Source organism: Haliotis rufescens, unplaced genomic scaffold (genome assembly GCF_023055435.1).
Source record: "Haliotis rufescens isolate VD_foot unplaced genomic scaffold, xgHalRufe1.0.p SCAF_11, whole genome shotgun sequence".
In the NCBI taxonomy this organism is placed as follows: domain Eukaryota; kingdom Metazoa; phylum Mollusca; class Gastropoda; order Lepetellida; family Haliotidae; genus Haliotis; species Haliotis rufescens.
In genome coordinates, this window is record NW_025963791.1 from 4,044,630 (window position 1) to 4,165,962 (window position 121,333).

Here is a 121,333-nt window from a genome sequence, read left to right on the forward strand (position 1 = left end):
TTCCTGGGGCGGGACAGGGAGGGGTCGGGACGTAGTCTCTGGTCTGGACTAGTGGGGAAACACAGTCGGACTTTGGAGCAAATCTGGAACCATAAAAAGACAATAAATAGGAGTTACTGTTACATGAGAGTGTTCCCGAAATTTTGTCTTTTGTAGAATAGTATATGCCTTATATTGATAGTATATAATAAAATATAGAGAATATAATCGGAATAAATTTCATTCATGGCCAATGCAACTTACCTGAGTGAGTGAGAGGGTCTCTGGTAGGGCTGGAAACGCTGTGTGGGCTGTAGGGACAGGGGGCCTGGACACTTTGAGCGGTAGCGATTGTTGCTGCTGCCTAGAAATACAAAGTACATATAACATTAGTTATTTTTCAACTTGCAATTTTCTTATGAAGTTTTGTCTACCCGAAATATTTTTTTCTGCCTATTACCAATGTAATTCGAGTCATGTAACAAAATATATCATTAATAATCTATTATACGGTTTTATAATGGAATCAGACAGGGAAATTCATTAATCAATTTGCAGTTCTTAGGTTGTGAACCAAAATATTGTTTATACATGTAGTTCAACATGTCAAAAGAAGCCCCTACTCAAGAAAAGTTATTTATTTTTTACTTACCATCTTGAAATTGGGTTGCCATCTTCAAATACGTAACGGGTATTTAGCGTGAATTTTGTTTCAGTACGAACGTCTTATTCTGTATCTAAATCTATCCTTATGTCTCAATGTAGGCTGCGAACCGGAGTGTTGACCACTGTTTCAAGCAGGCATATAAAGCCCAGATTTCCTTTCAAAGTTAACTGTCGGCTGCTCTACGTGCTTATATTTACTTACTGGGCCACGTTTGGTTGTAGCAAATAACTATAGTTAGTATTTATGCAGCCAGTGTCAGTGTTCTACTCGTCATCGAAATCAACCAATCAGTGTCTCCGGCTTCTGAGTGTCGGCTCTAACTGTCGCGGACGTCAACCAATCAGTGTCTGTGTAAAGTGAGTTTGTGTTCAGCTTATCATCGAAATCAACCAGTCAGTGTCTGCGGTTTCTGAGTATCCGGTCTAATTGTCGCATAAATCAACAAATCAGTTTTTCCTGTCAATGAAGCAAGTTCACGCGTCACACGTCTCGTCGCATACATCAACCAATCAGTGTCTCTTGAAACCGCCCTGGTCTTTCCTTTCAACCCAGTGGGAATTCTGGGATTCGAATCGGCCCTAATTATCCTATGTCTGCCGTAAGAGGCGACTAAGTGGATCGGGTGGTCGGGATCGGAGACTTGGTTGATTGTGTGTCATCTCGTTAATGTATATTTTAAAAAATGCAAGGATTTCATTTTAAATCTTACGGATATCATTGTATATCTGTTTGGCATCACACGAGATATTCCGTGGCTTCCAGCCGGAGATGAAGACCTAACCGTATCTTCATACAGTGTTCCTGTCACCGATTCCAGATTATGTATACTGTTGTCATCGTCATGAAATATATGTGTACGTGTTAGTAACAGGCCCAACAGTAAAATAACCAATTCATTGGTGCGTAGATATATGTCCGAATTTGCTTGACTCAGTGTACAAACGCTGACTGCAAAAAAATATATCGAGATTGTCCACGGCGTATTATATTGGTCATATGCGATTGCATTCAATGTTGTTCTGATTAACTAAGATGGGGCTGATAGAAAGCGATAGGTACTATTATTCAGTTTATTTATATATTAACATTTACATATAACTGTAAGGCCACGGGAACATAGCATACAAAACATGACAATGTGGAAGCGGTTACAAATGTTACAAGGATTCATTTCTTAATAACATGGCATAATATATAAATAGAGACAGAGTTCGTATAGTCGTTTTGCTCACATGTGACATTAAAGGGATAAACTTGTATTTATTTGTATGTACACAGTATTTTTGTTCAATATTTTTCCTCTTAAATTGTCATATTTACAACATACAAGCAAGGAACATTGTTTACATAATCTTAAACATTTGGTATTTTTTGTGACTGTCAACTTTTAACCTGTGTGAGCTGCATCTAAATTGTGCTAAAGATAATTTTCTTACATTTACATCACTTAAAGACATTTCTGCGAAATAGTTGTATTTTAAAATCTCTATAATATTCTCATTTGCTAGAAACATCTACAGTAGATCTCCATGTTTGAAAGTACATGTCAAAATACTATGATGAACACCAAGTAATCTTTTACACACGAAAAATGTACGGATTCAATTTCTTTGCCTCTGCAAAGCCCCATATTTCCGAACCGTGAGAGAAAATAACATCTTTTTAGCTTGGATGGCTGCATTACACATATGTGGGCTCTATGATTATTTACTTGAAAATATTACACCAAGATATTTATAAAAGGTTTCAGTTTGAAGTAAATGCCCCCAAAAGTACCACTTTCCATTCTTTGGCAGCGTATTTCCTTTGCTAAATACAACAATGTTTTGCCTTATCCAAATTGACATTAGTTTCCACGTATCACTGTACAATTCTGGCTCATTTGTTAATGTTTGTAAACCTTTTACTGTACTTGAGAACATGAATTGTGTACCATCATCATAATTTCTTTTGATTTGAGCTGCAATCTCATTAATAAACAAAACAGAAAAGGGTCTTAATACACATCCTTAATACACCAGTGAGCCAGATAAAAGAATCTGAAGACGTGTCGTCTTGTTTGACACACGACTTAACTTACTTATACACACAACATAACAATTTGCCAATTTTATTACTGACACCATGTGAATTAAATAGATACCACAACTTGCCTCTACGGTCTACAAATGTAGCCTACAATTTTCCAAGTTTACGTTGAACATACCTATCTATAAGCGTATGGAGGATAAACATCATATGCTGGTGAGCGTAACACCTGTCACTGAACCTTTCTTGTGAATTGGAACGATAGTCTCGAAACTTTTGTAAAGTAAGAATCCATTATTGTATTAAATACTTTTTTTTCAGATACGACAGGGTGGTATAGGTAAATCTGAATGTACTGGTGATGTATGGTTTGAGTGCTGGACAACATGTTTTTGGACAACGTGCAACGGAAGAATTCCCTGCTTCCAGACATATTAATGGAGAAGCAGACATCTATTTACTTCATGGAGTGTACATATCAAGGATTCCAGATTATTTGTACTGTGGCCATTGTACTTGTTATCAAAAATAGCATGTGTTCTTTTACGGGACCAAGAGTAAAGTATCAATTATATGGATGAGCGGATATAAGATCGAATTTTCTTGACACAGAAGCAACTCCTCTTGCGTGACATTGACACTGTCAGCGACAACAGCACTACAAGCACGTGTGGAGATTGTTGTGCTGGTGATGTATATATATTCTGCTATTTTATGTGTGAAATCCATTTCCGGTGACTATGGTGCACATGGGAGTTCTCGCCTTCGACGGCTTAGATAGTTTCTTCATTATGTATGAATGACAACTTTGGTGGCCAAGCTGTATATACAAGGAAAACGGATTATATTCAGCATTCAATGTTTAATTCAATATATTCAACACATTATCAATACAACACATTGTTTGATGTAAACATGAACAGCACCTTTACAACACGTTTAAACACGGTATAACAATGACGAAAACATTGAACGTCATATTCTCGCATCATGTCATTATGCATATTCAGATGAGCTCATTATCACATGGGCAGCACTTATCTCAACATGACATTTGTAGCACTCGTAGTATACAGTAGAAACAGATAGCACTGGTGATTTACAGAGCGAAGGTTTACAGAGTAACCTTGTGTACAGTCCTCATATGCCTCAGTCTGTTACCTGACTGAGTGAAGGCTTTGCCACAGACGTCGCAACTGTAGGGCTTGTGGCCGGAGTGGATGCGGCAGTGCTTGCTGTATGTGGAGTAGTCGCTGAAGGCTTTAGGACAGACTGGGCACTTGTAGGGTCGTTCACCGGTATGTACACGCTTGTGGGTCACAAGACCAGTCTTCCATGCAAACACTTTCCCACAAGTCAGACACTCGTAGTTGCCCGGTTCTTGGTGAGGCTTCTTCTTGGGTAGAGACTCGAGAGTGTAGGAAGAAGGATCTGAGGTTTGGAGACTTGCATTTTTGTGTTTGTGGTTTGAACTAGTGTGGACCTCATGGTTGACCTCTGGGTTGACCTTGAAGATCTCTGGGACAATCTGTGGTATGATCGGCAAGCTGGTGAATTCTGGTTTGTAATCGGGTATGACTGGTGTGGCGAACACGGTGTTTTCAACAGGTCGTTTCTCTGACATGTCACTGCTGGGTGAATCCGGCCTGCTGTCAAGGACGTCGTCGGCGATGTCGCCATCTGGAGTCACTCTGGAGATGTCGGACGAGCTGAAGTAGCCGGTGTCGCACTCTTCCTTCATGATGCTATGGGCGAGGTTGTCGTAGACCCCGTATGGAGTAATGGGTGTGGAGGCTCGTGGGGTGTAAGTACAACTCGGGTAGGGGTTGATACCAGGGGTCGACATCAGGATCTCTCTTTGGATCAACGCAGTCTGCACCTGGAGCCGCTGTTGATGGAACATGTCCGTTGCCCACACTTTTGTGCTGTAGTCGTCGAAGCTGAAGGTGTTGGCCCAGGTTCCTGGGGCGGGACAGGGAGGGGTCGGGACGTAGTCTCTGGTCTGGACTAGTGGGGAAACACAGTCGGACTTTGGAGCAAATCTGGAACCATAAAAAGACAATAAATAGGAGTTACTGTTACATGAGAGTGTTCCCGAAATTTTGTCTTTTGTAGAATAGTATATGCCTTATATTGATAGTATATAATAAAATATAGAGAATATAATCGGAATAAATTTCATTCATGGCCAATGCAACTTACCTGAGTGAGTGAGAGGGTCTCTGGTAGGGCTGGAAACGCTGTGTGGGTTGTAGGGACAGGGGGCCTGGACACTTTGAGCGGTAGCGATTGTTGCTGCTGCCTAGAAATACAAAGTACATATAACATTAGTTATTTTTCAACTTGCAATTTTCTTATGAAGTTTTGTCTACCCGAAATATTTTTTTCTGCCAATTACCAATGTAATTCGAGTCATGTAACAAAATATATCATTAATAATCTATTATACGGTTTTATAATGGACAGGGAAATTCATTAATCAATTTGCAGTTCTTAGGTTGTGAACCAAAATATTGTTTATACATGTAGTTCAACATGTCAAAAGAAGCCCCTACTCAAGAAAAGTTATTTATTTTTTACTTACCATCTTGAAATTGGGTTGCCATCTTCAAATACGTAACGGGTATTTAGCGTGAATTTTGTTTCAGTACGAACGTCTTATTCTGTATCTAAATCTATCCTTATGTCTCAATGTAGGCTGCGAACTGGAGTGTTGACCACTGTTTCAAGCAGGCATATAAAGCCCAGATTTCCTTTCAAAGTTAACTGTCGGCTGCTCTACGTGCTTATATTTACTTACTGGGCCACGTTTGGTTGTAGCAAATAACTATAGTAAGTATTTATGCAGCCAGTGTCAGTGTTCTACTCGTCATCGAAATCAACCAATCAGTGTCTCCGGCTTCTGAGTGTCGGCTCTAACTGTCGCGGACGTCAACCAATCAGTGTCTGTGTAAAGTGAGTTTGTGTTCAGCTTATCATCGAAATCAACCAGTCAGTGTCTGCGGTTTCTGAGTATCCGGTCTAATTGTCGCATAAATCAACAAATCAGTTTTTCCTGTCAATGAAGCAAGTTCACGCGTCACACGTCTCGTCGCATAAATCAACCAATCAGTGTCTCTTGAAACCGCCCTGGTCTTTCCTTTCAACCCAGTGGGAATTCTGGGATTCGAATCGGCCCTAATTATCCTATGTCTGCCGTAAGAGGCGACTAAGTGGATCGGGTGGTCGGGATCGGAGACTTGGTTGATTGTGTGTCATCTCGTTAATGTATATTTTAAAAAATGCAAGGATTTCATTTTAAATCTTACGGATATCATTGTATATCTGTTTGGCATCACACGAGATATTCCGTGGCTTCCAGCCGGAGATGAAGACCTAACCGTATCTTCATACAGTGTTCCTGTCACCGATTCCAGATTATGTATACTGTCGTCATCGTCATGAAATATATGTGTACGTGTTAGTAACAGGCCCAACAGTAAAATAACCAATTCATTGGTGCGTAGATATATGTCCGAATTTGCTTGACTCAGTGTACAAACGCTGACTGCAAAAAAAAATATCGAGATTGTCCACGGCGTATTATATTGGTCATATGCGATTGCATTCAATGTTGTTCTGATTAACTAAGATGGGGCTGATAGATTGCATTCAATGTTTTTCTGATTAACTAAGATGGGGCTGATAGAAAGCGATAGGTACTATTATTCAGTTTATTTATATATTAACATTTACATATAACTGTAAGGCCACGGGAACATAGCATACAAAACATGACAATGTGGAAGCGGTTACAAATGTTATAAGGATTCATTTCTTAATAACATGGCATAATATATAAATAGAGACAGAGTTCGTATAGTCGTTTTGCTCACATGTGACATTAAAGGGATAAACTTGTATTTATTTGTATGTACACAGTATTTTTGTTCAATATTTTTCCCCTTAAATTGTCATATTTACAACATACAAGCAAGGAACATTGTTTACATAATCTTAAACATTTGGTATTTTTTGTGACTGTCAACTTTTAACCTGTGTGAGCTGCATCTAAATTGTGCTAAAGATAATTTTCTTACATTTACATCACTTAAAGACATTTCTGCGAAATAGTTGTATTTTAAAATCTCTATAATATTCTCATTTGCTAGAAACATCTACAGTAGATCTCCATGTTTGAAAGTACATGTCAAAATACTATGATGAACACCAAGTAATCTTTTACACACGAAAAATGTACGGATTCAATTTCTTTGCCTCTGCAAAGCCCCATATTTCCGAACCGTGAGAGAAAATAACATCTTTTTAGCTTGGATGGCTGCATTACACATATGTGGGCTCTATGATAATTTACTTAAAAATATTACACCAAGATATTTATAAAAGGTTTCAGTTTGAAGTAAATGTCCCCAAAAGTACCACTTTCCATTCTTTGGCAGCGTATTTCCTTTGCTAAATACAACAATGTTTTGCCTTATCCAAATTGACATTAGTTTCCACGTATCACTGTACAATTCTGGCTCATTTGTCAATGTTTGTAAACCTTTTACTGTACTTGAGAACATGAATTGTGTACCATCATCATAATTTCTTTTGATTTGAGCTGCAATCTCATTAATAAACAAAACAGAAAAGGGTCTTAATACACATCCTTAATACACCAGTGAGCCAGATAAAAGAATCTGAAGACGTGTCGTCTTGTTTGACACACGACTTAACTTACTTATACACACAACATAACAATTTGCCAATTTTATTACTGACACCATGTGAATTAAATAGATACCACAACTTGCCTCTACGGTCTACAAATGTAGCCTACAATTTTCCAAGTTTACGTTGAACATACCTATCTATAAGCGTATGGAGGATAAACATCATATGCTGGTGAGCGTAACACCTGTCACTGAACCTTTCTTGTGAATTGGAACGATAGTCTCGAAACTTTTGTAAAGTAAGAATCCATTATTGAATTAAATACTTTTTTTCAGATACGACAGGGTGGTATAGGTAAATCTGAATGTACTGGTGATGTATGGTTTGAGTGCTGGACAACATGTTTTTGGACAACGTGCAACGGAAGAATTCCCTGCTTCCAGACATATTAATGGAGAAGCAGACATCTATTTACTTCATGGAGTGTACATATCAAGGATTCCAGATTATTTGTACTGTGGCCATTGTACTTGTTATCAAAAATAGCATGTGTTCTTTTACGGGACCAAGAGTAAAGTATCAATTATATGGATGAGCGGATATAAGATCGAATTTTCTTGACACAGAAGCAACTCCTCTTGCGTGACATTGACACTGTCAGCGACAACAGCACTACAAGCACGTGTGGAGAATGTTGTGCTGGTGATGTATATATATTCTGCTATTTTATGTGTGAAATCCATTTCCGGTGACTATGGTGCACATGGGAGTTCTCGCCTTCGACGGCTTAGATGTTTCTTCATTATGTATGAATGACAACTTTGGTGGCCAAGCTGTATATACAAGGAAAACGGATTATATTCAGCATTCAATGTTTAATTCAATATATTCAACACATTATCAATACAACACATTGTTTGATGTAAACATGAACAGCATCTTTACAACACGTTTAAACACGGTATAACAATGACGAAAACATTGAACGTCATATTCTCGCATCATGTCATTATGCATATTCAGATGAGCTCATTATCACATGGGCAGCACTTATCTCAACATGACATTTGTAGCACTCGTAGTATACAGTAGAAACAGATAGCACTGGTGATTTACAGAGCGAAGGTTTACAGAGTAACCTTGTGTACAGTCCTCATATGCCTCAGTCTGTTACCTGACTGAGTGAAGGCTTTGCCACAGACGTCGCAACTGTAGGGCTTGTGGCCGGAGTGGATGCGGCAGTGCTTGCTGTATGTGGAGTAGTCGCTGAAGGCTTTAGGACAGACTGGGCACTTGTAGGGTCGTTCACCGGTATGTACACGCTTGTGGGTCACAAGACCAGACTTCCATGCAAACACTTTCCCACAAGTCAGACACTCGTAGTTGCCCGGTTCTTGGTGAGGCTTCTTCTTGGGTAGAGACTCGAGAGTGTAGGAAGAAGGATCTGAGGTTTGGAGACTTGCATTTTTGTGTTTGTGGTTTGAACTAGTGTGGACCTCATGGTTGACCTCTGGGTTGACCTTGAAGATCTCTGGGACAATCTGTGGTATGATCGGCAAGCTGGTGAATTCTGGTTTGTAATCGGGTATGACTGGTGTGGCGAACACGGTGTTTTCAACAGGTTGTTTCTCTGACATGTCACTGCTGGGTGAATCCGGCCTGCTGTCAAGGACGTCGTCGGCGATGTCGCCATCTGGAGTCACTCTGGAGATGTCGGACGAGCTGAAGTAGCCGGTGTCGCACTCTTCCTTCATGATGCTATGGGCGAGGTTGTCGTAGACCCCGTATGGAGTAATGGGTGTGGAGGCTCGTGGGGTGTAAGTACAACTCGGGTAGGGGTTGATACCAGGGGTCGACATCAGGATCTCTCTTTGGATCAACGCAGTCTGCACCTGGAGCCGCTGTTGATGGAACATGTCCGTTGCCCACACTTTTGTGCTGTAGTCGTCGAAGCTGAAGGTGTTGGCCCAGGTTCCTGGGGCGGGACAGGGAGGGGTCGGGACGTAGTCTCTGGTCTGGACTAGTGGGGAAACACAGTCGGACTTTGGAGCAAATCTGGAACCATAAAAAGACAATAAATAGGAGTTACTGTTACATGAGCGTGTTCCCGAAATTTTGTCTTTTGTAGAATAGTATATGCCTTATATTGATAGTATTTAATAAAATATAGAGAATATAATCGGAATAAATTTCATTCATGGCCAATGCAACTTACCTGAGTGAGTGAGAGGGTCTCTGGTAGGGCTGGAAACGCTGTGTGGGCTGTAGGGACAGGGGGCCTGGACACTTTGAGCGGTAGCGATTGTTGCTGCTGCCTAGAAATACAAAGTACATATAACATTAGTTATTTTTCAACTTGCAATTTTCTTATGAAGTTTTGTCTACCCGAAATATTTTTTTCTGCCAATTACCAATGTAATTCGAGTCATGTAACAAAATATATCATTAATAATCTATTATACGGTTTTATAATGGATAGGGAAATTCATTAATCAATTTGCAGTTCTTAGGTTGTGAACCAAAATATTGTTTATACATGTAGTTCAACATGTCAAAAGAAGCCCCTACTCAAGAAAAGTTATTTATTTTTTACTTACCATCTTGAAATTGGGTTGCCATCTTCAAATACGTAACGGGTATTTAGCGTGAATTTTGTTTCAGTACGAACGTCTTATTCTGTATCTAAATCTATCCTTATGTCTCAATGTAGGCTGCGAACTGGAGTGTTGACCACTGTTTCAAGCAGGCATATAAAGCCCAGATTTCCTTTCAAAGTTAACTGTCGGCTGCTCTACGTGCTTATATTTACTTACTGGGCCACGTTTGGTTGTAGCAAATAACTATAGTAAGTATTTATGCAGCCAGTGTCAGTGTTCTACTCGTCATCGAAATCAACCAATCAGTGTCTCCGGCTTCTGAGTGTCGGCTCTAACTGTCGCGGACGTCAACCAATCAGTGTCTGTGTAAAGTGAGTTTGTGTTCAGCTTATCATCGAAATCAACCAGTCAGTGTCTGCGGTTTCTGAGTATCCGGTCTAATTGTCGCATAAATCAACAAATCAGTTTTTCCTGTCAATGAAGCAAGTTCACGCGTCACACGTCTCGTCGCATAAATCAACCAATCAGTGTCTCTTGAAACCGCCCTGGTCTTTCCTTTCAACCCAGTGGGAATTCTGGGATTCGAATCGGCCCTAATTATCCTATGTCTGCCGTAAGAGGCGACTAAGTGGATCGGGTGGTCGGGATCGGAGACTTGGTTGATTGTGTGTCATCTCGTTAATGTATATTTAAAAAAATGCAAGGATTTCATTTTAAATCTTACGGATATCATTGTATATCTGTTTGGCATCACACGAGATATTCCGTGGCTTCCAGCCGGAGATGAAGACCTAACCGTATCTTCATACAGTGTTCCTGTCACCGATTCCAGATTATGTATACTGTCGTCATCGTCATGAAATATATGTGTACGTGTTAGTAACAGGCCCAACAGTAAAATAACCAATTCATTGGTGCTTAGATATATGTCCGAATTTGCTTGACTCAGTGTACAAACGCTGACTGCAAAAAAAAATATCGAGATTGTCCACGGCGTATTATATTGGTCATATGCGATTGCATTCAATGTTGTTCTGATTAACTAAGATGGGGCTGATAGATTGCATTCAATGTTGTTCTGATTAACTAAGATGGGGCTGATAGAAAGCGATAGGTACTATTATTCAGTTTATTTATATATTAACATTTACATATAACTGTAAGGCCACGGGAACATAGCATACAAAACATGACAATGTGGAAGCGGTTACAAATGTTATAAGGATTCATTTCTTAATAACATGGCATAATATATAAATAGAGACAGAGTTCGTATAGTCGTTTTGCTCACATGTGACATTAAAGGGATAAACTTGTATTTATTTGTATGTACACAGTATTTTTGTTCAATATTTTTCCCCTTAAATTGTCATATTTACAACATACAAGCAAGGAACATTGTTTACATAATCTTAAACATTTGGTATTTTTTGTGACTGTCAACTTTTAACCTGTGTGAGCTGCATCTAAATTGTGCTAAAGATAATTTTCTTACATTTACATCACTTAAAGACATTTCTGCGAAATAGTTGTATTTTAAAATCTCTATAATATTCTCATTTGCTAGAAACATCTACAGTAGATCTCCATGTTTGAAAGTACATGTCAAAATACTATGATGAACACCAAGTAATCTTTTACACACGAAAAATGTACGGATTCAATTTCTTTGCCTCTGCAAAGCCCCATATTTCCGAACCGTGAGAGAAAATAACATCTTTTTAGCTTGGATGGCTGCATTACACATATGTGGGCTCTATGATAATTTACTTAAAAATATTACACCAAGATATTTATAAAAGGTTTCAGTTTGAAGTAAATGTCCCCAAAAGTACCACTTTCCATTCTTTGGCAGCGTATTTCCTTTGCTAAATACAACAATGTTTTGCCTTATCCAAATTGACATTAGTTTCCACGTATCACTGTACAATTCTGGCTCATTTGTCAATGTTTGTAAACCTTTTACTGTACTTGAGAACATGAATTGTGTACCATCATCATAATTTCTTTTGATTTGAGCTGCAATCTCATTAATAAACAAAACAGAAAAGGGTCTTAATACACATCCTTAATACACCAGTGAGCCAGATAAAAGAATCTGAAGACGTGTCGTCTTGTTTGACACACGACTTAACTTACTTATACACACAACATAACAATTGGCCAATTTTATTACTGACACCATGTGAATTAAATAGATACCACAACTTGCCTCTACGGTCTACAAATGTAGCCTACAATTTTCCAAGTTTACGTTGAACATACCTATCTATAAGCGTATGGAGGATAAACATCATATGCTGGTGAGCGTAACACCTGTCACTGAACCTTTCTTGTGAATTGGAACGATAGTCTCGAAACTTTTGTAAAGTAAGAATCCATTATTGAATTAAATACTTTTTTTCAGATACGACAGGGTGGTATAGGTAAATCTGAATGTACTGGTGATGTATGGTTTGAGTGCTGGACAACATGTTTTTGGACAACGTGCAACGGAAGAATTCCCTGCTTCCAGACATATTAATGGAGAAGCAGACATCTATTTACTTCATGGAGTGTACATATCAAGGATTCCAGATTATTTGTACTGTGGCCATTGTACTTGTTATCAAAAATAGCATGTGTTCTTTTACGGGACCAAGAGTAAAGTATCAATTATATGGATGAGCGGATATAAGATCGAATTTTCTTGACACAGAAGCAACTCCTCTTGCGTGACATTGACACTGTCAGCGACAACAGCACTACAAGCACGTGTGGAGAATGTTGTGCTGGTGATGTATATATATTCTGCTATTTTATGTGTGAAATCCATTTCCGGTGACTATGGTGCACATGGGAGTTCTCGCCTTCGACGGCTTAGATGTTTCTTCATTATGTATGAATGACAACTTTGGTGGCCAAGCTGTATATACAAGGAAAACGGATTATATTCAGCATTCAATGTTTAATTCAATATATTCAACACATTATCAATACAACACATTGTTTGATGTAAACATGAACAGCATCTTTACAACACGTTTAAACACGGTATAACAATGACGAAAACATTGAACGTCATATTCTCGCATCATGTCATTATGCATATTCAGATGAGCTCATTATCACATGGGCAGCACTTATCTCAACATGACATTTGTAGCACTCGTAGTATACAGTAGAAACAGATAGCACTGGTGATTTACAGAGCGAAGGTTTACAGAGTAACCTTGTGTACAGTCCTCATATGCCTCAGTCTGTTACCTGACTGAGTGAAGGCTTTGCCACAGACGTCGCAACTGTAGGGCTTGTGGCCGGAGTGGATGCGGCAGTGCTTGCTGTATGTGGAGTAGTCGCTGAAGGCTTTAGGACAGACTGGGCACTTGTAGGGTCGTTCACCGGTATGTACACGCTTGTGGGTCACAAGACCAGTCTTCCATGCAAACACTTTCCCACAAGTCAGACACTCGTAGTTGTCCGGTTCTTGGTGAGGCTTCTTCTTGGGTAGAGACTCGAGAGTGTAGGAAGAAGGATCTGAGGTTTGGAGACTTGCATTTTTGTGTTTGTGGTTTGAACTAGTGTGGACCTCATGGTTGACCTCTGGGACAATCTGTGGTATGATCGGCAAGCTGGTGAATTCTGGTTTGTAATCGGGTATGACTGGTGTGGCGAACACGGTGTTTTCAACAGGTCGTTTCTCTGACATGTCACTGCTGGGTGAATCCGGCCTGCTGTCAAGGACGTCGTCGGCGATGTCGCCATCTGGAGTCACTCTGGAGATGTCGGACGAGCTGAAGTAGCCGGTGTCGCACTCTTCCTTCATGATGCTATGGGCGAGGTTGTCGTAGACCCCGTATGGAGTAATGGGTGTGGAGGCTCGTGGGGTGTAAGTACAACTCGGGTAGGGGTTGATACCAGGGGTCGACATCAGGATCTCTCTTTGGATCAACGCAGTCTGCACCTGGAGCCGCTGTTGATGGAACATGTCCGTTGCCCATACTTTTGTGCTGTAGTCGTCGAAGCTGAAGGTGTTGGCCCAGGTTCCTGGGGCGGGACAGGGAGGGGTCGGGACGTAGTCTCTGGTCTGGACTAGTGGGGAAACACAGTCGGACTTTGGAGCAAATCTGGAATCATAAAAAGACAATAAATGGGAGTTACTGTTACATGAGCGTGTTCTCTTTTGTAGAATAGTATATGCCTTATATTGATAGTATGTAATAAAACATAGAGATTATAATCGGAATAAATTTCATTCATGGTCAATACAACTTACCTGAGTGAGTGAGAGGGTCTCTGGTAGGGCTGGAAACGCTGTGATGACTGTAGGGACAGGGGGGCTGGACACTTTGAGCGGTAGCGATTGTTGCTGCTGCCTAGAAATACAAAATACATTTAACATTAGTTATTATTCAATTTGCAATTTTCTTATGAAGTTTTGTCTACCCGAAATATTTCTTTTCCTGCCAGTTACAAATGTAATTCGTCATGTAACAAAATATATTATTAATAATCTATTAAACAGTTCTATAATGGAATCAGACAGGAAAATTCATTAATCAATTTGCAGTTCTTTTGTTGTTTAAGCTTGTAGTTCAACATGTCAAAAGAAAGCCCCTACTCAAGAAAAGTTATTTATTTTTTACTTACCATCTTGAAATCGGGTTGCCATCTTCAAATACGTAACGGGTTTGAGTGCTATTTAGCGTGAATTTCGTATTCAGTACGAACGTCTTATTTTGTATCTAAATCCAAACAGTTCCTTCTGTCTCAATGTCGGCTGCAAACTGGAGTGTTGACCACTGTTTCAAGCAGGTCTATAAAGCCCAACCTTTTAATCCCAATAAACACAGTTTTAATTGACGATGGCTTCATCTACTGTCTGTGAGTATCCCCGTGCGTTTTGATTGGCTGGAAAGGTGAGATCCGCGTTTTGATTGGCTGACACTGATTGTGAGTAATCCGCGGTAACTTTGGAGGGTACATCTGACTGATTTGGCGTCCCGGAGATATACCTCGGATGTATGAGCGAATCTCACAGCTTGGGGAAGACAGTAAACTCTTTAATCAATAACAGTTCACCGATGAAGCCTGTTCGCGTGCATTATCACAACTGCACGTGAGATCACAAAGGTGAAAAAAGGATTCGAACGGTTTCGGTGCGGAGTTTAGAGAGTGTGCAGACTGACACTTTATAGGTATATTCAGTGAAACAAATTTAAGGGAGCTGTAATGCTTGTTCATTTCTCTTACGTTTGTCAGTAGTAAATAAAAATATCCAGGGTAACTTCATGTAGATGTTATCCATTTAGAAATCACATGCACACATCACAGGAGACAGTGCATAATTTGACAGAATCTAGAACCGATGTTTAAGTGTATCATTTTAGCTGGTCTGTTTTTCGTCTCTCTTAACGGTGACTTATGGTGTTTCTGACTGGGCTGTACGTGTATGGAAATTGCAGAATACGCATGGTTGTTCATCAATATCGACAAAGACAGATGGGTTAGGCGAATAAACCCTTTCAGGAAATAAATTAAAGGTACACGATCCGATTTACATTTGTTCTCGTTTAAGACAGTGAGATGAATATCAAAATACGACATTAAACTCGAGAGGAAAAGAATCTATACCTCTCAGTTCATATCATCATATGCTTGAAAATATCTTAAGTTGGTGATATTATAGCCGAACAATAAACTGTACCGGCGCTTAGTCCGCACTCACAGACTATATATACATGGTTTCATTTTCTGAAACATTTGATTTAAACAGTATTTTATTTCCATTAATGTTCAGATTTTACATTACATAGCATTACAAAATGGAAAAAAAGATTAGCAAACAGGCCAAAAAGGCCTATATTAATGCTTCTCCTAATATTGTACATTATACATGTAGATTGTAATGAAGTCTATAGAGCAGACATTAATGAGTGACACAACATGAAATAAAATGGAAAGCAAGATACCAAATGCATTTTATATTCTTAAGTTGACACATAACTTACGTAAAGCGGTTTGTTTCAATGATGTAATTGTGAACTGATTTTATAATGTGTTCATTGTCTGAGGAAGATGAATCTTCATTACCGTGGAGTATAGTATGTATGCTGAGCTGGTTAACAAAAAAGTATTTATCAATTCTAAACTTGGCATAGCGTGGACAAGATAGAAAAAAGTGGAAAGCATCTTCTCTATTTAGGCCACATGGACAGATGGGATTATCAATCAGACATTTGTAAAATTTGAAGTAAGCTTAGTTTCTCTAGAAATTAATTGCTTAAACCGAGATAAGGAATCTACATTTCTAATATTAATATCAAGTGCATTCCAAGCTTGTATAACAGATGGCAAAAAAGATCGATTATACTGGAATAGTCGTCCTGCACTGGTCTGGAAGTCATTAGAAGTACGAAGGTTATATCCAGTTATGCTGGATATATTAGGTGGGACCCATAAAGATAGATATTTAGGAGTTAGCCCATTGACTATTTTGTAAAATATACATAATTTATGGTAATGTCGTCTGTCGGACAGTGAGCATAAACCCGTTTCCCTATAAAGTTTTTTTGTGACTACGTACTACTCCACATATTGTTCGTAGAGCATCCAAGTGTAAATTTTCTAATAGTTTTACTTGTTCATTATTACAATTATCCCAAATATTATTATTCTGAAACATTTGACGTAAATCAATTTAAAACCTCCCCCAATTCGCATTGCGCTCAACTGCTGGATCCTATCTTAGACATGTTATCTTTGAAAATTAATAAATGTTCGGCACAAAATTACATTTCAAACATGGCGAGGGCAGGTTGTTGCAATTTCTTTCTTACCTCAGGAATGTGTGATGATGATATAGACATATTTATTTCCATAAAGTGGAGGGATTGGCAAACAAGCAAATTTTGCTTATCTGAATGCCTCTCTCAAACATGATACATATACAAATAGCAATGTATTGAAAGTGACATGAGTGTGATGATTAAATAGACATGATCAAAGTAGTTCAGGTACATAAAACACGGTATACTTTCTTTTGCCTCTCAGTTTAATTTAACACCACACTTTCTGAGGATGTTGGGAATAAGATAAAAGGGAAATCCTATCTTGGTTGTCGACAAAATATAAATCGTAATTCAATTTTATGTGTGGTGAATCTCCACATGATAACAGAGGCATCACGAAAAAACAACGATGAACCAGTATGTGTAGACTTGATCGTTCAACGTCAGTATTACAGAAACGTTCGCTGAGGTGTGGAGAAAAGGGTTTTAATGTTACGCACTAAAGTGTTATTGCACTTTATAGCGATGTGCATGCACGCGTGTGTGGCTGCTTGTATAAGTCCGGACGTTTTAGTGCTAACCCACTGAGTTTATGCTGACTCCTAGAAGACCAGTTCTTGTTTAACCCCCTTAATGCCGAACACCAGGAAGGGTAACGTTGGTTGAGAATATGCAGAAAAAATCTTGAAGGCATGCAATATATATATAGATATCAACTGCTTTATTGTTTTTCACCACATATCAAGATTACTGGTTTACCCCCACTGTGCCCACTTTTGAATTTGGATCTTATAACAACAAAGGGTTAAGGGATTAGGCCGTATCACCATCAGGGTTGCAGTGCCCACCTTGTCACAGTGCATGTACAGACCCATGAATATACTAGTATATTGAAATAAGCATACACAAGAATGTAAATAATGATTTATTATTGGCAAAATAAAAACATATTGTACAACAATCCAAGCACAATTATGTGTACAAAATCATTCTACATGTACATGTTATTTCCTTAATTTCATGATATGCACAGAATCAGGAAACTGTTGAATGGTCTTGGTACCATTCTGCAGGTGGTGCTTCTCTATCTGCAGTCTGTCATCAAGTTGTCTGTACTTTCGCTTTCTTGGACGAGTTTTCCCACCAGACTCTAGCTGATGGATGGTCGACTCGACGTACGCTAGTTCGGCTTTGAAAAATGATACAATCTTGAAGATATTTGGATGAGGCGCACCCAATACCTTCGCAATCTTGCTGTGCCACCCCTCCACGTGATAAAGTAGAGTGAACACTTGTGAGAACATTTCACTTATCACCGCAGTGCCCACTGTACAGGTGAGAACATTTTAGCTGATACGGTCACCCGCTTAATCCCTAATCCCCCCCCCCCCCCCCCCCCCATTGTCTTCCCCATGTTGTTTTAGGACCAAAAACCAAAAGTGGGCACAGTTGGGGGACACCAGATTACTTACATCAGCTGAACCTCTTCGGGTAAGTTTTACCAGGTCGTCTTCTTCGGATATTACAAGCCTCGATATACATACCGATAAAATGACACAGTAAGAACACAAACACGCCAACAGTATGAGATATGTACTTTGTAGTATGTAAAACAACAAAACAAGCCATGATACTTATAAGACACTTAAAACGTTATACGTTCATTAAAAAGCGAGTCAACTTTACAACACAAGTATTGAAATATTTTCTCTTTCGCATTTAAAGTTGCTGAAGAGGCATAAGAAAATTTAAAAATATTTCATTATTAAAAAGTACATGTAGAGCAATACACCCAGGCTCCAGATAGGAGTGATGCACCAAGACAACACTACAATTCCATTAACAAGGTGGGGAAGCCAATGAGGGCGTAGTGAAAACAGTGAGTTGGAGTTGGCGTGATGACAAAGGGCAGATTGGGATAACAACATAAGAATATAGTATAATATTCATCAGGATTATAGTACCGTTGGGTATGTACTGGAGATGGCCAATTACTTTGATCTCTATATCCTTGAATTCATGGTTTCTTTCAGTTTCCTTTTCTTCCAGTGCTGGATGTCTATATAGGGGATTTGGGGGTTCTTGTCAGATCATGTGGTCGGGATTGTTTCTTCTAATAGGTGTTTCGAGAGGGCGGATTCCATGTCCGATGTAGCAACTGATGTCTTGTGGTCTTCGATTCTAGCGGCTACGGGGCGTAATGTATCTCCAGTATATTTATATTATAAACTGTAGCATGATCCCGAGGGAAACATGGGTTATTTATGAGTCCCGCGTTAGGTCAGATAAGACCTAACGCGGGACGCTTAAAAGCCCATGTACCCGGAGTTATCCTGCTACAACGATTTTATCTCACTGACATGTTTTAATGTGACATTGTAAAAGAATTAACACAAATTCAAAATTTATAGACAACAACTGTTCGATTGAGCTGAGGTTAATTTGTGCTGGGTAAAAGGATTTATTTTGCCTCTGAGATATCCACGTGCAGCATGTATTGCTCGTGGCGGGGTATAACTGGATTCATTCCCCCGAGAAATGTATTACCCTCCAAAGCGGGTTACACAGTATTTTATCACGTGAACCAATTAGATCTCATCATTGTGACGTGGAGGTATAATAAATATATATACTGGGTAGTTGATGCAGCCGTGGTAGGTGGTGTTCACATGTGAAAGATGATGGGGCCTTGGTATGGGATGTTTAGATGGTGAGGTGATGGGGCGTGGTATGTGATGTTCACATTGGGAGGTGATAGGGCCTTGGTATATGATGTTCACATGGGCAAGGTGATGGGGCGTGGTATGTGATGTTCACATTGGGAGGTGATAGGGCCTTGGAATATGATGTTCACATGGGTAAGGTGATGAGGCGTGGTATGTGATGCTCACATGGGGAGGTGATGGGGCCTTGGTATGTGATGCTCACATGGGGAGGTGATGGGGCCTTGGTATGTGATGCTCACATGGGGAGGTGAAAGGGCCTTGGTATATGATGTTCACATGGGCATGGTGATGGGGCGTGGTATGTGATGCTCACATGGGGAGGTGATGGGGCCTTGGTATGTGATGTTCACATGGGCAAGGTGATGGGGCGTGGTATGTGATGCTCACATGGGGAGGTGATGGGGCCTTGGTATGTGATGTTCACATGGGCAAGGTGATGGGGCGTGGTATGTGATGCTCACATGGGGAGGTGATGGGGCGTGGTATGTGATGCTCACATGGGGAGGTGATAGGGCCTTGGTATATGATGTTCACATGGGCAAGGTGATGGGGCGTGGTATGTGATGTTCACATGGGGAGGTGATGGGGCGTTGGTATATGATGTTCACATGGGTAAGGTGATGAGGCGTGGTATGTGATGCTCACATGGGGAGGTGATGGGGCCTTGGTATGTGATGCTCACATGGGGAGGTGATGGGGCCTTGGTATGTGATGCTCACATGGGGAGGTGAAAGGGCCTTGGTATATGATGTTCACATGGGCATGGTGATGGGGCGTGGTATGTGATGCTCACATGGGGAGGTGATGGGGCCTTGGTATGTGATGTTCACATGGGCAAGGTGATGGGGCGTGGTATGTGATGCTCACATGGGGAGGTGATGGGGCCTTGGTATGTGATGTTCACATGGGCAAGGTGATGGGGCGTGGTATGTGATGCTCACATGGGGAGGTGATGGGGCGTGGTATGTGATGCTCACATGGGGAGGTGATAGGGCCTTGGTATATGATGTTCACATGGGCAAGGTGATGGGGCGTGGTATGTGATGCTCACATGGGGAGGTGATGGGGCGTGGTATGTGATGCTCACATGAGGAGGTGATGGGGCGTGGAATGTGATGCTCACATGGGGAGGTGATAGGGCCTTGGTATATGATGTTCACGTGGGCAAGGTGATGGGGCGTGGTATGTGATGTTCACATTGGGAGGTGATAGGGCCTTGGTATGTGATGTTCACATGGGCAAGGTGATGGGGCCGTGGTGTGTGATGCTCACATGGGGAGGTGATGGGGCCTTGGTATGTGATGTTCACATTAGGAAGTGATAGGGCCTTGGTATGTGATATTCACATGGGCAAGGTAATGGGGCATGGTATGTGATGCTCACATGGGGAGGTGATGGGGCCGTGGTCTGTGATGTTCACATGGGGAGGTGATGGGGCGTGGTATGTGATGTTCACATGGGCAAGGTGATGGGGCCGTGGTATGTGATGTCCACATGGGTAGGTGATGGGGCGTGGTATGAGATGTTCACATGGGCAAGGTGATGGGGCCCTGATGGGACCGTGGTATGTGATGTTCACATGGGTAGGTGATAGGGCCGTAGTATGTGATGTTCACATGGGGAGGTGATGGGGCGTTGGTATATGATGTTCACATGGGTAAGGTGATGAGGCGTGGTATGTGATGCTCACATGGGGAGGTGATGGGGCCTTGGTATGTGATGCTCACATGGGGAGGTGATGGGGCCTTGGTATGTGATGCTCACATGGGGAGGTGAAAGGGCCTTGGTATATGATGTTCACATGGGCATGGTGATGGGGCGTGGTATGTGATGCTCACATGGGGAGGTGATGGGGCCTTGGTATGTGATGTTCACATGGGCAAGGTGATGGGGCGTGGTATGTGATGCTCACATGGGAGGGTGATGGGGCCTTGGTATGTGATGTTCACATGGGCAAGGTGATGGGGCGTGGTATGTGATGCTCACATGGGGAGGTGATGGGGCGTGGTATGTGATGCTCACATGGGGAGGTGATAGGGCCTTGGTATATGATGTTCACATGGGCAAGGTGATAGGGCGTGGTATGTGATGCTCACATGGGCAAGGTGATGGGGCCGTGGTATGTGATGTTCACATGGGTAGGTGATGGGGCGTGGTATGTGATGTTCACATGGGTAGGTGATGGGGCATGGTATGTGATGTTTTAACATGGGAGGTGATAGGGCCTTGGTATATGATGTTCACATGGGCATGGTGATGGGGCGTGGAATGTGATGCTCACATGGGGAGGTGATGGGGCCTTGGTATATGATGTTCACATGGGCAAGGTGATGGGGCGTGGTATGTGATGTTCACATTGAGAGGTGATGGGGCCTTGGTATGTGATGTTCACATGGGCAAGGTGATGGGACCTTGGTATATGATGTTCACATGGGGAGGTGATAGGGCCTTGGTATGTGATGTTCACATTAGGAAGTGATAGGGCCTAGGTATGTGATGTTCACATGGGGAGGTGATAGGGCCTTGGTATGTGATGTTCACATGGGGAGGTGATAGGGCCTAGGTATGTGATGTTCACATGGGCAAGGTGATGGTGCCGTGGTATGTGACGTTCACATGGGCAAGGTGATTGGGCCGTGATATGTGATGTTCACATTGGGAGGTGATGGGGCCGTGGTATGGGATGTTCACATGGGCAAGGTGATGGGGCCGTGGTATGTGATGTTCACATGGGCAAGGTGATGGTGCCGTGGTATGGGATGTTCACATGGGCAAGGTGATGGTGCCGTGGTATGTGATGTTCACATGGGCAAGGTGATGGTGCCGTGGTATGTGATGTTCACATGGGCAAGGTGATGGTGCCGTGGTATGGGATGTTCACATGGGCAAGGTGATGGTGCCGTGGTATGGGATGTTTACATGGGCAAGGTGATGGTGCCGTGGTATGTGATGTTCACATGGGTAGGTAATGGGGCGTGGTATGTGATGTTCACATGGGGAGGTGATAGGGCGTGGTATGTGATGTTCACATGGGTAGTTGATGGGGCCTTGGGATGTGATGTTCACATGGGGAGGTGATCGGGCGTGGTATGTGATGTTCACATGGGTAGTTGATGGGGCCTTGGTATATGATGTTAACGTTTAATCGAAAAATATATTGCACCAGACAATTGTTGAAAAAAATGATTTTGTTTCAGCCAGACAGTTGAAAAAAATGATTGTCGCTAAAATTACATTGCTCGAAGGGGGCTTTCTTCAGGCGAATAGTATTTATTGATTTTTTAAATACCTGGTTGCCAGAAAAAAATATATTTCCCAGAGAAATCTTTATGTTCTTCAAACTTCGAAATGCCAAGAATCGCCGAATCGTGCAGATTTTATGACTGCTTCGTAGAATCCGATACCATGTGTGTACTTACATGTAGCCATTGGTCGACATTTTCGTGACAACCCGGATTAAAAAAATTACTCCTTATTTGCGAAAGTGAATCTAAATGAACAGACTGAGTACATGTTGTTGTTTGTCTACCCTGTGACCATTCAGTATCGTGGATCGGAATTTTTCCTCGTCTGCCCTTTCTTTTAATGTGTACGTGTGTCTTTACAATTAAATTCGTATATTTATATAAATACTGTCCTATCTTACACAGCGCATTTCTCTTCTTTCTCGATCTTTGTTGAGAAACGATCCTTCAACAGGTTTCAAGCCTTAAAAACGACGCACCCGAACACACCCCAGTCGTCTCCATGCCGACCATCACCAACAATGGGCTGTGCCCTAGCTTGTTTTCCATTAATGTGATCACATGTCTCAAGCTAACTCATTCTCTTCCGAAACTGTACTGGCTTCTGTAACTGTGATGCGGGGATGGTTGGTTGGTTGGGTTGGGCGTTTGACGTGTGAGACAGGATAAGTATTTATAAATATATTTGTGAGTGTAAAATTTACAAATGTTAAAAACGTATCCTATCTCATAATGTGCATCTATTCCACGCTTGATACGTAAACAAGGCCTAAACCGTCTAAAGCGGGTTCTAAACCATGATCCGATCTAATTATCGTAACGTCGTTCAGGTTCGTAAAAACGTAAAACTCGTGTATGAGTTGTTTCGGAAAAAAAACTTTGTTTGTTTGTTGTTTAACGCCGCACTCAGCAATATTCCAGCTATATGACGGCGGTCTGTAAAATAATCGAGTTTGGACCAGACAATCCAGTGATTGAAATCATGAGCATCGATCCAGGCAATTTGGATCGATGACATGTATCAACCAAGTCAGAGAGCCTGACCACCCGATCCCGTTAGTCGCCTTTTACGTCAAGCATAGTCGCAAAAAAAACAAAAAAACAAAAAACAAACAAACAAACAAAACTTTGAGCTACTCTGACGTAATTATCATTAGGTCGGGTACAACTCATGTGTTCCCTGTGTTCGCATAGGACATAGTTCTTTAATCACGAACGATCGCGTAGTATGGAACTAATACGAACTTGTTCAACTACATCTCTTAAATAAAGCGACAAACCACTTCAATGTCCGATAGATTCCGATGTCTTGAGCATGTGTTTATGAATCACTATCAAATAGTAATGACACCATGTGTTCGCGAAAAGGTGAGCGTATCCTGCCCCACCGATGGCACCCGTCGCAAACACGTGCAAAGACAAGTCAATTAACCCGCCCCACAGAGAGAGAGAGCGAATCATCCCAGCCCGGGTCAGTGGAGTTCTACAAGTACTGACGCACACTTATACAGTCTTTCGACGTAGATGTAGCAGCCTTGGTATATCTTTTTTCGACCTGTTGAAGCTATCAGCCACCACCACAGTGATTGTGTACGCTATAACCGGAAGAAGAACGATCGACACTGCCCACACGAGCCTTCAAGTAAATCCACTCCATCCTAACCAACCAAAAAAATTCGGGTCACTGATAAACGGCCGCGCCTTATGACAACTTCTCATATGTTGAAGACGTATTCTACAGACGAATCTCTTCCTTTCATTGGGTATTCAAGTCTAGGGACCCGAACTGTAAGGACGACAAGATGATATAAATTCGAAGATTTATGCTTGTATATACACAATACAACACGTGATCGGGCGGATGCTGCATTGGTCCTCCATCATCTGGGCTTGCGGACCGCTGTCAGTTGTTGAACCAGTACAAGTGGTCCAAACAGATGTAAACCCTAGGCGTCCGAGACGGAGATGTCTTTCGGATAGTGCAGGGCAAACACTATCGAACTTTTAAAAAACAGCCTTCAATTTTCGCTGATAAGGTGTAGTTGCCGCGAAGAGGCATCGTTGATGTCACTGCCCTTGTCACATGCGGGTTAGAGCCCACCGGGGGCGGTAGACCTGCGGAGGTGTAAGCTTGCAGTATGACTGATCGGAGCCATAATGACACTGTGGTCCTGGAAACCGTCGTCGCAGCTGTTGAGAAAGGTATAAACAATCTTCTACGTAATCGTCATAGTGGTTTAGATTCTTGAAGGTAGATCCTTAAGGATCCTTAAGGCTCTCACTGGGCCTCGAGGAGAGCGGAGGAACAGTGAATAATCTGTCTGGCTGCCCAGGTACTAGTAGTTGGTTCTTCGCAATGAAATGCATCTAAGGCCTAAGCACACTTTCCCATGGCTTTGTCTTTCGAATCGGACCCTATCTTTATCTGCCAATTGTTCATAATATTCCATAGATAAGTGGTGTAGAACGGCGTTAAGATCTCAAACTGGACGCCGGAATCAAGACGTCTGATCGGCTAGTCTGTACGACCTGATCAAGGCCTGAAGTTCCGCTACAGTGGAAATCTTTGAATTTTTGGTCGTGGTTTCTTTCCCGAATTCTTCTAAAGGAGGTTCTTGGATAGATATAAATGACTGATTTGGGCGGTTAGGTGAGCGTATAGTGATCAGAATGTCCTCGTTTTCTTGTAATACTCATGGTTGCGAGATCGATGTGGGTTCCACATTCTGTGAAGGGGATTGAATCGTGGTGATCAGTTCGTGCTGGAGCTTCTTCTTTCTCGAGCCTTGTTCATCAAGCACTGTAGTCAAAGCATTTGGTAGAGCTTGGAACATTCCCTTGGGGAAAAAGCAGAAGACGGAGTTCTGTGATCCCACGACGTAGATAAAGAAAGTCGCTCCTGGCTATCTCTAGATCTGTCTTTCTGATCGTGATCTAAACGTTCCTGAATGTTGATAAAATTTCGATCTCGACCCTGATTACGATTCGATCTGTAATCCAAAGAAGAAGAGTTATAAGGTAACTAGCTGTCTGTCCCGATCCAGGCTATATACTATCCTCTGATCCTGACGTCGATCTAGATCGTGACTTCCACAAGAACGACAGTCCTCCGAGAACGAACGTTGATCCCGCCCGTCTGTGCTGATCCTCCGAATGTCTTCCATCCTCTAGATAGAACGGTCGAGGTGGGATACCGATCTCGGCTGTCGTGAACTCTCCGATCCTCACACGATCGTGGAGGGGAACGTCCATCCCGCTCATTGTTGCATCTCCTCCTTTTCTCGAAGCTAACTTAACGGTAAGGGGAACTGTGATCTCTGGTATGATCCCCACAATCGTAGCTACGTCTGTCTTGGCGGTTATATGATACAGACGCGTGTTGGCTTTCCTGTGATTTTCATGAAACCCTATCCGATTCCTTCTTGTTTGTAGAAATCTTCTGTCCGATCTTCTGAGGTCGAGAGCACAACATCCGAAGTGATGTGAGGTGAAATAGGGTTTAACGTCGCGTCCATGATGACTGCACTTATATATACTCTTCAAAAAAAAGAAACTTGACATATATGAAAAAACACTTTTTTGCCAAATATCTAAAATAATTACATTAAATGAGAACCAAATAAGTCAAACAGAAAGATGATGTGTCTATAATTCGCGAAAACACATGCAAAGCACATAAACGTAGCGTTTGGGGATCAATTTTACAGCTTCATCCAAACGCAACCGCCTGTAAAAAACGTGCAGCACAGGATCCTGCATTTAGGCATGCAGGCCCCCCTGCTGAATGGGTATAAAAATCCACATCAACGGCTGTTCATACAGTCCTTATAACGGCAGTAGAGGCGGTGACAGAATGCCAAGACTGAATGCAGCTCAAGAGAACAACGCCATTGGGAGATTACAAGCTGGAGCAACTCAGCAAAAAGTGGCCAGGCACTTTGGCGTATCCAGACAGACAATCTCCGCACTGTGGACCCGATACAACAACACCAACAGAGTTGACGACAGACCAAGGTCAGGAAGACCAAGGGTGACAACCCAAGCACAAGATCGATACATCCGGCTGCGACACCTCGGAGACCGCACTACCACAGCCACGTCTACAACCACACAGATCCCTAGGGTACGCAGAATATCAGATCAAACGGTACGCAACAGACTGAGGGAGGCTGGACTTTTTGCACGAAGACATGTTCGACGTCATGTATTGACCCCACGTCATCTGGCGGACCGTGTGCTTTGGTGCCAACAGAGGATTAGATGGGCACGTGCAAGGTGGATAAATGTACTGTTTACTGACGTTTCCTACTCACACGTGCTGATGGGCGCGCACGTGTCTACAGACGTCGGGGTGAACGTTACGCCCCCAACTGTGTGCAGCAGGTTGTCCCATTTGGCGGCGGGAGTGTGATGGTATGGGCCGGAATTCATCACGGTGGTAGGACGCCTATCGTGCATGTGGCAGTTGCATTGACAGGTGTGCGTTACAGAGACTTGATCCTACAGCCTTACGTTCTTCCTCACGTCAACGTTCATGGCGGACAGTTCCAGCAGGACAACGCTCGACCGCATATTGCACGTGTTTGTCAGGACTTCTTACAGCACAACAACATTCAGACATTACCTTGGCCAGCCCGGTCACCAGATTTGTCCCCGATTGAGCATCTGTGGGACGAGTTGGATCGACGCGTTCGCAGAAGGAATCCACCGCCCCAAACACTTCCGGCGCTTCTTGATGCACGTCAGCATGAATGGCAGCACATCCAACAGCGTGTTATTGAAAACTTGATTGCGTCTATGGGTTGGTGTCAAGAGGTGATTGATGCACGTGGTGGGCACAACCTATACTGACATTTTCTATACCCCTGGGACATTAACTGTATCGTGTACGTGTCTGTCTAGGTGACACGATTAATGTTTTGAACATTGTGTACATTGATCTTCAAACAGTGTTTCAATTACGGTTTCTGTGTCCTATTTTGAAACAATCGCATTATATTACATTTTGAAAGTCAGTGTCAGGTTTCTTTTTTTGAAGAGTATATATTGTGATGTGGATGCAGAGGTTTGTGGCTGCTTGCAATAGTCCAGACTAATATCAATTTCTTAGTGTTTGCCTATTGACATACAATGCCGCAGTTTAACAAATTCCAAACTCTTCACAGTAAATGGACTCCAAGCCGACAAGTCCTTGTTTTACTTAAGTACCATCTTTTTTGTATGTGAACACTCTACCACCAGACTAGAGAACGAGTGCAACATCAGAGGATGAAGGTTCTTTCTGAAGAATGTGTCACCAATAGACTATGGGTGGGTTATTATTGATGCGAGTATCAACACCGATCAAACGTTCGATTGATATCTAGGTAAGTCAAGTAAGGTGTGGTGAAATGAGGTTTAACGTCATGTTCAAGATTAGATTGTTGCACTTACATTGCGACGTGCACTCATGTGTTTGTGGTTGCTTGTACCGCTAGACCACTGAGGGGCCACTTATCCATTATAAGGGAGGAATCGTCATTCACAGAGGGCCAGGCTGAGAATTTCGGATGGACTGCTTTTAGTGCAGTTTCTTCGCTGATGAAGACCATGCTCCACTTGAGTAGATTCTAAAAGTCTGTCGCTCTCCTGTCAATAACACTTGCTCACGTTGTTTTTTTTAAATCAACCTTTGTACCTACTACACCTGTTTAACGCTGCAATATTGCAGCTATGTGACAGCAGTCTATCAAAAACATCTTGACCAGACAATCCAGTGATTGACAAGAGGATTGACCTACGCAATTGGGATACAACAAGTATTTGTCACAAAGTGACGAAATGTCCCCCTGTATATACACCATAGTACCAAATATGAAGACAATCCAGCGATTAGTTCTTGAGATATTGCGGCAACACCATTTTCCAACTCCAAAAGCAGATTTGCCTGCTGTGACCTTGAAAATGGGGTCAAGGTCACCAAAACCGACTGGTGTCTGCATAGTCTGTATATTCACTATAGTTCCAAATATGAAAACAATCCAGTGTTTAGTTCTTAAGATATCGCGGCAACAAACAGGTGGGAAGTACGGACGTACAGACGGACGGTCGTGAATACTAATCCCCCGCTTCGCGCGGCGGGGTCAAATGACATGCATCAACCAAAGTCAGCAAAGTCTGACCACCTGATCCAAGTATAGTTGCCTATCGCCAATTACACCTATGACGACAACCTGTAAATATTCAGAGTCTGTACGAGGCAATGATCCACCATGTTCTGGTACAAGGATATCAACCAAGTCACCCCAGACCAGCATTGGTTACTGGGGAGAAATTCTAACCTGGAATCCCTATAGGGGTAAGGGAGAGGAAGGCACCCGCTGTTGACAGGATAAGCAATGATTCACACAGCCACTGTATGAGGATAATCAAGTATGGGCCAGGCAAAACAATTGGTTGAAAGACTCAGCCATCCAGGCACCAGAGAATGACAGCATACAAACAGCCAGTTTATGCACGACCCACCTGTTCACTGGGCGACTTGTACAACATGCACTCAACTGAAACAATTACCAGGACACCCCAAACAAGCCTGAAATCCTACTAGCCCTATGGATAACTTCATCACAATAAAACCTGCTATCACAGTCTTAAGTGGAAAAGCAGTATGTTCCAAGCGTCTCATTGGCCAAGAGGTTGAGGCTGTGGAGGCATTGATTTTGCTTTTTATCTCTACATTCACTTGACAAGCGTAGCTGCATTCCCTGTATGCCTACATCTGTTTTTTTCAATGCAATGCAATTGTGCTCTATAACATAAGACTAACAGTTCATAATTTATTTCTCCAGCTCTTTATTCATGACCATGTTTGTCCCAACAGTCTGTCTAGGACCTGAGGTTGGTCTGGTCCTTTCTCCACTTGTTGAGAGGGCCTCGGTTGGGTCTGTACTGAACACTGACACCGTCAGGAATCAGGCGTCCATCAGCGCACATATCCTCATAGCAGTCTCTTGGCCACTTGGTGAATCCCCACTTCTTGGAGAGCACAATCTGAAACACAGGAAATGAACCCATTAGTAAACTGAAAATGTCTTTAGTTGTGATTGAAACACCTGATCAACTAAATGTTGAAACAGTCAATAATTCACAAGTTTGTCAAAATGGTCAACATACAGATGGAATAATAAAATTCAACGCCTTTTCAATGCTTTCAACTCTTTTTCAAGGCACTTTTAGATGGATAATAAGCCTTATTAAGTCAATGTTTTTCAATCCACCATACTATGTTAGCCGTAAGACTTAAAACAAGTTTTGTTTTCACAACCAACAAATATAACAAAATTTAAGTCTGCCATCAATTTATATAAAAAAAGTGTGATATTTATAATTAAGAAGATCAATTGGTCTTTCAAACTACTCATCATGCTAATCATCATTGTTGAAATTCTCACTACTACCAGAAGACAAAACATAGCTGGAGTGTAGAAAGACTGACCTTCTGTCTGCCAGGGTACTTGAACTTGGCTCTCCGGAGGGCCTCAATCACAGCAGACTCGTTCTGCTCTCTGGAACGGACCGACATGATCGGCTGTCCAATGTTTACACGGGCCACAGTCCCTTGAGGTTTACCCCAAGCACCACGCATACCGGTCTGAAGTCTGAAATAAAATCATTTCAATCATATTTTCACAAATAAAAACATCTTCACAAATAACAGTCACAAGCATTTAAGAAAACATTATCAGCTGATCAGTCACATTTGAACTATATAAGGATCACCAATATTCTTATTCAACAATATCAACAATATAAGTAAGATTGCTTGGTAAATATATAACGATAAAGTTGACTCAAAAGAGTATTGTTGCCTAAACATGCTGCAATAAGAAATTGTTTTTAAACTACAAATGAAAGTATGACAAGTATTACATGCCACTCAAAAGAAGTCTAAGAACACCCAATTCTTTCAAATAACCATAACTGTAGATTATGTCATGCCAAGACAGATGAAAGTGTCGTGTCCTTAACTTCTTTTGAGTAGTATATAAGCCCAAATTCAGTTCACCTTAAGTTGATTATATAAAAATGGCAATTTGGTCTTAATCTGTTAAACCCCGGGGACCCATGACACCATCAGGTTGGGATTAACACCAGATTGGGGTAGTGTACTTGAATCAGAGCATATCTTGTACACAATTAACTCAACCACTTTGCAAATTTTGTTTGGGAATAATATCATACATTTTAGAGATAAGTGATATCATGGTCTTCACTGTAAGCTTAATACATTTTGAAATAACATTCACCTCGAAATAAAAGAAATCACAAGGACAAACAGGGTTAGAATTTAATTTTTTTAGGCACAAGCAAATTTTTGCTTGTGGTTTTAAAAGTTACAAGCAAAATCAAAAATCAACAAGCAATTATTTTTTCTCAACTCAAAACTTCAAAATATATATCACAAGATTGCATGATCGTGATTTATGCTGCATATAAATAATGGCTGATTATGCATGTTATGACATTCAGATAACAAAGTAATTAAATTACACTCATAAAACATTTATCAAAGAAAATATCTGCATGTTTGTAAAACATCTTTGCTAGCACATATTATACACCATTTCAAGTTCCAATCCTGTTGTTTAGAAAATATGTTATGTTTATCACATTATTTAGATAATGCATTTACAACTTAATTATGTTCGTTGTAAATAAAGAAAGAAAATGTAAGCTAACACATTCATAACGTCCAGATTAAGGACCAAGGAAGCGCAAAATTGACGATTTTCGCAAACAGAATCTATAAGATTTCATAAAAAACACAATTGGAAAAAAATATTTTAAAAAGAATTGTAAATAGATCTGGTATCTGCCATCACCCATTTCCCGATAACAGCGGCTGTTCGTTCAGTAACATGAAGAGATACCTCCGTTTTCATATAACACGGTCGTCGAAGACTGCCATGTGACACATCGCTAGAAAGCTTTGATAAAATTGGTTTCTAATGACTCTGTCTTTGCCAAAATCTGCTACAAGGTTCGTGACTGGTCAAATCTGAGCACGTGACCTAAGTCGGCCAATCAAATTACATCTATGATCTGATAAATTTCAGAATTTGACGAAAGACTTTGGTTAAATCGTGTTATTCTAAAAGTTTTAAGCAGGAAATTGCGATCTATATTAAAAATATGGAACTTCATAGATGTATCGTGCCAGGTTACGAGCTGTGACAAAGATTTTTCATGCTTATATTTTTGCATTAAACATCGTCTCCGAACCGAGGAAATTGAGACGACGAAAGCCGAGATGTCATTTGACTTACATTACACGCGATCGCACGAAAAGATTGAAATAATAACTTAAATGTAAGTCTGACAACTTTAAGATATATTTTTAAAATTTTATCTATTACTTTGTATAATATATAGCTTGAAAAGTCTTTACATTGCTCTTTGACATGTTCGCTGTGGACCCGTTGTCGAAAAGTGTTTTCGAGATTTTATTTTCAATAACATTGCGGGAATAGTGAATAGTTTTTTAATTCATCGATAAGAAATGATAAATTGAAATGGAATACGTATTTCAGACATTGTGAAATGTGATAGATTAAATAAATGAATCATAGGACAGGTAGGTTAATAAAATTATATATACTATTTTGACGTGACTACGGCTTCGTCAGTCAACCGGCCTACGGGTGTCGTCTGGTATTCGAGGATGGCATGTCATCTTAAAATAAGAAACGACCTTGGGTCAATTGAATAAATTACCGATGACATAGTTTTTACGGCATTTGATTGGTCTCCCGAAAATAGACAAACGTCATTTGCATAATATTAAGCTCCGTGCTATATGTTCATTGGTCAAAAAGAGCTCGGAATAGTCCGCGTTCACGAAAGTTGAAAAGAAGTAAAAGGTTTTCCCGGAAACGCGAATGGGGAGGTAACTCTCAATTGGAGGTAAACAAATCAAGGAAAATCTTCGCGAATTTAAATGTTATCACAGTGAATTTAGAAACTTAGGTATTTCTCAACCAATTGTTAAACGGGGAAAAAGCAAGACGCAAAAAAATATCGTCTTTATTTTGATTTATAGACGCAAAATCATAAATTAAGACGCATTTTGCGTCTTAGCGTCCCTTAATTTCGAACCCTGACAAAGTCATCGATATCCCCCGCAAGTTGTGAATCATCAACTGGTTATATTGATTGTATAACTACCCCCATTTTCAGACAAAGTTTTGCCATAAAAACTCAGAAAAATAATTAAACCGTCATTATGCTCCAGTTCCCACTAGACCTATCTGTGTGTGAAGTTTGGTGAAGAAATATTGTATGGTTTCAAAGATCTGCTCAAGAAACAACATCTTGCACAGACTGATGCACACACGGACAGCAAAGGTGCACAGTATTACAGGAATGTCGGTAAATTGAGATTCGTCATATCCACGATACGTATCACAATATCTTTTTTAATGTGCAGTATATCAGGTGATTTTAAATAGGATTTTTACCATGTGCTAAATGTTACACGCTTGCCGAATACCTTCAAAATGTTTCCATTAATCCAAAATGCAAGTTCATGATTATACAGGTTAATTTTCAGTAAGCTCCCTTATGTGCATGCGCATCGTACACTTCCGTCATGAACACCGTGGGCAATCAGAAGGCAGCTTTCTCGTTCTTTAAGGCACTAATTTCAAATTGGCGACTACGCTTCGAAACATATTTTGACAAATTCTTGATTACAAATTTGAAACCTGAACAAAAGAACATTCTGGAATGGCAAATGGATGTAGATTGTATGGACTCAGTGGTTAAACCCGTAAATATCGTTCGGAGTTAAAGTTTTCAAGGTTGTATGATTAGAAATCACATTCCGACTGTCACTTTCATAATCTGGTAAGCGATGCTCTGATTGGTCGGATGAAAGGTCGTTCTGACGTGACCCATAACATGCCTTATGGGATGTCCTCAGATCTTTGTTTAGCGGTAGCGAGAACTGATTTCTGATATTAATGAGATTGGGTATCCATTGATATTTATCAAACTGTGGTTATCCCCTAAGTAAGCATGGTGAGTGAGAAAGAACTACATAATCTTTTACTTTCAATCTCTAAAATATAAAACTGTTCATGTGTTATACCTTTTATGCCAACTGCCTCCATATACATTCCAAATTCACATTTCCTATTTTTTCTAGCATTTTAATTTAGAATATTCCAACATAAAAAATACATTTACTGGTAATATAATTTCTTTTTGTAAATTGTCAAAATCAGTATGGCCAACTGCAACAAAGGAGTTAGGTACAAAGCCTATTCAAATGAAATTTAACACATCAACAATTTTCAAAATCAAAACTAAAAATATTTTATGTTAAAAATGACAATTGATTTAGCAAAAGGGAAGTAACAACATACAAAAGAAGATAAGACCAATGACCGCACCTTAACTTGCATGGCCATCAAGATTTGCTAAAATGTCAATAAAATTGCAACGGTTGACTGGCTACACACTCATGTGGTGAATCAAACCCAGGCCTTCACTGACAAGTAAATGCTTTAACCTCTAAGCTACCCGACTGCCATAAAGCTATGACTCACCGATCAGCACCGGCACAGGACAACATCTTGTTGATCCTGATGACGTGGAAGGGATGTAAGCGCACACGTAAGTGGAAGGAATCCTTGCCGCAGATCTTCACCAGGTACTTGTTGGCGCAGATACGTCCAGCCTCCAGAGCTTCCGATGACAGCTGTTCATACTCATCGGAGATCAAGTGGATGCAGAGAGGGAACTCATCAACACGAGCCTTCTTTCTGCCCAAATCAAAGATTCGGATCTTTGGATCTGAAAGATAGAAGTTGATCAATTATTTGTAGTATGATAAAAGCAGTGACATTCTAATTTGTCAACTTAATCTTCGGGTTGTCTGTTGATATTCATTATCAACTGATCCAGTGTGTTACTTACACAAAGTCCTTATACCATTGTATACATCCAGTTAAATAATGTATGTAAGTAAATAATCCAGTCTGGACCAGACAATCCAGTGATTGAGATCATGAGCATTGCTCTACACAATTGGGATACAATGACATGCATCAACCAAGTAAGCGAGCATGACCACCCGATCTGTTAGTTGCCTCTTACATCTAACATAATTGTCTTTCAGCAAGCATGAGTTCCTGAAGACCTAGTCTAACCCGTATCTTCACGGGTTCGCTGGCATGCCATCAACCAGGTCACAATGTCGGACAACCCAAACCATTTGGTCTTCATTTAAGATTTGCATAGGTTGAATTTGACTATTTGAATAGTTGTGGACAATGGGAATAAAACAAATTATTATCAGACATTGGACCATTTGGCATGTCTTCTAAATTCTAGGCCAAAATGTTTTCCTTACCTGGGACACCACGGCAAAACCGTGACTTGGGATACGGCTTGTTTTTACAGTAGCGGTAGCTGAAACATGAATTCACTTGTTGAAAGCATTATTTAGCAAACACCTGCCTTTCCAAGACTTGTACGATACCTCTCAAAAATTAGGAAATAAAGCTTTGTCATGGTAATGCCATTGGAAAGGATCAAATCTTGTATAGAGACAAAATCACAGAAGTTTCTAGGAAAAGAAATACAAAGAACAGTCAGTGAGTATGGTTTTATGCCGCTTATAGCAATATTCCAGCAATATCATGGTTGGGGATCCAGAAATGGGCTTCACACATTTTACCCATGTGGGGAATTGAATCCGGGCCTTAGGCATGACCAGCAAACACTTTAACCAGTAGGCTACCCCATCGCCCCCTACAAAGGACAGAACACTAACCTATGTCTACGGCTAAATACTGACACAGCTTTTTCATACATGAGATAGATATTGATGTGTTAATTAAACAAAAATTAACAGTATCTTCCTGTAGAATATCGCCTTCATTAAGTACTACAAATGTTATGTGGCAATAGAGATTGTTTAAGTTTGTCAGTGAAAATCACAATCTCTACTGCCACATTGCACAAAGCATATTGTTTCACATCCGTATTGTGGTCAATCAATAGTATTGCACACCACTAACATGTCTGTTCATTACAAATATGCATGTTCACAAGTGTTTGTCTTTCACATAGACAGGGACGCAATTTAACCTGAAACACTAAGGACACAAAAGCCAAAATTCTAATAGCCCTCATGACACATTTAACATGCTAAACACTCTTGACTGGAGCCAGTTAGCATACTTGATCGTTGATAGGCAAGCCTCTGAAGGTGCTAACTGGTCTACAGGTGTGGGTACATTGGCAGGTGTGGATTGCAAATGTATCTTATGATATAACCACCAATCACTTGCACTGATGAGTACTCCAAGTAGCAACCAATTTGGTCGCATTTGCAACCCATATTGCCATTCTGAGACCTGCACTTCTTGCTTGGTTGTCAGTTGGCGCCCATTAACAAAATTAGCTTGGCGACTAAAATATTTCACATATTGAACATGTTGAAAGAAACGGGAGTAGAACATTGCTCGCCTTTATCGGCAGAGTGTAGTTTTAACACCTTGCAGGACACTGAAGCCCTTCTTACTTCTGATGCTATCATCTGTCATGCTACAATCTACGTATTTCTGGTCATATGTACATTTCTCAGTTAAATTCCACAACGGTGACATGTTCAAATGATAGAAGAATATTTTTTACATGTTTCCAAGAACCATCTCAAAACCAAACTGTCAATCACAGTGAGTGAGTATGGTTTTATGCCGCTTTCAGCAATATTCCAGCAATATCACGGCGGGCTGTCCATCACAGAATGATGACATGAATGACAACTACGGCTAATACTGCCAGCAGTTCTAAAAGACTTTTAGCAAGTCTTCAATGTTTGTTGTTCAGACACATTAGAACAATTGGAATGTTTTCAATCTTGTCTGTCTTAACTTCTTTGAAAGGCATTAAGAAATGGGAGAATTGGTGTACTAAGTGGGAATAAGATATATATCCAACAGTCAAAATATTACTTCTAGATTCATCGATGAAAGTGTTCTTGGAATATTCTGAACTATTCTTTAAAAAAAGTTAACTCTCATGGTGATTCGGCATAATTCAGTATAAACATTACAAGTAATCTTTGGATGCTAAAATACACACACGATTTGTATTTTTGGAATGTATTCCCCCACATTGATAGCCTTGACTAGCTTGACAAGCTGTACCTTTTTGTCCATCAAACTTGTCAAGATCTTAATAAGACAATCAACAGCACTGAAGCTTAGATCTCCATAATTGTAATAACGAAGTTGTTCATCCACATATTCTTTTCTAACTTGTCTTATTTAATTTTTAAAATAAAAAGATCTTTGTAAGCCTAAATCAATGTGGCTCCTTAAAGTTTGAAATTGCACCAAGAGAAATATTGTCATGATCCAAGTGCTCCCAGGAAAAGATCTAAGCTTCAGTGCTGTTGATTGTCTTGTTAAGATCTTGACAAGTTTGATGGACAAAAAGGTACAGCTTGTCAAGCTAGTCAAGGCTATCAATTGTGGGGGAATACATTCCAAAAATACAAATCGTGTGTGTATTTTAGCATCCAAAGATTACGTGTAATGTTTATACTGAATAATGCCGAATCACCATGAGAGTAACTTTTTTTAAAGAATAGTTCAGAATATTCCAAGAACACTATCGTCGATGAATCTAGAAGTAATATTTTGACTGTTGGGTAGGCTATAGGGGTCGCATATAAATTTCTTCTTTATCCATGCTTTTGACTGACAAACAACAAATTCAGAAAGCAATGCAATATACATTGGGACAGAGTCCACGGCATGTTATCTATACACGTACCAACGGGCTGGTCGCCGCCCCATCTTTAATCTGAAAATTCAAGAAAGCCATAATAAGGATAGACATAATGAAACGTTAGTATCAAATTACAATGTCTTAACTTCGTATTTCTCAAACATGATTAATCAAATGTTTACAATTACTCAGATGTTGATTGATTTAAAATCACAACAATTTCATATAGAACCAACATGTCAGCCTACCTTCTAAGGGAAAGAACTCTATAATACCGGAAGTTCGAGTCATGTGATCTCCGAGCACCTGCCAAAGTCGGAGGTTCCCGAGTTGTTTTTGAGGAGGAGAATGAGGGTGTAAACACAGCGATTGAAAGATAAATATGACACGAACTGTCACTCGGGCAGCTGTTTGGTTTGAAAGATCATGAATGGTACGTAAAACGTCAGTCGCATAATGTATTTAGACGTAAGGTCAATCCTGAAACTAATGCGATCAGTAAACGTATGATCATTTTGCAGATAACCTAAGCAATTAAAGAGAGTAGAATCATATGAGATCATTCTGTGTACGTCTTTTGCTAGTGAATAGCTCTCTACAGATATCTGGCTTATCATTTATCATGTACATTTCATATTTTGTATACATCTTAATAAACAAAATAGACATTTATCTTCGGCCACTTGTTTGTGAACAGGAAATTACAGGGCTACCGATGTATTCGTTCCTATTCATATGAGTTTATGCATCGTCTTAACAGTCGTTAACTAGCATGCAAAAAGAAAGCTAATTAAATCTATATATTTCTTTGACAAAATAAAAAACTTGATTATCATACAGTGTAGTTAAAAGTGTTGTCTAGCTAATATAATGCTGAGATCAAACCTGTAGATTCCTTTAACCATAAAGTATTGCTAATCACATGATTAATAGGTTATCACAATATCTGACAAGCTTGTTGAATCTTACTGTCAGTTAGCATTGTTATCAGTCTGTGCCAGTTACACTAACCTAGAGACTTAATCTATTTCATTCATTGTCTATGCTGTGTACTCTTGTATTGTTCATATATTCTTAATATAAAGAGTTATTTCCATATTGTTCTGTAGACCTTTGTACAATGTGCACCACAGCTTATTGGCACAGATAGTATTTGATAATATGTTAACTGGCTTACTTTACACAGAAGGGTAACAAAAGAACTATATAAATATGTGCAGTGTTATATTGATGTTTACAACAGGCAATTGATCCTGTGGAGTTTGGAAATATTTACGGGCACTAAACAGGATTAATTCTTGTTTGAGATGTTAAAGGTTAATCTGACAGCATGAGTGGTTCATCAGGGCTCCAGATAAATATTTTAGCCTTTGAGTATTTACTCACTTGCTTTCATTCACATTGGGTATTTGATCGTTTTCTTTTTTATACCTCTTTGGATGCAGTATATGAATTGGATATTTTTACACCACTGAGTAGACATTGATTTGAAAAGAATTCTGCTTGAAATGCTGTTTCAGGTGATTTCTAATTTGTATCTGTTTGTGTGCTGCCCCAAGTGCACAACATCTCCCATAAACTCACAACAGTGATGTATGTCTAATTGACAATAAGTGAGATGTCACATCTTTTTTACAACTATTCACTGCAGTGGAATTCATGTATGTGTAATGCCTGCATTTCGTACATTGTTAGAGATTAAGTGTTCATATTTTAATCCAGGAACCTCCAATTCTTTCTTTGATATTATATGGCATGGACTTCTTAATGTTCATTCTTAATGTCAGGGGCACAAGTGGCCAAGTCGTCTAGGGCACAACAATTTTATGTGCAGAGTTGCATCCCTTGGGCACTCCAGAAACCTATGAATCCCAGTTCGCCTTGATTATGTGTCTAGGTTGGCAGCACCATGTGTTTTTCCAAAGTGGTATAAACAATAGAGATCTGCAACACTACAGGTTTTTCCACCCACATTGAGCTGAAATGCCATGATGTAACTGGAATACTGCTCAACATGTTTCAAAGCTTTGTTAAACCCAACTCACTCATGATTAATTTCAAATTCTGCATTACACTACATAGCAGTTTTCAAAAAAAAGGGAAGTTCATGGATCTTTGCTCCTATATTATTAGCAGTAGTCAATATTCCACTGCACAAGATGTCCTGTGATTCTAACTGTTGGTTTTCACATGACACAGGACACGCTATCCTTACAAATGTCCAGTTTCCACCCTTGCCAAACTAGGCTGGTATTATGGAGTTACATTTTGGCTGGACTAACTAGTCTATGCATAGTCCAATCAAATTTGCGCAACGAAATCGTAAACTTTCCTTCGATTGCAGGAATTGCAAATCATGTTGACCGCCAACTTGTTGTCAACAGATATTTTCTAAATCTTTTCATGTTTTTATCAAAGTGCTCACATGATTTGATGCATTTCGCGATGTTTTATCACAATATAGATCTTGATTATCGATCAGATCGTCCTGACTGGGAGCTGCCATTTTGTTTGAAGCAAATGCAAGTGATATGAGAGGTGGAATCTGATTGGTCCATAGGAGAGGCTTAGAAGGGACATCACTGGTAATAGCCACTGGTGGTGCTACGATCCAGCCCAGGAATTCCAGCCTAGTTCGGCAAGGGTGGAAACTGGACTTTGAAAATCAGTTAACTCTCTTGCCTCGGGAAGAAGTTAGAGTGTTGGAGCGGAAACATTGAATCTAGGGAATCCTGAATTTTAAGTTTTGCACTTTGTCTAAGACAAGCAGAGAGCAACATAAGACCATGGGCTCTGCTGCCCAGCAATTTTAAGTGGCATTGTCTTAAAAGACAATTTGAGTGACTGGTTCCAATCCATTAGTGAAGTTAGATTGTTGCAGAAACTTAGTCCAATAATTACAAACACAGTCATGATCTTTGAGTCGAGTTAGGTGCTTGAGCAGACTTGTTATCATGTATTGTTAATCAAGGAATCACAAATGACTATCATGAATTGCATAATACTGTGGTTCCAAGGATGATTAGTTTCCAGCTGTAGTAGATTATGTAATGTGACAGTTGACAAATCTCGTTTTTCCTGTTAATGATATTGATTTTGTTTATCCTGACACATTACTTCAAGCTGTTAACTGAATGATTCATTCAGACTAGTTTGTATAATGCCTTAATCGTGCTCAACAATATGCTAAATGTTCAGCATGTTTGAGTGAGTGAGTGAGCGAGTATGGTTTTTTACGCCGCTTTTAGCAATATTCCAGCAATATCACGGCGGGGGACACCAGAAATGGGCTTCACACATTGTACCCATGTCGGGAATCGAACCCGGGTCTTCGGCGTGACTAGCCAACGCTTTAACCACTAGGCTACCCGACCGCCCCTTCAGCATGTTTGAGGCATGGATGTGTATTAACCAGGAGGCTGTTCCCTTCATGGTTGTAACGCCAGAGACAATATAATAGATTATATGGTCTCTGGTAATGCCAAGAGGCTTTTGTGAAAGGCTTATTTTATCTATGTCTTTCACCCTCAGGAACATAAGGCCACAAACAGATAGTTATTAGATTTTAGAAATGAGAGGTGGGGCATATAAATATTTTATGTTTTTATATATATATATATATATTTCCGCAGTTAATGTACACAGATTGAATAGATTTAAAAAACATATATATATGTTTTTTAAATCTATTCAACTGTGGATAGATATTTTTCACTTGAAGAATGATTGTTTGGTAGGACTATGTATGTAATGTATTTCATCAAGTAAAGGCAACACACACAGCCATTATTTTCAACTGTAGGTTGAGACAATGGTGGCAACAGTCGTCTAAGCCATTGCAATTTGCTCGTGGGTTCAAATCCCTGGTCTTCCCCGATAATGTTTCCAGGTTTGTCAGCACCATACCAATGCTTGTGGGTTTCACCAAAGTGGTAAATGTCCAGGGCCCCGTTCCTTAAAGCGATCTTAGCGCTATGATGTTCGTAAACCTATGTTACAGTATGGGACTTACGATCACCTTAGCTCTAAGATAGCTTTGAGGAATGGGGCCCAGGACCTGCATGACTTCAGGCTTTCCCCACACATCAAGCTGACACACTGTGATGTAACTGAAATACTGTTCAAAGCTGTGCTAAACCCAACTGAAAATCAATAATGAGTTTATCATGGCCTTATGCTAAGAGGTATTGTATAACCTCATACATTGCCTACCTCATTTTGGTTGTGGAAAACATTACTGTAGTTTGTTAAAATATGTTATTTTGCTGAAAATTAGGATTCCAGGAACAGATGGAACCTACCATATTAGATGTTCCTTCCCTTTGTCAAAGATCCATAATCGCTAACATGAGACAGTGTGGGGCTTGTTCGTGGTGTTCCCAGCAGTTATATTTAAGCAATGCAAGGTGTGGCAGGGTGTGTTTTAACAGATCAACTAGCACCTAACTTATATTTACTTCAATAAAATGTTTTTGTTTTGATGTTGCAGGTGATGATTGTCATTTCACTGAAAGACAGAATCTCCTTACTCGACTTCTTGATGCTGTTAAACAGGTCAGTTGTTTATTCCTTTGTATCATTTTGCATTCAGTTGGGCCCCACTGGGATTCCGGGTTAGAATAGGCCCTAGCTATGTATGCTTGCTGTACAAGGTGACTTCATGAATCAGGTTGTCACAGTAGGTGACCTGGTGGATAGCAGGTCATCTTACCCTGACGGCATGGATCAAAGCTCATGATATCAATCACTGGTTCATCTGGTCCTGATTGATTTTTTTCAAACCACTGTCATTAAGTTGGAATATTGCAGTGTGCAGCATTAAAAAAAGAAACAAAGAAAAGCATTCTGTTGAGCCAAGAAATCATGAAATAAAATTTTTATTTGCCTCTTAAGCATATGTTGATTTGGTACATTCAGAATTTGCTGAAGCAGACCAGGTGATCAGGCTTGGCTTGAATATTGCTAACAATGACATAACGTGCACACACCTTGTTCTCCATCCTCACTCTGCAGTGAGTGTCAGTCAGCCATTGTTTCAAAAATGCTTCCATACGTTTAAGGTTTACCTCAATGGTTTCCTGTAATTACAGTGTCAGGTGAGATTTGGCGGACGATCAGAGCTTGCCACCGATGCAGACAGCAGGTAAATATGATAACTAAATTGGAAGTGCAGTCAGAAGATAAATGCAACTGACAGGATCCATAGGCTGTCCTGACCCCCAAACCCTCCCCTCCCCCCACCCCTTTTGGTTCTCAGACGCCGTCACAAAGTCTGCCGTATGTTTTTTTTATTTTCATTTTAAAAAAAGAAAATCCTTACATATTCCAGTAAAATGTGAAATAACAAAAAAGTATAGTTTTTCAAACTGTAGAGTATGCTTTTCACTGTTGCTAATAGGTCAAAACTTTCTACAAAATCATGAAAAAAGAATCTTAATTGTTTATGCAGTTTTTTGGTGGTTCAATTTCCCTAACACAGTGTCTGAATTTAATTGGAGTCTTTCAAGACTGTTTGTCATTTTACACATTTTATCCTTTTTTGTCAACAACGAAGTGCAAGAAAATAATGGTGATAAACAGTAACGTATATTCATGATGATTATTACTTATAACTTAATAAGAATAATACTCACAGGTTAACACTGACAAAATATGTTATACCTACAGTATTTAGTCTTTGAACTGACATCTTGACACATTTGTTTTTAAACAGGGGAACCATTAGAGAGGCTGTTGTACATTACCCATTCCGATCACTTCTCTGTGGTACTTATTCTTTATGAAGTATTGTTAAGTGGTACATTAAGTGAAGACAGTGTAGACATAAATTCACTTTTTAAAGACTAGCCAATGGACTGGTGTAAATCTTGTTTAACTGGTTCTTAAGAGTTTGTAGCAAGTCCTGCTTGAACAAAAAAAACAATGCTTATAATGTTTACATTTTCTGTCATTCTGCTAGCCCTTTGACAAGCCACAGGGCTAGTGTTAAGTGTATACTGTGTATTAGCAGTGGTGTAAATGTGTTCCTGGTGTGCAGGGTGTCCTGTCTGTGTGCAGCGTGGGAGGCGGCACTACAACATGGCATGCGCAAGAACAACAAGGCTCTTTCTGCCATCAAGTAAGTGCAGTGTGTACTGGTATAACTCCTCATTGGAGATATCCTGTTTTGTGGATTGGTTTGTTGTTTAACGCTGCACTCAGCAGTATGCCAGCTATATGGCGGCGGTCTGTAAATATTCAAGTCTGGGCATCGATCTACACAATTGAGATACAATGACATGCTTCAACCAAGTCAGTGAGCCTGACCACAAGTTCCCTATTGTCGCCTCTTATGACAAGCATTGTCACCTTGTGCAAAGCATGGGTTGCTAAAGACCTATTCTAACCTGGATCTTCACAAGGGTGTCTAGGTCAGACTGTCTACATTTATATCATATCCTCTTTTTCTCTTGTGCAAGCATTCAATGCAGAAATAAGCATGAAGTACAGCTATATTATGATAGATCAGCTATTTGGCTTATTGGCATTATACAAATAATATGACAAGAAAATTTTGATTTAATATAGCTCTGAATTAGGGGTAACTAATTGTCTAGAAATCACTATTACGATAACTATTGATATTAAAAGAAACTATTGCAATAAATATTGATATTGCAAGCAACTATTGCGATACATATCGATAGTTTTCAGTGTATCATTTCAGATGGATTTTAGAGTTGTATTATACCTTGGAACTGAAGTTTCCTTTGAATGTGATAACCATAACAACAAATAAAAAATAAAGTTTGAGATATGACTGATTTGTTTTTTCTCTACCCTAATAATTTAAGAAAAAGAAACTTCCACATTAATATGTGTAAATTACTACAACTCATGATCAGGGGAAAAACAAATTTGAACAGTATTGCATGTACAGTAAACTATGGTTATAAAGAACACGCTTATAACGAACTAACGGATATAACGAACTAACTTTTTAGTCCCGACTATATCCTGTAGTTATGCTGTATATATGCTTATAACGAATTACGGTTATAACGAACTAAAATAAGCAGTCCCTTTGAGTTCGTTATAACCGTAGTTTACTGTATTTTATTGACATGGTAAATACAATCGAAACTATCGATATTCCTAACTGAAATCGATACTTTTGATCGGAAACTGATTTATTGATTTATTGACTTTAAGTGCTTACCAATAGCAATATATCGATATTTCGATTTATCGTGACACCTCTACTCTGAATGTGTTGATAGCATCCAGTCTAAACGAATCAGATTGGCTAACTCAGAAGGGGTTGTTGAATTATGAATGTGACAAGTTTTTCTTCATTCATTAGAGCACTCTCGAGTAAATGTTGTGCATGAATTACATTTGTCAAGGAGGATGGTGTAGATTCAAGTGATTCTCGTTGTGCAAATGACAGGGACATCTGCAGTTGTTTCCAGGGAGTTTATTGATAAACCCAGTGTCTGCAATACTGTGTGATATTGTCGCATTTGTACCCTGCAGGAGTAGAAACCTGTTCATATTATCAACCATTGGTTTGTCAGCACCAGGCCATATTACACTTTGCAAATTACCATGATTTAACTTTTAAACTTTGTGGTAATATGTCAGTATACATTCCCAGAATAGGAAGATGCTCACACAATCAACCACCAGTTGCAGGTCACATATTCGGTAACTGTTACACAGTCTGATACTGTCTCATTACACACACCTAATGATGGAAGATGTTCATATTATCAACCACAGGTTTGTCTGCAACACGATTGATTACAAGTCACCAGTAGCTGTTAAACTGTGTGATACTATGTCAGTATACACTCCTTGAATAGGAAGATGTTTACACCATCAACCACGAGGATTGATAACTGGTCACCTTGATATACCCAATAGATAGCTGCATAATATAAGGATACAGAAAAATTGACTGTTTTCCACATCCAGCTGACACACCATCAATGAGGTGAAATGGGGTTTTACATTGCCTTCAAGATTATTGCACTTATATAGTGACATGCACACATGTCTGTGTGTGTGTGTGTGTGTGTGTGTGTGTGTGTGTGTGATTGTACTTGTCTGGACTATTTGTAATTCTATAGTGCTAGCCCACTGAGATACTATGCAGCAGTTTAACCTGAATACCCAACTCAGACACAATATACTGACTTGAAGCCAAGTTGTCCTTGTTTTAGCCCCTTACTGCTGAGAGTCAGTCAGGGTAACACAAGTACCATCTTTTAACACCTTTTGGTGTGACACTGCCGGAGATTGAACCCAGACTTTCTGCCCTGTCCACTTGACCGCCAAGGCGGTCACCATTGGTGAGCCACACATCAGGGCACATTAAACTTTAAGTTCATGTTTACACAAAATTCTATGTTTATTATCAGGTCAAAGTCTGTACATGTTCAGTTTGTCTATGTATGTTTTGCAGGCAGGTGACGGAGAGAGCAGGGCTGTCAAAAGTGACAGATTTCCTCAATGACATCAAGAATATTGATCCTGAGCCTGGTAACTATTGAACACTCTCCATCTGTTGATGGGAAATATCATTTTCCTCTTGTATGACAGAACCTAAGGATGATAAGTGACAGAGTGTATAAAATATCCACAAAAACATTATTGTGTAAATCATTATTATTTTCTATCAGAAACCCAATTAGGTTTTTTTAGCAGATAGGATTTTCTGAATGCGGATGATAATTGGGTATAGTAGTACATGTTTAAACCTTACAGTATCTAGTACATGTTTAAACCTTACAGTATCTAGTACATGTTTAACCCTTACAGTATCTAGTACATGTTTAACCCTTACAGTATCTAGAACATGTTTAACCCTTACAGCATCTAGTACATGTTTAACCCTTACAGTATCTAGTACATGTTTAACCCTTACAGTATCTAGTTCATGTTTAACCCTTACGGTATCTAGTACAAGTTTAACCCTTATGGTATCTAGTACATGTTTAACCCTTACGGTATCTAGTACATGTTTAACCCTTATGGTATCTAGTACATGTTTAACCCTTACGGTATCTAGTACATGTTTAACCCTTACGGTATCTAGTACATGTTTAACCCTTACGGTATCTAGTACATGTTTAACCCTTACGGTATCTAGTACATGTTTAACCCTTATGGTATCTAGTACATGTTTAACCCTTACGGTATCTGGTACATGTTTAACCCATACAGTATGTAGTACATGTTTAACCCTTACAGTATCTAGTACATGAGAGAATCTCACCCGAGTGTCTTTTGATATCAAATATATCAACACAAGTTGATAAAAGTGGGATAAATACGAGGCTTGTCGAGGATTTTTTCCACTTTTATCAACAAGTGTTGATATAATTATTTGATATCAAAAGACACTCGGGTGAGATTTTATTTATCATCCAACATCATTCTTCCAACTTTTTCAGTTTGTAGACAGTAATAAGCAGTGTCTTAAGTGTAAAAAGTACTGCTAACAGCTTCAGTAGCAGAGCCATTAGCATGATTAGGGATGTCATTTGATTGTGACGTCATGGTAACCAATGACGTCACAATGGTCTGCAAAGCATTGTGATGCTATTTCATTGCAGCGATATCTACAGTGTAGATATCGCTTGATCTCACCCAAGCGATATCTCCTGTGAGAGACAGTTTTGGACATCTTCCCGAGGCAAGAGAGTTAACTGACTTTAAAAGTCCAGTTTCCACCCTTGACGAACTAGGCTTGAATTCCTGGGCTCGATCGTAGTGCCACCAGTGGCTATTACGAGTTATGTCTCTTCTATGCCTCTCCTATGGACCAATCAAATTCCACCTCTCGTATCACTTCCATTTGCTTCAAACAAAACGGCGGCGCCCAGTCAAGACGATCTGATCAATAATCAAGATCTATATATTGTGATAAAACAAGTATTACATCGCGAAGTGCATCGAATCACGTGAGCACCTTTATTTAAAACATGAAAAGATTTAGAAAATATCTGTTGACGACTAGTTAACGGTGCACATGCTTTGCAAATCCTCCGACCGACCAAAATCTGCATGACCGTTTATGAACCGAATTTCAGGACGCGATTTTGATTGGACTATGCATAGACTCGTTAGTCCAGCCAAAATGGAATCCATAATACCAGCCTAGTTCGGTAAGGGTGGAAACTGGACTTTTATAGTCAGTTAACTCACTTACCTCAGGAAGATGGTTTTGCATGATATATATATTATGAGCTACATGTGAATATATCTGAAAATATCAACATTCTGCCTTATATCATGCAAAGGCGCCAGTACGAGTAGGTGAAGCTGTGATGACAGTTTTGTACTGCATGGTGTGAGTTCTGATGAGAGTGTTTGTGTTCACCAGCCTTCTGGCAGTATGCAAAGGAGGTCCTGACTAAACATGAACTACAACGCTTCGCCAACCTCAAGACCATCAACACTGATGCTGGACGAGGACGGGCTTGGCTCCGAGCCTCATTCAATGAACATTCCCTGGAGAGATACATGCACATGTTCATCGATAGCGAGGACATGCTCAGGTGAGATAGTGGAAAAAGACAGACTCATTAATCGTGAGGACAGGGGGGATAGTGGAGAGAGAGGTTCATTGATAGCGAGTACATGCTCAGGGGAGATGGTGGGAAGAGACAAGCTCATGTCGATAGTGAGGATAGTGGAGAGAGACAGGCACATTGTACTAGTCCGAACAAATGCCAATTTTATACTGCTAGCCCCCTGAGATACGTTTCAACCGTTTAACATGAATACCCCCCTCAGTCACAGTATACTGACTCCGAGCTGACTTGTCGTTGTTTTAGCCCCTTAATGGCAAGCTCCAGGGATGGTAACACCTTTAACACCTTTTGCTATGACGCTGCAGGGTATCGAGCCATCGACCTTCAGTTCTCCAGGCAGCTTTGAAGGGATGTGATGCATGATTACCTAAGAAGGAAAGACTGAGCAAGTGTGTAAAGAATACTGAAGCAGCAAATCTGGAAACACAAACTTTGTCTTTTACTTTCAGTCAATTTTATGAAGAATGGGCATTCCTCCGCGACCAAGAGAGAAGCAGCATGCTGCCCATGATGTCGGCCGGTAGGTGTCAGTCATCCATTGTAGCAGTGCTATTGCATGTGACTTAAAATATGCAATATCCTCTAATGCTTTACACAAATTTGCCCTACTTGTATGCTCCAGGTGTCATTTTCCTGCTTTACTGCAAGCTGTACAACTATCTACAGCTGAGGCCCATTTGACACCGGCGGACGTAGTTACCTTACATTTTCCATACAACTATGATCCATACATAGCTGCCTCACTTAATATTCAATCTTGTCTGTAAACCAGCAACAAGTTGTAAGTAAGAAGGGAGATAACTCTCAAGTACAGGGGTAGCTCTTGTGAAGTCACAGACAAAGGCATACCACTAGCCAAAAATGAATTTACAAAGTAAATTTACCACTATGCAAAAGTCATAACCTTGGGTCTGTTTGGTGTTACTCTCTCAGTCAAAAGTTTTAAATGTTTTTATTTTAAATGCTAAAAAATAGGACCTATTTCAGGAAAAGAATTGTGTCTTTTCATTTAGCATTTGGTTTAAGTTATATGTAATATTTTATTATGTGAAATAAAAAAGTATTCTTTTATCAAAATCTGTACATTCTTCTGCAGGTCTTGGTTCTATTTTGTTTGCTATCACCATTGACCGGCCAGAGCTGAACAGAGCACACCATCTGTCTAACAATGTACATGTCAACAACACTGCTGATCATGGGTCGGCTCCGGACATTCAGGAGGAGCCCCATGCAGTCATAGCCGGAGACAATGGTAGGTCCCTTGTTTCCTAGCCGGGAACAATGATAGGTCCCTTGTTTCCTAGCTGGGAACAATGGAAAGGTCCCTTGTTTCATAGCCGGAACCAATGGTAGGTCCCTTGTTTCATAGCCGGAACCAATGGTAGGTCCCTTGTTTCATAGCCAGGAACAAAGGTAGGTCCCTTGTTTCCAGTCAGGGACAATGGAAAGGTCCCTTGTTTCATAGCCGGAACCAATGGTAGGTCCCTTGTTTCATAGCCGGAACCAATGGTAGGTCCCTTGTTTCATAGCCAGGAACAATGATAGGTCCCTTGTTTCCAGTCAGGGACAATGGTAGGTCCCTTGTTTCCTAGCCGGGAACAATGGAAAGGTCCCTTGTTTCATAGCCGGAACCAATGGTAGGTCCCTTGTTTCATAGCCGGAACCAATGGTAGGTCCCTTGTTTCATAGCCGGAACCAATGGTAGGTCCCTTGTTTCATAGCCGGAACCAATGGTAGGTCCCTTGTTTCATAGCCGGGAACAAAGGTAGGTTCCTTGTTTCCAGTCAGGGACAATGGTAGGTCCCTTGTTTCCTAGCCGGGATCAATGATAGGTCCCTTGTTTCCTAGCCGGGAACAATGGAAAGGCCCCTTGTTTCATAGCCGGAACCAATGGTAGGTCCCTTGTTTCATAGCCGGAACCAATGGTAGGTCCCTTGTTTCATAGCCGGAACCAATGGTAGGTCCCTTGTTTCATAGCCGGGAACAAAGGTAGGTTCCTTGTTTCCAGTCAGGGACAATGGTAGGTCCCTTGTTTCCTAGCCGGGATCAATGATAGGTCCCTTGTTTCCTAGCCGGGAACAATGGAAAGGCCCCTTGTTTCCAGTCAGGGACAATGGTAGGTCCCTTGTTTCCTAGCCAGGAACAAAGGTAGGTCCCTTGTTTCCTAGCCGGGAACAATGATAGGTCCCTTGTTTCCTAGCCGGGAACAATGGAAAGGTCCCTTGTTTCATAGCCGGAACCAATGGTAGGTCCCTTGTTTCATAGCCGGAACCAATGGTAGGTCCCTTGTTTCATAGCCGGAACCAATGGTAGGTCCCTTGTTTCATAGCCAGGAACAAAGGTAGGTCCCTTGTTTCCAGTCAGGGACAATGATAGGACCCTTGTTTCATAGCCGGAACCAATGGTAGGTCCCTTGTTTCCAGTCAGGGACAATGATAGGACCCTTGTTTCATAGCAGGGGACAATGATAGGACCCTTTTTCCACAGTCAGGGACAATGATAGGACCCTTGTTTCATAGCAGGGGACAATGATAGGACCCTTTTTCCACAGCCAGGGACAATGGTAGGTCCCTTGTTTCATAGCCAGGGACAATGGTAGGTCTCTTGTTTCATAGCCAGGGACAATGATAGGACCCTTTTTCCACAGCCAGGGACAATGGTAGGTCCCTTGTTTCATAGCCTGAACCAATGGTAGGTCCCTTGTTTCATAGCCGGAACCAATGGTAGGTCCCTTGTTTCATAGCCGGGAACAAAGGTAGGTCCCTTGTTTCCAGTCAGGGACAATGGTAGGTCCCTTGTTTCCTAGCCGGGAACAATGATAGGTCCCTTGTTTCCCAGCCGGGAACAATGGAAAGGTCCCTGTTTCATAGCCGGAACCAATGGTAGGTCCCTTGTTTCCAGTCAGGGACAATGGAAAGGTCCCTTGTTTCATAGCCAGGAACAAAGGTAGGTCCCTTGTTTCCAGTCAGGGACAATGATAGGACCCTTGTTTCATAGCAGGGGACAATGATAGGACCCTTTTTCCACAGCCAGGGACAATGGTAGGTCCCTTGTTTCATAGCCAGGGACAATGGTAGGTCCCTTGTTTCATAGCCAGGGACAATGATAGGACCCTTTTTCCACAGCCAGGGACAATGGTAGGTCCCTTGTTTCATAGCCAGGGACAATGGAAGGTCCCTTGTTTCATAGCCAGGAACAATGGTAGGTCCCTTGTTTCATAGCCGGGGACAATGGTAGGTCCCTTGTTTCATAGCCAGGGACAAAGGTAGCTCCCTTTTGTTTCCTAGCTGGGGACAATAGTAGGGTAGGTCCATTGTTTGATGCATTTTTTTGCTAGGGATGTAAATGGCAATAAAAATTAGATTTGCCACCAAAAGCCATATGACATTCTATGTAGTCTATAAAGTTAAAGAGATTTTGTATGTTTGTAGAAATTGCAGAGAGTGCCAAAAAGAAGGAAAAAAAGAAAAAGAAGAAGATAGCAAACATTGTCAGCTTTGATGAGGACGATGCTGATGTGTTCAGTGAATCGGGGTCAGTGACCGCCAAGTCCAGGAAGTCTCCCCACAGCTCCGTCAGCTCTGATCCCATATCCAGGGAGGATTCCATCAAGGATATGTCAGACAATATGGAGGACAAAACAGGTGTTCAAATGAGAAATGGAGATCCAGGTGATGGATTCTCTTCAAAGGGAGGCAACTCTGGCCAATCAAATAAGGCAGCTCCTATTGTGAGTCAGACATCTTCAGATGGATTGTCAAGGTCAAGTCTAGGGTCATTCAGTTCAGAAGATGTGGAATTAGGGTAGGTTTTCTAGAGAGGGGATTTATGACAATATATTACTGCACTCAGAAGTCGGTCATGTTCGTTTTTATGATACAAGAATTATTTTGAAAGGCCATCCAAACTTTTCTAGTACATTCTAAATTCTATCCTTGTGACAGACCTGTATTAATAGTGATATTAATAAAAAGATTAAGAAAAAAACAACAACATTGCGACATTATCCTCGAATATCCCTGCGTGTGCATTGACCTACTTACAGTATCGCTGCAGGTACCACGTGACCCACTTCAACATGCGTGCCGCAACCCGACTAAAAGTCAATTAGCTTTTGTCACTCGTATGGAGTGGTCCGGATTGACAGCTCTCAACCAACCCAAGGTTTTTGTTTTGTATATAATGTCTTCCGACACTTCACATTGTGTAAGGGTGATAATAAAGAAAAACCTCACAAGGTGTCAGTTGTTATTACGGTGGTTGCATTACATGTACCTGCATCAGTTGTCTCAGTTTATATAGGTACCATTCTGTGGCTACCGGTTGTAGATCATGTAGGCTGTAGTAACTCAGGTGTTGATGTCTAGGGGAACCCAAAAGGCACCACCCAGGGTTATGCCTTCTTTCAGCTTGAGGCCCATCGAGTTGCGAGCGGCTTACAGGTGCTTGGTGGAATCATTCCCTCTGAACACTCAACAGCTCGGGGTTTCTGTTCCCAAAGCTAATTATCCCCTGGGTGCCATCGTGCCCTCACAGGGATACACAGCCGCCCTGGAATCAGCCTGAGGTTCAGTTTGTGAGCCAGGTGCTGGGCCCATTTGATTCCTAGACCATGCGACAATATTGCTGGTGGCTACGGGATTGATGGCTGTATGGGGATGAGGTACATGGGTCGAGCAGACTAACTGACGCTTGTGACCGAAGTCCACTGTAAGGACTCTCGTTTGATGGTGTTACAACTGGCCAACAACCTATAATACAGCACTTTTCAGCAGGAGTGGACAGGATTGGAAGAAGCATTGAAGTGGGTTTATTTGTAATCTTTTGATTCATATACCCATATTCTACTGTAGTTATGTTGTTTGTCCTTTTCCATGGAAAAAAACCCATTCAAACACAACGCAATAGCTACTACACATTGCACCCCTATGCTTGTAATAGACTGATTTAGCCTGCTATTCTGGGAATTGGTATTGACAACACGAGTTGCAAGGTGAATTGGTAGTCGTGCTTCTTTTGTATTGTTTTTTATAGCAATATTGGTTGTTACCTAACGGAATGTTGCTAAAAGTGCGCTAGTATATGGAACTATGTGATCCTAACTGGTTCATAGTTTGCTTATTGTCAGAGGTGACGTCATGTAAACTTCTCGCTGTTCGCAAGTCCACCTAGAACTATGTGATCCTAACTGGTTCATGGTTTGCTTATTGTCAGAGGTGACGTCATGTAAATTTCTCGCTGTTCGCAAGTCCACCTAGAACTATGTGATCCTAACTGGTTCATGGTTTGCTTATTGTCATAGGTGACGTCATGTAAATTTCTCGCCATTCGCGAGTCCACCTAGAACTATATGATCCTAACTGGTTCATGGTTTGCTTGGGGTCACGGGTGGCACAGTCGTCTAAGGCGCCGCGATTCGCTGTGCAGAGTTGCGTCCCTTGGGCACGCCAGAAACCTATGATTGTGGGTTCAAATCCTGGTTTGCACAGATTATGTTTCTAGGTTTGTCAGCACCATACCCATGCTCGTGGGTTTCACCCAAGTGGTAAACTTCTGAGACCTGCATCACTTCGGGCTTTCCTCCCACATTAAGCTGACACGCCGTGATATGACTGGAATACTGTTAAAAGCGGCGTTAAACCAAACTCACTCACTGATGGTTTGCTTATTGTCAGAGGTGACGTCATGTAAATTTCTCGCTGTTCGCGATTCCACCTAGAACTATAGGATCCTAACTGGTTCATGGTTAAGGACAAGGACAAGGACATCATATGGCTCATTGAGGTCACTGGTCCTCTAGATTATGCATGCCAACATCTGTCAGAGAAGACCCTAAGGGAGTCAGGGGATTATGCCATGAGTCACCCCAGAGAAGAATTATACGAAAATTACTTCAAGAAATCAGCAGTGATTTTTGAGTAATTAAGGAGGTTTCTTCTCTGGTTGCGACCCACCCAAACTCCCCTTGTAGCGTGTCTTGAGGTCCTCACAAGTTAAGGTTTACTTTTGGATGTGTACGAGAAGCAAATTGACTTTCAGCTTGTCTGCGGCAAGCGTGTTGAAGTGGGTCACGTACCTGCAGTGATACTGGAAGTAGGTCAGTGCAAATGCAGAGATATTTGATCATTTTGATGTTCATGTCACTATGTTGTTTTTTCTTTATCTTTTTATTAATATCACTATTAAATTATTAATATTATTAATACAGGTCTGTCACAAGGATAGAATTAAAAAGTTAAATGCAATGAGTCACCCAGAGAAGAATTATCCTCAATTACATATAAATCACTGCTGATTTTTTTAAATTTTGAAAGTCCTCCAGACCTATCCCTAGAGGATCATTAGTATCCTAGATATTGTAATGGTGCATCATAAAACATCATAAAATTTAGTTAGGAAGCAAAAAAAGTGAGTTTAGATCAACTTGATTCAAACTTACTAGGACACAGTGGCTAGACATGTTTCATATGGAACTGAGGAATGTTCATGACACATTAGTGATGAGAGTCGCAGAGCAAGTGACTGTTGATGCATCACTGCGGCCTGTAAATAATCAAGTCTGGTCCAGACAAGTCAGCCACTGTATGCATGAGCAACAATCCCCGCCATCAGAGGGTCCCGATTACAAGCTGTTCGCCAAGTCCCTGACCCTAACTATCCAATCTTCCTTAGTCAGCTCAAAAACTAGCAAGGATACTGGGACCCACAGTGAGACAGACACCTGAGTATAATAACTATAGACAGATGTTTCTGTATGGCAAACTTATGATTTGTCTGTTAAATGAGAGGAGTAGGATGCATTTTGTGACCAGAAGTCCACTTGAAACGTTGACTTAGATTTTGCTCACAAACAATGTTGTTTGTTGGACATGCTGGATGACTTGACAGGAATGTGTTATAAAAAAGGAAATGTCAAGTTTTTCCTTGCAGGAAAGTAGACATTGAAGCAGTGACTGAGAAAATTTTCAGTCTCAAAGAAAAATCTCCAACACCCACTCAAACCCCCTGTAAAATAATATATGTTGTAGCATGATCACGAGGGGTATATGGGGTTTTATGCATCCCGTGTTCGGTTTTAACCAAGAGCCGGAGGCGAATGGTATAAAACCTAACATTAAACCCCATGTACCCCTCGTGATCCTGCTACAATGAATTTATCCTACCGACAAGTTTTAATGTGACATTGTAAAAGAATTAACACAAATATATTTCAAACTTGATAGAAAACAGCTGTTCAATTGAGTTGAGGTTAACTTGTGCTATGTCATGTGACTTTTTGCAGCTTTTTGCTTTGAAGCAGGGTATAAGGGATTTATTGAGCCTATCAGAAATCCATGTGCCACCTCATGGCGGATATTTATTACCCCGCTGAGAAATTTATTACCCTCCAAGGCAGGTGACACAGTATTCTATCAAGATCATGTGGACCAGTCAGATCTCATCATTCTGACATGGAGGTATGATAAGTGGAATTGTATTCTGCATGTTCATAGTGACAACCCGGCAGACGACAGACTCTGATGCATTTGCCTTTCGTATGTCAGTGAACTGATGTTCATTTCTGTTCAGGGAGAGTACAGCAACTTTGACGCCCCTCTCACGGTCAGGTCAACCTATTGACTTGACGCCACCTAGTGGCAGAAATTCCTCTCAGAGCCAGTCAGGTGAGTATCTATGTGATATATTTATTCTATGCGCCAAATAACAGTTTCCCTTGCTTGTGGCGGAGGACCTCTTGTCCTAAGAGAAGTTATTATCTTAACTAATATACTATGTATATTTTACAACTAACACTTTGCAATGATATACAAAATGATTGCATTTCCTACTAATGTGTCCAAGCCCTGACACTGATATGGGATACTAACACTAATATCCCATTTTGCCTTGTGTAGCGCCGTATACAGTGTCTTGAGTAACATGTTATCTGGGTCCAGATAAAGTTGATGGTCAAAACGTAATGTCATTATTGATAAAGTTGATGATTAAAACGAAATGTCATTATTGGTAAAGTTGATGATTAAAACGTAATGTCATTATTGATAAAGTTGATGTCAAAACGTAATGTCATTATTGATAAAGTTGATGGTCAAAATGTAATGTCATTATTGATAATGTTGATGTCAAAACGTAATGTCATTATTGATAAAGTTGATGTCAAAACGTAATGTCATTATTGATAATGTTGATGTCAAAACGTAATGTCATTATTGATAAAGTTGATCAAGATTGTCTTGTCCAGACTCAAGAACTTACATGCTGCCATTATTTATCTGAAAGATTGCTGAGTGTGGCATTGAACAACAAACAAACCAAAGAAAATGAAATCATTAGGATTTAAGTGTTTTTAATCTTCAGTATTAATGCTCAACATATTTGAATATGAATGCTAACAGCAACATTTGTGAATTATGCTACATAGCCAGGTGAGCTACTATGCTTTAGCACTAATATATTTTATATTTTGACAGCTGACCAAATGTTATGAGAAAACAAAATTATGTAAACCATCCAATGAGAAAGAGAAGGCCTTAAAATGTAGGTTGAACATCAATGTTACTGTGAGAAATGACATGCTATTAACCCTGTTCATACCTAGTGAATACAATGCTATATACAGTGGACTCTGAAGTTCTGGGGTATACGGGAGAGGAAGTGGAGTCGGCTGCCCTGGCACTGGCTATGGTACAGAAGGGGCTCAATCAGAGGTCAGTATCACATGCCTCTTGCAATAGTGTCCATAATACTATAGTGTCTGATTTGTAGTCAACAAATTAAGTGATGTTCTGCCCATTTGTTGTCTCTGATTGATTATAACTAAACAGTTCAAGGGAGGTAATTATTAATTTCCATGTATCAATTTACAGTTCACTTGCAGTTAAGTATATAAATTGGCATAACAAAATGAAGTAATAAATGCAGTATTATAACTGAATTCTTGTTCAAAACGGCATTAAACCAAGCTCACTCAGTCACTTGTTTGTAAGAGGCGACTAACGGGATCGTGTGGCCAGGCTCGCTGACTTGGTTGATGCTTTTCATGAGTATTCCAATTGCATTTAGCGATGCTCATGATGTCAATCAATGGATTGTCTGGTCCAGACTCGATTATATACAGACCGCCCTCATATAGCTGGAATATTGCCGAGTGCGGTATTAAGAAACAAACAAAACAAACAGTCACTTGGTCACTCACATAATATGAAGTGTTTAGAAGCATGCTTCACATGTCCATTTGTTCCAGCCCTCGTACTCAAGGAGATGGTGGCAGTATTGACGAAGTGTTGGAACAGCAGGGAATCAGTGGGCAGAGTATGTGTCACACAACTAGTTCCATTGCCCTGCCCTCCAGCCCTAAGACAGCAGCTGAGAAGAGTGAGATAAGATTACTTGATAGGCATGCAGTAGCTAGCATAGCCTTTTCTACTAACAATGCTCCTCACTAGGACATTCGGTTGGGGTTGATTTCGTTGCTTCACTCTCCACACTTGTGTCCTACATACTTTCTCTCTTACAATTTTTTTGCATATATTTTCATATTAATTACAATTTCTAACACACAAGTTTTTTTTACTCATATACACTTTCACTACTAACCATTGTCAGCTTACTAATACTCTCCTCCCTCTCACTTCTTTTCCTTAAGCTTTGTCATGTTTAGTTTATTTGAAGTAATATTTCCCTAATAACTAATTCATTTTATTAAATTAGAACTCAGTTAATATTTTTGGTCAGAATACTGAAAGTAATATTATATGTGGATAATTTTATTTTGAACTGACATATTTTCATGTTTATATCATGTTAACAATTTATATCTGTAATTATGCTTCCATTCTTGGAACGTTTATTGTGACATGGCTTCCTTTAAGAATACTTAAAACTGATGTTACCAATTTAAATTCTTGTTTTAAATTTGTTGTTAGTCAGTGATATGAGAAACAAAGGGGAAGAGACTTACTGATTGTTTTTCATTGTAGGTGACTTGAAACAAGCTGTAGTTGCCATGATGCTACGGAAGGATGAGGTCGAGGAGCAGAACAAGTGAGTTGTAGTCAGCATCAAGGGGAAGTTCATCAACATTTGCATGGAGAGGCGATTAGATATGGAATAGGTATAGGCTGGTGCTTAGTCTGTTGCCATGGCGACTGGCATGTGGGTGTTTCAGTAACAACAAAGATAGTAGTCTTATATTGGAAACATGTAACATTGCCACCTATTTGCCCATCTCATATGATACATTGTATGCCTCAGGTCAGTGAAGGCGATGTTGGAGCATGAGATGGAGACTTCATCGATGTTGCGGGCAGAAATTGAGGAGCTGAAGTTGCAGCAGCAGTCTCGGCAGGAGATGGACCTTGCCAAGATACAAGCATTGCAGAAGTAAGTTACCATGGGAACCAGCACTGTCACCATGGTTACAGCTGATATAAATGTTACTGGTTGGACTTTGCTAAGATAGAGGTGTTGGAGATGCAAGTTGCCTTGGGAACAAGCACTCTGACCATAGTTACAGCCTGCCATAATGTTAACGAGTGGAGCTTGCTATACTACAGGCATCACCAAAGTAAGTTGCCATAGCGACAAGCACTGTTTCCATAGTGTCAGCCTATATAAATGTTACTGGTTTGACCTTGCTGAGCTATTTACTGTTTTCATACCCATTTGTCCTGTACACCTACACCCTACACCCTTCACTAATCTATAGTGGGGGTATCTCACACAGTTTCGGTAGTAGGGTAGTGTATACATTAGTCTGCTGGGTCTCGGCTGTGTCATGCTGCTGTGTTGTTGTGTGCAGGGAGAACGAGCTGTTGAAGCACCAGCTGCGGAAGTATGTGAACGCTGTACAACTCCTGAGGACTGAGGCTGTTAACAAAGATGGTATGCTGGGAACTCACATTCTTTTAATATCCACATTCTCTGGGGAAGTTCAGATATAACCAGAATTTACAAACCAGTAAGCATGATCTTTTGATCTGTGTCATAAGGGATTCTGGAAGACAAGTCAGGACTGAAGACCATGTTTTCATGACCAAAATGCAGGAGTCAAAATTAAAAAATATGAAAAACATTTGTCAGGTTTAAGTTTACATTCCTATTAATGGTACTTTAAATCAACAAAAATTGAAACAAAATAGGAAACAAAATACAATAATTTTTAATCAGACACGTTATTTTTTTTTTTAAAAACTTTTGCAAACTTGTTGAGGTTTTATGTTACATGTAAGAGAATGATTGAATAATTGTTTGTTATTTTGTGTTTGTCAGCTAATCTGGGAGTGAGCCTGGAGGACCCCCAGCCAACCATACCCCCGGAGAAACCCATGATTGACTACAGCTACGAGGCATCGGAGTACGAGAAGAAACTCATCCAGGTATGATGAGAGTGAGTGAGGGAGTTGGGTTTTACATGATTTTCAGCATTATTCCAGCTATATCATGACGGTTGACACCAAGAATCGGCTTCACACGATGTACCCATGTGGGGAATCGAACCAGGGCCTCAGTTTGAGGAGCCAACATATAGACCACTAGGTGCTCCCTGCTACTTCCAGTGATAACCGGAGGACACTACATTTAGAAATTGAATTACTAAATTTTATTTAAGGATTGGTCTTCATCTTTTGTGCATACATTGAAGTAGATCAGTAACAATGTTTGTAAAAATAAAATGTACTTCGATAATTAAATTGCTGTTTTTGGCAATCGTCATGTTTGTGGCACAAGTTTTGTTACATATCGTGACATGCGCAGGAATACATGACACACTATATATGTACTACAAAGGCAATTGAAATAAGAGGCCTTTATCATTGTGCTTGGATTTCCATACATATCTAAAAGTAACAACCACTTGTATTTTGCCATTTTTAATTGTTTAACTCTTTAATTGTGGACCCCGGCATATAATGCAGGGGGATATTGCGATCAGCCAGCCTGTCCGTCCGTCTGTCTGTCTGTAATCATTTCCTTTTCCGGGGCAGAACTCGAAAACCATTCAGTGTATTCAATCGAAACTTGGCAAATCTATCAGTCACATACTGAAGTGGTGCCTTTTGATATTTTGGGATTTTTCAAATTTTTGTGTTTTTTTAATTTTTATGGAAAGAAGTTGGACATAGACTCCATTGGGGATGGGGTTCGTTTCAGTCTAGTGGTGGACTGGTTCCTTGTGATGATTTGGGATTTTGAAAAATACTGAATAGCATTTTCTTTTTCCTTCACTGAACTGAAGGTATCCAATGGCAGTGAACCAAAAGTGTGGTATAAGTAGCCAAACCCTTTCTGAATTGCGCCAGACCTGGGGGATATGTCATCACCTGATGACTCTTATTTGGTGATAAGTCCAGTTTGCATGCAAATATATAGGAATCAGATGCATGGTATGACTCAATATTGTGGCAAATTTCTCAGCTAGGTCCACAGCATATTCTGCAATTCTCTAAACCATGGTATGTCTTCAAACATTGTTTATGATAAACATGATGAATGAAGACATTGATTACCGGTATGTAACAAATCACCCAATTACTGACTCCAAGGATAGTGAGAGATCCCTAAGGATGATTGATAGTAAGAATAGAACATCATGATTCTGTTGACATCATTGGGCAAGATGATCCTACATTTTTGCTATGAAAAAGTGGCCTTCAATAGCTCAGAGTCCTACGTATTATTAACGTCATACTCAGAATACTAGGCTATATATAAATAATCATGAGAGCTACTGTTACAGAGTTAGTTACAATGTTACAGGTAGCAGAAATGCATGGCGAGCTGATGGAGTTCAATGAGCTGCTGCATCGTCAACTCAACAGTAAGGAGACGCTGCTGAAGCAACTCCGCCAGGAGCTGGTCAACCTCCGTGGACCAGTATGTTACCATGGTTACCTTTTATTATAACTGCATTTTATATGTAGGATATTACTGTTATAAATGTGTTTTAACTGCATCTATAACAGGGTTATAGATGTGTGTTATAAATGTAGTATATGACTGTCATAAATGTGTTTTAACTGCATCTATAACAGGGTTATAGATGTGTGTTATATATGTAGGATATTACTGTTATAAATGCGTTTTAACTGCATCTATAACTGGGTTATAGGTGTGTGTTATATATGTAGGATATTACTGTTATAAATGTGTTTTAACTGCATCTATGACAGGGTTATAGATGTGTGTTATATATGTAGGATATAACTGTCATAAATGTGTTTTAACTGCATCTATAACTGGGTTTTAAACGTGTGTTATAAATGTAGGATTTAACTATCATAAATGTGTTTTAACTGCATCTATAACTGGGTTATAGATGTGTGTTATATATGAAGGATATAACTGTCATAAATGTGTTTTAACTGCATCTATAACTGGGTTATATATGTGTGTTATAAATGTAGGATTTAACTGTTATAAATGTTTTAACTGCATCTATAACTGGGTTATAGACGTGTGTTATAAATGTAGGATTTAAATGTTATAAGTGTGTTTTAACTGCATCTTTAACTGGGTTATAGATGTGTTATAAATGTAGGATATAACTTTTATAAGTGTGTGTTTTATCTGCTAATTTATCTGCTGTTTTATTTAACTATTTGCTATGCGGAAAACTGTTTATATTGTGCTACACAATAAATGCCTATATGGATGAGTGATTTGGGTTAAATGCCACTTTAAACAGTATTTCATATGTATGCCATGGCATGTTAGCTTGATGTGGCAGAAAAGCATGTGGCATTAACCATCCAGACCGTGTAACCCAGGAGATTAAGTACCTCATGATATCTGACTGGTTGTGTTTAACACAGCTTTGAACAGTATTTCAGTTATATCAGGGTGTGTCAGCTTGATGTGGAAGGAAAGCCTGAAGTGATCCAGGTCTTAAACTTTACGACTTTCGTGAAGCCAATTGGCACAGATATGCTGACAAACCTAGGAACATAATCAGGGCAAACCAGGATTCGAAACCATGATCATAGGTTTTTGGCACTGCTCGGGGATGCAACTGTCCACAGCAACTTGCTGCTACTAAGTCAAGTGGGCTACCCATTACCAATGAGAAACAGTGACTGCGATGGTAGCTGTACTGATGCTGACTGATACGCTCTCTCACTCATTTCAGCTTCCATATGACTCCCAAGCCTCCATTGAAGACTCCCTGCCGGGGGACACAGATGCGTATGTATTGTCATGTTTGTCTTTGTATTGTTTGAGGAGGAAAAAAATCATAATGAAATAAATAATAAGAGAAATGTTTCTTTACTTTGAATTATTAATTATTTGCATACTTTTCCTTCATTGACTGTTTGTTGATTTCCAGCCTTGCTTTGACTCGGACCCTGGTGAACATCTGGATCCCTTCAGCCTTCATCAGAGGGACTGCCACCGACTCACACCATGTGTACCAGGTTAGTGTCTACCACAGACTCCAGACACAGACTCACATACACTCCAGACACAGCTGTCAGACACGGACCCCCAGACTCACATCCAAGACACAGACCCTAGACACAGACCCTAGACCCAGCCCCAAGACACAGACCCTAGACACAGACCCCCAGACACACACCCAAAACACAGACCCTAGACACAGACTCCAGACACAGCCCCTAGACACAGCCCCCAAGACACAGCCCCCAAGACACAGCCCCTAGACACAGACCCCCAGACACAGCCCCCAAGACACAGCCCCTAGACACAGACTCCGGACACAGACCCTAGACACAGACTCCAGACACAGACCCTAGACACAGACTCCAGACACAGACCCTAGACACAGACTCCAGACACAGACCCTAGACACAGACCCCCAGACACAGACTCCAGACACAGACCCTAGACACAGACCCCCAGACACAGACCCTAGAAACACTCAAGACACAGACCCTAGACACAGACCCCCAGACACAGACCCCAGACACAGACCCTAGACACAGACCCCCAGACACAGACTCCAGACACAGACCCTAGACACAGACCCCCAGACACAGACCCCCAGACACAGACCCTAGACACACACCCAAGACACACACTCTAGACACACACCCAAGACACAGACCCTAGACACACACCCAAGACACAGACTCACATACTCTCCAGACACATATGTCAACCACAGACTCCAGACACAGACCCTAGGAACAGGCACAAGACACATTCTCCTCACACAGACCCCCAGACACACACCCTAGACACAGACTCCAGACAGATTTCAGACAGACTCCTAAACACAAATCCAAGACACAGACTCCAAACAGTCTCCAGACTCCAGATACAGATTTCAGACATAGGTTCGTGACACAGACCGCAGATTCTAGACACGACAAAAGTCCAAGACAGACTCTAGACACAACCTCAGACACAAATCCAAGACATAGACATACAAGGACATACAATGTATTTCTGATTTGTTGCTCAGATTTATGTCCGGATACGAGATGAAGAGTGGAATGTCTACCGCCGATATAGCCAGTTTCATGATCTGCATGTCAAGTTAAAAAAACTCTACCCGCTGGTCAGCAAATATGAATTCCCACCCAAGAAAACAATCGGCAGCAAGGTGAGAAATCTTTTTTTGCACAATATTATGCTTATGTTAATCTCTTGAGATGGTTCTTTATTTTAGACTAAAGAAAACAATCCCTATGTCTTACCATGTGTTGATACAGATGTGTCCTACCATGTGTTTCCAATGTATTTTCAGGATGCCAAGGTGGTGGAGGTTCGTCGTCAGTCACTCCAGAAATACCTACGTCGAATGATCAACCTACTCATGGAGAAGAATGAACAATTTGTGGCAAGCGTCACAAAAGAAACTTTAATGACCACCCTACCATTCTTCAAGTAAGGAGTACTTCGGAGTTATGACAGTTACAAGACAGTAATGCAGGTTAACTGAAGACATTGTTACCTGGCTCTTCTTTGTTGTGTTTCTAGAACACAATAGGATCAATCTCATTAAAATAAGATCTTAGTTCTCGCTATCACTAAACAAAGATCTGAGGACATCCCATTACGTGTCACATCAGAACGACCTTTCATCCGACCAATCAAAGCGTCGCTTACCAGATCATGAAAGTGACATTTGGAATGTGTTTTCTAATCATGCAACCTCGAAAACGTTAACACAGGGTATTCCGAACGACAGTTATGGCTCGTACGACTGATTCCGTCAAAATTATCGTCTATATCTCGCTTCCATGGGATAAACATTTGAATGGAGGAGGCATTGCACAGAACGTGGAAAGCACTGCCATACAGTCGTAACTATATATTAGACATTCCGGAATGCTCGTCTGTTCAGTTTTCAAAATTGTAATCGAGAACTGTGTCAATATATTTTTCAAGTGTTATCTGAAATGTAAGTCGCCAGGTTAAAACGAGTGCCGCAAAGCTCGAGAAATCTGCTTTCTAATTGGCTGATGTCGACTTCTTGTTAGTCATTTCACTGGTTGGTCAAAGTTCTGACGTGACCCGTAATGGGATGTCCTCAGATCTTAATTTAGTGGCAGCAAGAACACACACACACACATGTGCATGCACGTCGCTATATAAGCGCAACAATCTTGGATGCGACGTTAAACCAAATTTCACATCACCTCACCTCACCTCACCTAATTATTCACTACTATTTATGAACAAGCAAAATTCTAATATGCCCCATGGATGGGAATAGTGACATTTTCATGTTCTTAGTTTGTTTAGCAGTAATCCGTGACATATTAACATTCCCCAGTGTCTTTTTTTCAGTGACCAGGATGAAGGGAGTAAGAGAGGTCGGAAAGGGAAACCTGTAATTCCGAAACGGAGTGCCCAGCCTCCTGCTCCAGTGCCGTCACAGCAACAGCTGCAGCAGGGTGCAACATCATCATCATCTCAAGGGGCAGGGCTATGACACTCTGTTGACCCATAGTATTTGTTTCCTGGGACAAAAGCAGTGTCAAAAGCCAGCTTTGATTTTACTATGTCATGCAATCTGTCATTCTCAGGTCATAGTAAAAATACATTTTTGCTTTTTCTACAGTAGGTATCAGCAAACAAATCATGTTTATGAAATTTGTATCATATTACTTGTAGTTACGTAAGTTTACTTAGAAAATTGAAATACACACCATGCCTAGCTCCTTAGCAACATTTTAAATTATGTTGTAAGGGAAATATTGTTTTATGTACACATACTGCTTTACCTAAAACTTATTCCATACTGCTTGTGCCTCAACATTCACTGTGTGCATATATGTTATAAGTGATATCAGTAACCTCATAGCAACTCCTTGTGATATAACTGAAATAATGTTCAAAGTAGCATTAAACCCAAGTTTCTCAATACTCTGACAAGAAGCTGACAAGTCTTTTACTGGTATCTAAAGTATAAGAATTAACTTCATATTAGAAGTTGCGTCCCTTAGGCATGCCAGAGTCCTGTGAATTTGTAGTGATAGGAGCTGATAATTAATCGTCTTTCATTTTTCAAGGGTTACATTTAATGTGAAGCAATTTGGGTTTAAGTAAAATGATTAAAGCAAGATACAAGCAACCCATCATGACTTTTTGCCTTAAACCAGGTATTTCACGTGTCAGCGTAGGTTCTGACTGTTTAGCATGGAGACAGTTTAAATCTTTCTGAATTGTATTTCAGAAGAATTATGTAGCATGTTATATATTATCAGTTTGGCCTAAGTATCTTCTTATGCCTTAAAAACATTCTGAAAACCTGATCAAACAAATTCAGAGTTTTTACTCCAATACCATACCTCCCTGCATGAATATCTGCCAATTCCCATGTAGGAAGTCATGTCAGGTGAACGTTCTAATATGCCATTTCGTGTCAAGGCTTCTGAATTCTCAGTATGAGTGAGCGAAGCATTCAGAGTGGCATGTATATATGATCTGATTTCTGTATTCCAAAAGCGAACATAAACAGGCAGTACTAAATGGAATATAATAAAGGCTGTGCCTTATATTGTGGAAATTTTATACATCCTTTTGTACCTGAGCTCCATGACGTCTGCTTCAGTAATGGTGTATTATTGAGGGAAATGTCTGTGGATTATCTTTTAATATCAAAAATTCAAAATTGAGGTGGTAGGGAAGGGAAGGAAAACAAGTTTTAGAAAGCTGATGTGTGATTGGTTCAAGAACCCATGGATCCTTCATTTACATTGGGTGGTCAAAGTTACTCAGGGTTCACCCGACATGACCTCTAATGGAATATTTATCAGATCTTGATGCAGAAAGGTATTGCATCAGAGTAAAAGATCTAAGTTAAGGAGATTGGATCAACACTGTTTCTTTTCAGAATATGTTTGTCTTAGCAAACTTGGTTGTGAAAATTGGAAATGTCTGTTCTGCTTTTAAGCTTGCTGTCTTTCAAGTCAGTGTCTGTATTGTCAGACATACTTTACCAGATGTGTATCATGATAGTCTTGTGCAATAGTTTAGTTCAGATGTTTCATAGTTCCCAAGTTTCAACACAGATTATGTATCGAGAGGCCCATTTTGGGTATGTGCTACGTGCGGCCCATTTTGGGTTACTCTTTGCAGCCATTATAGGGTTTATTTGTCTATTTTTTTCAGGAGGTAAAATACACAATACTTCAGGGATTATTCCACACAAAGGTCAATCACTTCTTGCAAATTTATTTATATAAAATTCATATATGAGAATATAACTGACACTTTGGTGATCCATAGCCTTGAGACTCTTGTGGGGATTACAGGTAGGAGGAATCCCCCATAGCCATGTGTGTTGTAATGGCCGATTGTGGGTTTATAGTGTGAGACCCGGCTGATTGTGTGTTATTGTACCTGATTCTGTGGATGGTTGCTTATGCTATCAACCACTGGTTTGTCTGTCCCATACTCAATTACTTACAGGCCATGGCATATTGCTGACCATGGTATAAAAGGAACATCAATCACTCACCTAGCCTATGGAGGTGGCTACTTAAGGACACCAGTTTCAACAACTATGGTGTCAAAAGCATATGTACAGTCAAGTCCCATTAATCTGACACCGTTAACAATTGTCGGATTAACGAGACTTGACTGTATACAATATCTGACCTTGACGATCGTGGACAAATGGCAATGTTATGGTACCTAGGTAACTTAGAATTATGATAAATATTCTCAAATACAAAATTAATAATATTAATTTATTGCCAAATACATATTGTTATCTTAATGATATGAACTATTTGACCTTACACTTTAATCTTCTATTCAAACTGTGTGCAGAAAAACAGGGATACAAATTAATAGTTTGATGCTGTTTTGATGCATTAAGGCGTCGCAGAGAAAGTCACAACTTAAAGTTTCTTTCTTTAAAAACAGTTGTACATCTCTGTGGAGGAATATAAATAACCAAACAGTTCACCTGTCTTGTAATTTACAGAAAATTTACTTTGGACTTGATTTTTTTAATTTGTTTATATTTCAATTTTGAAAAGTAAGAAGCCTGAAGAAAGCCTATGGGTCCATATTTTGTCAAATTAAACACCATTACACTTTAATCTTCAAAGAATGGAGGTTAGAGCTATGTGCTTTTAAATAAATATTGATGACATGTTTGTCTGTGTATATAATTTCTTATTCTTGTGTTCCTGTTCAGTGTAATTATTGATGATGTCATGCACTTGCTACTGGTATATAACTGTACTATATAATCTGTATATCTTTCATGTACAATGTAACCTCTTATTCTATTCCACACGCTTCTATATGACTGGTATATATATGCTATATGTCTATGTGCTATATATATGTTTGATGCCACATGTACAATCACCTCACTTCAAGGAGCTATTCTTGCTATAATGTTGTAAATATTATCATTCAGTTAATTTTGTATGTGCCACAGAATATTTTCTATCCTCAATACAGACATGTTGATTACTAGATGTACATTAATTTATAACTGCTTAGTACTAGTCACTGTAATGCAAAAGCAGGTTAGATGGAACTGTTTGTTGTGAATTCACTTGTTTGATTATACTGTGAATTGTCAAAATGATTCTGCTTGACTGGAAGGTGCTACATTACTTCTTGCAACCACTTAGTTAATCGACTTGAATATATTTAATCACAAATAACTACAAATAAGCAGGAAAAAAACTATTAATCAGGATGGAACCCTTCCAATGGAATCATCTTGATTAACAAACTTTGAATTTAACTTATTAAAGAATTCTAGGGTTGAAGTAATGGCCTATATTTATATACATCTGGAAAAAAGTTTAGCACCGCATGTTATAAATTTCCATATGAGATAGCCATGTTTCTTGTAATTTTCTTCCGAAACATATGTTTTCAGAGGACATAATATTGTCATGCAAAATCTGAAATTATATTATATTATATGTTTAAGTCAAAACTGACCTGGAGAACAGTGGAAATATGTCAAACTGTTCACAACACTGGGGCTGTGGTGATGGATTGTTCAAGTTGACTCATTTCTTCCTGAGTGAGAGGTAACAATCTACCTCCAGCAAAAGACATTACAAAAGACCCTGTGGGTTAAAGCATTGTTCCAAGAAGCAATTGAATGTTGAATGGGTGTCATGGCTGACACTTCAATTAAGACAGAGGGTTTTAGTGATGCATCAGTGTCCTTGGTCGGTGTTCACACCATCGACCACGGGTTGACCTGCTCCAGGTTCAACCACAGTTTACCGGATGCTGTGATAAAGCTGTGCTATTGGGAACTAAATCCTGATGTACTTGATTAAAGGACAGTCAATGAGTTTGTTAAACTTGGCTTTAATTTATACCCGAGGAATGGATTGTTTCTCAGACCTAGGTTAATGTCAGGTTGGTTTGTTATGTGTACATGTATGGAAGTAAAATTAAAAAATGAGGTGGTTTTTTTCTTTGCTGATGTATGTCAATTAATGATATGTGTGTATACAATCAAACCAACGTCAGGGTTGCAGACAACAGTGCTCTTATGTCTTATTCCAGCTGCAACGGCTTTGGAGCTTGGGTTTATTTTTGCTGTTATATTTTTGTATTGTTGCAAAATGTACATGAATGTGTCACTGTTATGAAATGTTCACTATTGCTGCACATTATATCAACTTATAACAAGGGCATACATTTGATTGCACAGTTTTGTTAAAGGGGTCGTCAGGATTTTGATCAATCTCATTAAAATCAGATCTTAGTTCTCGCTATTGCTAAACAAAGATCTGCGGACATCCCATTAAGGGTCACGTAGAAATGACCTTTCATCCAACCAATCAGAGCGTCGCTTACCAGATTTGGAAAGTGACAGTCAGAATGTGTTTTCTAATCATGCAACCACGAAATATTTAACATGGGGTATTCTGAACGACAGTTACGGGTTTTATGAATATATCCATACAATCTAGGCCATCTATAAGCCATTCCAGAATGTTCTTATCAGTTTTAATTTTTTTAATCGAGAATACATCAAAATATGTTTCGAAGCATAATCGCCAGTTTGAAACGAGTGTCGTAAAGCTCGAGAAAGCTGCCTTCTAATTGGCTAATGTCGATTTCTTGTCAGTCATTTCATTTGTCGGTCAAAATTCGCAAAAAAGGTCGTTCTGACGTGACCCGTAATGGGATGTCCTCAGATCTTTGTTTAGTGGTAGAGAGAACTAAGATCTGATTTTAATGAGATTGGATTTTGATTTGGGTACATTTCTGTATACCGAAACACAATGATCCCTTCAGCAACAGATTGTCGATTAAAATAAATAAATGTTTTCTCATTAGAAGCTTATTTTCAGTATGATAATGTCACCAAGCTTTTGGGGTGAACACTCACTTGCAACAATAGTGGCATAGTTTAAGTAGGGAAAGATAACTCTTTGTTAAAATCCGGACAATCTGTAAGTATAAAATCAATATTAAACTGGATTTGTGTACCAGACCAAACCAAACATTATTGATTACCCTCAAAATAATCATTTAAGCCACATGTTCTAAATGGCCTGTGTCATGATGAAAACCATTTTTTAGATTTTTGCTACGAAGTGATGATTATATCTTGTGCCACTTTAATAACAGATGTAATGTAATAAATGATTGTGATAATATTGGGACCAATTCATGCGTGCTCAGTGGTTGAAATGTTGTGTTGTTAATTAGTACATATGTCGATGACAATGACTGGAGTAGTGAAGGATTGTGATGGAGTGTCAGTTCTGCATGGACGTAGCCTTCTATCACTGTTGTTTCCAGTTCCTGATTTCATTGTAATGAGGGAAGTGTGTGTGTGTACAACAAGTGTTATGTTATTTATGTAGAAGTTGTCACACAGCCTTCATAAGTAGGTTATTTTGTGTTTCACTTTGCCTGTCTCTGCAGTTCACATCATGACAATATTGATAGGTTTGGGCTGTTTTTGTCAACTGAGTTGAACTGGAACCAACATCTTTAAAAACAGTCTGAATAAGAGGAAACATATTCATGAATTGGGTCCCCTTGATAAGGGACTGGTCATTTGATATTTAAGACTGTATTATAATTGGCTGACCTCACCTATTTTTGGTAACATTTTTTCACACACACACACACACAATTTTGAAAAAATAGAATTGTCATTTTTTCATGCCCTTCCCACCAACCCCCACCCCCACATGGGATAAATTTTAGCATCTCTCGACTTATGCTGTGTCATTGTTTCATCATAGTTCATAATAATGTTTGAATTTAAACAATAATAATTAATAAAACAAGTAAAATGATAAACTATCTTTTGCATGATTGGTAAACATTGGTAATGTATACTGACAATATTGACCTTGAGTAGGACTATGATTATGTTAGTCTGACTGTCTATTTATGAATCTAATGAAAGCATTCCATTACACTGATGTGCTCAAAAGTCAATACTCTTTGTCAAGGAATCAGTGTCATCACGTTTATGTAACCAAGCAGCTAATCACCCAGTTAAGATATTGTTGCTCCAGTTCGTGCTCTTAGAATTAGGTAAGCAAAGACAGATTAAATGCAAATATTATCAGTGATTGAAATGTTAAGTCATTATGCATGAGCGTCATAGTCAATTATGTTACAGGGGAGATGGGTGTAGATTTGTATATGAGCACATTGTTAGCTCATTGTTGATGTGTGTGCTTGCATCATTGCAACTCACATGTAAGGCTTTGAATATGCTTCGATGTTTGGTCAACATTTTTTCTTGATTCTCATTTAAAAGTGACCTACATTAATTTTCATGGTCAGAAGCAGATCAAGGCCACCACTTGGTCATGTTGTTTGTGATCTCCTTCATATTCCGACCAACTCTCTAGTCTTCAGTGAACTCATCCAAAAGTTTAAACCTCTCGCCAGTAGACTGCTATCTTGTCTCAGTAATGAAAAACAATTCAAAGGTCAATATAACATGTGAATAATCCTTGACTTATCACTCCCCAAAAGGTTTCTTTGTTTTTGTTTTTGTTTTTGAGATATGTCACCTTACAAAAAATTAATTTAAGAATTTATTTACAAATAAGTTTCAGTATTCTATTTCTGATTTGACAACAGATTCTTACATTTCTGTAAACCCGTCACCTTAATTAGTGATTAATAAAGAAATGCTTTAAGTTTGAAATTGTTTGAGAGGAGGGGATGATAAAATTAATTTGATCAAATAGATTTGTTTTATTGAATGTCATTAGGTTCATGGAATGTACATAGAAAGAGCTATTTTGCAGCTTCATACTTTTTAATATGTATATGGTATGACAATATTTTCTCACGTTTGATACAATGGCAACACTATCTTCTTTCTAAACATTATCTGTACAGATAGCATAGGTGCAATATGTAGATAGTCTTGTCTGTATGGGTAGATGTCATACCCTTCTTTGCACCGGACAGATGGTTTCATCTTGACTTTTTATAAACTTAATATTTCACTGCAAAAGGAGATAAAATAAAGAAGTTAGTACCCTGTATGTATCCTAAGATCCCATTTCGGGATTCCGAAGCATGACATGTCCCAATCCTTATTATTGTCCTAAATGAATCAAACTGGGGATCTGTTGGGCAAAATGGCTGGTCAGTATGCATAGTAACTGGATGTATCACCATCTGAACAAAAATGGTGACCCGGGAGTAATCACACTAATTCCATTCCGTCACAGCCTGATGTAATTCTGAAAATGTATCATGGATGCAAGTCCACAACCACTGGATGGTTGAACCTTCGTGTCATTATGTCACAGCCTGATGTAATATCGAAAATGGTGTGAACTCCATCTACTCAGGGTGATCTTAGATGAAGTAAGGTGCCAAATACTATCAATACAATACAACCTCTTTCATATTGTAGATTATCACTAACATTGGTGACAATGCAGCTGACATGTTATTACCTTCTGAGACAAACTTTTAGTTCATTTTGTCAACACTGGCTTTCGAGAAATGTGATGGTTTGGTGAATCAGGTGATACACAATATGTCAGTTATTGCCCATCCTTACTTATTCAGGACATTATATTATGATCAGTTCCCTGAATCCATTTCCGACATCGCTTCATTTCAAAAGTGATGTCACCATCTCAGTCTCTCTTATCACTACCTCTGCACCTCATTTCCCCAGCACAGGAGTGGAGTGTGATTGGATGGCTATGTTCAGTGTCATTAGAATTGGGCTCCAGTGATGCAGTCGTAGTGATTGGATCCAGGGTGTCCATTTGTCATAATAAAGGATGGTTATTACCACAACTGGTCGAAGACTAGCTGATTTATTCATTGGCATGGTGTCTGTGTTTCAGTATGTCCATCAATTTCCATGTTTTCCACTCCCTGAAACTTTGCATGTATGATCCCACGTAGTGTGTGTTTGTTTTGCTCTAATTGCTCGGGGGAGCACTGCTCGCAATGCTGAAGGCCAGGGTTCGATACCCCACATGTGTACAACGTTAGAAACCCATTTCTGGTGCCCCCTGTCATGATATTGGTGGAATATTGCTGAAATCGGTGTAAAACCATACTCACTCACTCACTTTTATTGCTTGGATGTAATTTTCAAAATGGCCACCACCAATTGTACCATGTTACCTCTTGAACTTACATTACCCCTGTAGCCACACATTATGGACTTCCTCTCTGAAGCTGCATCATGACATGGATGGTCCAGTTGATGACCTCACAAACAGCTGCTCACAGATCCTGGTTTCATTGTCAGTGGCTAACAATGGCAGCCATATTAAAAATCTAATGTTGGACTATAGGTATATATGTTTACAAATAGATATATAATCAATCTGAACATATGTTTGGCCTTTCTTTCGGTTTGTTGACCCAAGTTTGAGCTTTAAACTTTGCTTACCCTACCAAATCTAGTAATCTTCACCCAAAACCACTTGAATTATGAAGCTAAAGCGACATGGAGCTACCAATGTCTTTTGCAGATTTGTTCAAAGTGGGCCATATTGAAAATCCAAATTCAGAACATTTCATAGCTTTTGACATTTATTTGAGAACAATTGGATCATGTATATTTGAATGTGGGACTGAGACAATTTCATTGTGCTTGTGACTGGTCAAGTTAAACCAGTTGAGCACTATCCCTTCTGGAATTCTGGTTGTTGGTTATAGAAGTAAACATTATTCAACTGTTGTCTTGAGTATGTAAATACTGTGCTATGCTTTTGATAAGACTGTACAGTGGCCGATCAGCATTCAATACAATGTTAAAACTTGAGATAAAATATTGAGTGTTTTTGTGTTGATTTTCATTGATTGTCCTGTCAACTGGATGGGAAGAACACTAATTGTAAGACCTGTATACAGCTTTGTTTCTGGTTTGGCTTTCAAAGTGTATGATATTAACTTGTCTTTCATAAAAAACACACTTCCAGAACAAAGTATTCTTTTATTATCAATTTTCTTGTTTTAAATATTACTTTATTCTGCTAAATACTACAAGATAAGTAGTCTGAATTTATGTTCAATGACAGACAAAGTTATTTATTGATGTGTTGGTAGTGTAGCTTAGTGGGGAAATTGTTGTTCAAGGATGACAACTAAATGTTTCTAAATAAGAAAAAAATCATTATTATTTATAAATAATTTTGTATTGTATTTATTTTGTATCACTAAGCATGTCTTGATCCATTTTGTATAGTGTTTGCATTGTTACATCTTTGAATTCTCAACTCAAAATTGAAAGAAAGAATACCTACCTGTCAAGAATGTTTAAAACACAGATATATATTTTCATAATATTGATATAAGAATGACATCTAAGGAATGAAAATCCTACCCCCTAATTGTCTCATTAACTGAAAAAACAAACTACCATGCAAATGAAAATATACACTTGAAAGCGGACCTGATGCAAACGTTATAAAAGTCCAAAACACAACTAGATATCCATATCAAATACATCAGTATTGAATAACCATTTCTTGTTTGTTTCATGTTTAGCCACCATGAAACATGGGTGTATACTTTCTTTTGCCTGGTAGTTTATTATGATATCATTTTACTGATGAGTTGTCCAGCCTCATTAACTTGAAGTCCGGGGTCTTGTTCCACAAAGCAGAGACCATATACCGATATATGGTCTCTGCACAAAGCGATCATAGCACTAAGATGATCATAACTCCCATACTTTAACATAGACTTATGACAGTCCTAGCGCTACCATCACTTTGTGGAACGGAGCCCTGGGCCTATATTTCTTGTTTACTAGAAAAGGTTCCCAGTATACTATGTTTGTCATGTAGATTCGGATTAGTTGAGTGTCGATATTGGACTATATATAGTTTCTGTCGGAACTATAGAATTAAATCATCGTACACAATATATACTTGGAAAGAAGTTAGGCACCACCTCTTCGTTATTTTCAGAAAATATTTGATTTATTTCTTTACAATTGACATTGATCTTATTTTGATAATGTTGAACAATGATGTTATTTTAATAATGTTGAAAATATCACCAATACATCTATTAAGTAAATAAAGGCGACTATGCTTGTCGTAAGAGGCGACAAACGGGATCGGGTAGTCAGTCTCGCTTACTTGGTTGATGCATGTCATCGATCCCAATTGCGTGGATCGATGCTCATGTTGTCAATCACTGGATTGTCTGTTCCAGACTCGATTATTTACAGACCACCATCATATAGCTGGAATATTGCTGAATGCGGCATTAAACAACAAACCAACAATATTAAGTAAATAAAACACATTTATTTCTCCCTCCCGGGTTGAAGGACTGAGCCATATAATATTCAAATAAGCAGAGGACACAGTTGACATGGTAGTCAAATAACTACGGGGTATTGACCAGTTGCAAAACATGTCATTAGATAATTGGTTCTTTTTTAATATGAGCACCAAAAACAAATGTTTTTCATAAGAGAATTCATGGCATGATTTAAAAAAATTACTATTTTATTTGAGATATATACTTTTTTCAAGATATATATTTCAAATGAAAGGAATTTGAGACAAAACTAGTATATTGCCAACAATAATTCAGGAATATAAAGATATATCATCAACGATATCATTTTAAACAGTTCATCAAGTAAAAGGGGTTACAGTTTGAGATTTTACCTTTATTGAAAAGATTTTTTACAGGTTCAAAAGATAGAAGAGTTTTGTCAGAAATATGTTCACCAATTTGTGTGTATAGCCTGTGTGTATGATAGTAGTGTGTACCTATTGTCTTTGAAAGGGAGAGGGGGCATTAGACAGATTTGTGTTGTCTGGGTTGGTGCAGATAATGTGTGCCTCAATCCAATTGATCAAAATCATTAAATTGGATTCGAAACCCGGAAATATTCTGAACAATTCATGGCTTAGGAATCCTTTCCAATACCAACAGAATGTTTTCTCTTTTGAAGCAGTTTCTTTGCACTCTAAATAAGTGATTTTTTCGAAGCATTTGGCTGACAGTGTTTGGAGACTTTGCTGTATTCTGTTTGAGTACATGTAAAAAGTGAAAGGTTGTGTTTACCAGTGCAATGAGAGTTTCAAATGAAATTTTCCGGGCGTCAAATACTCAACAACCACAAATATGAAAACACGTTTATCTCCTAAATGTATATTTTATATCTGAACTGATGCCACTGAGCAAACCACTGCATGCTCAAGATTAAGGTTTGCTTGGCATTTGTAGAAATTTTCATTAAAATTTCCACAAATATTCATGTGTTGTTCTTGTTTGAAAGTAATTGTGTTCTTTCTTCACTGTAGGAAGGGGCACGGGTGGCCCAGTCGTCTAAGGCGCAGCGATTCGCTGTGCAGAGTTGCCTCCCTTGGCCTGTCAGAAACCTATGATTGTGGGTTTCGAATCCCGGTTCGCCCCAATTATGTTTCCAGGTTTGTTAGCACCATATCTGTGCTCGTGGATTTCACCGAAGTGCTAAACGTCTGAGACCTGAATCACTTTGGGCTTTCCTCCCACATTAAGCTGAAACGTCGTATAACTGGAATACTGTTAAAAGCGGCATTAAACCCAACTCACTCACTCACTCACTCACTGTAGGAAACCTGAAGTGGATTACTGAAAACAGTATTTCAGGTCCCCGTTAAACTATGCTTGTTGTGAGAGATGACTAAATGGATCTGATGATCAGGGTGCTGATCATAATGTTGCAACCTACGTATCACAACTGTATACATGTAGTTTATCTTAGGCTTATGGATGTTGTAGCACTATGAACGCTTTGTGGAGTTTGGCCCTGGCTTGTGGCCCTGGCTAGTGGAGTTAAGTTGATTGCATGTCATCGTTCTCCAACAGCTTGCTACACTGCTTGTAATATCAATCACTGGTTTGTCTTATCCAGAGTTGATTCCTTTCAGGGGGGCAGGGCCATTTTTTTTTTATAGAAAACAGTTTTATTTGAATCAAGTTGGGGACAACTGATGCTTGTACAAATATTTGCCCCCCCTGTCAAAAAAAGTTAACTACGGCCTTGAGCTGTCTTAGCTTTAGATTGTCATAAAGTTGTCATAGCGAAACAAATAAATTAGGTAAGTCTATCATTGAAGCTACCTTAGCACTAAGTTAAGTGTGGTGTGGTGTGCTGAAGACCCGGGTTCAGTTCCCTACATGGGTACAATGTGTGACGCCCATTTCTGGAGTCCCTGTCCGTGATATTGCTGGAACATTTGTTGCTAAAAGTGGCGTAGGACCATACATTTACGACAACAATTAGGATGTGTATGACAGAGCGTATGACAGGTAAGGACAATAAACGGCATGTTGAAGAAAATGATTCGGGAGTAGCTTGTACTAAATCAGGGGCGGTCGGGAAGCCTAGTGGTTCAAGCGTTCGCTCGTCACGCCAAAGACCCCGGTTCATTTCCTGACATGGGTACAATGTGTGAAGCCCATTTCTGGTGTCCCCCGCCGTGATAGGGCTGGAATATTGCTAAAACCGGCTTAAAACCATACTCACTCACTCACTCTACTGGATTATTTCTGGCTGCGAAACTCAGTAGTTTCCACTTGCACCTTCAAAACATAACAGATCCTAGAAATCACACCACAAACATTGCATTTACTTATTATGACATGCCCTGACAGCGAGTTGATAACAGGTGATAGTATAACAATCATCTCATACCAAATTTTATGTGAATCAATCTACCTTTTTCATTTATTTCAACTGAAAAAACTAGCAGCATGTTTGCATGTTATGGCAATGACCATGACCTTTTCTTGTCAAGGGCAGTTAACTTATACAGAGATAGTTGGGGTGGTTTCCTCTAGACTACAAAATAAAAAGTATGGCATCTAATAGAGTGAGCACCTAGTCACCAGACGTGTGGCCACACTGATAAAATGCATGTATTCCTTGTCTAGGTAGATGTGTTTCCACTGTGCTAGATTTGAGATCCTACATAGTGACAGTTTACAGGAGATCCTGAACATAAAACATATTTTCTACAATACTCCCTAAGAGCAAAATCGGTGACTCGTCGCAACCTTGCAGTCATCACAACTTATTTACGCACACCAGTTTATATTTTTTTCACATTTTCATTTTACTTTGATAAGAAATTACGGTGATATATTTCACTGATAAATTGTACATAACAATAACATGAGCAAATCCACCCTCTCAAGAATCAACACCGGAATACATCATTACATTAGCATTTATCTTCTTTTGCGATCTATCTGATCTGTCTGTCTCAATGCATACATGAATTTCAATTGAGGAAATTCCCTGAATCTATAACGTCATTGGAACCCTCCTCCTCAATCTCATTTATATGAGGTCGTTTCTCCAATATGATACCTCTCTGCATGAAGATCTCAGTACACATCCATGGATTGCATCAGGTGGCCTTTCTAATCGGCCAATCAGCGTTCAAGGTACAAGTGAGCAAAGCATTCACACAAGCAAATTGACAACGGGGATATTCGTTTCTCCCTATCGCGTCTAGGCCTATTCACCAGCATCATTTTATGACCGACAAAAAACTTAAGTTACCTACCTACCTAACTCAAATTGTCGACTCAGATTGAGTTCAAAATTGAACTCCATTTATTTCGAGAAATAAATTTGTTTCTAGATGTCTGCATCTTGTAAATGAACTTCCAAGGCCGCACCATCATATTGTGGATAGTTTCTCATTTCGGAGATTCATGGCATCTACACATCAGATGACATATTCCCCTGGTTTGGTGCAATTAGGAAATGGTGTGGGGCTACTTTTGGTTCATTGCCAATGGATACCTTTAAGGAAAAAATGATGCTGTCCAGTATTTTTCAAACTCCCAAATCATCAAAAGGCACCAGTTTACCACTAGACTGGTCTGTGTAGCAAGTTTCATCTAGAAATATTCAACGGTTTGGGAGTTCAGCTCTGGAAAAGAGCACTACCTTCATTTTCAGTAAAGTCCAACTTGCAGTCATGAAAACAACAAACAAACAAATTAAACATACCAAATCATCAAAAGGCATCAGTTCACTAGACTGATCTGTATAGCAAATTTCATCTACAAATATCCAACAGTTTTCAAGTTCTAATCAATAATATATTACTCTGATATGATACATCTCTATATCAAGATCTGACGACACCGCAATAGAAGATTGAGCAAACTTTGACTGCCCAGTCTAAAAGAAGGGTCCTTGAGCTAATCACATTTCAGTTTTCTAAACGATTCTGCCTCATTTGTATAACTTAACAAAAGAAAACCCATACATAAAAGAAATATACCCTTGATAGCATACCCTTTTGGGTGAAGATACCATGGCACTCAGAAACAGACCCATGAAGACCTGGGGTTGAATAGGTAATCAGCGACTATACTTGTCGTAAGAGGCGACTAATGGGATCGGATGGTCAGGCTCGCTGACTTTGTTGATGCATGTCATCCATCCCAATTGCATGGATTGATGCTCATGATATCAATCACTGGATTGTCCCATCCAGACTCGATTATTTACAGACCGCCGTCATATAGCTGGAATATTGCTGAGTGGGGCGTTAAACAACAAACCAACAACCAAGAACTCAGAAACAACAGGGCATATACAATATCCCCAACAATATTTAATAGCATGGCCTTTATTAGTTTTCATTTGGAACTACCTTTTATGCTACCTTTTGAGATACAGAAATCAGCTATGTAGCTCTGAATGCAGCACTATCACATCAAGTATTCACAAGCCTCGAAGCTGGGTTGTCAGATCTTCATGCAGAGACGTATCATATGTGGGAAAAATATCTGACTTTCAGAGATAGCAGCTGATGCAGCAGACAGGTAGCAATTGGGCACACAGACACAACAAACCAATGGTTAGATGGAACACATATTTTATTTGTTTCTGTCATACAGCATTTAGCAGGCAGGCAAACAAACAGGACAGATAACAACACCTGTACAATAGTAGATGGACAGTCCCTCCCTCCAGCTCTGTGTAACATCACATCAAAATACCGCTCTGGATGGAATATGTAGGATTTGGCCCTATAATTCCTAATACATCTGGACATACATGCCACATCATGTACTGTGGTATATATAATATATCACAGGGTACTGTATGTCAGATTGCCATATGTATGTTTGCAATAACCTATCAACTATCCACACTAGTTCTGCTAGGCCATGATAAATTAATTATTAGAATTTCATCCTTAGTTATCCAAGGTATTATATTTCCATTCTATTACAATAAATAGCCTTGACACATTCATCACCATAGCTTTGTTTTGAGTCTGATAGAGAAAGGGGAGAAGGTGGTCACGTCACTTCCAAAATTGAGTTCCATAGCATGTGAGTCCAAAGAATAATGGAATGGATACACACTACACTGGACAAATGAGGATGGTCATCTTATTGTCCTCATCGTACCTACAAAGAAACTCTATACTAGTGTCACCTTCTTTACTTTATGAAATGCACTATATGCAATATCCTGACAAGCTACATGTGAATCAAATCCACCTTCAACCGGTAGTTTATGAGAAATGAGTTACAGGAACTAATCTACTTACCAATAATTAATTTATTGTGACCTAACTGCCCTATCTCAGTAATGGCTTGTCATTCTGATGGCATATGGTTGTTGATTTTCGAAATAACTTTCCATAATTCACAGACAAAAATGATATATTTCATGTAGCTACAATGACATAACCCGAAAAATCAATATTATCATCATGTTCACTCTCAATTTCACATAGGTTTCTTATCAGATGTGTAACAGGACACTAACGATAACAACAATCTGAGAGATCTGGAATAATTCTGTACATGTACATATGCTAATTTGCTACAAAGTTCTGGTGCACTTTTAGCTACCACAGGTCTACAAGAAGTCAGACAAACCTCACACCCTTGAGACCAGGATACATAGAGTCTGCATAGATGCAACATTGCTAATAAGGGATACTGTCAACAAAAACATTCCTTACCCATAGATATGAAACATAGCTTTGAACATGTTGATAGGGATATTCCAATATTGCTTGACACACCAAACTGATGATGTCTATATGATGCTAATAGCATGCAAGATCTCACAACAGATATACACTACTCAATTTCTGATAGGGATATGTGTATTATTTATTACATATGCACCAAAATGACCACCGTATTCAACGTAATAAGCGCCCCGCTCTAATAAGCGCCCATGGCGCCATTTGCTAATACATGTATATTGGCCAATGAACAATCCCAATTAGCACCCCTTCCGATTGATCAATGTTCACAAGACAAGATTTATTCGCATACAATATGCACTCGTCTGTTATATGCACCCTTAATTATGGGCAATTAAATTCTAGAAAAATATATCTGTCTTACATAAACATTTCAGGCTGTCAGCATAAACCATGAAATTTATCTTTCAACTCTGTTTTTTTCATCAAAATAGTATTCTAATAAGAGCCCCCTATTTCTAATTTCAAGAGCGCCCTGGGAGGTTATTACGTCGAATAAGATACTTATAATATGTATATGTTAATAAATGATCTATATGAACACATAATTGTGAGAGGGTCTACATTTTTCACTGGTTTGATTCAAAGGGGGACAGCATACCACATGCCCTATGCAACCCAAGTATCAACATTTCTTATCCTGAAATTCTTAATGTCACTAGCTTTGGCAATGCACTGATTCATACATATCTTGTATTCGCACAACAAAATACATCTCTATGTGGTATCATTGCAAAACATACTACTTTGAACCCACACCAAACAGTCATCCCCGCACGACAAGTCTCTTCCACTGTGGTAACAGTCACAAGATTTGGAAACTTCATGACTGCAAGGAAAATTACAGAATGCTTCTTACATTTTTGTGCCCAAAATATAGCTTTTTCTTGACAGATCAATTAGACAACTTATACTCGCATAACAATATTAACCTACAGACATCTTTGGAATATATATACAAATGTCTCTGAGAAACTATACACAATAACAATGTTTGATACTTTCTGTATTCGTTTGGATGCATAGATTTTAAAAACGTTTATTGTAAGCACAAAAAGAAAGATGACACTTTTCAGTGATAAACTGAGAGCTTATCATTTGTTAAATTTCTGAAACACTGGCACATATTAATTTGCCACAATAAATAGCTTCTGTCTTAAAAGAAAGTACAAGACACTGGCTTGCAGAATTTGGTAAACTCTGCAGCTGAATTTGGCTTCCTTCACTTAGGAATCCATCAGGAATTGAGCTTTAGGAGAATACATCAGCTCACAGAGGGGCAGAACAGGAGCTGCAGCAGCATCTCCCAAGGTCATGAGATGTAGCCTGATGAGTGTCATCATATCTAAAATCTGTTTAAATTGACTGACAACAGTCATGGTGCTTTGATTGCCCTGTAGAGCCATGTTTAGGGAGTCTATGAAGTGAAAGTTTGGATTCACGCTGCTTAACCTATCAGCTTAATGTGGCAGGAAAGCCGAGGTGATGCAGGTCTTGTATGTTTACCACTTTGGTGAAACCCCCAAGCACGGGTATGGTGTTGACAAACCTAGAAACAAAATGAGGGAGTATCTGGGACGCGAATCCACAACCGTGGCTTCCTGGTACGCCTAAGGAATGCAAATGTGCAAAGAAAAATGCATCACCTTAGACGACAGGGTACCTGTGCCCCCTCCTATTTCCAGTTCAGGTCTGGATGCTATCATGTGAAAAACTGAGACATAATTAATTTGATCAATAATCAATGTGGCAGGGACTGCCAATAAACAAGGGCCTAGGCCCCTTTAAGGACAATTCATCTGTAATACAGCTCTTCATATATCGCTAAACCAAAGCAGCTCAAAAGAAGTTTTTTCATATTACTATACTTAATCTGCCTTTTTTTGCATGACAGATTAACGGAAATATGAAAGAATTGGGTGATCTCTAACACCTTTTGAGTAGTATATACACTTCAAGCATGCTAATGTTTTATACTGTAAACCCCATCAAAGATCCTCTTTAAAATACATAAGACAGTCAGTGTCTGACAGTACCCCCTTAGCTAAACTATCTAACAGCAATACACCCACAGCTGTACAAATTACTATTGCCTCAGGTGTAGTGGCCAAAATTTGAAATTGGAAACAAAACTTCAATCTTTCATAAACAGAGTGAAAGATGGGAGTTTGTTCCCCATTTTGGCTGCCACTGACTATGACTATATACTGGAAGCAGATTGTGGAGACAACAATGGGCGTTTCACAACCAGTTTGTTTGACATCACAGGCAAAGATCATCACGGATGTCAACAAAGATCATTAATTACAGGCATATACACACGTCATATAATAGGATCGAGAAGTTGGCAATAGTTTCATGTTACTCTCATTTGTACATACAGTCTATACTCAGAAATTACTGGTAACCACACAGACATTATTTTGAAATACTTAGAATGTATCGATTTATATAGACTCACTGAGAAAAAAATCATTCACTATACCGTAATCGACCAAATAAGCACCCATGTCCCAATAAGCACCCCCACCCCCCCTCCCTTTTGCCGGATGCCCAAGTAAGATTTACTCACCTGTTTTTTTACATACGGTCAAGAATCTTTTGTAGTCGGTTAATGAGGAGATGTTCACCAATAAAATATAAGTAACAGTTTATCTCTAGCCCCCCAGCAACAGAAGAATATCGATAGGCTTACTGATGAATTTACGCCAATTTGACTCTGAATTGGTCCCAATAAGCGCCCACCCCTTCTGTCTTTATTTTAAGCGCCCTGGGCGCTTATTGGGTCGAATACGGTATCTTAAATTTCAAACCATGTTATGAATGATTTATCAAGTAATGTATATTCTACTCAACATTTGATAGGGACAATCAGATGTCAGATATATTTAAATATACACTTGACATATCATGAGAATCAGTTTTGTGTATTTTGGAAAGATAAAAATATGGCTATCAAAAGTGGAGTACTATATATTTCACTTGTTATTATTGAAGTCATTACCCAACAACCAGTACATAATAAAGGTTTGCTAATGGTTTGACTGTATCACTGATGAAATTTAACATTTGACATCTTTCCATGTTATTGGTGTAAACAGTAGTGATTGGAAAATAGTATCATATCACCTGGTACACTCTACCACACAACTATTTTACTATTACAACTATGATAATTCCACAAAGGACAGAAATCACAACCATTCGAACACTTTAATAAGGTTTCTTAAACTTAAGGACAGTAAGGCCATCTATCCTACTCAAAAGAAGCTAAAGGACCACACGATTCTTTCATATTACTATAGTTAATCTGTCATGCCATGGTCCTTAACTTCTTTTGAGTAATATATAATCTTTTTGTGTTTGTCATCTGACAGTCCTAAATTACCATCCCACTCAAAAATATACATCGACATTTTCACATCTACCCATTCTCCCACTGGAATACTTATGTCAATCTTGAAATATTAATGAGTTTCCTGTTTCATAAAATAAAACCTCCATGCCATTTTGTATTGTCAAGATATCTGAGAAAGGGAATTAACTCTATTGCACTTATTTTCATCATTTAAGGCCCTGTTTTTGTTCGTCATAAAAGCTCTCAATACCGATACTTCAACCTTTACTTTTCGAAAATAGTACAAGAAATAATCAAATTGTGATTCATTTTTGCACATATCTTAAACATCAGACAACTGATGTTTTTTTCTTCTTGTTTATTTTCTTCCAAACGATCTTACTATCTAAAGCTGAGCATGGAGATAACAAATACACAATAATAAGGATGGCTTAACCTATGCCTCAAAGTGCATGGATTCAGCCACTTTAGCCCTGAAATATTGTAATATTGTCAACAACTTAAGGCCAGGCCAGATTTATTTTCTGGTTTAATAGACGAGTCTGTTCTAACTCTCACAAAAGGAATCAAAATTACTCAAAGAAAAATCCTTATTTCTTATTGTATTGTTTAATTTATACTTCAAGAGAGAAAATCAACCTGTTTTGGTTACAACAAAACCAGTTTGATTTCAAAAAGGCTTAAACAAAACTTAATAATTTGATATTTTTTATATGTTTACAGTGTTTGTCAGGGAGTTGTTTTGGGGAAATGTATATAAAATTCGTCCTGTTATTATTTTGTCTCCTGCATACGAAGCATGACAATATGTAATACAGGACATAACCTTGGGCATTACTGGATACATGTTGACCATAGTCATTTCAGTCCTTACATTTAACTCGTTCAGCAAGAAATATGTTTGAATTCTATCAACACTTACAAAGACACAGCACTAATCTCATCAAGTCTTTCACTCTGATATGATCATGTGATGATCCCCGTGTCACGATTTGACAATCCCTAAGTCAGGTCAGGTGACCTTAAGCGCACTTTGACCACCTAATCTTGGTCTTCAGCCAATCAGATGTCAGATTTGTAACATGATTCATCTTTTTGCAGTACAATCTTACTTCACAAATATACCTTCAATACTACACCCTTTCAGGGGTAGATGTCATGGCGCTCAGAAATGACGAGTGTATAAAATATCCACAATATGATAGCCTTTAGGCTTTATTACTTTCCTTTTGGAACTTCTCTTTAATGATCATATATACATCTCTGCATCTTAACTTGCTTGAACCAAGAAGTTCACTATTGAAAAATTCACCCACTCCTATGGAGACGTCACATCGTATCACAGTAAAAGATTTAAATGACACTGAAATAGTACTATGCGAGTATTCTGTGGCTAAAATAATGACAAAAATCTAAAAAGTCAAGACACCAGGTTAACACAAGTGCTCTTTTTATAAGAACATTTTCTTGTGTAAGATATTTAGCCATAGAATAATGAACCAGCTAATATATTTTATGTTAAATAACATTAAAACCATAATCACAATACTAAACTGAACAATTTGCGATCACAGAAAATTATGTATTGTCAAATTAGCATTAAAAGTTGGTATCAAAAGTGATATGTGTTCACATGTGCTTTTGCTGTGTGTGAATTCTTCAAGAGCGTCAAGGAAAGAGCAAAAAGAATGTGTAAATAATGGTTTTGCAATGATAAGAAAAGTTGACATATCTTTCTGAGCAAATACTATTTTCTAACATCATCAGAAATGTCCTTATTGGTAAATCATTCACTAACTGCAACATCAACTTGTACAGACATCAGTACCTTAGCAGGACCTGGCTGGTTTAACCAATAGCTGCCTTTCATATTGGAATCATACCCAAGTAATACAGATTTTGGTAACTTCAGCATATGCACTGTTAGAACTTGATTTAACAATCATATAGTACTGTCACAGCCCATTTATCTCTAAAAAAACCAGTTTCATTTTATTGGTGATTTAGTTTTGTGAGTTTGAAGTATACAGTATGCTATATTATCGCGGTAGTTCATTTGTAATAGATCGTTATGGCGTGCGCTTACTAACCTATTAGATATGTCATATTCAAAATGTTTGTTGTTCTTTGTTCAACTTTAATAACACATTAATAAGAATTGATCGATGCTGATTTTCTTTACCAAGTTTTGTAAACAAAGTATCTGTCATTAGCAAATCAATAACTGACAACTCAGTATTATCGCAGTATCACTATTTTGTGGTGTGATACTTGTGGAATATGTGCTTTACGTCACTTGATGTTAAAATAATGATGTATAATCAATATGCATATGACCAAGAGGCATCATCCAAACAAATGGATTCTTTTCTAATGCTACCATCACACCAAAGTAGTTTTATCCCGTTCTAAACCAATTACTAGAACGGTCTGTGATCACGGTAGAACAAGTAGTTTGGCATAAAATACGATGCTAGTTTGTTCATGAGCAGTCCTCAATGCGTCTATCTCATTCTTATCTCGTTCTTAGCCAGTCTGCAGTCCGTTTGTACCCAGTTCTGATCGTGTAAAAGTGCCCGTTCACCTCATCCTGACAACGTTTCGAAGCAGTTCGAGCATGTCCATTCTCAACTGATTCTTAACCAGTTCAACCATGTTCTACCTCGTTCACAATACGTCCAAGCCAGTTCTAACTAATTCTTAACCCGACCAACTCGTTCGCAGTACGTCCTCATCTCGTCCCAAATGCGTGTGTATTCGCATCCTGGCCCACCCTGACCCGACTCCTATGGATACCGAGCACGTTGTAGCCAGTCTTCATTCAAGTTCAGGGCTCCGAGCTGTAGACATCATGCCTCCAAAGAGAAGTCGACCCGGTCGGTGTGCACACATTCTGAAATTTATGTCCGACTGCACAACGTCGTAACACGTCCCTAGTAGGTTCGAAGTACAGCAATTCCGTTTGTAATAGGTCTTTCTCATTTTAAGTACGTTGTCAATCCGACTAATTGCAGAACGGGATGGACGGGATAAAATTTTGAGCAGACTCAAAGTTCTAGAGCACCCTCCCCCTGCGAGCCCGTCCATGAAGTTCGTAAAAAAACTGTCAATAGTTGCTACTACGTTCATACTTAGTTGGAGCCCGTTAGACAACATTTTGACGAACGTATTGAGAACTAGTTTGGTGTGATGGGGGTATTACCAATTTCAGATGGAGTTAGGGGTAATTCCACTTCAAAAACATTCCAGCAAATTATCACAAAAAGTTACCCTGTATACTTATGAGTAGCCAATATATTTCGCAACCAGTCCTGTATTCGATCAAGTGATGCAATATCGCGCTTAGATTTGCATAAGTAAACAGTCGAAAGGGGGAGTAAATTTACAAGATTTACCGATACCGCGATAATATAGTCATACTATAAATGTGAGCCAAATCGGTCATTTTCTTTGAAAATACTAATCAAATTTATCCCCATATTGAAGAAAAAGGATGATTTAATAAACAATTAAGACCAGCCTTTGTAGTAGAAAAATGACATATATTTGGCCTAAACTCAACTAAAAATATTATATGAACTTATGCATAGAATAAGATCAGCATCTTTTAACATGATCCCCCCTTTCCCCCTTCACCATTACATGTATCAATGCAACACGGGTAAGCACCTTCACTCGGGGAGATATTATGCAGTACATACAGAGGCACACAAGTGCCATATTTGATATCAAGTCTATTCTATCTCCAATCTACAATGATAAATATACTGGATCCGTTTGCTAAGATACCTATGTTCCCAGTCCCGTTCAAATGACAGAATCCTAAAAATGGGCATACAATCAAATTACATTGTTCTTTCATGACTGAAATAAGCAGTGACATCCATAGTACTCAACTCATATTTTGCAAACTGTCTCTAATACAACCAGATCGTTTCATAGTGACGAAAATATCTTATCTTACAAATGTTACTTTATTAGTCTTCTGATATAATTAAATATACTGAGAGCTCGCTTGGAAAGATGATGCAATTTGTTTTGTTGCCTAAGGACTTCCTTTCCTTGCCTTAGACTCACGAAAACATCTTATCCTACTAAAAGTTAATTTATTAGTCTTCTGGTATAATTAAATTTACTGAGAGTTCACTTGGAAGAGGATGTGATTTTGAATCTATGCAGAACCCACATTAAGAAGAGTCATTCTGAAAGCTTGTTGATTTCAAGTTCATGAGCAAGAGAAATTCTGTGCTATGTTAGTCACAAGCGAAGGAGCTTGTGACGTCACTTCAGAAACAAGGGTATGGTAGTGAATGGGTCCAGGACCCCGTCGCACAAAGCAATCTTAGCACTATCTTAACCTATGTTAAAGTATGGGAGCTATGACCTTAGCTCTAAGATAGCTTTATGCAACAGGGCCCAGGGTATACATTTAATAGATGGGAGATATGTTTCACTGGAGAATCGATGAAGAGCCTGGTCTGAGGTAATACTTTTGACTCTTGACTCTTTCAAATACAGATCAACAGAAATAGATATAACTTGTCACCCATCTTGTTCATAAGTGCACCAAAACAAAGGAGATTTGCCCTCAAATTTCTACTTTGAGCAAGTTGGAAATACCATTGCACAGGCATACAGTTCACTTTGTAGTACAAGAACAGGATGAGCATGCATACAATCATGAGCATGCATATGTGCATGACTCCTTCAAGAAATTCCATCAATTTCCCCTAAATGATATAGATACTATATAGGGAATATAATTACTCAAACCTTGGATAGAGAAATATGAATATTTGTTATGCAGTAGAACCTTCCTGTATACAAACCAAGGTACGCCAGTGTCTCTGTTGTGGACGTACAGAACCGGCCCACCTGCAATCAATGTAATTAGCACCCTGGTGTAAATAAGGCCGAGGGGTCATCTGGGTACAACATGGCTGCACAGTGAGGGGTTAAAGAAGCATTTGTTCTATTAAAACACCACTGTCACTACCATCTATTCCCAAAAAAGAAACTTTACGTTACAAGTGAACCCAAAATCGGTTTTGTGGACGATTTACTAAACTAAGACAACTTAGTACCTGCAGTGGTGAAACTGGTACATTTAAGAGATACCAGTATGTGTTTTCAGATTTACACCCACTAATTCAAACATTTACAGCAAACAATCTCCTTCATTTTACAAATCTGAATTATGATTGCAGCCAGGCTACATTTCTTGGATTTCTAGGGATGTAGTGAGAAATGGTGAGTGAGTGAGTTGGGTTTAACGCCGCTTTCAACAGTATTTCTAAATCAGTTATATCACGGCGTGTCAACATGATGCAGGCCTCAGACATTTACCACCTTGGTAGTTCACCCTGGGGCAGTTCTTTGGGACTGGGTGCTAATTACATTGATTTCAATATTGTTTTAACTATACATAACAAGCTGATAAAGTAATACAATCCAATTAGATATTGAATATCTGTGAACACACCCTTGAGATATCAGAAGCCATCTTTACGTTTGCCCTTAGTATCATGCTCAATAATGAAGGGTGTATTTTCCTCAATCTGAACCAAATAACAACCCTGATCAACTAATAACCATATCACAAATATACATCAGGCAAAGTTAAAAAAACAAACTAATTCATACATTTTGTAATAGTTGATAGGCTCAACTGTCACCTGAAAAAAGAGTTCATTATAGTGTTAGTTGTGCCCCTTTTAATGCCTATTTGGAACTTATCAAATCAACATCTAGTTCTTTTTCATAACATATGCAGGGAATTACCTGGGTTATTTATTTTGGAAGTACAGGAGACACAAGCCTTTAATTGCAAGGGGTTTAAAAAATGGGGATCCAAGCTACAAAATGGTGTCTCCAGATAAATGTCAAAACTTGAATGCTTTACTCTACCACTGAGTAATCTACAAATGCTTGCACCAGAAGATCCTGAAACATTTGACTGTGTATTATATTTTTAAATAATCAAGTATGGAAATTATTGTCCTATTGTAAAATAGCAAATTTTCTACATTCTAAAGTATTCACTCGGCAATTTTGTTTCCATTTTCAATTTTGCAGTAGGCAGGATTTCAAAGATATTTCAACCAGCATATCAAAGATGCTATTCAGACAGAGTTGAGGAAACACACACATATCAGAGGATGAAACTGAGTGTTGGTCTTCTACAAATCAATATCTGAATAGAGACCAACCTATGCAACAGTATCAAACTATCAATACAAATGGTTAACATACCAGTCAATACTCTAGGGGGAATAAAACAAATAAAGCAAAACAATCAAAATACACATCACATATTCCAACATGAGTATTTAATTGCATCATTCCATTAAAAGTGAATCAAAACAAGTACAGGTAAAACTTGAACAATTTTTACAAAAGTGGTGGTACGGAATTGCATTACAACAAGCTGTTATTTACAAAATGCATATCAACTCCCTTACACATTCCAGCATAGCCCATAAATTCATTCTAAAAATGATATTGTTAAAATGACGAGGGTCATGATGGATGTAGAAACAGCTTCCAATATGGCATTACGTTATTTTGTTGAACTGAAGTACCAAAAACTCTAATTCCAAAGATTATGATATGATAAAAAGGTTTTGTAACAACAACAATTAATTGATGAACAGTTCAACTCAATGTTGTTATTTTGACACAAAATGTTGCCATGGTTACCTCTAAGCAAGTACCATCATCACAACCCTCCATAAGCACAACAGACAACAAAGTTATCTGACAAGCTGCCTACCACATCTCATCTTCCCGAGACAGGGAAGTTAACTGACTGTAAAGATCCAGTTTCAACCCTTGCCGAACTAGGCTAGAATTATGGAGTCATATTTTAGCTGGACTAACGAGTCTATGCATAGTCCAATCAATGAAATCAACACCCAGTTCGTCAACTGCAGCCTAGATTTTGGTCAATTGCAGGATTGGCAAAGAATGTGTTCTGTCAACTTAGCATCAACAGATATTTTCAAATCTTTTCATGTTTTTAAATCAAGGTGCTCACATGATTTGATGCACTCCACAAAGAAAAACCCGTTTTATTACAATATAGATCTTGATTATCGATCATGTCATCTGGACAGGGCGCCACCATTTTGTTTGAAGCAAATGCAAGTGAGAGGTGGAATCTGATTGGTCAATGGGTGGACATAGAAGGGACATAACTCGTAATAGTCACTGGTCGGGGTATGATCCAGCCCGGAAATTCCAGTCTGGTTCAACAAGGGTGGAAACTGGACTTTTACTATCACTTAACTCCCTTGCCTTGGGAAGATGATCACATCTAAAGAAATGGTTGTTGTTTTGTATAGCATAGTACAAATGGTTTTGACAATAACATAACATAAGCACATAGAGTAACAGGTTTAACAAATTTCATAATTTCACCATGGTTAATCAAAATAGTGTTTTGTAGAAATATACAGATATTAACATATGATGTACTTGTCTAAAGTCTAACATGCATCAAGACTGACAGCCAGAAAACACTTTGCACAGGTGACAAGACAACTGTTTGGGGTTTCTTCTAGTACCGTAGTTTGTCCAATCAGTATTCAGAGAATCTTCCATAATTTCATCCAAGCTTGGAACTTCACGTCTTATTAGGATAGACTAAATCAAGAGCCGTAAGCAGTGATCGAAAATAAGCATGAAAGCCAAAGGTCCTTGCCATAAGCCTAATGTTACAAGTTAAGCTAGAGAGAGCCACGAGCTTCATACCATACAAGTGAATCTCATTTGCATTTGGTGTATCTCTTGATCATAAAATGCTAATATTATAGATGCGATAAACTAATCTGATAAACTTGGTATCATCATCCAATAAATATGCAAATGAGGTCGCCTAGCAGTAAATTACTTTCAAGTTCCATACATCAATGGGATGCCTTGTTTGTCAATAAACTATATGCTTCTAAAGATGGTGTGCTCTCCCAGTGTACTTGTGTTTCTGTAGACCAACATGGCTGCAAATCGCCAGACACTTACATAATACAACTGTTAGTCCTAACTTATATTTATGAAAACACACAAGGGTATCGCTTAAGCCAGTATTCTGAGCCAGTGGAATAAACTTGCTCTCGGCTAATCATTGTCTGGAATAATATTAAGGCTACATTCTACAGAAAAAGATGCCAAGAGAAAAGTTCAGTTTTGTAGACATCTCTGGCACAGAATTTTATCACTGAAACAATTTCATGTATCTAATTTCTATTGTTGGTTCCACTCCTGCCATCCCCACAGTCAACAATTTGATCCAGCCTTTGTTTCCCTCCTTCATAGTAAAAACACATTCCCATCAAATAATGCACTTCCTTAAAGTTGTTGAATTTAATAAAATGGAACTTGGACAACAATCCATACACTCAGTGTTTGAAATAATTCTTAAATCCAACAAGACTGTCAGGCAGGTGACATAAGTGTTCCCTGCCCGCTGTCATACAATATAAATATTGAAAAACCGAAAGAAACTAAGAGACAAAAAATCACATCTTGATTCAGTTGAAATAATGAAAAAAATAACTTGAGAATCTACAAGGAGTCATAATAAAACTGAATATGTAAGTAGCCTTAAAATTATCTGACAGGAAGAAAATTTCACAGACAAATTACCAGCCACGGGCTGGTGGTCAGGCAGTTATTACAGACCCTGCATATACTGAAAGCTAATCATGCATTCCACAAGCCTAATGTTCAAAATAAAGATTCCTGGGATCTGAGATTCAAATACTATAGAGCAAACCTCAAGGACCCCAGGTTCCCCTTATTTCGAACACTGCAACATTATTGACCAAGTTCACTCACTCAACGATTTCCAACTCTCAAATCTTGAAAGAGTCTCTGCATATATAGAATTCTCTGATAATCCCATGAGTCGTGACTAGAACAAGACTTCTACCTCAGGCAAGCCAGCATGACAAGCCAGCATGACAAGCCAGCATGACAAGCCAACACGACAAGCCAACACAACTGTCAAGACCCCTGCAGATGATTGCATATACCCATCCATAAATACATGTACACTATGTCCAACAGCCTACATTACCCTACTAATCCACACAATACAAACAAACCACTCTTAGCATGTTAAGCCTGGCAAATTTGAGGTATTTATTCAAATTCCTGAAATTAATGATTTCTTGGTGATGTATACTGTATGGTACTACAGTTACCATGGTTACCATGTGTAAATGATGTAAGTTCTACGATCAGTGTGATTACTTGGCAACACAGACTAATGTACGTTTACGTTGCTTGAAACCTTGGAGTATATATATTCATAATTCTTCTTTGATGAAAACACTTTGAATGAGGTTGAAGTCATACAAAAGAAAAGATCAGAATAATAATAAACAAAGAATTAAACATAAACATGATATATAAAAATATCAAGAATATTTAGTGGTTATGCTGTGCACATATATACCTGTTGAGGCGATTATGAATTGTCACAATCTCGCTAAAATCAGATATTTTACTCCGATATGATACCTCTGTGCATGACGACAGAAGGTTGTGTTAGCTGAACCAAGAGCAAACTTTGACCGTCCAATCAAATTAAAGGATGCACAGGTTTGTGAGCCAATCGGACGCTAGCTTTCTAAAACTATTTGGCCTAGATTCACCTCAATTCAGAAATTTTGATTGTGCCAAAGAACAATGCCATAACACATAAACATACCCTCCATAGTAACCCTTTTGGTTGTAGACGCCTTGGCTCCCACAAACAGCAGTATGCATGTCAACTGTATTATAGCATAGTGTTATTTTTTCGCATTAGGATTTCCTCGATCATATTTGAGATAGAGAAATCAGATATGTTATCTGAATGCTTTGGTCAATCATACTGAGAATTTAGAAGACTTGACACTGACAGGCTGACTAGAAAGTTCACCTTACACGACCTCCTATGTAGGATCTCTGATCCACAGAGAGGTATTGTATCGGAATAAAAGATCTGGTTTAAATGAGATCAGAATTATTACATTCACATTCATTTCTGACAAAATTTGGTACACATACCAGCATAGAGTACCATAGAGTTTCAAAGTTAATCTGAAGCCAAAATGAAAGTTGATTCATCATGTTCATTGTCATAAATGAAAATGCAATAATTCATTAATACCCTACAACATTTAAAAGAGAAATTTTACAAATTCCAAATAAAATCATGAATCTATGTATCAAGATGATGTGCTATACACCAGCAGCATGGCATTACAGCCATGGCAATATGTGACTGTTCCAAAAAGATCTGCATGACGTGAATGCATCAGTGAAGTCCTTGAGGCTTGCGAAGATTTTCTTCCCATAGAAGTTTCATGTCGAGCATGACACACAATCAGGGACCATCTCAAATTGTCCTGTTATCCCAAAACACTGGATCAACATCTTAAAAAACTCTTAATAACCAACATATTGAAAAACACAAAAAAAAGTAACAAGATTCATATTCACATATCCTGCATCACTTATTGCAAAAGACAATTTGAATTAGTAGCTTGATAAATTTTGTGACAGTCCCTCATCAAAATGACATGCTTCTCAGTTTGTGCAATGGGAAGGACAGACACTGATAAGATCACAACACTATTGATGTCTGTTGTCCTTCTCCTGACAGACAGAATTCAGAGGTCCGTTCGTGTGTACCACGGTGTGCGCTGGTAGACCATAAGACTTGTCCGTCACACTGTTAACAGGGTCATATAAGGGTGTCTTCCACGACCCTGAGTCCCCAACATCTTCCGTCACCACCAGCAAGAGTTCCTTATCGCCATCCTCCAGCTGGTCCTGAAGGAACTCCTTGACCGCTGACTCGTCACCAATCAGCTCTGGACAGTCCAGCTTTGAGTCCAGGTTGAGGTATTGGTCTTGCACTTTCCGAACAGAAATCCAGTGTTTCCTGTGAAGGGGCAATCGCACAAAGCCCCACTTATAGTCTGTAGGAATATTCAAGATGAAGCCCATGATGTTCTCTATTTTCAAGCAGTCGATGGTCCTGCAACAAAATACATGAAAGGCGTCTTATCTTTCTTTACTCGGTCCAACCCAATTTACCAGGAATGTCATGGACGTCATATGCTTCAAACTCAACCTGCCTGGCTAGCAGACAGCAGAGACAAATAACAAATTGTTCGGGGGCCCGTGGCACAAAACAATCTTAATGCTAAGACTAGCATATATAGGAGTTAGATTGTTATAGCACTAAGATGGCTTTGTGCAAGTGGACCCTGACAAATATTGGTTCAATTTCATAAATTTCTGTGGTGTCAATTTTGCCAAGTGATTGACACATTTTTCTAACTTGGCATTGAGAAAAAAAATTAGTTTTCAAGAAAAGTATTCATACTCAGTGAAAAGTCAAGAGGATTTCCAGAAACCAATCTCATCTAAAGTTTTTCAACCAGATTGTACCACACACTCCAATTCATTTCCTAATCATGCTAATGGCCCATTTCTCCTGTTCCTGATGTTTTTTTCAGGCCAGTCAATCAAAGACATAGATTATCCATGTATACAGCATAGTCAGAATTTCCTGATCACACAGTGATGTACCTGGGTCTATCAATGTTCAAGTCCTGGGAACTCTCAGTAATACATTGAGGGGTGAAGGTGTGGAAAAGGGGGTCCAGGCTGGGACAATACTTTCCATGAATTTTTCAGATGTTATATAATGTTAAGCCAATTATAAATTGGGATTTCAAGACTGAAGAAAATCTACCATTGACACCATGATCTTTGAGCGTACTTCATACCAGAATAGAAATGTCAGTTATCAGTGGTCATATGCATGCTGCAATCTACAATTTTGATAAAATTATTTATTAAAACAGCCTTACTGCATCCCATAGGAAATGCAGCATAAGCTATAGGGCTATAACGATTCATTGATACCTACAAAATCATCAATACTTAGGTACACATGATACATGAATCAACAGTTTCTGAGATCGAGATACACTACAAATAGAACAGGAACTAATAGAGTTACCTCCTGAAGAGAAGCTGCATTGCATCACCTGTTAGCATGGCTGAACACAAGGATGTGGTAGGTGAGGACGTGCTGACTAACTGTTAACTTTAATAACCATCCCTTCATTTAAAACAGTTCTTTGCTAAAGGTTTTGAGATAACAATAAATAAATGTACGAAGAAAGAGATTTTAGAGCTGTAATTCAGTGATTTAATCATTTCTTACTAATTGATGTGGTGTGTTGTGATACCAGTAGTATCGTCAGTCCGTATCTTGATAAGAATCATATTGCACCTATTCTACCCCAGATCATCACGGGTGAGCAAAGTCTGCCGTAGTGAAGGGGAACGTAATGAAGATGTGTAAGGCATGTACTTACTTTCTTTTATCGAACCAGATAGTGTCATATCCTTTTCTCTGAAGTGCCGCCATGATAACGTTTACATCATAGTTACCAAGTCCCAACAAACTTCGATGAGGATTGATGAAACTTGAAGGTGAGAGCCTGTGAAAAATCAAACTTAAAACAGAAGTGGGAATAAAGTTGATAGCTGAAGTTCTACTCTAATTCAGCTACACACTACTGTTCATGCTGTTTATGCTTGCAATCAAAAGAAGAGCAGGACACAGTAACAATAAGTTAGTTCATCCCTGATTATCCAATTTCTACCTCTCAATCCAATTTTGATAAATATTCTAGACTCATTTGTTTCAGAAGTGGCATCGCTGCCCCCAGCTCTCCTTCCTCTAACTTAGGAGAGACTTTCTCTTGCTCCCGTGTGTGATTTGCCTGGACAGCTATTTTTAGCATCATGCCATTCGATTCATGCCCATAACAATAGCAAATTGGTCTAGAGTATTTATCATAAAATGGAGATTGAATACACTGGATAAAATCGAGGATATAATCGAGGATGAACTAACAGCTGCATAATTGTAACCATGTTCTGCTCTGCTTCTTCTTTCCAAAACATATTTCTCTCTCATACATAGTTTTGAATCACTCCTACAATAAGTTTTGTAACTTCTCATCAGCTGTTCCCTGTGTTTGATGCTGATGCTGCAAAGCCAAAGTTACATCTTCATCCTAGATTGAAAATTTGTCCAATTTCAAAATACACAACAAAACTTTACTCCAATCATATTTCATACTGATCCACATAGAGAAAATCACATTCTATATTATGATGATTATTGCTTCTGATGTTGCCATAATGTCTAAAACTGGAATTTATTGAGTAGGTGTTGGATGGACCAAAATTTTCAACTTCATAAACCCAGAAACATAAAATGTAATAATTGAAAATGGGGCTGTGGGAGGTCAAAAGAATAGTAGGATTAACAGTTAGCAGGGTAAAAAGTTAGCATACATAAAAAAGACATTAAATGTCATACTGCATACCACATAGTATGGCCAAAAATGAAGATCTTCGTGATCTTTAGACTCTAAATTCAAGCACTTTTTAAGCAGTTTCTAAGGAAAAACATTTGTTTTCAAGGACCTCTTTTATTCATCCAAAAGAACATCCTGAATACACAATAGCACAAAAGTAGGATATGTTTAGCACTTTAAACTGAGATTTATCAATAACATTTTAACACCAACACAAAATAATGAAGCTTACTTTCTGCCCTCTACTGCCATGGTTGACATAATGTTCATGACCTACTTTCGCTTTCATGTGATAAATAAACTACCGGTACATTCAGTCATACAGTAGGCAAAGAATTTAGCACACATAACCCATAATAGGCAGTGACAGGAAGTAACCAACGCATTATAATTTTTAGTAGTGATTTTGTCATATCTAGCACATTTCCAGCACTTTGATGGTGCACTTTATGCACTTTTCCTCTGACAATGACATGGTTAAATTCAAACACTTTCCAAATCAGTGCAAACCCTTAACATGCTGAATGGGGAAAAAGAACATATTCAATATGAAGATAAACACACTGCATTGACTAACTCCTTGGGTGGAAGCTGAAATCAGATACGTTTTCATACAATTGAATTATGAAAACAGCCTTAGTTTTGTAAGTCATAGTAACCATGGTAAAAACAAACTAAATATCATTGCCTTATATTCATATGTTGATTCAAGTTTTGTATGTACACAAATTTTATTCAAAAAATTTGTTTATGGAAGGTAGATCAAATAGCAACAATGATAAAGAGACAAAATGCCATTATTCAGTTGAACTGGTATTACCCTGAAACCATGACACTTTTTATGGATAGCAACTTCTTTATTTTAGTATTCATCTGATGAAGGAGGAAGAAGTAGCTATGATATGTCATGACAAAGAATATAAGAAGTTGCTATCCATAAAAGTGTCATGTATTCATGGTCTTCCAACTTCTAAATGCCTGTCAAAGACTTTGGTACTACCCTATGCTAAATTATAGTCTACATTCTTGATACTGTCATTGCTATTTAAGGGTACGGCTACATTATTTTCATGATGCAGTTCAGGCTTACAGTAAGCATTCACATTAATTCATGAGTTCCAGTTTTCAAACTTTGTTCTTGTCAAGAGATATCTCAACAGGGTTAGAAATTAATCATTACTTTCACTACTTAGCAAAAATCATCTGTGACAGAAAAAAGAGTTGCCACCTACCTAATGGTAAAAGTGGTAGACCACAGCGTTAGAAATTGGAACTCGTCCTATGGTCCTTGCCAAACTGCCCAATAAGGACTAGTAGAAAAATGCCATTTTTAAGGGTTTTCTATATGTTATCATTATAACTGAAAATGTTAGTTTCTACCACTGAGACCACAAGGAAAAGTCACCAGTCAAAAGTCTCAGACAAGCAATCTTCTGTTAATTTCAACCCATGTAATCAAGGTAAAGTTAAATCCTTAGTTTGTTGTCTAATTCTTTACAACATCAACATAATCAAAATGGTCTTAAATAATTACCTTGTACAAATTTCATCCAGGTCCTTCTTGGTGAATGCATTTTTCTGCTGGAAGAGGTTGTTCAAGGCATGCATTGCACACAGCTCCTTTATTTGGCGTTCATGGTAAACCCCTGTGTCAACTTCTTCTGGCTCCCCCATTGTGCCGCACCTTGCAATATGCAGGCCCATGCCAAGTACCCCACATTCAATCTACCACCCCCCAGACAATGGCACTGTAACATAGAGAAACACATTCTTCAGAACCTTAATCATGAAAAATAGTGTCTAATTACCATGGTTACCATGTCAAAAAGAAAAGAGTGAGTGAGTATGGTTTTACGCCGCTTTTAGCAATATTCCAGCAATATCACGGCGAGGGACACCAGAAATGGGCTCCACACATTGTACCCATGTCGGGAATCGAACCCAGGTCTTCGGCGTGACGAGTGAACGCTTTAACCACTAGGCTACCCGACCGCCCCCAAAAAGAAAAGAGGAAACGAGAGTTGAAAAAGTATCAACATGATAAAAAAAATCAATAGATAGTGGAATCTGTCAAAACATGCCTCAGACTAATCCAGATTTCTGTAAATACCAAACCTCATTCAGTCCCAAATTCACTTTGACAGATAAATTAATATTTCATTCAACTAAAGACCTATGGATGAATGTACATCTTTGTTTCAACCTCAATTATATTTTTTATTTCTTTATCTCTGCTGAAGTTCCACTGGGGTGGTGGGGTAGCCTAGTGGTTAAAGCGTTTGCTCATCACGCCAAAGGTCCGGGTTTGATTCCCATATGGGTGCAATGTGTGAAGCACATTTCTGGTGTCACCCACCGTGATATTGCTGGCATAATGCTAAAAGCAGCGTCAAACTCAACTCACTCACTTACTATAGTCCCTCTGTCTAAACAGGACTAACCTTTCAATTCCTCAGAAGTATTAAAAGACATGGTAAGCATGGTACTTTAAGCCTTGTGGGCTAACATCAATCTCCCTTTCTTTCTTACACTTTCAAGTTTGAACTCTTGACATGAAAAGTACATCAGTAGGGCTAAAATGATAGAAAAAGGGAGATTGCCATTAACTTTAAGAGAAAATCTAACTATGAGACACACTTCCAGAAAAGCTCTAAAATGAACCTTTTCAACATATTTAGCCTTGCCAATACATTAAATGTTGTTGAAAGCTCAAAACATGCAAGTGTTGAAATGAAAAAAAGTCTAATTCCCATTCATTTGAAAACATCTTATGACAATCTTAACAGATACTAAAGGTTTAGCCCATTACTAAAGTTTTGCAGATCCTGATAAAACAACTATGCAAACACTAAGATATTCAGCATGTTCGGCTCATTATAATTTAAGCCTTAATGGTTAACAAATTAACACATTAATTCAAATCAGAATACAAGCAGATATTTTGATGTGTATAATATGGAAGTTATTGGATTCAATGATTGATGAATTGGAACAAATTGATCGATGAATGATGATGAAAAAAAGAATGAGCCCAAACTATTCTGATTCAATGTTAGTGTATGAATGTATCTTAAATACCTTATCAGAATTTTAAAAAACAAAAGCTGCTAAAATATCAATTTTATAATTTTAAAAAATATCTTTTTCTGTCTTCAGCATGTGCAATTATCCTGTGCATGTGATAATTGTTTTACACTGAACAATGAACAAGGTGAGGTGAGGTGAAATCACTGCACTTATATCTTGCATATAGCGACGTGCATGTACGTGTGTGTGTGTTTGTGTGGCTCATTGTACTAGTCCGCACTGATGCCAATTAATAGTGCTAGCTCACTGAGATACCATGCCGCAGTTAATTATAAATACCCAACTCAGACACAGTATACTGACTCCGAGCCAACCAGTCCTTGTTTTAGCCCCTTAATGCAGAGCGCCAGACAGGGCAACAACAAGTACCATCTTTTAACGTTTTGGGGTATTACGCGGCCTGGGATCGAACCCCGGACCTTCCGCTCTCAGGGCGGACGCTCTACCACTAGACCACGGAGGCGGTCGATCAATCAACAAGATAAGATTCTTTTCAGATTTATAAAAATAAGCAAATCATTCTGCAAATCAATCTCTTAAAGGGAAACAACACTCCATGTTTGAAAATATTGAAATAAGGATCGGCTTTTCCTTCAGGGATTCAAAATTTGCTAATTATGGACTATTATTTCGTTTGGTTTGATATGTGTTCGGCAGTATTCTCACTGTGCTAACCAATCAGAATCAAGCATTCATCAATGTCATGGTAGAATTTCAAATAGGCACTCCACGCCCAGATATGGGTGTATTCCGTCTGCTTTAGCATGTTTAGTATACCTAAACACTAACTTTTGAAAAAAACACTGAGCAAGATAACAGTGATTAATCAATCAACGTATAATCGGTTAATCCTTTGATCTATCTTTTTCGCAACTCAACAGACCATTCCTCTCTTGCTGCACTGCCATATTACATAACAAGTAATACATTCACCACATAAGACTTCAATTTATAACCCAATCTTAGATTAATTAATTACCCAAGACAAGAGAAATGCCAATCATGAACCACTGATTCAACAATTGCTATATATCCTTGACACCCTCAGAGGCAGAGGTGAAAGTTATTGAGTTATTTTGCATAGTCGTTGTCAGCTAATCTGCATGGTTCTAGCACTAATCTGCTAATTGTACCTGTACAAAGTCAGTAACAGGCATCAAGTAAATGACGACAAATACACACGTGTAGGTCATGCCATGAAACACGAATGACAAGAAGGGAGTAGTAATTGTACTACATATGCAATTTGCTTGAAAAATAAGGGCTACTGCTATTTTGAGTGTACGAAGTGAATTTCATTTTTACATACATATTAATTACACGCATTTGCTGTACATTAACCTCATAATTGCACATACACATTTACACACACAGACAGATTTGCAAGGTGAAAGGTTATAGCAAGCACCATCGCATCAAATGCAAGGATTCAAGGGAATTACCCCTTGCTGTCAACTAAGTCCCACAATTGCACTCTCGGTATCCAAAGCCCAGTTTGTTGGGTCGCGGATGCTATTTGGCATCTAGACAACTGAGAGTTGGGGTGTTGTTTCTCTTAAGTTTGGTGCATAAGTTTAGACTACACTCACCAAATCAACCAATGCATACTTTCTATATTTCTCAGAACTTTCATCTTTTCATGCTAAGAATGACAGAACACTTGAATCGTATTTCAGTTACTAACACAATATCAGTTAGGCTCATTTACGTCAAATACTACGTGCACCGACGTAAATTCATTCAATATAATCTAATAAACGCTTTTTTGTAAATATTAATCACAAATCAAACTTCATTATCAAAAGGGCCCCAGCAACACACATGCTTCAACTTATGTTTTGTAAACGGCATAATCATATTGTTCACAAACAATGGGCTTTGGTGGGGTCTCATAATTACCAAGTATGATGTAATGTGTCGTAAATCGGTCGAACATAATCGTATTGACAGTTCAAATGTCACAAAATGAGAGCACAACAAATCCAATCACTAAACCGGAAGCGGTAACGATTGTAGGATCGCAAGGAATATAAAAATTCATTTTCGTCTTATAATAGTTATAACGTTATTGTCGTATTCCTTTAACATACATTATAATTCTACAAGATCACATGTGCAATTCTAGGTGCTTGAAATATTTCTTTTACATTGATATGCAATCGAGCTCACCACTGCCGAACAATTTAATTGTTACTTCCGGTTGTAAAATAGTGATGACATGGTGGTGAAAGCAGACAGCGACCAAAGTTATTGAGTGTTTCTGTTGCAACCATAAGCAAGGTATGTTTCAGTACTATTGCACCAGCAGCAAAGTTCGCCAGACTACATACATAGTCTGATTGTTTTGTAGTACAGGGCAGTGTAATGTATGAAGCCTTCGTAGTAGCAAAGAAGCCAAGACAAACTGTGTCGCTTGATTCGATGTGGACAGAGAAGATATATGCATCATACGTGTTTGGGGATGTGACATGAATTTCTAAAAAGGAAATTTAGTTGTGTAGATAGTGAAATGTGAAGAACGGTCATCAAAGTCAATGATTTGCACCTGACAGTAAATAATCAGGTATGCGTTCGTCCATACATGGCCAGTAAGCAGCTGGTAAGTGGTCCAATTATGGTAGTCGAGCCACATGCGTTCAACAGCTGTCGTGACAATGTACATTCATCATTAAGAAAATAGTGATTTATTAGAAATATTTTAACACCTGTTTTTTTGTATACGTATTTAAGAAATGTTGAAGTGATTTACTTGCAGCATTTGTGGTCAAATGAAAATGCAAACTATATGTTCTTGTGTATATTGATGAAGTCTGTTTACTTTCAACTCTTATCTATCATGCCAATGTATCCAAGTATTCTGTTAGATATATTAAGTCACTAATCATGCCAATATTCATTCCACCATGTTCTCTTAGGTAAGGAAATTATATATCTAATAATATGTGTATGTGATTTTTAGATTTTCTTCATTTCAGCTTGTTTTGTTGATTGACTTATTTTATGACAATTCTTAATAGTTTATTCACTTTTCTTCAGGTCTGACCGCTTCACAGGTGTTTCTTAAACACCTATCAGTAACAAACATGATTTTAAGGATATGAAAAGAGCTTATGTTAATGAAGAAAACTTTTTGCCTACAATTTAATCCATCAATCATACAGTCTACTTCCTGATTAAGTGCACACCTTATCCCTTGAAAGTGAAGAGGATATTCTGATCAAGAAACTCATTTGTTTGTAACTGTTGAAAGAGAAGAGCTAGTATTTGCCAATAGCATCATGGCGTTTGCAGTTGATTGCAATGGTCGTGACTCTCCAAGTTTGGAGAATGGAGAGAATCTGTTTGGACCAGAAGAGGAAGTTGATATTGATATGGAAATTGCACCATTGGTATCAAAGGTATGTATCAATCAGTGATGGATATTTTAGATTTTTTAGAATGTATAATGACGATAATGTAAGAAGTTCTTATGACTTGATACTGATACCTATTTTGGCTATGGTCATGATGATCAGTACAGGATGTAACCGTGGTAACACTGACGATGACTTCAAATTATATTAAAGTTATAATGGTGATGATGAATCATACAGGGTTTGCTGCAATCTAAGTAGAAAATATGCAACATTTTTTCCCCACTCAATATTCTTCCTCAGTTGTGATGCAGATTGTTCGGTCTATCAAAATCAATAACTTGATTGCACTATACAGTCAGAATATTCAAATCTGAAACAGACGTAAAATACAACCAATATCAGCTTTATTTAAAACTGGAAAACCCAACGCCTATAAACAGAACAACCTTCCTGGCAAGCTATCAGTGGCAGCCACTCAGAATTAACCATCAATTCTTGCCCACTAGTGTGCTTGTATTTGCTACGGCACTTGGAACTCCCACAATGAGCCAATCAAGAAAATATTGCAGCATAAAGCTGACACAAAAAGATGCAAGTATTGCATTCCGTTTAATGATAATTAATTTCAGAAGTTTTTCATCACACAATAGTATCACATTGACAAAATCTAAAATCTAGCTTTGATCATGCTGATGTTATTTGGTTTCAAATAAACAACGGATCGTACTACCTCAAAGTGCGAGACAGCTGGCTAACAGTAATGAGTTGATGTTTGCAACTCAATTTAATTTGTTATTGTTTCAGATAACCCTTTGTGGTTAAAAAAAACCAAAACATATAATTTTTTGTTCGTACAGTACTGACCAGCAAGTCACATATGAATAGTTATAATATTATATAGCAGATGCTTCCTTAGTTATGTCATTTTCTTAGTTTATGTCAATAAGCAAATGAAATAACAAATACACTACCATTTACTTAGATCAACAACTGTGCAGATAGTAGATAAGTATGTGCAATATAATATAAAAGCAGCATTAGTGAAAGAAGATAATGTTTTAGATTAAGAAAATAATGTGAGTTGGTGAGTCCGGTTTAACATAAACTTGAACAGTATTCCGGTTATTGCACGTCGTGTCAGCTTAATGAGTGGGGGGGGGGCGGGGGGGGTGCAAAGTGATGCCGGTCTTAGACATTTACCATATTGGTGAAACCCACAGGCATGGGTATGGTTCTAGCAAATCTAGAAACATGATTCAAACATATGATCGTAAATTTCTGGCATGCCCAAGGGACATAACTCTGCACAAACGGATTGCGGTGCATTAGATGACTGGGTCACCCGTGCCCACTCGAAGTTGGTAAACAGAACCTTAATCCATAAGTAAATCAAGCCCCCAGTTTTAACATGCTTTGGCACTGAGCATTACTAGGATGCTAATTAGTAGATTCACAATAATTCACAAGCTAATTCTTTTGTCATTCTGCAACATGCAAGCTCCAACTACACGTTACGTCAATATTTTGGGTCATTGCACTCCTAGTTATGGCCCCACCTTTTGTTCATTTTCTATGCTAATATTAATAATAAATGTTGTATTTCTCATGTTTATTAGTGTTTGCCTGGGCATAACATCAGTTATTACCATATTGTCATGAATTTGGAAGGCCTTTAGTTACCATGGTTACAACATGTACAATTTTGGAATTTTTATTCATATTTGTTTCAAACTTGGGGTCAAATGTAAAACATGCAAGATGACTATTTACTGCTCATAAATACTGCTGATATCCAGTAGAGAGATGGAATGGTTTTATTCGCCATGTCACAAATTTGAAAGAGTTCGTTTTTGTTGCAAACCGACAGGTTTCCGTACCAGCCAGGCCAAACTATATCGCTGCTACGTTTCATTCGATTTGTCGTTCACTGAAGCATGAACCTGGTGTGTGTCTTTAGTAGGATGACTTTTGACTCAACATTCACTCACCTTCTTTTAATGAGAGTGTCAATTAGTCCCTCAGGGCTAATGCCTAAAGGAATATGGAAATGAGATTCATCATGTTCATGGTACTGTCATGTTGGTCTGTTTTGGTTTATACTGGCTGTCACCATAGTTGAGCTCGCCAAGGCTTGCTAAATACAATGGTTATTCCTAATACAGGATATCTACCATCCTAAAACACACTCACATGATAACCTCTATTTATCCATTCTAACATTAAATAGATTGACACAATAGCAGATAACAGCATGAAGACATCCATCATAGTATATAGGTCAAAACTGTAAGCTTACATACAAAGCAATCAGCATGATCAGGAAGTGGAGGTCACCATTTTATTAATTTTTACGTGAAGTTTACATGATAATTAATATGGCATGCCAGACACCTTTGATCATGGGAGTGAATCATAGTTTGCTCTGATTATGTTTCTAGGTTCTATCACTATAATCAGCACAATGCTCATGCTCGTAGGTCTAAGACCTGCTTCACATCGGCATCTGTAGAAACTAACATTGTTAGTCCACTAGTCCTTATAATGATAACATGTAGCAAAACCCTTTAAAATGACAATTTTTTTTACTAGTCCTTATCATGCTTATGATACCTTAAGTATTGGACTACAGGACTAGTGCCAATTTCTGACTCTGCATCAGGCTTTTCCCCCCACATAAAATTGTCACTCCATGATATAATCGAAATACAGTTCATAGCGGCATTTCACCAAACTCACTCACACTCTTCATAAAACTTTCTTGTTGTCTAGAATGCCCTTGTGAGCCCTACCAATGAAGAATATGAGTCTCTCCTGGAAGAGATCAAATCTCGGGCAGATGATGGACAGGGAGAGACGATATTTGAGATTGGGACTGGAGGTATGTGAAAAGTTTAATGATGCTGTTTGTACAACAAATGCATATTACCTGAAATATTTTATTATGTGTCTCTGAGCATGCAGAGAGGAGAAACTTCCAACTAAGATTAGGATATTTTGAAAATTTATCATTAATTTCATTATGTTTGTGTGGATTTCAGTTTTAAAGAATACTTAAAATAGGTAAAATTATGACATCACACCAATGTTAATCATATTTGTCCTTTCTGTTTGTTGTTTAACGCCACACTCAGCAATATTCCAGCCATATGACGGTGGTCTGTAAATAATCGAGTCTGGACCAAACAATCCAGTGATTGACATCATGAGCATCAATCTAAACAATTGAGATAAGATGAAATGCATATACCAAGTCAGCAAGCCTGACCACCCGATCCCGTTAGTCGCCTTTTACAACAATTTGCCTCTTGCTGAAGACCTATTCTAACTCGGATCGTCACGGGTCTTATCGGTACTTACCATATCGATAAACTCACACACTGAACAGAAACGATTCTTGCTTGGGCTAATGTAAATTGGGTATGTAAGTGGATATTAGGATGTAGGAACAGCTGGTTTCAGAGATTTATCATATGGGCCTCCAAATTAGCAGCAATATCACAGCACACAAAGCTTTCATGTTTCCTGTTTGTGGGGTAGCTTAGTGGTTAAAGTGTTCACTCGTCATGCTGAAGACACAGGTTCCATTCACCGCATGGGTACAGTGAGTGGAGCCCATTTTCTGGTGTCCCCTGCCGTGGCATTGCTGGAATATTGCTAAAAGCTGCATAAAACAACACTCACTCAACTCTTTCGTGTATGTTGCAATTGGTGAAAATTAGCCCAGGACTGTTATACTACAGGTATGTACAACCAGCAATTTAAGATGTATGTAAAAAGTTACCTGAAGCCATGTAAATGTTATGTCTTAACCCCTACAGAGGGAGAGAAGCCTGGGTTGAATGACCCCGATTTCCAGGCGTCTGCAGCCACACTGAAGAGCATTGCTGAAACACTACAGATGGAAATTGTACCACTAAGGGAGAGAACTGCTGCAGAGGGGAAAACAGCTGAATTCCTTCTCAGGAAAAGATTAGACTCTGAGGATTTCATGGAAGTCAGGTGAGCTTTTATTTTTACTGTATGAGTATTCTTTTTCTGAGTCTGTTTCTATGAGTCAGTGATGTGTATTTTAGGTTTTCATGATTCACAGATGTATCAATGCATCACAAATGTGTTATAGGAGTATTGCAACACCCCCATCATGTTTATAGTTGTATACCTGTAATATGCTGCCTGTCCCTCAATTCTCCAGGGTAGTAAGCAGGGGGAGGGTTTGCAATGGGGAATTGGGTACAGAGTCAGTCTGTTATTTTAGCCACTAGTCTTAAGCCCGAGTCGATAAAATTCTGTTCCATCTAGTATGCTCAGCTAATAATAAGCCATATAACACTCAGTCGGCTGAAAATGATTCCTAGAGCCATGTCCGGGCTAGGTGACTCAAAAGTTTTTGGCACAGACTGCAGATTTCGAGTTGTGTAAAGACCCTAAGGATACTCCTAGATAAACTGAGAGCACCATCGTGGCCTAGTGGATAGAGTGTCTGCCCAGAGAGCAGAAGGTCAGGGGTTTCATCCCTGGCTGCATCATACCAAAGGCCAGTAAAAGATGGTACTTGTTGTTACCCCGCCTGGCTCTGGGCATTAAGGGGCTAAAACGTGGACTGGTCAGCCCGGAGTCAGTGAACTGAGTCTGTGTTGGGTATCCCATGTTACACTGCAGGTATCTCCAGCACCAATGAACCGGCAATATTCCAGAAAGGTAGAAGCAGCCACACCCACACACGTGTGTATGTCGCTATATAAGTGTCTTGAACATGAAAACCACTTTTCACCTCACCTCACAGATGAGTCTTTCTGTTTCAGAGTGGCAGTTGTGGGGAACGTAGACGCCGGGAAGAGCACCCTCCTGGGTGTGTTGACCCACGGGGAGCTGGACAATGGTAGGGGTGTGGCCCGACAGAAACTGTTCCGACACAAGCACGAGATGGAGTCCGGCAGAACCAGCAGCGTCGGCAACGACATTCTGGGCTTCGACACAACAGGAAATGTTGTCAACAAGCCTGACCATGGGCATCTAGACTGGATCAAGATATGTGAAGAAGCAGCTAAAGTATGTACACAGGGTGATAGGCAGGATGTTGAGAAGGATTTATGTTAAAGCAGTGATAGAGGCATTTGTTTAATGAGGGATAACAATTTGTTATACAGTATCATGACAAAAGAACATCTTACAGTACACCATAGGAGAACATAGGCAAAATGACTGCTTTATTTTTAATTAGAGCACTCCTAAAGGCTCAAGTCCAATAGGCATGATAGGTGATTGTCTTTCTTTCTTTCTTTGTTGTTTAACGCCGCACTCAGCAATATTCCAGCTATATGACGAGGGTCTGTAAAATAATCGAGTGTGGACAAGACAATCCAGTGATTGACATCATGAGCATCGATCTCCGCAATTGGGATCGATGACATGTGATTGTCATTTTGGGACACATGTAGTAGAATTATATTCTGTTTCAAGATTAGCATTATCAAACTATAGTAGGAATGGTTAACTACAGATGTGTGTCACAGATATTGACAACTGGATTGTCTGGTCCAAACTTGATTACTTATAGACCGCTGTCATGTAGCTGTTTGGCATTAAACAAGAAACAAACAAATATTTCTGCGTATTGATAATGTTTCACCCACATTTTCTTCCAGGTTATTACTTTCATAGATCTTGCTGGGCATGAGAAATACCTGAAGACTACAGTGTTTGGGATGACTGGTCATGCCCCTGACTTTGCCATGTTGATGGTAGGTACTAGGGCTTGCTGTAGTGTTGATTCACACCATGCAGGGTTATAACTTAACACTAGCCCGCTAGCCCAGGCCTAGTACAAATACCTTCAGGCAACCGGGTTTAGTAAAGCTTTTGAGTTTAGTTCCAAACCTGGATATAACAGTAATAACAAATGCATGTCTATATTGCACTCTGTCTATCCACATTTAGGACTAAAGCATGTTTATTATAAATGCCCGTGCTCGTGGGTTTCACAGAAATGGTTAACGTCTGAGACCTGCATCACTTCGGGCTTTCCTCCAACATCAAGCTGACACATTGTGATATAACTTGAATACTGTTACAGAGTCGTTAAACCCAACTCACTCACTTACTCTTATAATATAAATGCATCAGTGTGCATTCAAATGACTTTCTCAGCAGAGCTGCCTTGGAAATACAAGTATAACTGAAGCTGCCTTTCAGGTGCTAGAAAGGGAATTCCGTTGTAACATACTTAGGTCACATGTTACTTTAGGTCCTCCAGCCTTTGGGTATCTCTTGATGGCTTCCTTTAATTTGAGATTGGGCTCACATTCTTAAGTCTACAAACTATGTGTTTATCATGTCTAAAGTTCTGTATCATGTATATAAACAATGTTTTTATCGTGTCTCAAGTTCTGTATGAACCGTGTGTTTATCGTGTCTTAAGTTCTGTATGAACCATGTGTTTATCATGTCTTAAGTTCTGTATGAACCATTTGTTTATCATGTCTTAAGATCTGTCCAAACCTCGGTTCATTATGTCTTAAGTTCATAGTTGAGTATGCACCATGTGTTTATCATGTCTTAAATTCTGTATGGACCATTTGTGTATCATGTCTTTAGCATGTTAAGGTCTGTCCAAACTATGTGTTTATCATGTCTTAAGTCCTGTATGAACATTGTGTTTATCATGTTTACAGGTCGGCTCCAATGCTGGAGTCATCGGCATGACAAAGGAACACCTCGGTCTTGCACTTGCTCTCAACGTTCCCGTGTTTGTCGTCGTCACAAAGATCGACATGTGTCCTCCCAATGTGTTACAAGACACACTCAAGTTGTTACAGAGAATATTGAAATCACCAGGATGTCGGAAGATACCAGTTCTTGTTCAAAACCGAGATGATGTAGTTTGTTCAGCAACCAACTTCACATCTGAAAGGTACGTTACTTGGGTAATAAGTCTTGAAATCATGACATTGTTACCACAATCAGTTTGGTCCGAAGTATTGCTAAATGCAGCATGAAACAAACAAACAAGCAATAGGAAAACCAGAGCAAGTTCTTACTAATGGGGGAGCATGGATGGCCCGGTTGTCTTAGGTGCAGCAATTCACTGTACAGAGTTACATCCCATGAGTGTAGGTTCAAATCCCAGTTTGCCCCAATTATGTTTCTAGGTTTGTCAGCACCATACCTGTGCTTGTGGGTTTCACCAAAGTTGTAACACCTGTGCCACTTCTGGCTTTCCTCCCACATCTAGTGATATAACTGGAATACTGTTCGAAGCAGCGCTATACTTAACTCACTCGCTCACACTGACTAATGGGGTTTCAGCTTACATCTCACTGTAATATTTCTCATGCAACATGTGCCATAGCCCATCTTCCCGAGACAAGAGCGTTAACTGACTTTAAATGTCCAGTTTCCACCCTTGCCAAACTAGGCTGGAATTACTGAACTCAATCGTAGCGCCACCAGTGGCTATTACCAGTTACGTCCCTTCTAAGCCTCTCCTATGGACCAATCAGATTACCGCTCGTATCACTTGCGTTTGCGCCCAGTCAGAACGATCTGATCGATAATCAAAGTCTATACTGTGATAAAACGGGTCTTACATTGCGAAATGCATCAAACCATGTGAGCACCTTGATTGAAAACATTTGGAAAATATCTGCTGACAACAAGTTGGCGGCGCACATGCTTTGCAAATCCTGCAATCGTCGAAATCTGCACTACAGTTTACGAACCAAATTTCGATTTTGGTGCGCAATTTTGATTGCACTATGCATAGACTCATTAGTCCAGCCAAAATGTAACTCCATAATACCAGCCTAGTTCGGCAAGAGTGGAAACTGGACTTTTATAGTCAGTTGACTCTCTTGCTTCGGGAAGATGGCCATAGCCTTGCGACCATCTACTCACACATTGTCTCAATATCAGGCAATAGTAGCGTTCACACAGAATTAATGCCAGGAGTATGGCTCTTATGTCTTCAAGGAGTTGCACACAGCCTCTTTTCATTGCAACCCATGCTTGTCGTAAGAGGCGACTTACAGGATCGGGTTGTCAGACTTGCTGACTTGGTTGATACATGTCAAACTCATGGACCTGGTGTTGCTTCTGTTCATCATGTTCATGATACACATTATATGTTGTTTCATCTTTATTCAGGATGTGCCCAATCTTCCAAGTATCCAATGTCACAGGGGAAAATCTAGATTTGTTAAAAATGTTCCTCAACTTGTTATCAACGCGAGTGAAATGTGACATGCAGAAGCCAGCTGAGTTCCAGATAGACGACACATTCTCAGTACCTGTAAGTAGCCCTAGGGTAAATAGTAATGGTTATTTATCATGGAAAATGATGCTGAACAATAGGATGGAAATGATGCTGAAGATTTGACCTGTTTAAAGTAAAACAATATCAAGTTCCAAGATACAATTAAATATTCCTTCCTTGGTCAGCCACAAAGTTTTTACCAAAAGAAATTAAAATACCAAAAGACGTTAAAAGATAGTACTTGATGTTAACCTGCCTGGCGCTCGGCATTAAGGGGCTAAAACAAGGACTAGTCGGCTCGGAGTCAGTATACTGAGTCTGAGTGGGGTATTCATGTATAACTGCGGCATCGGCCCGGACAAGTACAATGAGCCACACACGTGTATGCACATCGCTGTATAAGTGCAATAATCAATGTTAAACCCTATTTCACCTCACCTACAGGGTGATGTACATAATGAATGTATCATATTGTCCCTTGAATATTGTTCTGAACAATGATTGTCTGGAAGGTTGGGTTTCTAGACTAACAGGATCCTGCCTCACAATTCACTGGACTTGTTTACTGGCAATGTTTTTGTGACAGAATTGGCTCGGAGTTAGTATACTGTGTCTGAGTGGGGTATTCATGTTTAACTAAGGGTTGCCTCAGTTATATTTTGGCTGTCATATCTTCTATAACTTAGACCATGTCACTGACACTGTTAGTTTGGTTGCAGGGTGTAGGGACAGTGGTTTCAGGGACGTTGCTCCAAGGCTACATACGACTGAACGACACATTACTCCTGGGGCCCGATGCACTAGGGCAGTTCATGCCTATCGTTGTCAAGAGCATACACAGGAAGAGGATGCCGGTGAAAGAGGTCAGAGGAGGTCAGACTGCATCATTTGCCCTAAAAAAGGTGAGGAAATGTTTCATGTCACACGCAGCAGTATTCCACATGTAACAGCAGCCTGTAAATATTCAAGTCAGGACAAGACAAACCAGTGATTGATATTATGAGCAACAGTCAGTGATGTCTTGGTACAATGGCCGCAAACAACCATGTCACCCAAACTGACCACCACCCATTGTGTTGTGAGGCGGTCGGGTAGCCTTGTGGTTAAAGTGTTTGCTTGTCATGCCAAAGATCCGGGTTCAATTCCCGACATGGGTACACTGAGTGAAGCCCATTTCTGGTGTCCCCTGCCGTGATTTTGCTGGAATATTGCTAAAATCGGCGTAAAACCATACTCACTCACTCACTCCTTTAAGTTGCCTCTTAACGACCAGCATAGGTTGCTGGGGGGGATTAGTGATAATCACAGTGTTTGTGTCACTTTGGAGGTCACAACAGTACATTTGTTGTGCATCTGACTTATTTGAAGTGTGAATTGTTTCCTTCATCTGTTTCCATGAGACCGCCTCTGTGGTCTTGTGGTAGAGCGTCCTCCCGGAGAGCGGAAGGTCCAGGGTTCGATCCCGGGCCGCGTCATACAAAAAGACGTTAAAAGATTGTACTTGTTGTTACCCTGTCTGGCGCTCGGCATTAAGGGACTAAAACAAGGACTGGTCGGCTCGGAGTCAGTATACTGTGTCTGAGTGGGGTATTCATGTTAAACTGCGGCATGGTATCTTAGTGAGCTAGCACTATAAACCGGCATCAGTCCGGTCTAGTACAAGCAGCCACACACACACATACATGTGCATGCACGTCGCTATATAAGTGCAATAATCTTGGACGCGACGTTAAACCCAATTTCACCTCACCTGTTTCCATGAGGTGGTGTTTGAGTTTGAATCTGAACATTTTTCATTGTGTGAATCCCACTTTTTGTGTCACCCACATGATATTTCTAGAATATTGCTAAACGTGGAGTAAACCACATTCACAGAAGAATCCTGTTTTCCTGTGTATAATTTTAATGTGAAATTTGTGACCTTGTGAAATGACCATTGAGAAATTGATGCTTTCACACTTGGTAATTCACATAAAAATAAAAAACAATCTTAAAACGTTCAGTTTAACAATATTGTCATTGTTTTTAGATTAAGAGGTCGTCAATACGAAAAGGAATGGTGATGGTGGCACCCCGACTAGAGCCCAAGGCATGCTGGGAGTTTGAGGGAGAGATTCTTGTTCTACATCATCCGACAACAATAAGTGTTCGTTATCAAGCAATGGGTAAGCGTTTTATTACGTTTATTTATCATACCTCAAATAAGAATCTTGCAGTTCCATTGATTAATCTGTACCATGTGACGAAACCTAACATTTCAATGTTGAACCCAAATCACGTTACTCACACTGACCTCTGATATTGACTTATATAATCAGTATTAACCTGTGACAGGATGAATATTGAACATTTCATGGTTCGAAGCTAAGTATCTGTAATAAAACAGAGCACGGTCTCAAGGTTTCTTAAACTTTAAAGTACACAACAAATGATTACTCTCGACGAAGTCAATATGTGAAAACAAGGAGGCCCGCCCACTTTGGCGGTCTGATCGCTGCGGCCTAGCTCAGTTCAGAAACAAAATCTGTTTGTTGTTTAGCCACACTCAGCAATATTCCAGCTATATGACGGCGGTCTGTAAAAAATCGAGTCTGGACCCGACAATCTAGTGATTGATATCATGAGCATCGATCCGTGCAATTAGGATATGATGACATGCATAAACCAAGTCAACGAGCCTGACCACTCGATCCTGTCTGTCACCTCTTACGACAAGCATGGTTTGCTGAAGACCAATTCTAACCCGGATCTTCACGAGTAGAACAGATGATGTACACAGATACCGTGATCAGTTTGTTTTAACCAAGTTAAATATACAAAATAAGATGCCTCCTTCCCAACTTTGTTTTATCTTTGTTGATGAAAATGTAATAACTAATATCTTGCTATGGCCTGACATTCAGTTTTCAGAGTATTGTAGCTGCTTTCGGATAACTTTCCATATTTTTCAAAGTGATTAGGGTACAATTGAGATGTTTTGTGTAGCTACACATGTACCCTATATATCTAATCTTCATATATCACTAATCTCACTTTAAAGAAACCTTTTGGATGGATATCTCAATAGTTAATAGTTATCATGTTGGAATAGATGGCCATCTCTTCTAAGGCGCAGCAATTCGCTGTGAAGAGTTACGTCCCATGGGCATACCAGAAACCTATGATTGTGGGTTTAAATCCTGATTTGTCCCAATTATGTTTCTCGTGGGTTTAATCAAAGTAGTTAGTAATAGTCTGTGGTCTGCATCACTTCAGGCTTCCCTCCCAGGTCAAGCTGACATGCCGTGATATGCTTGGAATACTGTTCAAAGCAGCATTAGCCAAAGTCATTCGCTTACTCAGACACCCTTGATAGGGTTCGGATCCCATCTCGTCCTGAGTTTGTTTCTAGGTTTGTCAGCAGCATACCCATGCTCTCAGATTTCCCTGAAGTGGTCTGAAACCTGCTTCACTTCGGGCTTTCCTCTGGCATGAAGTTAACATTCTGTGATACAACTGAAATACTGTTCAAAGAGTTGTTTAACTGAACTCACTCACTCACACATCATTGTCATATTTCTCTATGTTATTTTCAGTCCATGTAGGGAGCGTAAGACAGACAGCCACAATATTAACAATGACTGGAGACCACTTAAGAACAGGAGACAAAGCAATTGTCCGGTTCCGCTTCATCAAGAACCCGGAATACCTGAAGACTGACATGCGGATGGTGTTCCGTGAGGGCAGAACAAAGGCAGTCGGGAACATCACCAAGCTGTTCCCCCACATCAGCGCAGTTGCACAGAACACGCGGCAACAGAGGGCAACCAAAAAGGCGCAAGAGAGCAAACACCAGATTAATCCTCAGAACGAGCCACAGAAACCTAGCAAACGGAACCGAAGATCGAGACATCGGCATGACGATCACCATGACGACGGGAAGGAGAACACAGACCATGGGAGTCCAATTGTGAATGCCAGTGTAGTGAATGCCACCTCTGCAGCAGGCACATCCAAAGCACCATGAACAGTTAGCACAGTTGGTGATGGCCGTATTTTATAAGTTGATACACATTGGTATGACATGAGTTTGTGCATCTGCTGATCACATAAATAAAATTTAACTAAGGAATCTATGTGTACAGATGAGAAGTATTTATACATTGTGTGGTATATCCTTGAAATTATTGTTTTTAATTATTTGTGATAACTAACAAGAAAAACAAGACCTAAACGTGTGACTATCCTTGGACAGATTAGGGTAAAACAGCATCCCTATGTGGCAGCAATACTAACTATGAATATTTATTCTTTCCTTTACAGTCTTCACTCTTCACTCTTTACATGAACGTGTTCTGTTCACCTCCCTACAGCTTGCTTATTTTTAGTGATGGTATAATGAGCAGAATAATTCGCCTGTAACAATCATCATCGAAAATGAAAGTAACTGAGACCATTGTCTCATTTAATTAATGTTTTTACCCCCGAATTAAAGGGTTGGTGGTCAAAATAAAGTAATAATAATTTCTTAAAACACTGGGTTTTATTAACAACTTTTTAGGAGTGTAATGTAGGGAAGTAAATCTGGGAGTGTTTCAATGAAGTGTAAAGGGATACTCTCCTTCCAATTTTGATCTACATTCACTTCGAATTTTATTTTACATTACAGAAATTAGTTCACTAGCATGGTGAAAAGGAATGCATGCATTTAAGAAATTTGTGAAATTTCACCATTGGATATCCACTAACTAACAAATTTCTGAAAACCCCAGCCTCAAATGGGATCTCTCGCAAGCTTGACTGATACAGTGTGTTATCGCACTCTTATGACACAGACTAGTGGTGGAATTATCTCCCCTTGGCTGCTTGTTACCGTCCTGCTCACCAGGCCAGTGTGATGAAGCTGAGATGATGCTGACCACAAGCCCTACTCACTCTGTACAGTGCCTGGCATGTTTCCTACAATGAAGTCTCAAAATGCAGAATTTATGATGTTTTGCAGACATCAGAGATAATTCTGTCCTTTGTCTTCGTAATTGACGTGATGGTACTTGAGGTATATTATTCATTGAAATGATCGTCTTATAATCAAAGAGTGGGCACGGATGGCACAGTCATTGTCAGTGTGCAGAGCTACATCCCTTAGGCGTGTTGTGATCCTATAATTTTGGGTTTGAATTCCAGATTCGTGCTCATGATGATAATTGATTTTTCAGCTCCAAACCTATGTGGGTTTCACCAAAACTGTAAACGTCTGCAAACTGCATAATATTGGGCTTTTCTCTCACAGAAAACTGACACTGATTTAATGAAACACTGTTTAAATCTGCAGACCACCACAATTCACTAAATAATGAAAATGAGATGGGCATTGCACCCTGCAATAACATATGAGCTTTAATTTAATTACTGGTATATATATTCATATACGGTATTAGTTAATGACAATTATGTGTTTGGATGAATCATTTGAGATGAGATTTGTTTGGAAGTTTTAAAGAACACATACTTGTAATATTATGATAGTTTGCCATATTTGTCTGAGTTGTATTTGTTAATTGAAACAGTTTTATAAATGACAGCATTGAGAGTTCCATGTGTCAGTATCCTGCATCTTCCCCAGGCAAGGGAGTTAACTGACTGTAAGTGTAAAAGTCCAGTTTCCACCCTTGCAGAACTGGAATGGAATGGGCTTGTACACCACGAGACCAAAGCTTGAGGTGTGGACATGAGCGTTCAACTAACTAAATCCTGTATTCCAGGCTACTGACACATGTTATGATTTTATCATTACGTATTCACGAATACATTCACTTATTTGCAGTGAAATATGTTTATATGAAAATATCAGATCTGCCTTACCAGTGTTTTCAGTATGGAAACTCAAAATGTGAAAAGGGTCAATTATGACATAAGAAGCAGATCACGTCATATGAAAAACTTTGACGTCATGAGTTGTATTGGTTTTTACAAGACGGCCACTGGCCACTCATATTTTTATTACGAGTAAGGATTAATTGAAATATTGTGAAAGTACTAATCGTTCATGATTCGGGTAATCCACGTCATTCAGTAGCTTGAGGATTGTTGATAAAACATAAAATTACATATGGTTTGACTTTATTTCAACAGATGGATTCTGTCATTTGTAAAACATTTTTCTGTTGACAATCTTGACTCATGTACTTGGCATATCTAATGGCAGTATAAATGTGTTTTGAGCAAAACTGATGTGAACGGTGATCATTCTCAATGGCTGATTCACACACACTGCACCCAACTGTTTGAAAATAACATAATGTAGTTACAATGATCATGGGCTCGTATGACAGTCAGTAACAATAAAAAGTATAAACGAAGGTCAAGAAAAATGTTTTAGTGAAATACTTGTGTACCGGTATACTGAAATTCAAAATGTGAACCCTTCCCCACAGAAGTACAATTTCAGAAACTTCAACAAATAGATTTCTGCCATTTCTTACCGATCTGTTAAGCATGTATAGCGTGAGCATCTAGTCTGCTTGTGATCTGTGTGACTGTATATCACACCACAACCTAGACGGTGTTTATACTTTATTTCGTGTTTTTGTTAGTTTTTTAATGTGTGAAAACTTTATATGATACATTTATAGATCATTTACATTCATAGTCATTTTCATTTCATAAACAAAATGCAACTTAGAATTTAAGAGAAGTTTTGCTGTGAATTATGCTTGACTTGGTTATAAAGATGATATACATGAAAAGAGATTGAAAATGGTTCAGAGGCAAAATATTTAAACAAAATGATCAATATCAACAGTAAGAGATGGCTGTACCGAATTTGTTAATAAAATGTGTAATTATTAAGAGAAAATGCAGACATATGTAGTCCAATGAAGGAAGGGTGTTTGAGGAAATCCACAGAGATAAAATGACAAGACTATTTTAAAGTATTGGAGTAGCCGTGGGTTTAGCTTGACAGTTGCTTATGGAATAGGCTCATCTCTGTATTAGTGAATGAATGCCACTAATCTCTGTTATTTTACCATCGTCAATACCTCACTGGTTTGGATACACTTCTCCATCACCCGTGAACACATATGGCTGATTTTCAGTATAGTTTCTGTTTTTAACAGACAAATCAAGCAAAGGCCTGGTTCGAGTGAGGTCTCATACCAATGTGCACTCAGATTACATACCAATGAAACACGTGAAGATCCGGGCTAGAATAGGTCTTCAGCAACCCATGCTTGCCGTAAAAGGCGACTAATGTGATCGGGTGGTCAGGTTTGCTGTCTTGGTGGATGCATGTCATCATATCCCAATTGCGTAGATCGATGCTCATGATGTCAATTACTTGATTGTCTGGTCAAGACTCGATTATTTACAGACCGCCATCATATAGCTGGAATATTGCTGAGTGTGCAGCGTTAAACAACAAACAACGTACCAACACGCGCTCCGATTACATACCAACGTGCGCTCAGATTACATACCAATGAGTGCTCAGATTACATACCAACGTGCGCTCAGATTACATGCCGAGTGCTCAGATTACATCACACAAGTGTTATTTTCTTCCCACAGCGGCCATCTACTCTACACATTGCTTCAGTATCCGGCACAGGTACAGCCTCATCACATTAGCATATCAGTTGTATGTATTCATGGATCATTGAGGAACCAAGTGTATACATACCCATGAAATATTCACCATGTTACTTTACAAGCTTGGCTCTGACAACTTGCATATATATTTGAGTACGTTTTGATATAGGTTAAATTGCTCAGCTCTGTGTCGGCAGATTGCGTATCAGCTTGTGTGAAAGTTAAACATGCCCATTGTTCAACTCATGCCATTAAATGTGTTTAAGAAATAAACCCATACTCAATTTCGCTTGTTGAAATTGTTTATAATGTGTTTGACATCGATATGTTAACAGATAAAAGGCTGATGCTTTTCCTCTGCCCTGTGGCAGAGTTGCATCCCTTGGGCATACCAGGATCTGGTGATTGTGGGTTTGAATCCCAGAATCGCCCTGAATATGGTTGTTTGTCTGCATCATACCCGTGCTTGTGTGTTTCACCAGAGTGGTAAATGTCTAAGACCTGCATCACTTTACGTGATGTGACTGAAATATTGTTCCAAGTGGCACTTACTCACACAGGCTTTTCATTTAACTTCAAGTTCTTCATTTTCAGGAGGGGCGGTCGGGTAGCCTAGTGGTTAAAGCGTTCGCTCGTCATGCCAAAGACCCGGGTTCGATTCCCTACATGGGTACAATGTGTGAAGCCCATTTCTGGTGTCCCCCGCCCTGATATTGCTGGAATATTGCTAAAAGTGGCGTAAAACCATACATACATACTCACTCACTCACTCACTCACTCACTCACTCACTCACTCACTCACTCACTCACTCACTCACTCACATACATTTAGGACAAAATGAAATAGGACTGACACATGTTCTGTTTTTTACAGTGACCACCCATTCCTCATTATGTAGGGTCCAGGTATTGTGTCCTGAAGACCTACTTACACCCAGAAATAAAAACGATATAGAATAGGTTTGGTGAACATCAGCACTGCTATAGATGAACTATACTACTGAAAAGAAGTCAACATCTGATTTTTTTTCATACGACTAGTTACTCTGCCAGATTAAGAAAATATCAGGTGTTTGTTAACTTTTTTGAGAAGTATATATGACTCACTAGTCATTGGTGAAACATTTCGCTGTGCATCCCTCTGCCATGCAAGGATCAGTAATCATGTGTTCAAATTCCAGTTTTGTCCTGATTATAATCCTTGGTCTTCAACAAAGTGACTGCTGCCTAGCAACCAATGTAGGTCATGGATCATGGTGGACAGGCACAGTGATTTGGTCATTGTACTGCGACAGCATGACTTGTTGCGCACAATTTTATCACTGGATTGTCTGGTCCAGACTTGAATATTTACATGCTGCCATCGTTTAG

General features: G+C 39.2%; 4 protein-coding genes across 7 annotated transcripts; 2 read left to right on the top strand and 2 right to left on the bottom strand.

Moving 5' to 3' along the window:
• Nucleotides 1-29,482: 29,482 nt before the first annotated feature.
• Nucleotides 29,483-37,644, bottom strand: LOC124134328 (60S ribosomal protein L10-like). Its single transcript, XM_046499089.2, has 5 exons — nt 37,498-37,644; nt 35,063-35,121; nt 34,257-34,503; nt 30,143-30,305; nt 29,483-29,697 (listed from the first exon to the last, which is right to left on the bottom strand). Exons 1-5 carry the CDS (start codon nt 37,518-37,520, stop codon nt 29,533-29,535), a joined length of 657 nt encoding a protein of 218 aa, XP_046355045.1. The 5' UTR covers nt 37,521-37,644; the 3' UTR covers nt 29,483-29,532.
• A 105-nt stretch (nt 37,645-37,749) lies between these two features.
• On the top strand, nt 37,750-69,298 carry LOC124134327 (sorting nexin-29-like). 3 transcript variants are annotated; one of them, XM_048392128.1, is made up of 22 exons: nt 37,750-37,885; nt 41,942-42,006; nt 42,543-42,595; nt 43,490-43,570; nt 45,899-45,975; nt 47,822-47,996; nt 48,482-48,552; nt 49,129-49,284; nt 51,464-51,836; nt 55,602-55,696; nt 56,653-56,740; nt 57,277-57,407; nt 58,013-58,076; nt 58,287-58,415; nt 58,834-58,916; nt 59,304-59,410; nt 60,792-60,908; nt 62,161-62,216; nt 62,359-62,446; nt 63,457-63,597; nt 63,742-63,881; nt 64,788-69,298. In XM_048392128.1, the coding sequence occupies exons 1-22, from the start codon at nt 37,879-37,881 to the stop codon at nt 64,930-64,932; spliced, it is 2,442 nt and encodes an 813-aa protein (XP_048248085.1). In that variant the 5' UTR covers nt 37,750-37,878; the 3' UTR covers nt 64,933-69,298. The 3 variants fall into 3 exon arrangements, with proteins under 3 accessions (XP_048248085.1, XP_048248086.1, XP_048248087.1); XM_048392129.1 differs by having other exon boundaries at nt 57,277-57,344; XM_048392130.1 differs by lacking the exons at nt 56,653-56,740; nt 57,277-57,407.
• Nucleotides 69,299-79,793: 10,495 nt separating this feature from the next.
• LOC124134325 (josephin-2-like) lies at nt 79,794-102,792 on the bottom strand. Its single transcript, XM_046499083.2, has 4 exons — nt 102,686-102,792; nt 99,234-99,447; nt 96,686-96,811; nt 79,794-95,331 (listed from the first exon to the last, which is right to left on the bottom strand). Exons 2-4 carry the CDS (start codon nt 99,401-99,403, stop codon nt 94,923-94,925), a joined length of 705 nt encoding a protein of 234 aa, XP_046355039.1. The 5' UTR covers nt 99,404-99,447; nt 102,686-102,792; the 3' UTR covers nt 79,794-94,922.
• Nucleotides 102,793-102,979: 187 nt separating this feature from the next.
• On the top strand, nt 102,980-120,250 carry LOC124134324 (GTP-binding protein 1-like). Of its 2 annotated transcripts, none has more exons than XM_046499082.2 (11): nt 102,980-103,066; nt 103,823-104,184; nt 106,912-107,020; nt 107,961-108,141; nt 108,945-109,191; nt 109,788-109,883; nt 110,814-111,052; nt 112,285-112,429; nt 113,113-113,295; nt 114,423-114,558; nt 115,969-120,250. In XM_046499082.2, the coding sequence occupies exons 2-11, from the start codon at nt 104,065-104,067 to the stop codon at nt 116,397-116,399; spliced, it is 1,887 nt and encodes a 628-aa protein (XP_046355038.1). In that variant the 5' UTR covers nt 102,980-103,066; nt 103,823-104,064; the 3' UTR covers nt 116,400-120,250. The 2 variants fall into 2 exon arrangements, with proteins under 2 accessions (XP_046355038.1, XP_046355037.1); XM_046499081.2 differs by lacking the exon at nt 102,980-103,066 and adding an exon at nt 103,116-103,385.
• Nucleotides 120,251-121,333: the final 1,083 nt, after the last annotated feature.

Bases quoted from the DNA above. Each gene is read 5' to 3' on its own strand.
- LOC124134327 (XM_048392128.1), top strand. The intron at 59,411-60,791 runs GTATGATGAGAG...ACAATGTTACAG, and splicing joins ACGAGAAGAAACTCATCCAG to GTAGCAGAAATGCATGGCGA. The intron at 60,909-62,160 runs GTATGTTACCAT...CACTCATTTCAG, and splicing joins TGGTCAACCTCCGTGGACCA to CTTCCATATGACTCCCAAGC.
- LOC124134328 (XM_046499089.2), bottom strand. From the start codon at position 37,520: ATGGGGCGGCGACCAGCCCGTTG. The intron at 30,306-34,256 runs GTGAGTCATAGC...ATTTTATTTCAG, and splicing joins TCCTGTGCCGGTGCTGATCG to ACTTCAGACCGGTATGCGTG. The intron at 29,698-30,142 runs GTCAGTCTTTCT...CCTGTGTTTCAG, and splicing joins AGTACCCTGGCAGACAGAAG to ATTGTGCTCTCCAAGAAGTG.
- LOC124134325 (XM_046499083.2), bottom strand. From the start codon at position 99,403: ATGGGCCTGCATATTGCAAGGTGCGGCACAATGGGGGAGCCAGAAGAA. The intron at 96,812-99,233 runs GTAATTATTTAA...GATTTTTCACAG, and splicing joins CTGGATGAAATTTGTACAAG to GCTCTCACCTTCAAGTTTCA. The intron at 95,332-96,685 runs GTAAGTACATGC...ATTTTGTTGCAG, and splicing joins ATCTGGTTCGATAAAAGAAA to GACCATCGACTGCTTGAAAA.
- LOC124134324 (XM_046499082.2), top strand. From the start codon at position 104,065: ATGGCGTTTGCAGTTGATTGCAATGGTCGTGACTCTCCAAGTTTGGAG. The intron at 109,884-110,813 runs GTAGGTACTAGG...TCATGTTTACAG, and splicing joins CTGACTTTGCCATGTTGATG to GTCGGCTCCAATGCTGGAGT. The intron at 111,053-112,284 runs GTACGTTACTTG...ATCTTTATTCAG, and splicing joins ACCAACTTCACATCTGAAAG to GATGTGCCCAATCTTCCAAG.